We start from the raw sequence: 144,179 nt of genomic DNA, 5'->3' as shown, positions 1-144,179 counted from the left end.
ATTACTAAAATATAACATAACATGCTAGTATACATTAAATATTTACAACATATATAAAATGAGACTATGGACAAGATTAATGAAAGAAATAGTATACAAGTAATTTCAGCGCCCATATCACAACAATAATTATAATATCTTTGGTACCCAATGCAACAAAAATGACTTAAATATCTTGAATCTTCGATAAAATGTATCGGATTATTTTATCAATGATTATAATTGTGTAATATTAACTTGCATTGTGCAATATTAGAAGTCATGAATGAATATGAGGCACATCAACCTGTTCATGTAGTATTAGTTTACATCATGTGTGTAGCAAATCAATTGGATCATTGTGATTAATCTTTCATTTTGTGGACATTTGGTTAATGTGAAACTGCGGTATACTAATAAAAACAGTATTCTTGTCACAAAAAACATTATGTTTAATCATATTTAAAGCATACCTCTATTTTTACTGAAAAAAGATGATAGTGCAGGAGTATGCACAATAATAATTTTTCTAAAAACGTGTATTACCGTTTCTGCTTCTAACCGCAGCACGGATTGTCTATAGTCTGTGCTGCCGCGGCTCATGACTCTGCAGTAAGAGACCGAGCATCCTACTCTCCCCCATGGCTACCGTACGCAGAACGGCCACCAGTGCTGTAGAAATAACAATAAACTAACAGATACTCACCACCTGAAATGCTCCCTACTCCAGGGCTGAGGTCCTGTCATCTGCCGCTACTGTCCTGGAAGCTCTTGCAGCAATCACATGCCATTTATAACAACATCACAGCTGAGGCAAGTGATGAATGGTACGTGACTGCTGCAGGAGCTACCAGGACCAGAGCGATGGAGAATGGGACCTCAGCGCTGGAGCAGGGGGCACTTCAGGGGTACAGTATCTGTTACTTTGATATGTTATGCCATCCCGTGCCCTGTTGCAGATTTTAAAAAGTCTTGGATAACCCCTTTAATAAAGGAGTAGCGGCTTTAAAGCCCTGCCAACTTTTCCATTCATATTTACATGTATGAGAAAAATGGCGCAGACGCTTCATAGATATGGTTTCTAGAACCACAACAGTGTCATATATTTTAACAAAATAATCTTGTTTTTATGGAACATTTCTCAGGTGTGATGTGTTACCAACAACAATTTTGAAAGAACAGCAAAATGCACTCCTATTTGTTATAGCTTTGCCTCAAAACTTATGTTTAAATAGGTGAGTTTTTGATGAGTTTGTGTCTGCCTTTTAACATGCAGTGTTATTGTAGATTCTATTGAAACCTAAATGTTACTACTTCTATTACATCAAATACTGTATATTTATAGTTTTACTGGCAGACAGGAGAGACACACCTTCCCTGCACTGAATATGGCTCTTCATTTGAGGTACAGAATGTTCTCCCCTGGAACTTAACACCTAATCCTTTGCTGTCATTTCCTGACTGAATTCTCTCATTTTGAAATGCTCTGAAATTACTGCTATTAGTAAAATGTCAGACCAGAGGCGTAACTTGAGGCTTCTGGGCCCCAATGCAAAATCTGTAACAGGGTCTCCAAACTACTATGCATCTTTTACAGTACTGGTCTTCTCATATTAGGAAGACAAGGGCCCACGTGCGACCGCAACCTCTGCACCTATCAAAGCTATGTCAGACAAAGGACAGACATTCTCAATGTGCGAATTGCCTTGGTCTACAACATGTTAAAATATTGTTTCTTTCAAAACGTATATCCTGCATCGGTTGCTTGTACTGTCTTACTGTGATCATCAGTCTACAGTTGTGTGGAACCAATATATGACATAATTAGAAACAGACTTATACTCAACGGTAGAACAAATTCTTTAATATCATTGCATAAGCCAGTGGGCTGCCAAGTGAATGTTCCTAAAGTATTAGCAAGATTTAGTCAGTCTGTACGAAAAGTACAAGTGAATGAAAGGTGGAAAAAAGGATAGCTACATAAATATCAATTCAGGAATATGCAAGCAAATATAAACAAAAACTGTGACTATGGATCTGATTGGTAACTTTTCTTTGGTTCTGACACCATAAACAAAATCCAGTATATCTAAAATCGTGTCAATAAAATCCCTTGTAGGTATACTGACATATATATATATATATATATATATATATATATATATATATATATATATATATATATATATATATATATATATATATCAAGTAATACATATAGTTAGTGGATACCAGCTGTGGAGAGTGTCAAGAGGAAATGGGAAAATGAATCCAGAAAAGCCATTACCACTGAATTGCATTTGATTACCTTGGGAGAATATTGTAAAGCCAACCGCATACCTCGTGGTATGCGTTCACACCTGGCTCCTAATTTATTTTCCAACGATGTGGACTTTTGTCAACGATCTATACAGATTGCAAATAAATACTCACAAGATATAATGCTATTAAATATCGAATTCCTGCAAAAGGAATTATGTGAGATTGGAAGTCGGATGCAAATCGTGGACGATACTTTTAAAACCTTGCTATCTGATGAGGATTTGAAGATTTTCAAACAACGAGTGACTGAATCAATGTTGAAATTTAGATCCCATGGTGAGAATGCTAAACGTCAGAAGTGGCATCGTGACATTGAAGATTATGAGTCCGGAAAAATATACAGCTGGCAAAAAGATCCCACCATGAACAAGGGTAAAATGTCCACCAATTACATCAGAAAGAAGAAAAGATTTTCCAACACATCTGATCCTGATAATGTTGAAACCCCCACTGCTTTTTTAGGCATTACTCTGGACAGAGGCATTCGAGACGAGGGGGACGCAAACATAGGAGGCGGTACAAGAACTCAAGCGTACAGAGCGAAGAGGGATCGACAACAACCCCCCAACAAGGAACAGAAGGAGATCAAGAACCCACAGAGACCCTTGTGATAAATATGTCATCACGTGACTTGTCAGATAATGAGGTCTCAGCCTTGAATAAGGGCCTATCATTCAGCCCTACCACCAATATGGACTGGTTCCAATTAGAACTGGATTTATTTGATTTCTTCCGTAAAATAAAGTTTAAAGTACTATTTGCTGATAAGAAGGTGTTAACTCTGAGGGAAGCAGGATTATATAAAAAAAAGTATGTACCAGCCACAATTAAATGAACCTGCTATTGATGCATTTATCAATGTAGTTAAACTGCGGATACGTTCTTTGAGGGAGACTGACTATTGGCGTTTTACAGGCCGCCCCTAATCTAACTAGGGAGGAGATGCTAGCTGCTGATGGCCTTTCCCGCGATGTGTCCCTGACCATTAAGCCTGCCGACAAAGGTGGTGCCTTGGTGGTCATGGACACATCGAGATATTTGGCTGAGTTAGCCAGACAATTGGATGACTCAAATGTATATGAATCATTACCTTCTGATCCAAAGTTTAGAATCAAGAAAGTAATAGATGGGTTTTTGAACAACGCCTACCATGCAGGTATTATTGACAAGGATCAACAGGACTTTATGACAGTGCGGCACCCAGTGGTCCCAGTGTTATACTATCTACCAAAGATCCACAAGTCAATGATTGACCCTCCGGGTAGACCGATAATATCGGGCTGTGGCTCAATTTTTTCCCCTATTGCAATATTTCTGGACAAAATGTTGAGAGTTTTTGCAACTTCAGCTAAATCCTATATTTAGGATACAACAGACTTCCTGACTAAACTGGATGAGATTGAGTTGGACGGTGACTGCATACTCGTATCTTTCGATGTGTGCAGTCTGTACACTTCAATCAATCATACTAGGGGTTTACGTACGGTCTTTAATGCATTACAGGGTTCAGACTATACCCAGGAGTGTATTAGCCTTTTGATGTGTCTGTTGGAAATCATTCTAACTGAAATTTACTTTTTACATGGTGACACTTTTTATGCCCAGAGGAGGGGAACCACCATGGGTTCTAACGTGGCGCCCACATACGCCAATGTGTTTATGGCAGCTTTAGAGGAAGATGTTGTCTATGTGTCTCCCCACTTCATCAAGGTTTTGAGGTGGTGGAGATACATAGACAACGTGTTCGTAACTTGGACTGGCTCCCAGGAGGAGCTTGAATATTTATTTTCATTCCTGAATGAGGTGGATAGTGACATTAAATTCACTATGGTATCGTCAGTGATATCGTTGCAGTTTCTCGATACAAGGGTCTTTAGAAAAGACAACAAGCTGTGTACCGATCTATATAGTAAACCTACAGATCGTAATAACCTGTTGAGATTTGAAAGTTGTCATCCAATGATTGCTTCCCTCCCTTACAGCCATATGTTAAGGTTTAAAAGGATTGTTCAGGATCCTTCTATGTTGGAAATCAGATTGAGAGACATGTCCCAGAAATTTAAAAATCGTGGATACCCACAAAATATTATTGGATAATAAAAGATCAAAAGTTGATGAGATACCTAGACAAGATCCTCTTATGAAAAAAATACAGACTAAATCACACAGATTAGCATTATTATCTACATATTCCCACAAAAGTAATGCAATTGCAAAAATTATTAAAAAAGAATGGCAGATATTGAGGAGTACCTATGACAGGATCCCAGAATTTGTAGCTCCACCCCGTGTGGCTTATCGTAGGACAAAGAATTTTAGAGATCGTTTGGTCCATGCGGATGTAGGATCATCGGTTAAAAACTATCAAACATTTTTAGCACCTCCAAAAACAGGGGGTTTCCCATGTCTGGAGTGCTATAATTGTAAAAATCTTGTAAAAAGTGAGGCATTTGTCCATTCGACAAGAGGTACTGTGCATAAAATTAAATATCATCTAACATGTAAATCAGATTATGTGATATATATTATACAATGTCCCTGCAAATTATTATATTTAGGTGAAACTACCCTGGAATGCAAAAAACGCATCAATAAACATAAATCAACGATTCGCACTTAAAAAATCGATTTACCTCTGCCCAAGCACTTTGTGGAGAAAAACCACGGTGAAAATGACTTTAAGCTATTTATAGTTGACCATGTACCCCGCCATAGACGTGGTGGTGATAGGATTTTAAAACGTTTAGAGCTAGAATGGATCTTTAAATTAGATACCCTATCCCCAAGGAGTTTAAATGTGGATTTTAAGATCTTCCCCAGCTTTTCCAGATAACCCATGACCTGGCTTTGATGTGAGATTTGCTCGGAGTCCTTTAACCCCTTAGTGACCAACAGTACGCCTTTTTACGTTCCTCACTAATGGGCTTTAGGCTAATGCGACGCCTTTTAACGTGATCGCATTAGCCTAAAGTAGCGCCGAAATTAAAGATCGGGGCTCGGTTCTCTCGGGGCAACGACCAGAGACCATAACGAGTGGTCTCTGGTCACGTGATCGCCGTGAATCGCTATTTCACGGCGTTCACGCTAAACCGGCGGATAATCGCCATTTCTCTCTCCTCTCATGGAATAACTCCTTAGAGAGGAGAGAGAACGGGTAAATAGTGCGTCCCCCCCTCCCACGTCCGATTTCCCCCCCCCCTGTCCGATTCCCCTTCATGTCCGATTTCCCCCCCCCCCCAAAATGGCGCCCGAGTGCGCTTTGCATGTCTTACCTGTGTCGTCATCTGGCACAGCAACAATCAGGGACCGTTGTGACTGGTCCCTGATCAGGTGATCTCTGTGATAAAACCTATCACAGAGATCACTGACAGTTATTTTCAAAACACAGCCAGGACATGGGCTGTGTTTCTCTCTCCTCCCATTGTAGTTGTTCTGAGAGGAGAGAGAAATCAGTCTAAGTCCTGTGCTGTGAAGAAAGAAAAAGTGAAAAAAAAATCATAGTTCTTATACACACATATATATATATATAATATATCAAATCTATATTAGCGTCAGCGCTAGATTAGCGTCAGCGCTAGTTTAGCGTTAGTGCTAGTTTACCGTTAGTTCTAGTTTAGCATTAGTGCTAGTTTAGCGTTAGTTTAGCGTTACTTTAGGGTTAGAGCTAGTTTAGCGTTCGTGTTTAGGGCCGTTTAGAATTCATTTTACGTCTGTTATATAAAAAAAAAATATATAAAAAAAAAAAAATATATAAAAAAAAATAATAATAATTTGTGTCGTTTTTAGGATTTTAGGTTTACTTTAGGGTTAGGACTTATAGGGCATATATATATATATATATATATATATATATATATATATATATATATATACATACACATCTATAAATATGTCTCAGCGTATGTACAGCGCGGATCAAGCCTACGCCTTGCTATGTTCCGACACTTCTGAAAGCGAAACAGACACCGCTTCAGAATTTGTTCCAGACAGTGACAGTGGCGATTCTAATTCCACCGCTGAACCCCATAGTCCTATGGTGGTGGATACGTCAGTCGCTGTAGGGTGTCAGGTGTCAAGTGCAGGGCCGAGTGTTGCAGTCCCTCCCGTGATGTGGGATCCTGCACTATCATTTTCCCCCCAAGTACCCCAATTTGAAGCGACCCCAGGAATTAGTGTCGACGTCCAAAATTTTACCCCCTATAATTTTTTTAATTTATTTATATGTGATACGGTCCTAGATTTGATAGTCCAGCAGACTAATCTGTATGCTAGGCAGTTTGTTCTACAAAAGCCTGCGTCTATGTACTCCAGAATGTGGAGCCCCACAAGTGTCCCAGAAATAAAAAATTTTTTAGACATTACCCTCAATATGGGTTTGGTTAAAAAACCCTCTGTCCGGTCCTACTGGACTTGTAATGCTGTCCACCCTACCCCTGTATTTGCAGCAGTGATGTCCAGAAACCGCTATGAGGCCCTAATGCGATTCATGCATTTTACTGATAATTCCCAATTCCCCCCAAGAAGTGACCCAGCCTATGATCGGCTTAATAAATTAAGGCCATTAATCACCCTTCTAAATGATTTATTTTTAAAGTTGTACACCCCTGACAAAAATTTGTCAGTAGATGAATCGCTCATGAGCTTCAAAGGGCGTCTTTCCTTTCGTCAATTCATCCCTTCCAAACGAGCCAGATATGGGGTGAAATTGTACAAAGTTTGTGAGAGTACAACGGGTTACACCTGCGGTTTCAAAATCTATGAAGGCAGGGACTGCCAAATTTATACCCCAGGCTGCCCAGAAACTATTGGCACCTCTGGCAAAATTGTGTGGAACCTAATGGAGCCATTTCTGAACAAGGGGTACCACGTCTATACAGACAATTTTTATACCAGCGTTGCCCTTTATAAAGCCCTCCATGCTGCAAATACAGGGGCCTGTGGGACAGTACGGAAGAACAGAGTGGGACTCCCACAACAGTTGGTGTCCAGGCGTTTGGGAAAGGGAACATCCATGGCCCTTGCAAGTCAGGAATTGCTTGCAGTGAAGTGGGCCGACAAGAAGGATGTCTACATGCTGTCCACCATACACACGGACACCACTGTGGCAATTACGGAGAGGGGGGCTACCACTGCAAAGCAGAAACCTGTCTGTGTAACAGACTACAACAAATTTATGGGGGGTGTAGACCTTTCCGACCAGGTGCTTCAGCCTTACCTGGTGAAGCGCAAAAATAAGGCCTGGTACAAAAAGGTAGCAATCTACCTCATCCAGGTTGCTACCTATAACAGTTTTGTTATTTTCAAAAAAGCCCAAGGAACGCTCACTTTCCTTCAATTTCAGGAGAAGGTCATTGAGCATCTCCTTTTTGAGTCCACTATACCGGCACAATCCTGCGAATCTGAGGATGTGCGCAGGCTTTCAGAGCGCCACTTTTTACACCCTATTCCCTCCACTGAGACCCAAAAATATCCCCAAAAAAGATGTCGGGTATGTAGCAGGCATGGCAGGAGGAGGGATACCCGCTTTTATTGCCCCATGTGTCCATCAAAACCAGCCCTTTGTAACTACCCCTGTTTCGAAACCTTTCACACGGTTGCAAATTACTAGAATTTAACACAAAAAAAAATAAATGGGTTGGGGGCCTTTTTAGGGAGTCAATTTCTTTATATTTTCTTTTTAGTTCGTGGGTTTTCCAAGTAGGGATTATTTCTTGTTGGAGAGGTTGTAGAGCACATTTTTTTCAGACCGTGAAACTAATTTTACCCCTTATGATTTTTTTTATTTATTTGTGGGTGATCAAGTGCTGGAATTAATTGTCCAGTACAAAATCCCACATCCACAATTTTTTTATTTTGACTGTTCTTATGACTATGTCCTGCCACATACAGCTGTTACATTCCTAATTCTGTACCGTGATACGGGCATGATATTTTTTTTTATTTGGAGGATCTCTAATAATTGAGCTGTTCCTTATCAATACACCATGGGCTTTGTTACGGTTCTTCTGGAAATACTGACATCATTTTGGGGATTAGTGATCCTTTACTGTTCCTATAGATGGTTTTGGACACTGTCCTTTTATATATTCTGTAGGTGATTGGTTGTTTTGTGCACATAGCGGTTCCTACCTTGCCGGGCAGGGGTCTGTTATGGTGTACCGCGTCACTTGGCACATTCGTCCCTCATAAGGATTGATGGAGCTAAAGAGACGTTGTACAACCAGTCACTGAAAAAAAAAATCCTTGTCATGACAGCCCTGCAGGTGTTCTTCTATCTAGTGAACAGACTCGAGTTTGCAACATAGTTGGATACATTTTCCTCCATTTGTTTGAAGATATTGCCCGTCACTCCAGTACAGTTTATTTTTTCCTCTCTGACTGATTTTATATTAGGACAGAATTCTGTCCACAATGACATCATAATGGCACCAACTGCTTCTTCAGCAAGACATAGTCATAAGTACAGGCAAATACGTCTATAGCAACATGTATCCATTATGAATACACGGCTTCACTTCTATTCTGTGCCGCACAAATTTATTAATGTGGCATATTTCTAACAAAATAACCTTCTACCACGTCTCCTCTATTTCATGTGGAAACGTAATAAAAGCTTGAAGAAAACATTATATACCCATAGTGTCTGAAATGATACCCATTATTTCCTCCTTTAAAAATTTTTTGCTCCGCATGCCCACTACACCACTAGATGAATACCTTTAGGGGTTTAGTTTTTAAAATGGGGTCATTTCTGTTTTTTTTTTTTTTGTTCAGGCAGCTCAATGCCTCTAAATGCATGATATGGGGCCTAGAATTTATTCAATTGTGCCCTGAAAGCCAAAGGGTGCTCCCTCTCTTTTTGGCCCAGCCACACGTCTAATAAGCAGATTGGGGCAACAATGAGAGTATTTTTGAAAACAGGAGAAACGGGGTGATAGATTTTGGCGTGTGTTTCTTCATTCTTATAGTCGCTTTACACAGAAATCGGTCTTCAAAGTGATACTTTTATGAAAAAAGTGATTTTTTTATTTTTTTTCACCTGCTATGCATTAAATTTAGCAAAAAACTGTGGCGTCAAAATACTCACTACGCCCCTAGATAAATACCTTAAGGGGTCTAGTTTTCTAAATGGGGTCGTTTATGGGGATTTTCTATCGTTCTGGTAGTTCAAAACCTCTCCAAATGTACAGTGGGGCCTAAAACATTTTCAAGCAAAATAGGAGTCCTGAAAGCCTCCGGGTGCTCCCTTTCTTTCGGGCCCTGCTGTGTGTCCAGGAAACACATTAGGGTCACAATGGGGGCATTTTTGAAAACAGGAGAAACAGGGTGATAGATTTTGGCGTGTGTTTCTTCATTCTTATAGTCGCTTTACACAGAAATCGGTCTTCAAAGTGATACTTTTATTAAAAAAGTGAATTTTTATTTTTTTTCACCTGCTATGCATTAAATTTAGCAAAAAACTGTGGGGTCAAAATACTCACTACACCCCTAGATAAATACCTTAAGGGGTCTAGTTTTCTAAATGGGGTCGTTTATGGGGAGTTTCTATCGTTCTGGTAGTTCAAAACCTCTCCAAATATACAGTGGGGCCTAAAACATTTTCAAGCAAAATATGAGTCCTGAAAGCCTCCGGGTGCTCCCTCCCTTTTGGGGCCTGTCGTGTGTCCAGGCAAAGCATTAGGGTCACAATGGGGGCATTTTTGAAAACAGGAGAAACAGGGTGATAGATTTTTGGGTGTGTTTCTTCATTCTCATGGTCGCTTTACAAAGAAATCGGTCTTCAAAGTGATACTTTTATGAAAAAAGTTAAATTATATTTTTTTATGCCTGCTTTGCATGAATTCTTACAAAAAAACTGTGGGGTCAAAATACTTACAACACCCCTTAATAAATACCTTAAGGGGTCTAGTTTTCAAAATGGGGTCACTTGTGGGGGTTTCCACCATTCTGACACCTATGAGCCTATGAAAACCTGGCTTGGTGCAGGAAAACAAAATGTACTACAAAATTTATAAAATTATTACTTAAAGGGGTTGTCCCAAGTTGACTCAAATTTTTTTTTTTATACATTCTAAGCAGGAAATGAATTTTAAAACATTTGGTGTTAAAAAAAATGTAAAATTCATTTCCTAAGTGCCTTTTTTTTATACTTGATAACTCAGCAAGTGCTGGTTATCTTTTCTAAAAAGGGGCGTGAGCGGCTTGATGTCAATCAAGCCGCTCCGCTCTGCAGTGTGCGCGCTCCCGATGTTGCTAGATACTGTAGTTCTAGCAACATCGGGAGAATGTTCGTCTCAAGCGGGCATGGTAAGCCCGATTGAGACGAACTTACCGTGAATGTCATCAACCCTACACTACACTACACTACACTACACTACATTCACCCCGTTTCGGCAAGCCACTTTTCCCTCCCCCACCCTGTCACTACATGTAATATTTGTACCCGCCGCACCGGTGCTGCATCAGCACCCGGCGAACAACTAAAAATATATAAAATAAAATAATAATCACCAAAGACGTTCTAACGGCGCTCTGAACGGTCCCGTCACTTGCCATCTTCCTTCTTCTTGGCGCCGCTCGCATTCATAGTAACAATGCGTTGTGGCGCAGATGACGTAATCATATCAGGCCCACGTGATTACTTCATCTGCGCCCACCGCTCTGTTATTGTGAATGGGAGAAGAAAAGTGACGGGACCGTTCAGCTCTTCGTGGGAACGTCTTAGGTGAGTTTATTTTTGTATGTATGTTGTTATGTATGTTGGTATGTATGTATGTATGTATGTATGTATGTGTTTTCTTGTATGTATGTTGTCATGTTTGTATGTGTATATGTGCATGTATGTGCATGTATGTTTGCATGTATGTATGTTTTCATGTATGTATGTTTGCAAGTATGTATGTGTGCATGTATGTATGTTTGCATGTATGTATGTTTGCATATATGTATGTTTGCTTGTATGTATGTTTGCTTGTATGTATGTTTGCTTGTATGTATGTTTGCTTGTATGTATGTTTGCACATTTGTATGTGTATATGTGCATGTATGTGTATATGTGCATGTATGTTTGCTTGTATGTATGTTTGCTTGTATGTATGTATGCTTGCTTGCTTGTATGTATGTATGTTTGCATGTATGTATGTTTGCTTGTATGTTTTCATGTATGTATGTTTTCATGTATGTATGTTTTCATGTATGTATGTTTGCATGTATGTATGTTTTATTGTATGTATGTTTTCTTGTATGTATGTTGTCATGTTTGTATGTGTGTATGTTTTCATGTATGTGTTTTCATGTATGTATGTTGTCATGTTTGTATGTGTATATGTGAATGTATGTTTGCATGTATGTATGTTTTCATGTATGTATGTTTGCATGTATGTATGTATGTATGTATGTTGTCATGTTTGTATGTGTGTATGTTTTCATGTATGTGTTTTCATGTAGGTATGTTTGCATGTATGTATGTTTGTATGTATGTTTTCATGTATGTATGTTGTCATGTTTGTATGTGTATACGTGCATGTATGTTTGCATGTATGTATGTATGTTTGTTTGTATATATGTCTGTATGGCCATGTATGATACTGTCTGCTGGCGACCTGTATCTAAGCCAACTTTGCCGCAGGCTTCTATACATGGTATAACAGTCAGTATCACACATGAAAGTGAAAGTAAGCCTACGACATGTTTTATTTCATTTTTTTTTTTATATTTTTGATTTTTTACAGGTTTGGTGTTTGGACTACGTCGGTTTCGAGGACTACTTAGATGACGCTTTTTTTTTCATCAATAAAATGGTTAATGAGGGTTGTGTTGGGGGTGCTTTATTTCAATAAAATATTTTATCTATATCTTTGTCTTTTCTTTTCAAGTTTTATTACTATCACTTTAGTAATGGCCGCTGTCTGAGTGACAAGGTCCATTACTAAGGGGAGGCTTAGTGTTAGCCGGTACAGAGGCTAACACTAAACACCATTATTACCCTGGTACCCACCACCACCAGGGGTGCCGGGAAGAGCTGGGTACGATCCAGTACCCGACCATCTGTTGTGATGGTAGGGCTCTGGGGCGGCCGCAGGCTGGTATTATGAGGCTGGGAAGGGCCAAAAACAGTGGACCTTCCCACCCTTGTAATGCTAGGCTGCTGCTGCTGTGTTGTATCTGGCTGGTTATAAAAATGGGGGGGACCCCACGTCATTTTTTTAAATTATTTATTTATTATTTTTATTAAAAAGACATGGGGTTCCACCCAATTTATCATAACCAGCCACAAACAACACAGTGTTATTAGCCTGGGAATGTACTAAACCAGTGGCCCCTCCCACCCGTGTAATGCCAGGCTGCTGCGGCCTTGTATATGGCTGGTTATTAAAAATGTGGGGGACCCAACGTCTATTGTTAAATTTTACAAAAAAACTACGTGGGTTTCCCCCCCATTTTTATAACCAGCCCGATACAACACAGTAGCAGCAGCCTAGCATTACAAGGGTGGGAAGGTCCACTGATTTTGGCCCTTCCCAGCCTCATAATACCAGCCTACGGCCGCCCCAGTACCCGACCATCACAACAGATGGTCGGGTACTGGATCGTACCAAGCTCTTCCCAGCACCCCTGGTGGTGGTGGGTACCGGGGTAATAATGGGTGGTTAGTGCTAGCCTCTGCACCGGCTAACACTAAGTACCGCCTTAATAATGGACGCTGTCAATCAGCCAACTACCATTATCTAGGCACTAATAAAGTTTGAAAAAAAAACACAAAGACAATTTTTTTTTATTGAAATAAGAAATCCCCAACAAAACCCTCGTTAACCATTTTATTAAAATTTTCAAAAAACGTAGATCTACGCAGTAGTCCAACGAATCGAAAGACGTAGTCCAATCGGTACATCAAAATCTGCAACAACATTTAAAAAAAGTTAGCAATGTGAACAATACCGATACTTATACTCACCTACACACACACACAAACAACCACACACAAACATATACACAAACACATATAAACACACACCCATATATTACACAAACACACACATAAACACACATATACACACACACATATACACACACACATATACACACAAATATATACACAAACACATGTACACAAACACACCCATATATACACAAACATATACACAAACATATATACACAAACACACACACACACATATATACACAAACACACACATATACACAAACACACACGTATACAAAAACACACACAAACATATACACACAAACCTATACACATATGCACAAACACACCCATATATACACAAACACACACACACACATATACACACACACATATGCATACATATACACATATGCACAAACACACCCATATATACACAAACACACACATATATACACACACACACACACATATACATATACAAAAACACACAAACATATACACACAAACATATGCACAAACACACCCACATACACAAACACACACACACATAAACACACACACAAACATATACACAAACACACATATACACACAAACATATACACAAACACATGTACACAAAAAACCCACATATACACAAACATATACATATATACACAAACACACCCATATATACACACACACACACACACACACACATATACACACCCATATATACACAAACACACACACATAAACACACCAAAAAAGCACACACACATATACACACAAACATATACACATATACACACAAACATATGTACACACACACCCATATATACACAAACACATACACAAACCCACACATATACAAAAACACACACACACACACACACAAACATATACACACAAACATATACACAAACACACCCATATATACACATACACAAATATACACAAACACAAAAATATACACAAACATATACACACAAATACACCCATATATACACTCACACATAAACACACACACATATACACAAACACACCCATATATACACAAACACAGACACACACACACACACACACACACACACTTACCTTTAGCGGAGCGCAGACTTCTCGCGACGGGTGCCTTCCACTTCATCTCCTTGCATCTCCTGCGCATGCGCCGAGATGCGCGTTCATGAGTAAATGACATCCTCTGCTCCGGACGCAGAGGATGTCATTACTCATGCGCGGCCACCGCTAAAGGTAAATAGCGGTGGCCGGGAACCTAGGCAACGAGCAGGATACAAAGAGGGACCGACCGCAACTTCAATCAACGATATCAAGAAAACGACATCGCTGGACGAAGGACAGGTAATTAGAATTCTTCTTATTTTTACATGGGGGAGCTTTATAGCTCCATTTATCAACTTGGGACAACCCCTTTAACTTGTAAGTCCTCTAAATTGCTCAAAAATTATTTTTTTTTTCAAAAGTGCTGCCAAAATAGAGTAAAGAGATGGAAATATATATTTAATAAAAAAATTGTACAGTATGTGTGTACATATGTGACATATTGCAGTTAAAAATAGGGAAAAATTATAATTTTTACAAAATGTCTTCAATTTTTCTATTTTTTAAGTTATTTCCGCAAATCGTATCAGTCTACTTTTACCACTAAAATAAAGTACAACATGTGACGAAAAAACAATGTCAGAATTACTTGGATATTCAAAACTTTCACAGAGTTATTCTCTGATAAAGTCACACATACCAGATTTGACAAATTTGGCTTGGTCATTAAGGTCCAAACAAGCTTGGTCACTAAGGGGTTAATGGTTTCTATGTCTCTCCCTCTGTTGGAAAACAATAACAGTTTGACAACTAAGTAAGAAATATATATATTTGTCCATATCATGACTATTGAGAATATAACTACCTGATATGTTATTCATATATTGCTCCTAAGAATATCTTCTTATTTATTTTCTCTTTTAAATTATATTTTGTTAAATCGCCTCATCTATATATATTAGATATTGCGTATACATTATAGGGTGTGAATTAATTATACTAAGCTACTTTTGGAATGAGAATAATCCATGATACTTACGAGATATGATGAAACAGCAGTGCCCTCTTCCAAAATGGCGACTCACATCATGAGTATGGACAGCGCATGCTCGAGTTGATGTTCAACGTCATAACGCATATCAACGTTACACCGGATGTGATGTAACCTATGGGCATGCGCAGTGGACAGTGTGGAACGCTAACAACCGATCCAGCGAGGTTAGATTGTTTTTCAAAATTGTTTAATACACCTGTGGTGATGTTATTCACATGTTGTCACAGATATTTGCCAATCTCACTGATTGGCCTTTTTAACGTTATATGATGTTTCCACTAACTATATGTATTACTTGATATATTTATATTTATATATGTCAGTATACCTACAAGGGATTTTATTGACACAATTTTATATATACCAACTTTATTATTCTTTTATTATTTCACGAAATGTTTGTAATGAGATTTTGATTGTGATCTGCATATATATGTTCTTTTTGTACTTCACTGTTATGCTTGAGAAAGGCTCACACTGAGCTGAAACGTCGCACACAAGTGGAATAAACGGATCATTTTTTTCACAAATTTGGTAGTGCTGCCTCACTTTCCTTTTACTTAAGGGGCTTGCACCCAACCTATAGCTTTCTGTCCAGTGCTGCTGATCTATACTTGATAAACAAAATCCAGATGTTGTTTATGTTACTTGTATTCTGAGAATATAATGATCAGGGGGCTGTTGCAAGGCCTATCGATACTTAGAATACAAAAGACTATAGAACAGCCGTGAACTAACATCCTCAGGTTACCAGAATTTATTGTGCTACTGCTCTCTAGTAAATGAATCACTGCCACTTCTAAATGTAGTAATTTGGGTAATAGGTGTATTAATATAAATTTATTGCAGTATATCGTCTTTCTGAGGCAGGGCTTAATAGGAACACAAAGATGGCAGACCTGTTTCATTAGCGCCAGTCTTTCTAACAATTTAAATTCTGCGGTCGCTATTGACCACGGCATGTAATGGGTTAGATGAGCGCGATCACCCTCGAGAGTGATCCCGCTCGTTACTTTGAAGTGTCGACTGTAACGTACAGCCGACACCCGCATTTTATGAAGCAGTCTCATACTTCCCCTACCCGGCTATGACCTAGGTATACGTCATATGTCGAGAAGGGGTTAAAGAATTGCTCATAGTGCAATACTTTAAGTTATAGTTAACATGGCTCCAGTGGTTAAGGTTCACTCTAAAGCCATATTAAAGAGGTTGTCCGTTATTAAAAAAAAACATGGTTGCTTTCTTCCAAAAACAGTGCCACACCTGCCTATGGTTTGTGTCTAGTATTGCAGTTCAGCTCACATGTGGGCAGAGGCGTTGCTAGGGTCTTGAAAGATCAGGTGCACAAGCCCCGAGACATATAATTACTCCTCCCCCCCCCCAAAAAAAAATACATTTTTACATACATATCGGAGATAGCATATCTATAAGAATAAGGCTCTATAGCTACACTGCTGGATAGAATTGGGTGTATTGTCTCAGTATCATACATGATAGGCTTAGATACATGGCCCCAGCAGACAGTATCACACATGATAGGCTTAGATACATGGCCCTAGCAGACAGTATCACACATGATACTCATTACGGCTCATTTAGATAAGCGTAATTGCAGTTGAAACTACGCACAGCACACGGCCCCATTGATTTCAATGGGGCTATTCACACATGCGTGAGTTTTCATACAGCGAGTGTCCGCAGCGTGAAACTCACAGCATGTCCTATATTAGTGCGTTCTCACGCACCTAGTCGCCCATTAAAGTCAATGGGTGCATGAAAATCGCGGACAGCACACGGACGACATCCATGTGCTGTCCGTGTTTCACACATCAATTACAATGAAAAAAAAGTGCTTGCACGTAAATCTGTTACGCTCGTGTGAATTTAGCCTTAGATACAGGGACCAGCAGTAAGTATCCTTGTATTAAACCTAAGAGGAAAATTTGGCATTTCTGGGGCCCCAAGCACAGTTATGTCTTGGGGCTCTAATCAGTGGTGTAACTACCGCGGAAGCAGCCGCAGTGGCTGCTACGGTGCCCGCGGCTTTAGGGGGCTTGTGCCACCAGCCGACACGCCCCCCATATGCCTGGTAGCACCGCTAGCAGCCATAATGGCTGCTACAGCTGTAGCGCCGCTACTACAGAGCCCACGCCACCAAGCCTCTAACATGTATGGGCCAGATGACACAGGCCCTCTCATGCCCGTAAGCGTCAAGAGCACGAGAGGGTAGTAATTGTACCTGCGTCTTGCAGTAATTGTACCTGCGTCTATAGCGTACATTAGTGCTCGACCATTCAGCACCTTACAATGACGTTCATTGACGGGGCGAAATTACTCGCCCCGCCAATCAGCACCTTTCAATGATGCTAGCGGCGTGATGACGTCATCGCACTGCTTCTGGGCTTGAAAGGCGCTGATTGACAGGGCAAGTCATTATACCCTGCCAATCAGCGCCTTAGAACGACCTGTTGTTCAGCTCCAGCAAACCTGCTCAGAAGAGAGCACATCTGCATTGCCATCGGACGGCACGGGAACGGGATCATGTGAGTATGTAAAGTTTTTTGTTTTTTTCTAATAAAACTGTGTGTGGCATTATCTACAGAGGGCTCTATCTACAGGGGGGTCGTCTATATGTGGGGATGTGGGCCACTGTATGCAGGGGCGTCTATATGTGGGGATGTGGGGCACAGTCTACAGGGGGCGGCTATATGTGGGGATGTGGGGCACTATCTACAGGGGGGTCTATATGTGGGGATGTGGGGCACTATATACAGGGGGTTCTATATGTGGGGATGTGGGCCATTATATACAGGGGGTCTATATGTGGAGCACTATCTACAGGTGGGGTCTATATGTGGGGATTTTGGCCACTATATACAGGGGGGTCTATATGTGGGAATCTGGGCCACTATATACAGGGGGGTCTATATGTGGGCCACTATATACATGGGGGTCTATATGTGGGGATGTGGGCCACTATCTACATGGGGGTCTATGTGGGATGTGGGCCACTAAATACAGGGGGGGTCTATATGTGGGGATGTGGGCCACTATCTACAGGGTGGTCTTTATGTGGGCATGTGGGGCACTATATACAGGGGTCTGTTTGTGGGGATGTGGGGCACTATATACAGGGGGGTCTATATGTGTGGATGTGGGCCACTATATACAGGGGGGTCCATATGTGGAGCACTATTTACAGGGGGGTCTATATGTGGAGATGTGGGCCACTATATACAGGGGGGTCTATATGTGGGAATGGGGGCCACTATATACAGGGGGAGTCTATATGTGGGCCACTATATACATGGGGGTCTATATGTGGGGATGTGGGCCACTATCTGCAGGGGGGTCTATGTGGGGATGTGGGCCACTATGTACAGAGGAGGTCTATATGTGGGGATGTGGGCCACTATCTACAGGGGGGTCTGTATGTGGGTATATGGGGCACTATATACAGGGGGGTCTATTTGTGGGGATGTGGGGCACTATATACAGGGGGGTCTATATGTGGGGATGTGGGCCACTATATACAGGGGGGCCTATATGTAGGACACTATCTACAGGGGGGTCTATATGTGGGGATGTGGGCCACTATATACAGGGGGGTCTATATGTGTGGATGTGGGCCACTATATACAGGGGGGGGTCTATATGTGGGCCACTATATACATGGGGTCTATATGTGGCGATGTGAGCCACTATCTACAGGGGGTCTATGTGGGGATGTGGGCCACTATATACAGGGGGTTTATATGTGGGGATGTGGGCCACTATCTACAGGGGGTCCAAATGTGAGGATATGGGGCACTATCTACAGGGGGTCTACATGTGAGGCACTATATACAGGGGGAGCTATATGTGAGACACTATATACAGGGGTGGGCTATATGTAGAGCACTATCTATAGGGGAGCTATTTTTAGGGCACTTTCTATAGGGGTGGGCTTTATGTGAGACACTATATACAGGGGTGGGTTACCTGTGGGGCATTAGCTACAGAGGGCTAAATTTACGGCACTGTCTACTGGGGTGGGCTATATGTGGGACACTATATACAGGGGGAGCTATATGTGAGACACTATCTACAGAGGTGGGCTATACGTGAAGCACTATCTATAGGGGAAGCTATATATAGGGCTCACGGTGGCTCAATTGTTAGCACTATTGCCTTGTAGCTCTGGAGACAATATGTGGGCACTAACTACAGAGTGCTGTATGTGGGACACTATCTACAGAGGCTTCTTTGTAGGGCACTAACTACTGTCATAATGCGGGGTGTGGACCCACTGGGCTGTACGAATTAGCGGGACGGCAGCTGACCAAACAGGTAAAGTACAGAGTCTATAGTCCAGAAAGGGTACCTGTGGCAACTCGGACAGCAGCAAGGCAGGCTAAGCTGGGACCAGGCGGCAGGTAGATGTCAGGCGTGCAGTAGCGAAACAGGCATGGAATGCAGCACAACACGGCAACAGCTCAGCAAGGTAATAGATCTGGATAGCACGGGAAACAGTATACAGGAACAGGGAACACATGGAAACTGGAAGACAAGAAGAGCATTAGAACGACAAACTTAGGGTAACGAACAACGCTCAGGCAAAGAACTAGAGGGCAGAGCCCCTTTTATAGTCCAATAACATTCAGTGCTTGATTGCAGACTTCCTGCAATTATGCACGCACTGGCCCTTTAAGGCCGTGCACGCGCGGGCGCATGCGCCCTCCGGGAGATAGTCTTGATACCAGGAAGTGAGTGCCGGCACCTCACTGGAGGATGACGCAGCAGAGAACACACAGGTCCATGGCCACGGCCGTTGAGGGGTAAGTCAGAACGACGGACCGTGTCCATAGACGTTACATCTACAGAGGCTCTATGGGGGTCACTATCTACAGGGGGCTATGGGGGCACTATCTACAGGGGGCACGGTGTGTGTGTGTGTGTGTGTGTGTGTGTGTGTGTGTGGGACACAGTGTATGGTACTATCTATTAGGGTATGTTCACACGCACTGTTTTCAGACGTAATTCGGGCGTTTTACGCCTCGAATTACGCCTGAAAAAACGGCCCCATTACGCCTACAAACATCTCCCATTGCTTTCAATGGGTTTACGATGTTCTGTTCCCACGAGGTGTTATTTTACGCTTCGCTGAAGTGCATGTCACTTCTTGGGACGGTTTTGGAGCCGTTTTTCATTGAAAAACAGCTACGATAACGTCTGTAAAATACGCTGTGAAAAACGTGAGTAGTTACAAAAACGTCTAAAAATCATGAGCTGTTTTCAGGCAAAAACAGCTACGTAATTTCAGACGTATTTTACTACTACGTGTGAACATACCCACATAATCAGGGAAACAGTATATGGCGCTATTGTAGTTAGAGGTGCAGTGTATGGCGCTTTATTATATTTAGAGGTGTTTAGAATTTTAAATTTGTTTATAGGTGCAGAAATGTTTTAAAAGTGAGAAGCTGAAGACATCTGAGCGGAAAACTACAGAAATGGGTCATGGCAGGGAGAAATCCATCATAGATGCCTGGACCAGAGGGAGAAGAAAAGAACCAGAATCTGAGACGTCACCGGTGAGTCACTTAATGTAAATGATTATTCTGCCTCTAATCAGCACTGTAGTCACTGTATGATCTGCAGCGAGATGTTAGTTGGTATGATTTTTTTTTTGTAAAACAGCATCTCCCAGCATATCCTTACCATTGTTCGGGCCATACTGGGTTCTGTAGTTTTACGCCATACAAACCTATACGGCAGGGGTTGCACTAAATTGAGCTGCATTTGTTCTGGTGTATATATGTACTGAGCTTTGTTCTGGTGTTGTATATATGTACTGATCTTGGTTCTGGTGTTGTATTTATATACTGAGCTTGGTTCAGGTGTTGTATATATGTACTGATCTTGGTTCTGATGCTATATTTAAGTACTGAGCTTTGTTCTGGTGCTGTATATACGTAGGAGATTGGTTTTGGTGCTGTATATATACTGAGCTTGGGTCTGGTTATGTATTTATGTACTGAGCTTGGTTGTGGTGCTGTATATATGTACTGAGCTTGGTTCTGGGAATGTATATATGTACTGAGCTTGGTTCTGGTATTGTATATATGTACTGAACTTGGTTCTAGCGCTGTATTTATGTACTGAGGTAGGTTCTGGTGTTGTATTTATGTACAGAGCTTGGTTCTGGAGCTGTAATTATATAGGATTTATTTATAATAACAAAATTGCAGGGCAGATGGAATTGTTCTCAATTCATTGTATATTTCATGGGAACCTGTCTGGTAGTTTTAACTCCTTGAACCGCCACCATGCGGTAATACATGAACTGACAATATTTCCAAACATTCCCTTGTATGTTTTTTTCAGATGCAGCAAAATCTTTAAAATCCACTTTTAAAACGGCACACACTATATGCTAATCACTCATTAAAGGGTCATGGGGCGGTGCCGGTATCCTGAAGAGTCACATAGTCCTGCATCCAAACCCACCTTTACATGTTGGATTGACATCCCCTGGCTCATACAACTTTCTGGGATGCGCCATTGCCTTGTGGCCTTATACACAAGCGGGGGCTGTGTGGCACTATTCACAAGGGGGGGGCTGTGTGGCACTATACACAGGGGGGAGCTGTGTGGCACTATACACAAGGGGGAGCTGTGTGACACTATACACAAGGGGGAGCTGTGTGGCACTATACACAAGGGGGAGCTGTGTGGCACTATACACATGGTGAACTGTATGGCACTATTTACAAGGGGGAGGGCTGTGGCTCTAACTACAGGGTGCTGAGTGTGGCGCAATCTACAGGGGTCTGTGCGTGGCACTTTTTACTAAGGGGGGCTGTGTAGCATTATATACAAGGGAGGGGGGCTGTGTTGCACTATATACAGTGGGAGCTGTATAGCGCTATATACAGGGGGGGTCTTAATGGCAGTATCTACAGGGGGGCTGTATGGCACTATATCTACAAGGGGGACATGGGGGCACTATCTACAAATGGGGTATGACACTGTCTACAGGCGGGGCTATATAGCACTGGCTACACGGGGGCTGTAGGGCACATTCTACAGGTGGCACTATCTATATGGGAGGCTGCTTTTGGCACCAGGGGGGGGGGCTGATCAAGAGTTTGCTGTGGGGCCTAGTCTTTCCTAGTTACTAGTTACGTCCCTGGCTCTAATCAAAGACACCTGTAGAGAGTTCCCCACACAATGCCCCCTGTATATACTGTCACAAGCCCCCTGTATGGTTACACACACAGTCCCCATGCCATATATCCCCCTTGTAGGCAGCGATGCATAATATGTTGGTGCTATATAAGCAACTGAAATAAATATAAGCAACTGAAATAAATAATGATAGACTTAGATAGATGGCCCAGCAGACAGTATCATACATGATAGACTTAGATACAGGGCCCCAGCAGTAAGTTTTCCTTGTACTAACATATGTAACAGGTTAAGGGGGTTAATCTGCCAAGGCAGATATATTCCTAGACGCCTATTAAGAGGTTAACATAGTGTCTTCCCTGCATAAAGGTGCAGGGTGATTAAATAAGAGAAAAGCACTGCTGGGAGAGTGTGTGAGAGAGCAAGAGTGTGAAGACTGGTCTGCTGTTGAACAGAACTGATATATACAGAGGGGTGAGAGCTAAGCCCTGCAAAGGGCTAGACTGTGTGCTTTATACTTCAACTTTTGTTACTTGAAACGTTTCTTTCTGTTTCAACCTTTGTGTATGCTGATGCAACAAGCTACCTTTGTGTTTATTGGAGTTTCCTACCTGAAAGAGAAATAATGCTTCTTAGTCCTGTTTAACCAAAATACTGCGCCGACAGTGTCTCTTTGCCTGACAACATTCCCTAAACAGCTACTATATATATATATATATATATATATATATATACACACATATATATATATATATGAGACTGCATCATATCCTATAGCTATGGTTAGATGCATTGGCTCAGCAGACAGTATCAGAATAAGAATTGCTTGTTACAATTTTTTTGGGTGTGTTTGTGTTTTTTTACAGGTTCGGTTGTTGGACTACCTCAGGTTCGAGGAGGAATACTTCGATTACATCTTTTTTTATTCTCAATAAAAGGGTTAATGAGGCTTGTTTTGTTTTTTTATTTCAATAAAATATTTTTTCTATGTCCTTGTATTTTTTTAAACTTTATTACTACCGCCTTAGTAATGGTCGCTGGCTGATTGACAACGTCCATTACTAAGGCAGGGCTTAATGTTAACCGCTGAAAAGGCAAACACTATCCCCCCATTATTACCCCGGTACCCACCGCCACCAGGGGTACTGGGAAGAGCTGAGTACGATCCAGTACATGACCATCTGTAGTGATTACCGGGTACTGGGGCGACTGCAGGCTGGTATTATTAGTCTGGGAAAGGCCAAAAACACCCTGGTAATGCTAGCCTGCTGCTGCTATGTTTTAACTGGCTAGTTATGAAAAATGGGGGGCACACATTTATCCATTTTTTTTTTTTTAAATGACGTGGGGTCCCTACCATTTTTTATATCTAGCCAGATGCAACATAGCAGCAGCAGGCTAGCATTACCAGGCTAGGAAGGCCGACTGTTTTTGGGCATTTCCAGCATAATACAAGCCTGCACCTGCCCTAGTGCCTGACCATCAACGCAGATGGTCAGGTACTGGATCGTACCCAGCTCTTCCCAGTACCCCTGGTGGAGGTGGGTATCGGGGTAAAATTGGGGGTTAGTGTTAGCCTCTGCACAGGCTAACACTAAGCATCGCCTTAGTAATGGACACTGTCAATCCGCCAGCGGCCATTACTAAGGTGGTAGTAATGAGGTTTAAAAGAAAATACAAAGAAATAGAAGAAATATTTTATTGAAATAAAAAAAAACACACAATCCTCATCAACCATTTTATTGAAAATAAAAAAGCTGTCATCGAAGTAGTCCTCGAATACAACGTAGTCAAACATTCGAAACTGTAAAAAAACACAAACACAAAAAAAAACATTAGACATTACACAGGTGGTAGGCTTAGATACAGGGCCCATGTGTTATACTGTCTGTTAAACCATGTATCTAAGCCTGTCAGGGATCATTACCATGTATATTGTTTGCAAAAATATTATCCTTACATATATATGTATATTACACATATATCAGTATATTACACAAAGAGATTGGATCTATGGAACACAAAGGAGCCTGCATGATGGACACGCCTATGGAGACACCGCCCCTGGAATGAAAGAGGAGTGTACAGAAGATCTCACAGCTGAGGAGCCAATGGGGCTTAAGCACGTCCCACATCTCTAGGGAGGGAACATGTGATTCTTTCTTTGTTCAATAAAAAAGTTCAGTTCACTTCCTACTTGTCTGAGGGAGAGGATGTATACCAACTTGTCTGTCTGGTGTACTTTTTTCCATGCATGCTCTCAGTTTTCAATTTACAGAGGTGGTTATTCGGTGTGAAATAACAGGGAAAAGGAAGTTTTACCCTGACAAGCCTACCACAAGGCAGGCTTAGATACAGGACCCCAGCAGACAGTAATCTTATACTGTATAAGATTACTCTCTGTTGGGGCCCTGTATCTAAGCCTTCTATGTGGTAGGCTTAGATACAGGGCCCATCAGACAGAATCACACATGGGCCATGTATCTAAGCATACCATTTGGTAGGCTTAGATACAGGGCCCAGCAGACAGGATCACAGCAGATACAGGGCCCATGTGTGATACTGTCTGTTAGACCATGTATCTAAGCCTACCTCAAGGCAGGCTTAGATACAGGACCCCAGCAGACAGTAATCTTATACTGTATAAGATTACTCTCTGATGGGGCCCTGTATATAAGCCTTCTATGTGGCCATGTATCACCATGTGTGATCCTGTCTACAGGGCCCTGTAACTAAGCCTACCCCATGTTAGGCTTAGATACAGGGCCCAAGCAGACAGTAATCTTTTACAGTATAAGATTACTGTCTGCTGGGGCCCTGTACCTAAGCTTACAATGTGGTAGGCTTAGATACAGGGCCCATCAGACAGTATCATACATGGTCATATATCTAAGCCCAACATGTGGTATGCTTAGATGTAGGGTCTTCGTATGATACTGTCTGTCATACCTTGTATCTAAGCCTACCACAAGGCAGGATTAGATACAGGACCCCAGCAGACAGTAATCTTCGTCTCCGGGTGCAGCGGATGTCCCGACACCATCCAGCGTCATGACGTCATGCGCGGCACACAGCGTCATGACATCATGAAGTGAGAAGACGTCAGAACTTCCGCTGCCTTCAGGACAGAGGGTAAGTATAGTAGTATTACTATAGTATCAGGGGCCCATGTATTTTATGACATAGGCCCCAGTTACTATAGTAAATTTTTACAATGCGGTGCGGGGGGCCGTGCCAAAGATCTGTGACTTGGGCCCTGGAGGCCCGGTGCTAGCGACGACCCTGCATGTGGGGTGTTATTTTTGGAAGAAAGTGGGTATTTAAAAAAACAAAAAACTTGGACAACCCCTTTAAGAATAAGTATTGAGCTTCTTGTAGGAGTAAATAGTGCTAGATGCAAGAATTTTTATGTAGATATCATTTGGCAACTCTATTTATAGAACTATACTGAGTTAGTGATGAGTATGTGAGATAAATAAATATAGATTTGACAAGAAGAAAAATATCAGAAAATATTGTGAATTCGACAGACTTGAACGGTAATTCATATTATTAGATTATTTTGCGCCCCTACTCATTGTGGAAATTTGCAGAGGAAAAGCAGCAAAAAGATGGAGCAATCATGAGAATGCCATTGAGAAATCTGCCTTGACTGCACTTATTAATAATAATATAGACTATATTAAAGGATCTTTACAGGATTTTACATCAAAGGCCTATCTTTCGGTGCAGAAGAAAATGGCTGCTGTTCCTGATACAGCGACGTCCATAACAGGAACAACAGCCCTTTTGTTCTGCACCGAAAGTTTAGGCCTTTGATGTAATAACCTGTAAAAACCCTGTTAGAAAGTCTATATTATTACATAGGGTCCAAAAGTGTGTGGCTGTGTCTGGTAGTGCAACCGATCCAGATCTAGTTAATAAGGTCATCAATGTGAAATCTCTTTTTTCATGCAAATAATAAAATAATGATGTTTGATATGTATTCTTGGTTCTATGGTATGACTATGAACTACTATACTGAACACATCATTGTTACCTTTCTGGCTAGGAAATGCTTGATGCTTTACCCAAAGTAAGGGCAATATTTCAAAAATAAATTCAAAAATGCAAAAACATTTGCTATCAAAAACTGTGTTTGAAATCAAGACAAATCTAAACGTGATTGCATTCTTTAATTCTTTTAAACAAAACACAAAACTGGCCAAGAACAATTATACAAAATTATATATCAAATGTACAGATTCAATACCATTTTATTAATAGCTTACTTAACGGAGGTGCTTGAGACCTAAAGACTGAAGTTACTTTACCCCTATTTCTGCAAAGACAACAGTTTCTAAATGTGCTTTGGCCTTGCTCAGCCTTGTCATACGGACTTCAGATCACCATCCACATCAATTTTCAATGTCAGTGCTAACATAATTGCACAAGGGTTTTCAAGTGTTTTCTAATCATCCATTAGCCTTCTAACACAGTTAGCAAACACAATGTACCATTAGAACACTGGAGTGATGGTTGCTGGAAATGGGCCTCTATACACCTATGTAGATATTGCATTAAAAACCAGACGTTTGCAGCTAGAATAGTCATTTAGCACATTAACAATGTATAGAGTGTATTTCTGATTAATTTAATGTTATCTTCATTGAAAAAAACTGTGCTTCTCTTGCAAAAATAAGGAAATTTCTAAGTGACCCTAAACTTTTGAACGGTAGTGTATATGTTTATTTAACCCCTTAAACACCAGGCCAATTTGAGTTTTTTCATTTTTGTTTTTTCCTCCCCACCTTCCAAAAGCCATAACTTATTTATTTCTTCATCTACAGAGCCGTATGAGGGCTTGTTTTTGTGTGACAAGTTGTAGTTTTTCATGGCCCTATTTTTTCATGGCCTTATACTACAGGTGGATACGATTACGGCAATACCAAATTTGTATGTTTTGTTTTATGTTTTACCACGTTTAGAAAAATAAAACTATTTGCTAAAATAATAAATTAAATAAAAAATGTTTTGTGTCGCCATATTCTGAGAGCCATAACTTTTTATTTTTCCATCAATTTTGTTCTGTGAGGGCTTAAATTTTGCAGGGCGAGCTGTAGTTTTCAACTACACCATTTTGGGATACGTGCGACTTTTCGATCGCTTTTTATAAAATTTTGTTTTAGGGCTAAGGTGACCAAAAAAACAGCAATTTGCATGTTATATATATATATATATATATATATATATATATATATATATATTTATTTATTTTTTTACGGCATTCACCGAGCAGGTTAAACAATGCTATATTGTGATACTTTGGACTTTTGAGGACGTGGCGATACCAGTTATGTTAACTTTTATTTTTTTTTTAACATTGCTTTAGGGAAAGTTATTTTTTTTTTAACTTTTATTTATTTAATTTTTTTGGTACATGGAAAAAAAACTTTATTTAACCGTTTTTCACTTATCCCCCTAAGGGAATTGAAACAGCAATCGTTGGATCACTTGCACTATATACTGCAGTATAAACATATTGCAGTATATCATCTTTCTGACAGGCTTCTATTAAGCCCTGCCAGAGTCATGGCTTAATAGGAGCACAAAGATGTCAGACACATTAGGCCTCCAGGCTGCCATAGCAACCATCGGCACCCTGCAATCGCATTGCGGGGAGGGGGCGATGATCTATTAGAGGGAGTCACCCCACCACTTTCTAACAATTTAAATGCTGCAGTCGCTATTGACTGCGGCAATTAATGGGTTAAACGATATTTAATAGGTTAAAAAAATATTTGTGGGGTAGAAAATGAAAAAAAAGCGATTCCTCTAAAGTTTTTTGCTCTTCGTTTTTACGGAATTCACAGTGTAATTAAAATGACATGTTAACTTTATTCTGCGGGTCAATACGATTACGGCGATAATAAATTTATATACTTTTTTCTATATTTTACTACTTTTACAAGGAAAAAACTAACTGCGAAAACTAAAATAAATTTTGTGTCGCCAAATTATGTGAGCCATAACTATTATTTTTCCATCTATTAAGTGGTATGGGGGCATTTTTTTTTGTGAGATATGCTGTCGTTTTTGATGGTACCATTCTGGGGTACATGCGAGGTACAGATCACTTTTTATTTTTTGTGGGAGATGAGGTGAACAAAAAAACAGCGATTCTGGAGTTTTTTTTAATTTATTTTTTAACGGCGTACATCGTGTGGGTTAAATAATGATATATTGTAATAGTTCAGACTTACCCGATCGCGTAATGGGGGCGATAGTGCGTTGGAGGGGGGTGCCTCCCTGATTCTAACAATTTAAATGCCACGGTGGCGATTGACCGCGGCATTTAAGGTGTTAGACGGGCGGAATCAAAGTGACCTTTGATTCCGCCCATTGCAGTGAGGTGTCCGCTGTATTACACAGCCGTCACCCGCTGAGTATGGAGAGCGCTCAGCCCGTGAGCCCGCTCCATACTTCCCCTTAACGGCTGTCACGTACTAGTATGTGACATGTTGTTAAGGGGTTAATGTCCATAAATGCCATTGGAGCGCCCTTTTTTTTTGCAGCAATTACGTGTGTAGTCAGGCAGTAAATTTGACTGTTTTGCATGGGCCCATTCCAAGGGCCCTTGATTATATTTACTGTTTAGATTACAAGATCTATTTAATTCATTGATATGTAATCCATCAAGATGGTGATGTCTATGTAGCAGTATCCATGACATGAAGCAGTGGGCGGAGCTAAATCAGAGAGATACAGCTGGCACTCTGTATGAGGGATTGCGGTACTAAGAAGGTACCAGCCAGAGGCCAATGTAGGAATACAAGAAACGAAGCCGGCCTGCTTGCACAGAACCGACAAAAGAAACATTCTGAGTGATTACAAAAATTATTTATAAAGATAGTTCCCCCGAGGTGTGAAATAAGTGAAGAGTCACCACAGGGTTGAACATCACGATATCGGAGTAAAATACTGTGGTGTATCATAGCGGGACTGAGATAGTAAACAAATCATAGCTCTGGAAGACTTAGGGTATGTGCACACGATAACTGGCTTTTACGTCTGAAATTACAGACTGTTTTCAGGAGAAAACAGCTCCGTAGTTTCAGACGTAAATGCTCATCCTCGCATTTTGTGAGGCGTCATTGACGCCCGTAATCTTGAGCTGTTCTTCATTGAATTCAATGAAAAACGGCTCAAATTACGTTTCAAAGAAGTGTCCTGCACTTCTTTGACGAGGCAGTCATTTTACGCGTCGTCGTTTGACAGCTGTCAAACGACGACGCGTAAATGACAGGTCGTCGGCACTGTACGTCGGCAAACCCATTCAAATGAATGGGCAGATGTTTGCCGACGTATTGGAGCCGTATTTTCAGACGTAAAACGAGGCATAATACGCCTCGATTAGGTCTGAAAATAGGTTGTCCTAACCCAGCCTAATTATAAAGATATAAACTTCTGTGCTAATTCTAGAGGAATACCCCATGTTTATTGTTATAATACCGCTGTTTCAAGTGATTTGCAATAAGTAAGGCTGGGTTCACACGACCTATTTTCAGACGTAAACGAGGCGTATTATGCCTCGTTTTACGTCTGAAAATAGGGCTGCAATACGTCGGCAAACATCTGCCCATTCATTTGAATGGGTTTGCCGACGTACTGTGCAGACAACCAGTAATTTACGCGTCATCGTTTGACAGCTGTCAAACGAGGCGTAAATGGACTGCCTCGGCAAAGAAGTGCAGGGCACTTCTTTGCCACGTAATTTGAGCTGTTCTTCATTGAACTCAATGAAGAGCAGCTCAAGATTTACGAGCGTCTCAGACGCCTCGTAAATTACGAGGAGCATTTACGTGTGAAACGAGGCAGCTGTAAACAGTCTGTCTTTTCACACGTAAATGCCTCTCATCGTGTGAACATACCCTAAAAGTAAGAATACAAGTTCTATCCGTCTCTGTCTCCATTATTATGCATATTACAGATACCCAGCCTGATGTGCTGAAAGTGGCAGCAATACTAAAAACAATGCTATTATCAGTGGCGGATTAAAGAGCCACTGTCACCAGTTTATAACTGCCCTATCCTCTACCTAATCTAATAGGTGCTTTAATGTAGATAAGTAATGTGTTGTTTTGTTTTGTTTTTTAACTTTTCTTTTTGACAAAGTTATGAGCATTTTAAGTGTTATGCAAATTTGTTCTTAATGCCCAAGTGGGCGTTTTTTTTACTTTTCACCAATGGGGCGTAGTAAAGAGAAGTGTATGACGCTGGCCAATCAGCGTCATACATTTCTCTTCATTCATGTTCAGCTGTACTCACAGCACAGCGTGACCTCGCAAGATCAGGCTGTGCTGTCAATTACTCCCACAATAACTTTACCGGAGTGTCGGGAGAATGAAAATACATTCCAGCTTGGGCATTAAGAACAAATTTGCATAACACTCAAAATGCTCATAACTTTGTCAAAAATAACGTGTTTTTTAAAAAAAAAAACACATTATTTATCTCCATTAAGGCACTAAGTGAATGCGGCTGTCGCTAGCCCCAGGGGCCAGTGGGGTCATGCGCACCCTAATGATGATCCGCCACTGGCTATTATAATGAGACCTTGGTTTATCACTCCGGCAGATTGTTACGCACCTATGCAGGGGCGTAACTAGGAAAGACTGGGCCCCATAGCAAACTTTTGACTGGGGCCCCCCTCCCCTGGGTGTCACACACCCCCCCCCCTTGTAGATAGTGCCTTTTTTACAAACCCCCCCTTTTGATAACGCCATACAGCCCCCCTGTAGATAACGCCATACAGCCACCTTTGTAGATATCTACAGAGGGGGCTGTATGGCGCCTTCTACAGAGGGGGCTGTATGGCGTTATCTACGGGGGGCTGTATGGCGTTATCTACGGGGGGGACTGGATGGCGTTCCCTACAGGGCGGGACTGTATGGCGTTCCCTACAGGGGGGGACTGTATGGCATTCCCTAAAGGGGGGACTGTATTGCGTTCCCTACAGGGGGGGCTGTATGGCGTTCCCTACAGAGGGGGCTGTATGGCGTTCCCTACAGAGGGGGCTATCTGGGGTTCCCTACGGAGGGGGCTGTCTGGCGTTATCTACAGGGGGGGGCTGTATGGCGTTACCTACAGGGAGTCTGTATGGCGTTCCCTACAGGGGGGGTCTGTAGGGAACACCATACAGCCCCCCCTGTAGGGAACGCCATACAGCCCCCCCTGTAGGGAACGCCATACAGCCCCCCCTGTAGGGAACGCCATACAGCGTCCCCCCCTGTAGGGAATGCCATACAGCGTCCGTCCCCTGTGGGGAACGCCATACAGCGTCCTCCCCTGTAGGGAACGCCATACAGCGTCCCCCCCTGTAGGGAACGCCATACAGCGTCGTCCCCCCTGTAGGGAACGCCATACAGCGTCGTCCCCCCTGTAGGGAACGCCATACAGCCCCCCACCTGTAGGGAACGCCATACAGCGTCCCCCTCCAAAAAAATGCGACCTACAGTGTGTCCTAATAAAAGACATGTATCCCCTATCCACAGGATAGGGGATACATGTGTGATCGCTGGCAGCGATAGGGAGAACGGGGGACTGAAAGTCCCCCTGAAGTTCTCCATGACTAACCTCTGCCGTACTGTTCAGTGGCGTCGCGCTGCAGCAGCCATAGCGGCGGGCCCCGAAGCAGCCGCTACTGCTGCTACTGCTGCTACGGCGGTAGTTACGCCACTGCACCTATGTGTACATCCCAGGAGGTTTGGAGAGCAACAATGAACAGGAATGACAGCAAGAGGTGCGCGGAGGCAGATCTCTGCACGGACGGAGTGTCTGATTGGAAGAATGGCGCGCAGTGATCCTATTTGTACTGAGAGTGACATCACATCTCAAGCCTAGGGTGACAACCGGTGTTGAGCAAACCATCTGAAGGCGTTTTTATGATATTGGGCTACAAACCAGACGACCAGCTACAGGTGTTCCATTGACCACACCCCACCACTCTCAAGGGCTATCATGTTGCACAGCAAGATGGCAATGAAGGGGGGAATGGAGGTCTATCCTTTTTAGTGAGTCCCGTTTTTATCTCGGATGCAATGACAGCCGGAGATTGGTCTGGAGACCATGCGGGCAACGCCATGAAGAGGCCTTCACAAGGGAACGTCACACCAGGCCTACTCCCGGGATTATGGTGTAGGGTGGCATAATGCCCGGTAGCTGGACCCCTGTAGTCTTTATTTCAGGTACAGTAACAGCTTGGTGTTACATTGATTTGGTCGTGGAACCAGTGGTACGGCCATTTCTCCAAAATGTCCCAGATGGCGTTTTTCAACAGGACAACGCCAGGTCGCATGCTCGTAATACTGTGAGCAGTTGCAAAGGGAGCTGCCAGGAGTCAATCTTGATGATTTGTGTGCCCAAATGCATTCAGCATGGTAAAACATTCACAGACAACCATTAATAACCTCACTGGTATCATGCCAAGGTGTGTAAATGCGTGCATTTCTGTGCATTGTGCTCATACTCGATACTGAATAAATCAAGATGTTTGGAATATTTTGTTTCCATTTTTTTATCATTTGCATATCATTAACATGTCTATCGATCCTGTGTTTTCCACAATTACAAAACTTTTCCTTCTTGGTGTTGAAATTTCAATATTGAGGAGTGTATATAGTCATCTGGAAAGGAGAATGCATATTTGGCTCTTACAATCTAACAGGTTGGTCATCACTAATCTAATATTCCTATAATCTGGAATCCAGTTGATTACAAATCTCAATAGTTTGGTCTATATCAAGTGATGGAACTGGCAACTGAAGAGCTCTTAGTTTTGGAAAGGAGAAAAAACTCCATGGATAGATTAAAGCACACCTCTGGTTATAAATAACTTTCCATAAATCAATAGTGCAAGCAAAGATAAGAAACTTTGTAATATATCTCATTAGGGAAAAGTGCCTCTTTCTACACTTACCAAGCTCCTTCCCGTTTTCTTAACTATTTACTCACTCACAACTCACTCATAGAATCCAAAGAGCAGTGAGGCAGAGAGGATAGGTTGCTAAGCTAAACTGAGAGATCAGGTCATAGCTGCCAATACAAGTCTATGGAGAGGCTAGTGTAGAGCAGGAGAAGAAGGAAGCAGCTGTAGAGTCAGAGAAAGAAACAAACACTGCTACCAGTCGAAGTCTATGGACAGGGCAATAAACAGGAACAAGCGTTCATATAAACGCTCGTTTGCCCGATCATCGGTCCATGTAAAAGGGTCTTTAGGCCTCCTTCACATAGATTTATATCTGCCATTTTAAACTGCATATTTACTTGCAAAATCATGCGACTATAAAGGGTGTATTAATTAATGACCGCACAATTTTGCAGGTAAAGGGCCATTTTACCCGCAACAACACATGGCCATTAACAGGCTATTTGACAGCTGTGCTGAGCATGGTGCTGGTGCGGTTGCTGGCCGCATCGAGGCTCGGTCAGTGCCGCTCCGTGTGGCCTTACCCTTAGAGTGGCGTTTTTGGTGGCATTTTTTATTTGGTGGCATTTTGTACATGTTTTTTTTCTGAAATATTTGAAGTCTTAGGGTATGTGCACATGATAACGACCATTACGTCTGAAATTACGGAGTGGTTTTCAGGAGAAAACAGCTCCATAATTTCAGACGTAATTGCATGTACTCGCGTTTTGGGAGGCGTCAATTACGGCCGTAATTTGGAGCTGTTCTTCATTGGAATCAATGAAAAACGGCTCAAATTACGTCTCAAGAAGTGTCCTGCACTTCTTTTGACGAGCCGTCTTTTTTACGCGTCGTCGTTTGACAGCGACGCTAAATGACAGCTCGTCAGCACAGTACATCGGCAAACCCATTCAAATGAATGGGCAGATGTTTGCCGTCGTATTGGAGCCGTATTTTCAGACTTAAATCGAGGCTTAAAACGCCTCGTTTATGTCTGAAAATAGGTCGTGTGAACCCAGCCTTATAGAGTAGCCTATGGAAAAACGTCACACCCAGAGCATGACAAAATGGCACTGACCACAAAAAGGCAAAAAAAACACAAACAAAAACATTGTGTATATAGTGCATTTTATATTTTACTACAGACTTTAATGTAATATCTGGCTGCTAAAAAAAGCACCACAAAAACTTAAATAAAATGCCATAAAAAATGCAGCAAAATGCTGTGTTTGTGTGAAACAAGACCAAGGAAAATATTGCCGTAATTTTACTGTGACTCATAGACGACCAAGTGTCATTTGGGACCCCTAGCCTAGATGCTTTAAATCGGGGGTGGGGCTATAGATCATTTGTGTATCATAGAATTTGTACACGCCATGTTTCAAGATAAAAGAGGTTATGAGTGCAAAGGGGAACTGATCATTGAAGAGTATGGGCCCAAAATTTTGTAAAGACAGCCCTGTCCCAAACACTCAATTTGTTAGAACACGTTTAATATCCGTATAATCTGAAGAAATACATTAATTGAAGGGATTTACGGGTTTCTTTTTTTGATAAATCTTGTATGTGCCTAAAATACATACCATAGACTTACGTTACTAATTCTTTGCTCCTTGATGCTCCTTTATTTACATTCTGGGGTCATGTCTATCATCCATAACAATGTCACATCACGCTGTGGTAATGCGACCGACAATGTTATGGACGATACACTAAGACTCCAAGTTATAAAAAAAGAAGCATCAGAGAAACCATCAGTGGTGGAATAGCCAAGATCAGTAAGGGCATTTTCACATCAGCGTTGATTTCCGTTCATGGGTTCCATTGCAGCATTTCGTTTGAGGAGCCCATTAACGGAAAGGCAAACGGAAACCATAGCTTTCGCATGCATTACCATTGATTTCAATGGTAATGCTTCCATTGCAAATGGTTTCCGTTTGTCTCTTTTCCATAAGGTTTCAGTTTTTTTTGCGGAAACAATAGTGTAGTATTTGGTAGTGCTGTATCATTCTCTATTTCGTTTGTTATATTGAAGGGACATTGGACTGCGACCCAAGATGCGTGCACCCACCCAATTTGTTTGTCCAGTGCTGCTGCTCTTTGTTTATATGCTGTGCAGTTTTGAAGATGAAAGTATATTAGTAAGTGTCTTCATTTTACAATTGCTATACAAGTAGGTAGATTTTCTGGCATCAGACAACCCCTTTAAGCACTTTATTTCATCATTCTATCACCGTATCAGAGATGGAACATGCATGTGCGATCCCAACATGAAAACATCACTCTTTTAACAATGATTGGATTTAAAGACCAGTTAGCTCTGCCACCTTTATACTGCAGGCGGCGGTAAACAGGTTAAGGATGGGCCACTACTCGTGCCAGTGCTGTGTATTTGTCCCCAGTCTAAAATTTGCCAGCCAGACCCTGAGCCCAGTGCTGGATTCTAAGCTACACTGCTTCTGACTGCTGTATAATATCCTCCATTCTGCTTCTAGTAAGTGTTCTATTTCATCCCAGTGCTGGATTTTCAGCTACATATAATGGATCTTGTCTGTTTGCTGTGTATAGGAGACTGTTAATGAGTTTTCTGCTTCTGCTTCCTCTTCCCCCTCTCCTCTCCATAGACTTCTATAGGAAGCTGTAACCTGATTCTTCAGTGAAGCTTAGAATCTTTCTCTTTTCTGCTCTAGGGATTCCATGAATAAATTCAAAGAGAGTGAACATTTAAGAAAACAGGAGGTGGGACAGAGGAAAAGAGCCTTATAAGTGGAGAAGGAAGAATTTTTCTCTAATAAGATATTGATTTGTACTATTGATTTATGGAAAGGTATTTTTTGTAATTTGAGGTATGCTTTAAGTGAGTTATCCGTCATTTTTCCAAAGATCAGAGCTCTTTCATTGTCATCTGAGTGAGACAGTGTCCTGGAACATTTTGTTTTCTTTCTTGGCATTGTGTTAAAAGAATACCAAGGGCAAAACATATGCACTGTGTTATACCTAGTGCAGGGCTCGAGGGGTGGTACATAAATACCAAATAGAGAATTACTCTGTAATGCAATCAATCTTTGAGGCCATTAGCCATAACACAGCGCATCGGCTCTATTTGGAGTGTTCCTCAAATACAGTTCACAGATATTGTATTCATTTTGAGACCTATTTGTTGCTCCAAGTGCAAAATCATGATGCTTTTATTGTAAAAAGATTACCATTTATCATGACAATGCCCCAAAGGCCAGTAGAATGACCAGGTTTAAGTATAATAGATCTGGTGGACTGTATTTTAACAAAATTAGAGAGATGACAAATCTGTCCCTGTCATTAGTGCATGTTTAGGATAAACTTAGGCCAACACAACATTGATCATTTAGATTACATTTAAACTGAGCAAAACCATAAAGAATGTTTAATCTAGTTTTAATTGTGTTTTTAGATAGAAATTGCAGAGGACATACAGCTATGTGTGTACTGCACTTCTGTGTTTTACTTGTGTACTGAATGGAAGGCCCCTACCATCAACCTCAGTGTCCCGTAGACTAGGCAGAGCTGGTACTTTCCAACGTATGCTGGAGGGGCACAGCAGCTGCTAGATTCTGGGTGGCTGCCACGTTCATCTGAATCAAGACTAGTCTGGGCTCTATATAAAAACTGTCTATAGAGACTGATCACTACTCCAGCCAAGTGGGTGAGTTTATTGCTTACAAAAGAGCTGTACTGGCTGAATAACTGTCAACATTCCATGTCATAAACTTTGTCGTTTGCTGCAATGTTTGTTAGGTGGGATTGATAGCAATGACATTGCAGGAAAAGCTTAAAGGGGTTCTACACTCCCAAGAAATTGATGGCCTATCCTCAGGATAGGCCATTAATAACTGATCAGTCGGGGTCCGATCCCCCCCCCTCCTGTCAGCTGTTTTGATGGGGCCGCAGTGCTTGTACCTTTACTGCTCGCGCTGTGAATCGCTGACATACTTGTAGCAGCGGTTCACAGAACTACAGCCTTCTCCCATACAAGTGAAATTATATGTTTATATGGAATTTTCATAGATTTTTCACATTTCCCCATAACCCTGGATAGATAATATACCGAAGCGGTAGTTTACGCAAAAAAAGAGGAATTGAACCAGAAATCAAGACTTTGTATCATAGTCTAAAATAATAGAGAAACGATTTTTAGAATGTAATTATCACATAGACACGGTGGAGAATAATTAGCAAAAGGTTAAAAATGATATAGGTCAGGGTCCTGTTCATCCTCATGGAGCCATAGCCACACACTATCCCCCCTTCTATGATTGTATATTTGCACTTTGTTTTGCATATCACATATACCTGTAATGCATTTATAATTAAATTCGTCTCTTGATTGTAGGTTTTTTTTCTCTCCTTTTGGATTATTGTGGGTTCATATTTTTTCAGATATAGGGACTGTGTTGTATAACCATCTTTTTCAGTGAGTAATTGTCCCGTGGCTTGACCAAGGGCTAGAACATGGGTTCGGCACATATTTGTGCACTTTTAATGTTTTTAGATTTTGTCTGTTTTTATGTATTTTGTAATATTGTAATAAAGGGGTTTAATCCATATTAAGAGGTGCAGTTTGAAATACGTGTTTCTTTGCCTTGTACTATTCATTAAAAAAAATTCATACACGTTGACTGGCAGTCTTCAAATACTCATTTCAGCTGTCCTCTCTATTGCAGGATGCACCGCCAAATTACGTCTTTTTTGACCTAGCAATTTTTGTGACCTAAAAATGTAAACCATGGATAAACAATATACTGAAGGGCTAGTATAAGCATATAAAGAGGAAATGCACTAGTCATTAAAACATTGTATCACAGTCTAAAATAATAGAGGAACACTTTTTAGAATGTAATTATCACATAGACACGGTGGAGAATACTTTGCAAGAGGTTAAAAATGATATAGGTCAGAGCAAAAATAAAATAAAATCACTACAATAGGTGAAGAGATTCATGTGACTGAATTTAATACTATTAAAATACCATTTCTCTATATGTTTAGTTCTGATTCACATTTAATTAGACATATTCTAAAGAGAAACTGACACATTTTATAACCGGATTCAGTAATTGCCTGATATTTACCTGAAAATCCACAATTAATTTATCATAAACATAAAATATTTAGGATACATTAACTGAGCTACATCAAATCCGAAAATAATTTTCTTACCCCCAATTCAGACTTCTTCCCATGCCTACAGTGTAAGGCCTTACTCACACGAACATGTCCATTTTGTGCGCGCAAAAAACGATGCGTTTTGCGCGTGCAAAAGTTCAGTGTGGCATCTGTATATGGTGCGCTGCTGCGTGATTTTCGCGCAGCTGGCATCATTATGACACTCTGTTTTTATGTTACGAAATAGTAAAAAAAGGAGGGGCTTTTATGTTTCCCTTCACTTCTTTAACAACTGTAGCGCGAATCACGCGCGTCACCCGGAGGTGCTCCTGTGTGCTGCGCGCGATTTGCACGCACCCATTGACTTCAATGGGTGTGTGCTGCGCGAAACACGGGCAAACATAGGACATGTCGTGAGTGTTACGCAGCGGACATACGCTGCATGAAAATCACGACCTGTCAGAACGGTCCCATGGACTTACATAAGTCCATGCGACGCGCGTGATTTCCACGCTCGTAGCACGGACGTAATACACGTTCGTGTGAATAAGGCCTTAGGCATGTAAAGAAGTAGGACATAAAAAGAATAAAGATGTGCACAAAACAGTCACTGACCAATGGGGAAAATAAGCTTAAAAAATAAAGGATTTAATTTAAGGGCCTGTTCACATCACCGTTCGCTTTCCGTTCCGGGGTTCCGTCTGAGGTTTCCGTCGGGTGAACTCCGCAACGGAAAGTGAACACAGCTTCCGTTTCAGTCACCATTGATATCAATGGTGACGGAAACATCGCTAATGGTTTCTGTTCGTCACCATTCCGGCAGGTTTCCGATTTTCCGACGGAATCAATAGCGCAGTCGACTCTGCTATTGATTCCGTCGAAAAACCGGAAACCTGTCGGAATGGTGACGAACAGAAACCATTAGCGATGTTTCCGTCACCATTGATATCAATGGTGACTGAAACGGAAGCTGTGCTTTCACTTTCCGTTGCAGAGTTCACCCGACGGAAACCTCAGATGGAACCGCGGAACGGAAATGAATGGTGATGTGAACAGGCCCTTAGGCTACATTCACATGACAGTGAAAAAAAAATCATCAACTGTCAGTTTTTCATGACCATTTTGCATCAGTGTGTCTCTAAATTTTTATCAATTTCCAGTCCGTTTGTCCATTTTTAATGGCCGTTTGTCATCCGTTTGCCATCCATTTTTCATGGCCGTTAAGAAAAAGGATGGATTTCATTTGTCAGGTTTTTTTTGTCCCAACCCCCTGAAAACAGCACAGTATAGTATCGGCGCCAGGCTCAGGAGGGCAAGGAACGAGGTCAGGTAAATTTGATAAAGAAGATCTTTATTTCAAACGACGTCGTAACTTGTAAATTAGTTAGTGTAACTTATAAATCGTTTTTATTAAAAATTTGTTTTACTTTTGGAGATACAGCTGTTCTGTATTCTCTATACAGAGCAGTTGTATCATTTGCTTTACACTGAATCCGTCAGTCCCGCGGACCTGACGGGTCCAGTGTCAGCGGGTCCTGTAAACGATCATATCTAAGTTCATAACTCAACTGCTACCACTATGGTGAATAACTCAAGGTAAGGTTACAACACAAACTTTGCTCATGCCAGTCCGATATTGCCCTGAAACCCAAGAAACTTAAGACATGGCAACCAAATCTCTGCTAATTCTTTAATTTACAAAGTCACCGTTGAGGTTACAAAGTCAAGCAGTATGTTTTGCGCAACTTTACAATTCGTTTTCTTTTTTTTATTATTTTTACTTTTTGAGATACAGCTGCTCTGTATTCTGTATACAGAGCAGATATATTGTGCGCTAAGACCTGAATCCGTTGGTTCCGTCTCTGACACGCAGGATCCACCTGTTATCCATCACATCTAAGGTCATAATTTAGATATAATAGATTACTGACTAATTCAGGATTCATCGTAAGATACAGCTGCTCTGTATACAGTATACAAAGCAGCTGTATCTCCGAAAGTAAAAAAATAAAAACTAATTATAAAGTTGCACAAAACACACTGGTTGACCATTTTATTAAAAAAAAAATAGCTTTCAAAGGTGTACTTTAAGAACAGTCAGATATAAATTTACGGTGGGCAGTTATGGTCCTTAGACTTGCGTCAATGTATATATATAGTACAGGTTTAAGCAGGCTGCCCAATCAATCGAATGACCCTGGAGAAAAGACAATAGCAGGTTTCACTGCTTTTTTCTTCTCTGTTCTCACATTACAATAAGTGCTGTATATGGAATAGCGGCAACGCCGCTGCCTTATTTGGTTTCGGTGGTCATGTGACTGATCAAGGGATGCCACTAGAAAAAGATTGCTACTAGGTCTAACTAGACCCAGCACAGCCCTAACAGTGACAATTGCCACTGTGTAGCCCCAGTTATTGAGAACTTTGTTATTATAAAAAAATTTAACTTTTATTGGTCTGCATTAAAAAACAACAGCTGTCTTACTCAGATTGATTTGCCTTGCTAGACTTGCCTAAAAAAGACCCTTCCATTATGCTAGATTTCTGTAGTGGCCATTTCAGAAACGAATAGTCATGAAGCACATTTGTATGTTTGCTAAAATAACCCCTAAAGAAATCTAGCATAATGGAAACGCGTAGTTTTTTAGAGCTAGGCTGATATCAATCTGAGTGACAGCAAGGGGAGCGTTAGTGTGAACCTCGCCAGACATAAGAAGCAAGCTTCACTAAAGGGACGTAGCAGGTCTGTGTTTCACTTGTCCCCTAACTGAGGGCTGTTTGTTCCGCTTACAATTAAGCAATGGCCACTACCTGCCAAATTTTAGACTAAGCCATTAATCTCCCCAAAAGGGAGAGTTGATAAATTATTTGTGTAGCAATAGCAGGGCCAGCCATAGGATAGATGGTGCCCCGTGCAAAATTATCTTTTGGCGCCCCACCCCATCATAAAAAAATGCGCCATAAAAAAGAATAATACCACCCACCGTATAATGCGCCTTTAGTGCACCCCATACAGTATAATAATATGTAATAATATATTATATTATAACCCCTTCAAGGACACAGTCTTTTGTCCTCTAATTGTGCCCACACATTATTATGCCCCCTAAGTGCCACACACAGTATATTGCCCTCTGTAGTGCACCTACACAGTATAATGTCCGCTGTAGACATTGCCATAATCCCCCACCTCCTCCCTGTAGACAGTGCCATAATCCCCCATCTCTCCCATGTAGACAGTGCCATACAGCCCCTAGCTCCCACATGTAGGCAGTGCCATACAGCTTCTTACCTCCCTCTTGTAGACAGTGCCCCAAACAAAAAAATTGTACTCACCTAGGCCCCGTTCTTATGACGAACTGAGCTGCTCCACAACGCCGCCAACGGAATCTGTTAGCCTAGTACAGAGTTTCTCAAACTTTTCAGATTTGAGGCACACCTGGAAAAAAAAAATCAGCCCCCACTCACAGTAAAATGACTACCAGCCCGCCACTCACAGTAAAAATGACCTTCAGCCCCCCACTTACAGTATACACCGCGTTCCAAATTATTATGCAAATGTTATTTTTCACTGATTTTCCTAAATAGTCGATGCAAATGACAGTCAGTATAATCTTCAAGCCATCAACCGTTGGAGTATAATGCAAATTTTATTGAACAAATCTCCTAATGAACCCGTCTGTGCTCTGAATCAGCCACAAATCTTTTCACAGTACGATGATCGCACCTACGTTTTCTTGAAATATCCAATGTTTTCATACCTTGTCCAAGGTATTGCACTATTTCACGCTTTTCAGCAGCAGAGAGATCCTTTTTCTTTCCCATATTGCTTGAAACCTGTGGCCTGCTTAATAATGTGGAACGTCCTTCTTAAGTAGTTTTCCTTTGATTGGGCACACCTGGCAAACTAATTATCACAGGTGTCTGAGATTGATTACAATGATCCAAAAAGCCCTAAGACACAATACCATCCATGAGTTTAATTGAAAAACTAATAATTAAATGTTTATGACACTTAAATCCAATGTGCATAATAATTTGGAACACGGTGTAATGACCATCAACCTCTCACGCACAGTAAAATGAACTTTAGCACCCCCTCACAGTAAAATGACCATCAGCCCCCCACTCACAGTAAAATGACCTTCAGCCCCACCACTCATAGTAAAATAACCATCATCCCACTACTCACAGTAAAATGACCATCAGCCCTCCACTCACAGATGCCACACAGCCCTCCTTAGATAGTGCCACACAGCCCCCTTGTAGGTAGTGCCACACAGCCCCCTTGTAGGTAGTGCCACACAGCCCCCTTGTAGGTGGTGCCACACAGACCCCGTGTAGGTGGTGTCACACAACCCCATGTAGGTAGTGTCACATAGCCCCTTTGTAGGTAGTGCCATACAGCCCCCTTGTAGGTAGTGCCACACAGCACCCTTGTAGATAGTGCCACACAGCCCCCTTTTAGGTAGTGCCAGAAACCCCATTTCTGGAGTTGCTCCTGATGTCACTATTCATATATGCCATATAGCCACATGAGGATTCCGCACCTTCAGGGAGCTACAGTGGCACTAGTAGGTAGCAGAGCAGGGAGATACCTACCTGCTCTGCTACAGTGTTCAATAGTTTTTGCGTCCTAAGGACGCAGATACTATTGAATGTGGCGTCGCTAACTCTGTAGCAGCCACAGCGGCTGCTAGCGGTGCTGTCGACCATGGGGGGGCCGTCCCGACGGGTGGCGTGGGCACCCTTATGCCTGGTGTCTCCACTAGCAGCCGATATGGCTGCTACAGCGGTAGCGACGTCACTGAGAGAAGAAGCACAGAAAGGCAGCTGCTGAGTCGCCGGGCCCGGGTGCTTCTGAAACACAAGCAGGGGGAGGGAGCCAGCGCAGCATCCCCTCCCACCTGCTTGACTGATGCGCCCTGTGCAATGACACAGGTCACACACCGCTAAGGCTAGCCCTGAGCACTGGTTTATTTTTAATACAGTAATAAACCAATAAAGTTTTTATTTTTTAATAACAAAGTTCCTTCTCAGGGTATGTTCACACGCACTAATTTCGGACGTAATTCGGGCGTTTTTGCCCCGAATTACGTCCGAAAATAGCGCCCCAATAGCGTTGACAAACATCTGCCCATTGAAAGCAATTGGCAGACGTTTGTCTGTTCACACGAGGCATATATTTACGCGCCGCTGTCAAATGACGGCGCGTAAATAGACGCCCGCGTCAAAGAAGTGACCTGTCACTTCTTTGGCCGTAATTGGAGCCGTTATTCATTGACTCCAATGAATAGCAGCGCCAATTACGTCCGTAATGGACGCGGCGTTCAAGCGCCTGCACATGCCGTTACGGCTGAAATTACAGGGATGTTTTCAGGCGGAAACATTCCCGTAAATTCAGCCGTTACGGACGCCCTCGTGTGAACATACCCTCATTGTTCAGTGAATACAGTGCCGATTTAGTGTTTTGGGTACCGAACATTCCACAAGAGAAATTCAGTGATTATTGTAGCCCCATTTACAGTGGGAAATTATAATGTAAAAGAAATCTAATAAAATAGTAATTTCCCTCAATAGTGTTCAGAAATTTAATAAATAAATAAATAAATGTACTTAAAATAACTTCCTAACAAACCCCCCACCAATCACTGCTATATCACTAGCTTCAAACCTATTACCCGAAATTGGACAAGTAACAGTCTACATCCAAATTTACTATAGACAATGAGAACATACTAATAAATAGTATATTTTAGGGTAACACTATGTTATTATAATGTTATATAAAATGTACAAAAGCATTTATTTTTTTTTACTATTTTTTTTAAATATAAGCCTGAAAATTAGATAAAAGCGAAAACTATGCATATAAAAATTAAAATAGCAGAAACCTACAATGTTGACATAAAAAAAAAAAAGCTGCAAAAATCACGTTGATAGCTAAACAAATAAAAAAGGAATAGCCGTAAAACTAATGTGTACTAGAAACAGTCTGGTCCGGTCCTGAAGGCTCAAAATACCCTGAACCTGAACCATCTTTAGGCTGGATTCAAACGCAACATTTTTATGCAGTTTTTAGCGCGCACAGATGTTACATTCGAGTCTATAGTAAAATATAAAATGCACTACTCACAACTGCGCTTTGGTTTGTGGCGTTTTTGAGGCAATTTTGTGGTAAGTGGAATTTGTTTACAAACGTCTGGGTATGTGTTTTTTTTCAGGCGTTGCTTCCATAGTCTTCTCTATAGGACTTCAAAAACAGCAGAAAAAAAGCATGTACAAAATGACACCAAATGAAAAATGTCACTAAAAGCGCCTTAAAAACGCATGTTACATTTTAATAATGCTAGCGGTTTTAAAAGGGTTTTTTGATGCATTTAAAATTGCCAAAAAAATTCTATGTGTGAAGGAGGCATATTCACACGGCTTATTTTGAGGTGTATTTCGGAGCGTAAAACACTTTTATTTTGCTCCAAAATACACTTGAAATACGCCTGCAAACACCTTCCAATTGAATTCAATGGGAAATACAATGTGTAGTTCATATGAGGCTTATTCTTACACTCCTGAATAAAAAAAACGCATCGTAAAAATACACCTCGTAAAAAATAAGTGATGAAGTGTTTTACCAGCTGATTTTTCCCATTAAAAATTGGCTTGAAAAAATCTTGCAAAAATAAAAAACGCCTGGATTCAGAGGCTGTTTTCTCTTGAAAACAGCCTCGTATTTTTCTACCTCAAACATACATATACTGTGTGAACATAGCCTTATTGTACTGCTGCTTAGATAAGGCATAATAGCAACACTACACACAGATAAGACTCTGTATGCATTTCCTATTACACTACTTGGTTTCTTGGAGTGGGGGCAGTTTTCCTATCATTTCTTGGAATATGTTGGGGTGGGATCACACAGAGTTTTTTGTGGCATTTTGAAACACATGTAAAAACATCTGCAGTTTGACACATGTTTTTTGTACAAGCTGTGTGTATGTACACATTCTCAGAATTTATTATGGGCACCAAGCAAACGTCAGCCCCCTTAAGAAAAATCACAGAAAAAAGCCATGAAAAACATTGCTTAAAGAGGCTCTGTCAACAGATTATAAGTGCCCTATCTCCTACATAATCTGATCGGCGCTGTAATGTAGATAACAGCAGTGGTTTTTATTTTGAAAAACTATCATTTTTGAGCAAGTTATGAGCTAGTTTAGATTTATGCTAATTAATTTCTCAATGACCAACTGGTCGTGTTTTTACTTTTTACCAACTGGGTGTTGTACAGAGGAGTGTATGAGGCTGACCAATCAGTGACTTATCAGTGTCCTGCACTTCTTATTGTTCCACACTGTGCGGTGGATCATGCTGGGCTGGAACAATGAGAAGTGTAGGACACTGATGGGTCACTGATTGGTCAGCCTCATACACTCCTCTGTACAATACCCAGTTGGTAAAAAGTAAAAACATGCCCAGTTGTCCATTGAGAAACTCATTAGCATAAATATAAACGAGCTCATAACTTGCTAAAAAATGATTGTTTTTCAAAATAAAAACCACTGCTGTTATTTACATTACAGCGCAAATCAGCGCCAATCAGATTATGTAGGAGATAGAGCATTTATAATCTGGTGACAGAGCCTCTTTAAGATGTGTGCAAATGATAAATTTTGAGGATATCTTGTTCAGAAAGGCACTTTTTAAAAAACACTTTAAACTGCAGGTATGTTTTTACATGCACTTTAAAACACAGCAAAAAAAACTTTTGTGAACCCGGTCTAACAGTCCTTAATAGGGAGGTCGATCGCCAACTGCCCCTAATCGATCACGGGCTGAGCACCTTCCATTTACTGAGCACTGATCCACAGTCCATCGCGTCCCCTACACGCTTCTCTCCACCCCTCCATGTTAGGGCATCAGCATCATGGTGCACAGAGCTTGAAGTGTGCCGTTTCCATGACAACTCTTCAGCTTTGCCCCTTGTCGGTTCGGGAGTTGCACCCATGCCCCAGCCACTGCTCTGTCCAGGCCAGGACTGACAATCTGGCAGAATGGGGAAATGTCAGGGCTCGACTACTGAAACATTGTGATTCATCCCGTTGATTCAACCTTGACCAAGACCCAGTTTACTCTAAGCACTGCCTTGCGCAGCTCAACTGTTCTTGTGCCCTTGACTGTGTTTGACACCACCCAAACAGCATTACCCAGTATCAGCCTGGCTGATATTATGCAGCTGTTACACTATTCTATGAGCATTATATGTATTCTAGATATAATACAGTCTGACCAGACTGGTTTTATACTAGTGAAATTTATTGGTGTAGCTAAACGTTCGAAAAAACTTCTGACATGTCATAGTGACATGTCAGAAGTTTGTATTGGTGGGGGTCCGAGCACTGAGACCCCCACCAATCGCTAGAACGAAGCAGCTGAATGTTATGGGGACCGTGACCTGGCAAAGCTGGGAAAGTCCATACCTCCATGGTGAAGGATGAGGGATGAAGGATGAGGAATGGGGAGATTCCTTAGACTCCGCACCCCAATCTAGCCAGTGCCAAAGGGACTGTGGTTTAGAGGGTCTACTTTTACCATGTGTACTATGTACTGTATCTCTTTTAGGGTATGTGCACACGACCAATTTTCAGGCGTAATGGAGGCGTTTTATGCCTCGAATTACGCCTGAAAAGACGGCTCCAATACGTCGGCAAACATGTCATTTTACGCGTCGCTGTCAAAAGACGGCGCGTAAAATTATGGCCGCGTCAAAGAAGTGCAGGACACTTCTTGGGACATAATTGGAGCCGTTTTTCATTGACTCCAATGAAAACCAGCTCCAATTACGTAAATAAAAGACGCCGCGAAAAACGCGTGCACTTGTAAAAACGTCTGAAATTCTGAAGCTGTTTTCTCCTGTAAACAGCTCCGTAATTTCAGACGTATTTTGCGTTGCCGTGTGAACATACCCTTACTGTTTCTTGTTCATTCAATATGTACAAAAAAGACTCAGAGGGTATTTTGGAGTTTACAAATGCTGATAAATGTTTATCGATTCTTAAAAAAATTATCTAGCTACAAAAGGAAGTCTAGCTGTAAGTGTCAGCAGTACTCCCTAGAGAGATGGTAACCCTTTTTTAACCACTTCTGCAATCTTGTTCTTTTTATGCAGGTTATAACAATGAGCAATGTGCATAAATGAAAGGAGACAAAACAGCTGTGTTCTGCTTGAATCCTGAGCATCACATGAAAGATCACATGATCAATAACGTTACATTACAGTTACAATATGATCATACCTCCCAACTTTCAAGTATCGCAGAGGGACATTTAAAAAAAATAAAAATAAAATTTAAGCCACCCCTGATACCCCGCCCAATACCACACACACCCAATTTTGCCCACACAGTATAATGCCCACCAAGAAGCCCCCATACAGTATAATGCCCATAGTGCCCCCCACAAAGTATAATACCCCATTGTGCCCCCACACAGTATCATTCCCCAATACAGTATAAGTGCCTACACAGATGTTCCCATGCAGTATAATACTCATACTGATGCCCCAATACAGTAAAATGCCTACAGAAATTCCCCCATACAGTGTAATACCCCATAGCTTTCCCCATACAGCATATTGCCCCCATAGGTGCCCCCATAGAGTATAAATCCCCCATAGCTGCCCAATACAGTATAATGCCCCTTGGCTGTTCCCATATAGTACAATGCCCCCACAGCTGTCCCATGCAGTATAATTCTCATATAGCTGCCCCATACAGTATAACACACCCATAAATTATAATGTCTCCTTTCCTGCCACCATACAATATAATGCCCCTTAGCTTCCGATATACAGAATAATTCCCCATACATGCCCCCTTACAGTATAATGCCGCTTTAGCTGCCCCTATACAGTATAATGTCCCATTAGCTGCCCCTAGTGCCAGTGCCCACATATAAAGTGTCAGTGCCCACATAGTGCCATAGTTCCCATATAGATAACATCACAGTGTCCCCTGTAGATAATTCCCTTATAGGGCCACAGTGCGTATGTAAATAGCACCCCCTGACCTCGAGATAGAGCTGTAGATAGCGCCATTAGGGCTCCTTCTATATGGACAGTGACGTCTGAGGCTCCCTCTAGGGGCGCAATCCCCAGCCAGAGAATCGACCACGTTGTAGCAGAGGATTTCACTCAAGGAGGAGCCACTCACGTCACTGTTCATATATTGAAAGTAACATCAGGGGCTCACTCTCGGAGCGGAGTCCCCAGCCAGAGCATCGGCAACGCTCTGGCCGGGGATTCCACTCCTGGAGAAGGCCCTTATGTCATTGTCCATCTGTGGATAGTGACGTCAGGGGCTCCCTCTAGGAGCGGAATCACCAGCCAGAGCGTCGGCAACACTCTGTCCGGGAATTCCGTTCCAGGAGTAGGCCCTGACGTCACTGTCCATATATGGACAGTGATGTTAGGAGCTTTGAGATGCCGGACTTCCAGGCCAGAGGGTCGGCAACGCTCTGGCCGGGGATTACGCCCCTGGAGGAGCCATTGATGTTGCTGTCCATATATGGAAAGTGACGTCAAGGGCTTTCCCAAGACAGGAGTCCCCAGCCAGAGAACTTTCATTGCGCTGTCCAGGGACTCCATAGAGCCCAACATCACTGTCCATATATGACAGATGCTACTAAAATAAAAGTAATAAATTGGTGGATCTTACTAAATGTCATCCTAGGGCACAATGAAACTGGACAAGAAGAGGTGAGTCACTCCTACCTGTGGAAGGATGCAGATGGTACAGATCCACGCTGTAGGCTCAGGGATTCAAAAAGATGTCAACTGTCCCTGTTCTCACCCTCACCATTAAAGAGAAAACAGGCTAGATATTCAGTCCTGCTCCTGACCCTATCAAAAATTGTGTAGGAAAACTATTCCTGCACTAGACAGACCCTACACATAACCCTATTTCCCCACGCGTTTCTTCCCAAGTTAAAAACTGGGTGTCCTCAGGGGACATACAGGATATCACAATACCAAAAAATGTGGATATGTGCACTGACTTTTGTTCAATGTAACCCACAATAAAGTGCAGCGCCGTTCCACAGGTAGTCTGAAAAATTCAAAAATGTTAGTCTAGTAGCTGGGATTCAATCTAACCATCTGTCGTTGCCACAGGGGTCACAGCTCAAAACGATGATGAAACGCCAAAAGCCAAAAAACGCTCTCACAGTGATGAGTAGCATAATAGATATACTTAGTTTGTATATGGCACCCACTGGCATGCTTCCACAGTCAGGTTAAAAAGAGTACTTAAAACACCGCCCTCTTTCCCCAGCAACGTCAGACGCACTGTGACGCTTGAGCGCATGGTCGTCATCATTGCACCATACGTCGGGAGGCGTAGTCAAAGAGACGTGCACCAACACAGCAGTGCTTTTTACAAGAAGGGGACGAGTCACTAGGGCGACCATGTCACCCAAATAGCAACGATTTTTAAATAGGCTGATTACCATGAAACAATTATTATAATAGAGGTAAAGGTAGAATAGTTTCTCAACAGTTCACAGATAGGCCGGTCAGGGGCAAATAAGCGGTACTATAACCTCCTATCTATTATACATGCCCTTTCACACCAGTTTATATCTTTTTTCATATGTTGTAATACAATTTGATAGAAGAGATGAGAAATGTATTGCTCACATGTTTTTGTATTTACTTAGCTATCAGCATATGTTTTGACTGAGCACAGTAGCATGGCAACAGTCAATCAATTTAGTGGTCGAAGCAAAGCACGGGGAAAGAAGTCATATGGGTTAGTATGAACAAACTGAAAATCATTTAATTTAATTTACAAAATAATAGTCCCAGAAAAAGGGGGGGGGGGGGTAAATTCTTTCAAAAAGGCGTAATACCCTAGAAGACCACCGTATGGCTAAAAAATGGGGACAGTAACATATCAAAAGAAGCATCCAAAATGCATCTGTTCGTTCAATCCATAAAGGGCAACTGTGCCCAAGGGTCATTTATGGCCAAACTGTATAAAAAAAATCAGTGACATAAATGCTTGAGGCCTCATCCACATTTTGTGTTAGTAGTATTTACACACTGCATGCATAATGGTGTTCTGCTGTAAATGGGCTGCTGCTCTGCAAGTTTACTTTGAATTTTGATACAGATTTTGCATGCAGTTTTTGTTAGCCAGAGCTATGTAGGAATGGATTAGATCCCAAATATATAAATATAGAGCTTTCTATTATACTTTTCCTTCTTTTAGGAACCACCTGCTTTCAGCTAAAAAGGGGGAAAAACTGCACAGTGTGAACTATGCTTAAGTCCCTGCAGCCCAGCAATACTTGAATACCCAATGCAAGTACTAAGCCATACTAATAACTAGAGTGGGCAGATGTTACATTATTAAGAATGAGATTTTATGAAATCCCATTCACATAGAGCAGTTAAAAAGGGCATGATGCCTCATTTTAAAACCACAGTATGCACATGACTCTTGTTTTTGGTTAATTTTGCGCTGCTTCAGCATTGAAAACTACGTGTTACTGCTTTGTGGTTTTCCATAGACCCAGTTCTAGGGAAATGTTCCTAAGGCCAGGATTACACACACACAGGTTCGATGCAGTTTTTGGTGCAGTTTTAGAAACAGTTTTTTCAGCCAAAGTCAAAAGTGGATCCAAAAGGAAGGAATGGTATAAAGAAAAGCCTCAATTCTTTTGAGTCCAGTACTGTGTTTTGCTCCAAAAGCTGAGTGAAAAACGACACCAAAAACTGCATCAAAACTGTGTGTGATTCTGGTCTAAAATTGTGTCTTAGGATCACAGCAAAATCCTAGAAAAACAATGCAGCTTTAAGCGGCTTAGTTTCCACAAGGTGTGAATTTACCCATTATTGGATCCATCAGCAACAGCTACTTTGCTTGTTGATGATTGTCAGGTTTCAAGTGATTTCTCCATGCACAGAGCTGTGTATACAGAACATGTACGGTGGCACGTGGAGTCTCCACCGCTCTACATTACAGTTTGACAGTTTGCTCCTTATGACACTGCATTACAAAAAAAAATTGTATGTGCCCATAGACTTCTATGGGTGTTGCATGAGCCTTTAAAAACTAGACAGCGCAAAAAAGATAAAGACTATGTATTACAAAAATGGTAAATTTTACATTTCCTTTTTAGGTAGAAAATGTTAATGTGTGGTGGAGCGTCACTTTATCCTCTGTAAGGGTATGTTCACGCACTTTCTAAAAAAACGTCTGAAAATACAGAGCTGTTTTCAAGGGAAAACAGCTCCTGATTTTCAGCCGTTTTTTAAGCAAACTCGCGTTTTTCGTGCCGTTTTTACGGCCGTTTTTGGAGCTGTTTTTCTATAGAGTCAATGAAAACCGGCTCCAAAAACATCTCAAGAAGTGACATGCACTTCTTTTTATGGGTCGTCTTTTTACGTGCCATTTTTGCAAAACGCCTGCTTTAGGCTGGGTTCACACGTGGCGGAATTTCACTTAAATTCCGCTGCGGACACTCCGCAGCGTTAATCCGCAGCGGAGCCGTTTGTCCATTGACTTTCACTTTAATTTAGCAGTGTTCGTTTAGACGATGCGTAAAATTCCGCTGCGGAGCATAGGCTGCGGAGCGGAATTTGGTGTCCGCAGCATGCTCTGTCTGTTGCGGAGCAGTGGCGGACTCATGGCGGAATTTCTCCATTGACTTCAATGGAGATTCTAATTTCCGCAATGAAGTCCGCAGCTGTCATGCACATGTTATGTGTGCTGCGGATGCGTCTTGCTTTTTTAACTTGACATTTCTTCATTCTGGCTGGACCTATGTATTTCTAGGTCTACAGCCAGACTGAGGAAGTCAATGGGGCTCCCGTAATGACGGGAGCGTTGCTAGGAGACGTCTGTAAATAGTCACTGTCCAGGGTGCTGAAAGAGTTAAGCGATCGGCAGTAACTGTTTCTGCACCCGGGACAGTGACTACCGATCACAATATAGAGCAACCTGTCAAAAAAATAGAAGTTCATACTTACCGAGAACTCCCTGCTTCTGTTTCCAGTCCGGCCTCCCAGGATGACGTTTCAGTCTAAGTGATGGCTGCAGCCAATCACAGGCCAAGCACAGGCTGCAGCGGTCACATGGACTGGCGCGTCATCCAGGGAGGTCGGGCTGGATGCCGAAAGAGGGACGCGTCACCAAGACAACGGCCGGTAAGTATGAAATTCGTTTACTTTCACTAGGGAAAGTGCTGTCCCTTCTCTCTATCCTGCACTGATAGGGAGAAGGGAAGCACTTTTCCCGCAGTCCGCAGCAGCTAGTCCGCATCAATTTTCTGCACATTTTGTGCAGATCCGCAGCAGAATCTGCAACGCAGATTCTGTGCGGCATTGATGCGGACAGTTGCGGAGGAAATCCGCCACGTGTGGTCATGCCCTTAAAAAACGTCCCGTGGGAACAGAACACCGTTTTTCTCATTTAAATCAATGGGCAGATGTTTGGAGGCGTTCTGCTTCCAATTTTTTGGCAGTTTTTCGGCCGTTCACGTCCCAAAAAACGGCCAAAAATAGGCCGTGTGAACTAACCCTAATACATGAGAAATAAGACTTAACTAAATCCAGTGATTTTTAGTTCTTTTTTGGCTGCTGTGCTGCATCAGTACTGGCTAATTTATTTATGTAAACTGCCTGGACAACATCTCTCTGACAGATACAGGAACAGCAGCACGAGCCAGAGAAAAAAAAATAGCTACTGGTTGCCACAAGCAAAATTAAACAGGAGCTGTCAGTGCATTACATGAATAACCGGGTGTTTTCTTTGTAGCGTTGTTTTTTTTTAAATTATTTATTTGAGAACTATAATGCCAAGAATAAAACCTGAGTCAGGTTTAGGAGACAATTAGAAATATTAGATCTATAAGGATCCCAAAGTTTTCTACCTGGTTTATGTTAAAGTATACTTGGACACCGCTCTAGTTTGATCTTGTAATTATTTATTGTGACAGAAGTCCCCAACCTTTTGGAGCTTGTGAGCCACATTTAACTCTGAGTGATGGTCAGGAACCACATTTCACTCAGAAATGGAGGAAAGAGATATTAAACTTGGGAAAAAAGAAAACATAAAATCTAACACAAGCCACAAGGCTGGGGGTCGCGAGCCACATGTGGCTCCCGAACAACTAGTTGGGGACTACTGTATTAGAGAATCGTTCATTGTCTTATTTTTTTATGCTCTGTGTTTGCTGTGGTGCCTATTTCTTGAATGCAGAAAAGGAAAATGTCAGAGTCTAGTCTTCAGAATCTTCAGTGGAACGCATGGATGACAACACCAGTACTTTCACACCAAGGATTTAATCGGGGGAGACGGAAGCGGGAAACCAGCGATAGAGTCAGAAAGGCGAATTTTTTTTTTCATATTTTTTTTTAATCTTTTGTATTATCTTTCTTCTAAAATGTTTACGTTTTCCTAGGAGCAATGTACAAATAATCCTTTATTATGTATGGATGCATATGTCAACAAATAAAACCTTTTGATATCTTGTGTAGGTGTATTTTATTATTTTGTATACATTTTGTGAAAATCCAACATGTCAAGACTATGCCATTTGATACTTATAGTGTGAAAAAATGTCATACTGTGCCTCATGCAGTGAGATTCAGCTACAAGTAAAAAAAAGAATATGACAGATGCCACATTGAGGAAGTTGTGGGTACATAAGCTATAATGTGCATTTTATTTGGTTGTGGTTGCATATGCCAATGTATCTCTTTTTAGTGTTTGATGCTGATGATGGTGCCTCAACTATCTAAACTATCAGTATAATAAAAAAAGAAAAACAAGATTTGGTGTACTAAGGTCGATGAGGCATGCTAGAGAAGAAGTAAAATGTCAGAAAACCTTTATGACACCCAACAAAAAGTCCATGAGTGTAATATACATTTATTGCTCTTACAAACTGAATAACTAACCACTTAACTTTTTTCACTTATTATATGACGCAGTCTCATTTTTGCTGAATTTCCTTCATGTACAAAGATGCACTTATTCAGATGTTTTTTTGGCCCGAGCAGATGAATTCATTAAGCTGAAGTATCATAATGAAGAAACAAGGGGATTCTGTATATAAATGTCACCCAGCTGCAGAGAATTCTGGATGTGCAGATGTACAGAGCCCAAACTGTCACACCCAAGATGTTCTCATTCCCTTGCTGTGAGATGTTAGGTATGTTACCTGTAATTCAGCTAGAGCTAACTTCATTCAGATCTGGAGGACAAGCCATTGATTGAGAGCGCCTTCCAAGGTCTAATGGATGTTTTTTCCTAAACAAACAACTTTGTAGTTCTCCTGGGTCCGGCTATTTCCTACCACACTGATCAGTCATTACCCACCTCAGGAGCAGAGGAATGTGCAGATTCCACTTACACAGAGACTTCACTCATCTACAAAAGTCATACTACAGTCTGAAGTATGTGGCTTCAACACAAGAAGCTTCTGTGTGCAGCTGTGACAGAAAAAAATAGGTGGCCACTTTGAGTGTCAAGAAGAATTCTGTATCTGACTCAAAAATAAATTTTTCATCTTCTCATGTAATTGTGTATGCATGAACCATAAGTAACATCAGTGTCCTATAAAGTACATACAAAACCTGTTGAATGTTTTCATGTTGTTCATTACAGATCACCACATGGAAAGTCATTTTTCTGACCTTTTTATAAGAATGACAGAAATTGATAGATCAATGATAGAGAGTAACAAGACTTTACAGTAGTTGATGCTGCCTTATGCTTTCCATAGACATGAGATATAGACGTAACATAGCTATCTCTCCTGTCCATCTTGACTTCTCCCTAGACTTTTTTTTGCTGATTGCTCCTGCTCATTACTGATAGCATTTTTCTCTACTCTTTACTGTTATATACTAGGAGCGACTTAACTTACTTTAGAAAGCCCTCATTCAAGAGGCTCGAACATGAAACAGAAGCATGTACCAATTTTTGAGCCTAAGCACTGCCCCTTATTGGCTAATTGTCTAGGACTAGTGATGTAAAATGTAAACCACAACACTGAATTAATCCATCAAGTAGTGCTTGCTAGAAGCACACTGTTCAAAACAGCTCCACAAGAGTGGAGCAATTCAAGATGCTGTATGCATGAAGACATGTAGGGCAAATAGTAGGGCCAGCACAGTAAAAACATCAGCACAGGATTGCCCTTTGTGCATATCGCAAATAATTACCTATAATGTTGTGCCAGACATCTATCAGTGTCCATAAAATAGACTTATCTCATCCATGTTCCTGCACTACTCTCTAGGGTTAAGCGAATCCACTCTACACTATTAAATTTGATAGGCATTTCCCAAAAGTTTTGGATTTTCACAAGTCCAAAACTTTAGAGATTCTTCCCCCATGAATCGCTCAAAATGGTACAGTGAAGTAAATAAGTATTTGATCTCTTGCTGATTTTGTAAGTTTGCCCACTGTCAAAGACATGAATAGTCTAGAATTTTTAGGCTAGGTTAATTTTATCAGTGAGAGATAAATTATATTTAAAAAAAAACAGAAAATCACATTGTCAAAATTATATATATTTATTTGCATTGTGCACAGAGAAATAAGTACTTGATCCCTTTGGCAAACAAGACTTAATACTTGGTGGCAAAACCCTTGTTGGCAAGCACAGCAGTCAGACGTTTTTTGTAGTTGATGATGAGGTTTGCACACATGTTAGATGGAATTTTGGCCCACTCCTCTTTGCAGATCATCTGTAAATCATTCGCTTGGCAACTCGGATCTTCAGCTCCACCCATAAGTTTTCGATGGGATTAAGGTCTGGAGACTGGCTAGGCCACTCCATGACCTTAATGTGCTTCTTTTTGAGCCACTCCTTTGTTGCCTTGGCTGTATGTTTCGGGTCATTGTCGTGCTGGAAGACCCAGCCACGAGCCATTTTTAATGTCCTGGTGGAGGGAAGGAGGTTGTCACTCAGGATTTGACGGTACATGGCTCCATCCATTCTCCCATTGATGCGGTGAAGTAGTCCTGTGCCCTTAGCAGAGAAACACCCCCAAAACATAATGTTTCCACCTCCATGCTTGACAATGGGGACGGTGTTCTTTGGGACATAGGCAGCATTTCTCTTCCTCCAAACACGCGAGTTGAGTTAGTGCCAAAGAGCTCAATTTTAGTCTCATCTGACCAGAGTACCTTCTCCCAATCACTCTCAGAATCATCCAGATGTTCATTTGCAAACTTCAGACGGGCCTGTACATGTGCCTTCTTGAGCACGGGGACCTTGTGGGCACTGCAGGATTTTAATCCATTATGGCGTAATGTGTTACCAATGGTTTTCTTGGTGACTGTGGTCCCAGCTGCCTTGAGATCATTAACAAGTTCCCCCCGTGTAGTTTTCGGCTGAGCTCTCACCTTCCTCAGGATCAAGGATACCCCACGAGGTGAGATTTTGCATGGAGCCCCAGATCGATGTCGATTGACAGTCATTTTGTATGTCTTCCATTTTCTTACTATTGCACCAACAGTTGTCTCCTTCTCACCCAGCGTCTTACTTATGGTTTTGTAGCCCATTCCAGCCTTGTGCAGGTCTATGATCTTGTCCCTGACATCCTTAGAAAGCTCTTTGGTCTTGCCCATGTTGTAGAGGTTAGAGTCAGACTCATTAACTGAGTCTGTGGACAGGAGTTTTTTATACAGGTGACCATTTAAGACAGCTGTCTTTAATGCAGGCACCAAGTTGATTTGGAGCGTGTAACTGGTCTGGAGGAGGCTGAACTCTTAATGGTTGGTAGGGGATCAAATACTTATTTCTCTGAGCACAATGCAAATAAATATATATATAATTTTGACTATGTGATTTTTTTATTTTTTTATATATATATATATATATAATCTATCTCTCACTGGTAAAATTAACCTAGCCTAAAAATACTAGACTGTTCATGACTTTGACAGTGGGCAAACTTACAAAATCAGCAAGGGATCAAATACTTATTTCCTTCACTGTAGCTGTCATTTTACAGATCAGAATTCCTGAAGACAGAGATGAATTATCCCATGACCTCGGGCAGCAGCCTTTCCCATATTGTCTTGTAGGTAGCCCTCTATCTAGCACAGCAAATAATGAGGGGTATTGGGTGTAGGGTGTGAGCCACTGAAAACTCAGTGGATAATAGTCAAATGAATCATAGCCACTATAAACAGCACAACCAGGAATTGCTGCCTCAGATAGATAGTGGGATTAGAGTCAGTGAGTGTGTTTCATAGTGAGGAGAAGAGAATAGCTAGTTCAATTTAAAATAATTTGATAAAGAGATAGCTTTTAGATAGATATAGAAATCAGTCAGTGTGGTAGGTAGAAGTAGAGTCAGCCATTGCTGTGAGTGAATGCTGCTGCAGCTATACAATTCATTCTTACATTAATTTGTGAATCATCAAACTTTAACACATCATTCTCAAATTGTCTTCAATAATATTAATCCTGGTGCTGATAGCATGCCACTGCCTGCTAATAAAGATGTCACAGACATGCCGTCACTCATTGTTTTGCATATACTGTATCTAATAGTGCCACCAAAAATGGGTGTATTATTCTGTGACAAGCAGTTATACAGCACCGTTATACATCAGTTAGTGTCCAAGTTACAATTTTTATTTCATTTAAATAGAGTAAAAAGACATTGCTTTTTCACTTTTGATTAGGCACACTGTCACTGGCACATGTAGTCGTGGTGGTGGAAGTGATGGATAATATATATATATATATATATATATATATATATATATATATATATATATATATATATATATATATATATATATATATATATATATATATATGTGTATATATATATATATATAAAAATGTATTTCTTTACTATTCATTTTTTTTCCAATAAACCAAACCTGTTTTTACTCCCCAAAAGGGGATAATTTTTGGACCACTTTTTAAAAGGCTATTGTTTCTTCTGATACCTATATATATATATATATATATATATATATATATATATATATATAAACAGTGGCACGCATCTGCCTTCAAAAACTAATAATTTTTTATTTTAAAAAGCATAAAAAATCCAACAGTGCAGTTTGTTTTTACACAGGCTGTTTTTTTTATCTCCAGCTGCCATGCGTTTACTAATAGCCATATATGTTGCTGTAACTTTGATATTAATAATGCTGTCTTGGCGTTAAGAAGCTTGAAAGGGTTTGGATACAGTCCTATAAGACCTCAGGATGTTATACACGACTATTTTCCTATACCAATCTCGGCTGTCAGAGATCCACACTGGAGAAAACAGAAAGAAGCAAAAAGGACCATAAGATTATGTTCCCACGTTCAGGATTGTGTCAGGATTTAGGTGAATTTACCCTGCACAGATTAATACCTCTCTATTATATAACTGCAGCCCATATATAATCGTACACTTGTGCAGTGCGACAGAAATAAAACACAAACTTTACATTAAATGAAAATAAGCATAGACTTACAATATAGAAAACAGCAAGTTCAAATATGCAAATGCACATAAACGATATTAAAGAGGCTCTGTCACCAGATTTTGCAACCCCTATCTGCTATTGCAGCAGATAGGCGCTGCAATGTAGATTACAGTAACGTTTTTATTTTTAAAAAACGAGCATTTTTGGCCAAGTTATGACCATTTTTGTAGTTATGCAAATGAGGCTTGCAAAAGTCCAAGTGGGTGTGTTTAAAAGTAAAAGTCCAAGTGGGCGTGTATTATGTGCGTACATCGGGGCGTTTTTAATACATTTACTAGCTGGGCGCTCTGAAGAGAAGTAACATCCTCTTCTCTTCAGAACGCCCAGCTTCTGACAGTGCAGATCTGTGACGTCACTCACAGGTCCTGCATCGTGACGGCCACATCGGCACCAGAGGCTACAGTTGATTCTGCAGCAGCATCAGCGTTTGCAGGTAAGTCGATCTTACCTGCAAATGCTGATGCTGCTGCAGAATCAACTGTAGCCTCTGGTGCCGATGTGGCCGTCACGATGCAGGACCTGTGAGTGACGTCACAGATCTGCACTGTCAGAAGCTGGGCGTTCTGAAGAGAAGAGGATGTTACTTCTCTTCAGAGCGCCCAGCTAGTAAATGTATTAAAAACGCCCCGATGTACGCACATAATACACGCCCACTTGGACTTTTACTTTTAAACACACCCACTTGGACTTTTGCAAGCCTCATTTGCATAACTACAAAAATGGTCATAACTTGGCCAAAAATGCTCGTTTTTTAAAAATAAAAACGTTACTGTAATCTACATTGCAGCGCCTATCTGCTGCTATAGCAGATAGGGGTTGCAAAATCTGGTGACAGAGCCTCTTTAATGAAGACTTGCACTTTATAGTCTATTGAATGTAGATATTTGCCCTGAGTCTTGGAGCACATAAATACATTAACATTTTCACTGGAATATACAGCAAAATCGAAAAATTACTCAAAATTGTCAAAGTGATGTCTAGTTATAATTATCTAACTTTTTTTTCTGCATTTTTTTTTTTTTTAGCTAACTCAGCACAGGGAACTTTAACAGTGAAAACTTACACAGCCATAATTTGAATATAGAAATAATTTACTGCATATAGTATCAACACTCTTGAATAGTAGAAGCTCCCTAATAACAGTATATATTCTAAAAGAGTGGTTGTCCAGGATTTAAATATTGATGGCCTCTCCTCAGGAAAGGCTATTAAGCAGACGTAATGGGGGCGGGACTTCTGGGAACCCACACCGATCATCAGAATGAAAGAGACATGGGGCTTCAGCGAGCCCCTCTTCCGCATCATTGTTTACACAGGCACAGCACCGCACATACAGGTCTGATCTAGAGCTGTCACTCAGAGCAGAGGTGAAAGGCTAGGGAGCGTTCAGTGCAGAGAGCCCAGAGCACTGTACCTGAAGGAGACGCCTCCGTGACACTTGCGGCACCTTGAAATTAAAATGTGGATTTCTCGATTATGCAACTGGCATGACCATCACCCTAGGGATGGTTACACTGCTCTGACTACCCTCTATATAGCACTGTCAACCGGTTCGAGGGGTAAAAATTCCGGACTGATTCCCTTTAAATATCTCTATTTACTGCAATATGTTTGAAAGTCCACAAGTTTTCCACTTCCATTTTAACTAGTATCAACTTAATCAAGACGGATACTAGATTTCATGATTTAAAGTATTGAGAATATATTGTATTACCATAAAAACAAATAGCAGGGTAAATTGAAAGGGATGAATGAAACTGAAGGCTAAATATGAATGGGTTGATAGTACAATAGACATTGAATGTTTGAGCAAATGTTTTGAACAATCAAGTTAGCCATACATTTTCTGTGGGGTCTTTAAATGGGAAGTTTTTTCTTTTTTTCTTATGGGCCTGACTCTTGTATTGAGTCTGAGAGATTGTTGCTGTTGTTGTTAAACTGCAGGTACTAGAATCTATGCGGGAGACACAGAGATTACAAAGAACGAGAAAAATGATGCCGAGAATCGCTTTTTCTTATATTCACACTGTAAAAACAATTTTTTTCTACCTCCAAACTATGAAAAAAAAATAATACAATTTCTCCCGCATAAAAAAAAGTCTTCATACGGCCACGTCAAAGAAAAAATAAAAAAGTTATGGCTGCTGAAATGCAGAGAGGTAAAAACTGAAAAATGTAGCTGGTCATTAAGACCTTTTCAGGCCCGGTCATTAAGGGGTTAAAGGGGTTTTCCCATAATCCAATTTGCCCTTAATAAAATACCCTTAATAAAATGCCATATAAAAATCCAAGCCACTTTCTAATAGCTTTCAGTTTAAAAAAAAACTGTGCCGCATCTGAGTTACAGATTTACTTCTGTCTTATGTCCCTATTCCAGGGAGTGACCTGTCAGTCAAACTTTGGTCCTGATGCCAATGTCCCTAACTTGGCGAAGTCTGCGCAGTTCAGTTCTCTGCTTTACTTGTCTGAGAAGCGCTCTCCCGTAATTTGCGCATGCTCCGACAGCAGTTCTGTTACCTTTTCCCGAGATGCTTTCTTTCTTTAACTGTGCTTGTTCGGGCGCGTCCATAGACTTCTTTTGGATTTATTACACTTCAATGGAGCCTATAGAAAGTAATAGTAAGAGCCTGCACTACAAGGAAAGTAAAAGCAAGAGTTCCAGCCAAATAGCGATTGAAAAAGCCTTCCAGATACCTACAAAGAAGACATGGGAAGCATTTATTTGACATCATACTGGCACTGACCACTCAACAACTAGGAGACACTCACCACCGGTACTGTCTTTCCCTTCACAGGAACGGAGAACAGACCTGCATTACAGGTTCAAGGAATTCAGTGGTGAGTGCCTGCATGGGAACACTTCCTTGCAGACCAGCAAAGCACAGATCGTGCCGTCTGACTCCCGTGTGCACATTCTGCTTTGCCTGTAATTTTATTAATCATGGGTGGTCAGTGAGGATATACCTCTACATTAGTAGAGAAGCTGCAGGAAGAGATGAGCGGCAGTGGCGGATTATCATATGGGCGTTTCGGGCGGCCGCCCGGGGCCCGAGGCTTCCAGGGGGCCCATGGCAGCCCGAAACGCACATTATCTCGTAAATCTATTCAGCGCGCTAGCGCTGCTAACGGCCGAAGATGGGGAGGAGCAGGGAATTCGCCGGGATCCAGGGGTAGGACACGCCTCCCTGACAGTGCGGGCCGCCGCCATTGAGTAACAGAACAGCGACGGACGGCTGTTCTGTTACTCCAAAGCAGCAAGAGAAGAGCCGGCGGGCGGTCACCGGCGCTGAGGTCAGTACAGGATTATCCTCCTGCCCAACTGGTTCCCGACCGCTGGCTGTATTTTTACGGCCAGCGGTCAGGGACGGGTGCTTAAAACCCGAGCCATAGACTTTCTACGGCTCGGGTTTTAACTTGCTGCCCGCGCGATCGGGCAGCTGAATGTCGGGTCTCCGGCTGTCAGTGACTGCCGGGGACCCTGAGGAGAAGACAGAAGCAGCTTTCGCTGCTTCTTTCTTCTCCGATGTCTTCTTACACAGCGTTCAATGAACGCTGTGTACAGGAATAGAGACAGCAGCAGCGGCGCTGTCTCTATTCCTCCCGGTGATCATGTGACAGGTCACATGATCGCCGGGTGCCGTTAGTGGCAGACTGTTGCTGGGTCTTACTAGACCCAGCACAGCCCTATTAGTGACAATCGTCACTGTGAGAGGGCTGATTTCCCCTGTAACTGGGGCTGCTGTGCAGCTCCAGTTACAGTGGAAAAACATGGTGTAAAACAAAGAGAAAGTAGATATAAGGTTCCCCAAAGGTCTTTTTTGACCTTTGAGGATCAGAACATAGTAATAAAAAATAGTAAAGTGCAAAAAAAAAAAATAATAATAAATACACATAAAATACCCACCCCAAAAAAAACTTTCCCACCCCGCCAATCATTGTTGTAACGCTAGCGCTGACCCAATTACCCTAATATAGACATGTAATATATTAAAATTTACGGTAGACAATGACGATCACAGATAAAAGGTCTATTTTAGGGTAAAACAATGTTATTACCAAAAAAAAATAGCTGAAACGTAAAAAAGCTTCTTTTTTTACTATTATTTTCAAACTTTATGAATAAAAATTCTAAAATGGCAAAAAATGTGTGCATAAAAACGATAAAAAAACGAAACCTGCATTGTCTACGGAAAAAACGTCGCAAAAATAACGTCGGTTTTATTTTTTTTTAATAAAAATGTGTGTTTGGTGCAACTTTGTAATTACGTTTTATTAAAAAATATTTTCACTTTTTGAGATACAGCTGCTTTGTATCCTGTATCCGTCAGGTCAGCAGGACTGACGGGATCAGTGAAACGGGCCCTGCGCTAAATTATAATCTTAGATGTGATAGATTTGAGGTGGATCCTGCGTGTCACTGATCCCGTCAGTCCTGCTGACCTGACGGATACAGGATACAAAGCAGCCGTATCTCAAAAAGTAAAAATATTTTTTAATAAAATCAATCAATCACACTGATACACAGACATACTATATATATATATATAATTATAATATAAAGTTTTTAAATGTGTACATAACCTTGTGGCACTATATACAAGGGGGAGCGCTGTGTGGCACTATATACAAGGGGGAGCTCTGTGTGGCACTATATACAAGGGGGAGCGCTGTGTGACACTATATACAAGGGGGAGCGCTGTGAGGCACTATATACAAGGGGGAGCGCTGTGAGGCACTATATACAAGGGTGAGCGCTGTGAGGCACTATATACAAGGGGGAGCGCTGTGAGGCACTATATACAAGGGGGAGCGCTGTGAGGCACTATATACAAGGGGGAGCGCTGTGAGGCACTATATACAAGGGGGAGCGCTGTGAGGCACTATATACAAGGGGGAGCGCTGTGAGGCACTATATACAAGGGGGAGCGCTGTGAGGCACTATATACAAGGGGGAGCGCTGTGAGGCAAGGGGGGGCTGTGTAGTGCTATCCACCGTGGTATGTGTGTGGCGCTCTTTATAGGGGGGGCTTTTTGGTGCTATTTACAAGAGGGGGAGGGCTGTGTGGCGCTCTCTACAGGGGGGCTGTATGGCACTATCTATAGGGGGCTGTGTGTAACGCTCTCTACGAGGGGGATGTGTGATATATAGAGGGGGCTGTGTATGGCGATATCTATGGGGGTGTGTAATATCTACAGGGGCTGTGTGTGGCACTATGTACAGGGGGCTGTGTGTATGGTGTTTTACAGTGTGTGGTATTATATTCAGGCGCGCAGTGTTTGGTGCTATTATATTTAGGGGTACACTATGTGGCACCATGATAACTTTATTTTCGTTTATAGGTGTGGAAATGTTGGAAAAGTGAGGAGACGTCTAAGTGGCAAATTCTGCAGAAATGAGTCATGGCCGGGACAAGTCGTCATGAGCGCTGGACCGGATGGAGAAGAAAAGAGGAAAAAAACTACTAGAATCTGAGACGTCGTCACCTGTGAGTCACTAGATTTATAGAGAATCTGTCACCTCTCCTGACATGTTTATTATAGGAAATCCTTGTATTTCACAAAAAGTCTTTCTGCGGTCCAGGACTGATAGACAATTCCCCTTGTCAGAAGGTTGTGTCCCTGCACAGTGTGATCCTGTCAGTATGTAGGGACACCGCGCTGTGACAAGGGGAATCGTAACACTGATAATGCTTTCCCAAAAAGGTAGTGTTAAAAATAGTTACGGTGAGGAAGGGGGGCCCAAGTTTGGGTAACAGCCCAGGGCCCATGGTCTACTTAATCCGCCACTGATGAGCGGGACTATATATTGTTAGAGGGTGAGTTACTTAAACAGTCAAGTGGATAAATAAACTTTATTACCATATTTTGGCATAGGATATCTTCTTTTGGAGTCCTTTGTAGCTTGTACTGTGGGGGAGGAGCCTGGGAACGCGCCCAGACAGTAGGAACGCAGGGGCACTGTGTGGATTAGATGACAGACATAGCACTGGGAAATTGTGGTAAAGGTGACAACACATTAGGGCAAAAGGAGTTCCCATCCACATTATTAGTACTGAACCAGGAAGAAGTATTGATGACCTATGGGGACTATGAAAGTATTGAAGAGTATGTTTTTATACCCATTTAAGCTTACATGTATTATAAATGTGGTCTTAGGTGTACATTAATTACTTTAAGTTGCAGGAAAATCTCCTTTAAGTCCAGAGAAATTCAGACGCACAGTCTCATAAGAATATGAAGGGTTTGGAACAATCTCGTAGGCTTGTTGTGGCTAACTACATTTCAGGCACTGGGAGGTAGCAGTATGTAAGTAGGTGCTTCTGCAAAAGTGAACTTGGACTGAGACTAGGACCCCTTACAAAAGAAGTGCACTTTAGACTGACTTGTGTGTCCCTGGTTTTATATGTTTATAAATGTTACGTTGTGTTGTTAATATGTTGGCGCTATACCTTTAATCTTCAAAAGCCCATTCTCCATCTCCCACAGCAAACGCACACCACCTCCATTTGCCACAAACCACTTTTTAATCCAAGACTAGACACACCACATTAATTTTTATGGTCCCAGCCACATCTCCCATCGCTATCACTCAGTATGTCTACCCTCCCTTTGCCTTTACTCCATAATTGTAACCATTTATGACATAGACCAAAATACATTGCCTTGCCCCAGGTTCATTCTCCAGGGTAACTACTACATACACCATGCCCCCACAAAAATATTTACCTAATAGCCTCTTACTTCATACCGAGTAATTCACTTACGCTACTAACAACATCATTTTACCTATTTTCATATTTCATCACCGAGATGTACGCCACTTCCACCACCACACTGACATAGTGCAGGCCATGCTATTCGAGGGTCTCTCCAGATTCTCTGACACCATTGCCAAGCAGTACTTACCTCTGGAACTGTACATCATACCGCTCTCGATCACCAGATTTGTATTCCAACACTATGATTTCCATCATCTTCCACTTTACCTATATACTGGGGATCTCAAAAAATGTATTAAAAAAAAAAAATGCTCTGAGCAAGCATTTGCTTGGCAATATTCTTCCAAGATATCGCCATCTGTATTCACACACGTCAACTTTACGTCCTCTGGTCTGGTCATCAGAAAGTTAAGAAGACACAATGTATCTTCCTCCCCCCACAGTTCGAACCACACAAGCAAAAACATCAGACACATCAGAAACACTGTGGAACTGAACTCCCTTAATTAATCAGCAGCCACTAATTACTGAAACACGACACCTGATCATTAATCTTTAACTATGTAATTGATGTCAGCACTCTGGCCTATTTAAGAGGGACACCAAACCCCATATCTTATACCACTCCTGATGAAGCAGGGATCACCACTGAAACGTTGAGCTCCAGGTTCTAGTTATTGTTTAATTTATTTATTTTACCAGTATTTTGACTAAAACTTTTTATAATGTTTATCCTGCTAATTTTAAATAAAAAATTAAAAAGTTACTTTTTGACCCAACACTGAGGCCAGGTCAGTTACTCTTTCACGGACATACAAAGCCCGACTAATCTAAATGATCACTTTACGAGCACGACCTGTGATACAACAGGACTACTTGAGGACTATTTACAGACCACAGACGGACAGGACGATCCCAGGTCCAAGAACTGAGGATCACATTTCTATACTGTACCTTTACAGCCTATATATTATACAATGGCAGAGACTCCCTTTGCATAATAATTTTTAGATGTACTGTGGAAATATCACATTTTCCTTGCACTGCCAGCCTGTGATATAGGGAAAGCCTGTCTTCAAAAAAGAATCACACTACTCCACCCAGTGAGAGAGCGCAGAAATACGTTGGCACACCTTAACCAAACTATGATATTAAAATATAAAGCTATTTATTCCACATGGTGAAGACTAATAACATCTACAGCTCGCTCTGCAAAAACAAGCCCTCACACTTTATCAAAAAAAAAAAAAAAAAGTCATGGGTCTCAGAATCTGACGACCGCACAGTAAACGCCGTAAAAGCAAAACCCAATAAACTATGGAGGAGTTGCTGTTTTTTCCCCATTCCTCCCGCACAAAATTAAATGTAATGGTTGACTTTGGCCAACAAATTGGTGGGATCTACCTCCCCAGTAACTATCATAACTGTTGGCAGATCCCCCCGATTTAGGCATGATTTGTTGGCAATCTAAGGTTGCATGCACACGTCCGTCGGCCGTTGTACAGCTGCTAATGATGGTTCCGTGAAACACGGAACGCACACGAGTGGCTTCCGTGTGCTGTCCGTTGTCACTGACCACATCAATGAAAATGCCGAGACTGTTCCGTCAAAAATGGGCAGGAGTAGGACCTGTCCTATTTTTGACGGAACGGACGCACGATTCCGTTAAAACAATGGAAGTATGCATCGCCCCATTGAAATGAATGTGTCAGGGTGCTATCTATTAAAACAACAGATAGCACCCTGATGAAAAAAACTGAAGTGGGCATGAGGCCTAATATGTATGGATGCAGCCTGACTGTCCCTCGATTTCTGCTATTTTAGCAAAATAAGAATTGGGGTTGTGATATTTTAACATCACCATTATATACAGTGAAGGAAATAAGTATTTGATCCCTTGCTGATTTTGTAAGTTTGCCCACTGTCAAAGACATGAACAGTCTAGAATTTTTAGGCTAGGTTAATTTTACTAGTGAGAGATAGATTATATTAAAAAAAAAAGAAAATCACATTGTCAAAATTATATATATTTATTTGCATTGTGCACAGAGAAATAAGTATTTGATCCCTTTGGCAAACAAGACTTAATACTTGGTGGCAAAACCCTTGTTGGCAAGCACAGCAGTCAGACTTTTTTTGTAGTTGATGATGAGGTTTGCACACATGTTAGATGGAATTTTGGCCCACTCCTCTTTGCAGATTATCTGTAAATCATTAAGATTTCGAGGCTGTTGCTTGGCAACTCGGATCTTCAGCTCCATCCATAAGTTTTCGATGGGATTAAGGTATGGAGACTGGCTAGGCCACTCCATGACCTTAATGTGCTTCTTTTTGAGCCACTCCTTTGTTGCCTTGGCTGTATGTTTCGGGTCATTGTCGTACTGGAAGACCCAGCCACGAGCCATTTTTAATGTCCTGGTGGAGGGAAGGAGGTTGTCACTCAGGATTTGACGGTACATGGCTCCATCCATTCTCCCATTGATGCGGTGAAGTAGTCCTGTGCCCTTAGCAGAGAAACACCCCCAAAACATAATGTTTCCACCTCCATGCTTGACAGTGGGGACGGTGTTCTTTGGGTCATAGGCAGCATTTCTCTTCCTCCAAACACGGCGAGTTGAGTTAATGCCAAAGAGCTCAATTTTAGTCTCATCTGACCACAGCACCTTCTCCAAATCACTCTCAGAATCACCCAGATGTTCATTTGAAAACTTCAGACGGGCCTGTACATGTGCCTTCTTGAGCAGGGGGACCTTGCGGGCACTGCAGGATTTTAATCCATTACGGCGTAATGTGTTACCAATGGTTTTCTTGGTGACTGTGGTCCCAGCTGCCTTGAGATCATTAACAAGTTCCCCCCGTGTAGTTTTCGGCTGAGCTCTCACCTTCCTCAGAATCAAGGATACCCCACGAGGTGAGATTTTGCATGGAGCCCCAGATCGATGTCGATTGACAGTCATTTTGTATGTCTTCCATTTTCTTACTATTGCACCAACAGTTGTCTCCTTCTCACCCAGCGTCTTACTTATGGTTTTGTAGCCCATTCCAGCCTTGTGCAGGTCTATGATCTTGTCCCAGACATCCTTAGAAAGCTCTTTGGTATTGCCCATGTTGTAGAGGTTAGAGTCAGACTGATTAATTGAGTCTGTGGACAGGAGTCTTTTATACAGGTGACCATTTAAGACAGCTGTCTTTAATGCAGGCACCAAGTTGATTTGGAGCGTGTAACTGGTCTGGAGGAGGCTGAACTCTTAATGGTTGGTAGTGGATCAAATACTTATTTCTCTGTGCACAATGCAAATAAATATATATAATTTTGACAATGTGATTTTCAGTTTTTTTTTAAATATAATCTATCTCTCACTGGTAAAATTAACCTAGCTTAAAAATTCTAGACTGTTCATGACTTTGACAGTGGGCAAACTTACAAAATCAGCAAGGGATCAAATACTTATTTCCTTCACTGTATATATATGTATGTATATATATATATATATCATCAGAACCAAGCTCAGTACATATATACAGCACCAGAACAATCCAAGTACATAAATAAAACACCAGAACAAAGTTCATTACATATATACAGCACCAGAACTAAGCCAAGTACATAAATACAACACCAGAACAAAGCTCAGTACATAAATACGGCACCAGAGCCAAGTTCAGTACATATATACAGTACCAAAACCAAGCTCAGCATATAAATACAGCACCAGAACAAAGCTCAGTACATATATACAGTACCAAAACCAAGCTCAGCATATAAATACAGCACCAGAACTAAGCTCAATATATATACAGCACCACAACAAAGCTCAGCACATAAATACAGCACCAGAATAAGCTCATGCATATATACATTACCAGAACAAAGCTCAGTACATATATAGAACACTAGAACAAGCCCATACATATATACAGCATCAGAACCAAGCTCAGTACAAAAATACAGTATCAAAACCAAGCTCAGTACTGTATTTATGTACTGAGTTTTGTTCTGGTGCTGCATATATGTACTGAGCTCAGTTCTGGTGAGTATATATGTACTGAGCTTGGTTCTTGTGCTGTATTTATGTACTGAGCTTTGTTCTGGTGCCGTATATATGTACTGAGCTTGGTTCTGGTGAGTATATATGTAGTGAGCTTGGTTCGGGTGTTGTATATATGTACTGAGGTTGGCTCTGGTGCTGTATATATGTACTGCGCTTTGTTCTGGTGAGTATATATGTAGTGAGCTTGGTTCTGGTGTTCTATATATGTACTGAGCTTTGTTCTGGTGCTGTATTTATGTACTGTGCTTTGTTCTGGTGCTGTATATATGTAATGAGCTTTGTTCTGGTGCTGCATATATGTAGTCAGCTTGGTTCTGGTGTTGTATATATGTACTGAGTTTGGTTATGGTGTATATATGTACTAAGCTTTGTTCTGGTGTATATATGTACTGAGGTTTGTTCTGGTGCTGTATATATGTACTGAGCTTTGTTCTGGTGCTGTATTTATGTAATGAACTTTGTTCTGGAGCTGTATATATGTTCTGAGCTTAGTTCTGGTGTTGTATATATGTTATGAGCTTCTCTTTGGTGGTGTTTATATGTACTGAGCTTGGTTCTTGTGCTGTATTTATGTACTGAGCTTTGTTCTGGTGCCGTATATATGTACTGAGCTTGGTTCTGGTGAGTATATATGTAGTGAGCTTGGTTCGGGTGTTGTATATATGTACTGAGGTTGGCTCTGGTGCTGTATATATGTACTGCGCTTTGTTCTGGTGAGTATATATGTAGTGAGCTTGGTTCTGGTGTTCTATATATGTACTGAGCTTTGTTCTGGTGCTGTATTTATGTACTGTGCTTTGTTCTGGTGCTGTATATATGTAATGAGCTTTGTTCTGGTGCTGCATATATGTAGTCAGCTTGGTTCTGGTGTTGTATATATGTACTGAGTTTGGTTATGGTGTATATATGTACTAAGCTTTGTTCTGGTGTATATATGTACTGAGGTTTGTTCTGGTGCTGTATATATGTACTGAGCTTTGTTCTGGTGCTGTATTTATGTAATGAACTTTGTTCTGGAGCTGTATATATGTTCTGAGCTTAGTTCTGGTGTTGTATATATGTTATGAGCTTCTCTTTGGTGGTGTTTATATGTATTGAGCTTGGTTGCCATGATGTATTTAACTCCAGAACCAAGTTCAGTACATATATACAGCATCAGAACTAAGCTCAGTACATAAATACAAATGCAGCTCAGTACAGAGATCATTTGCAAATTCAGTTTAACTCCTGTCATATAAGTTTGTACGGCATAAAACTACAGCTCCCAGTATAGCCAGAATGATGGTAAGGATATGCTGGGAGTTGTTGTTTGACAAAAAAAGAACGATAGTAATGATCAGTCACAAGGAGAATAAACATTTACATTTAGTGACTCACCTGTGACGACTTCTCAGATTGGAGTCGTTCTTTTTCTTTTTCTCTTTTCTTTGGTCCTCTATGATGACTTCTCCCGGCCACGACCCATTTCTGCAGTTTGACGCTCAGATGTCTTCAGCTTCTCACTTTTCCAACATTTCTGCACCTATAAACAAAGATAAAATTGTCATGGTGCCGCACACTATGCTCCTAAATATAATAGTATCATACACTGTGCCCCTTAATATAATAGTATCATACACTGTGCCCCCAAACATAATAGTGCTACACACTTGTGCTGAATATAATAGTACTATACACTGTGCCCCTGAATATAATAGTGCTACACACTGTGCTGAATCTAATAGTACTATACACTGTGCCCCTGAATATAATAGTATCATACACTGTACTCCTGAAAATAATAGTATTATACACCGTACTCCTGAATATAATAGTACTATATACTGTACTCCTGAATATAATAGTACTATACACCGTACTCCTGAATATGATAGTACAATACACTGTGCTCCTGAATATAATAGTACTATACACTGTACTGCTGAATATAATAGTACTATACACTGTACTCCTGAATATAATAGTACTATACACTGTACTCCGGAATATAATAGTACCATACACTGTACTCCTGAATATAATAGTACTATACACTGTGCCCCTGAATATAATAGTATCATACACTCTGCCCCCAAACATAATAGTGCTATACACTGTGCTGAATATAATAGTACTATACAATGTAGTCCTGAATATGATAGTACTATACACTGTGCTCCTGAATATAATAGTACTATACACTGTGCTCCTGAATATAATAGTACTATACACTGTACTCCTGAATATAATGGTACTATACACTGTGTCCATGAATATAATAGTACTATACACTGTGCCCCTGAATATAATAGTACTATACACTGTATTCCTGAATATAATAGTACTATACACTGTGCTCCTGAATTTAATAGTACTATACACTGTGCTGAATATAATAGTACTATACACTGTGCTCCTGAATATAATAGTACTATACACTGTACTCCTGAAAATAATAGTATTATACACCGTACTCCTGAATATAATAGTACTATATACTGTAATCCTGAATATAATAGTACTATACACCGTACTCCTGAATATAATAGTACAATACACTGTGCTCCTGAATATAATAGTACTATACACTGTACTGCGGAATATAATAGTACTATACACTGTACTCCTGAATATAATAGTACTATACACTGTACTCCTGAATATAATAGTACTATACACTGTGCCCCTGAATATAATAGTATCATACACTCTGCCCCCAAACATAATAGTGCTATACACTGTGCTGAATATAATAGTACTATACAATGTAGTCCTGAATATGATAGTACTATACACTGTGCTCCTGAATATAATAGTACTATACACTGTGCTCCTGAATATAATAGTACTATACACTGTACTCCTGAATATAATGGTACTATACACTATGTCCATTAATATAATAGTACTATACACTGTGCTCCTGAATATAATAGTGCTACACACTGTGCCCCTGAATATAATAGTACTATACACTGTATCCCTGAATGTAATAGTACTATACACTGTGTCCATGAATATAAAAGTACTATACACTGTACTCCTGAATATAATAGTACTATACACTGCGTTCCTGAATATAATAGTACTATACACTGTACCTCTGAATATAATAGTACTATACACTGTACCCCTGAAGATAATAGTACTATACACTGTGTCCATGAATAAAATTGTGTCAAATACTGTAAAGTAATGCACCACACACAGGACCTTTTACTCCTGCCGATATTCGGCCAATGCAGCGTCCGCCGATCAATGATAGGCGCTCGTTTGCTCCTGTCCCACGGAGCAATGGATGGGAACGAGCAGTCGTTACTCTGATCGCTCCTCCCCATACATTACCATCATGTCGTCAGCGCGTCCCCCTGTTTACACACCAAGATGTGCTGCCGACAATGATAATAGTTTACATTTTTAAGACTATACGACCACCAGATGATCGAGCATTTGCTCGTTCATCTGCTGATTGCTGCCCTCTTTACACAGGGCAATTATCGTCAGCGAGCGTTCTAAGAACGCTGATCTGCCAGATAATTGCCCAGTGTAAAACCCCTCTCTATAGAGCCCGCTGTAGATAGTACTCCCTATAGTGTCCTCTGTAGATAGTAGCGTTCCCTAGTGGGAAAAAAAACAAAAAAAAAACTGTTGAAGTTTATGAAAAAAAAAAAAGATTACAGTAAAAATAAAATAAAACCAATAAAAAAAACAAAAAACAGATACACAAATATGGTATCGTTGCATTCATAACGGCTCGAACAATAAAGTTAACCCATTACTTAAAGGGAACCTGTCACCAGCATTTCACATATTAAACCAGAAATACCTGGTGGTAGTGGGTGAAAAATAATTTCTTTATAACCTATAATTGTCTTCTTAGTCGGCTCTGTAGCTTTAGTATTCAGCTTTTTTGTATTCCCACAACATATGCAAATGAGCATAAAACAGTCAGGTCTTCATTTGAAAAGAGTCAAATCTTCGTTTGAAAAGAGTCAGATCTTCATTCCTCAAGTATTTCCAAGTTTACCTCGCCTCCTTACTTTTGATTGGCAGCTCCTCGCCTTCCCCCAGCACACAAAATCCTGTGCTTGTGCATTGATGTCCTCTTCTGGTGCGTGCGCACAACTGGACACCGGATTATTACGATAAAAGGCGCAAAATGTTTGCAGACCGTTAATTACAGTCGGAGGAGGAATTTAGGAGAGGGGATAACGGCAATGAACTTTTGATAGCAGCGGCCAATGAGGGATAAGTAAAGTTCAATAGGTGAAATACTGGTGACAGGTTCCCTTTAAACCGATGGGTGAATCAGAATTCCCTTTTTTCTCCCATTCTTCACATAAAAAAATAACATAAAAGTTAATCAATAAGTCCCGTGTACCCCAAAATACTACCAATGAAAACTACACCTTGCCTCGCAAAGAACAAGCCCACATATGGCTATGTCAACAAAAAAACTAAAAGTTACGGCTCTTGGAATGCGGCGATGCAAAAACAAGTAATTTTAAAAAAAAATGGTTATTATTGTGTAAACGTAGGAAAACATATAAAACCTATACATGTTTGGTATCCTCGTAATTGTCCTAACCCATAGAATAAAGGTAACATGTTTACACCGCCAAGTGAAGAACGTAAATTTATAACGCGGAAAACAATGCAGGAATAGCTGTTTATTTTCACTTCTCTTCTAAAATAAAGTTAATAAAAGCTAATCAATGAATTATATGCATCCAAAAATAGTGCAAATGAAAAATACAACTCGTCGCACAAAAAACAAGCCCTTACACGGCTATGTTGATGGAATAAAAAAATAGTTATGACTCATTGTATGCGACGGATGGAAAAACAAAATAGAATCCTTGATCATTAACACGCAAAAAGGCCTGGTCATTAACTCCTTCCCGCGATTGGGCGTGACTGTAGGTCCGGAATCAAAGTGATTTCCCGCATTCGGGGGTACAGTTACGTCCAAGCTTCAAATTTTCACCAGGTCATAGACAGTTGCCGAGCAGGACTCGCGGCACAGGACCAATCAGAGTGGTCCCGTGCCGGCACGAGCTGTGATTGGCCAGTCAGTACTGACAGGCAAATAACAGCGCAAGAGCAGTGTTTTGCCGGCATCTCCGTCTCTGACAAGCTCATTCCTGTCAGAGAGCTTGTCAGAGTCGGAAGCCAGTGAGAATACTGTGAAGGTTGTTAAAAAAAGACCACAAAAACCCAGCGATCTGCCCCTTTCCTGCCCCTTTTGTGCCCACTAACCAGTGATCACCCCCTTTGGTGCCCTCTGGTTAATAAATAAATATATATATATATTTATCCATCCCCAGACTAAACGAACATATGATATTAGGTTCTACTTAAATTGTAACTCAGACCATGTCATATATGTACTAGAATGTCCATGCCACCTCCTCTATGTTGGAGAAACTTCGCTCGAATTCAAAACACGGTTGAATCAACACCGCTACACGATCCGCAAAAAACGTATGGACCTTCCTGTGTCCAACCATTATATAGAAGCTGGACACACGGAAAAAGATATACGAGTATATTTGATAGATCATGTACCAATGTTACGTAGAGGTGGAGACCGTATTAAATCTCTCAAATATAGAGAGCTTCAATGGATTGAGAGATTGCAAACATTGAGACCTAGGGGTCTCAATGTTGACTTCATAACGCACGGTGTAGTCTAGGGGTCTGCTTACACTCCGTGGGGATGTATTGTTCATAGGTCTTCCTGTATATGAACCAGTGTAAAATCTATCAAATTTGTAACATTATCTATTTCATTTCTTCCAGATCTCTGATAAACAGAAAATATCAAGTATCACCTGTGTCTTACCTTGGATCCACAATTTCAGGGTATCGGACCATCTTTATCACATTGTTATGATTTGCTTCTTATGGTATCTTATTCAATTGCATTAAATAATACTTTATATATGAATATATCTACCCCAAAAAAATGTTGAGATAAAAACATGGAAAAATACATTTCTGAAAATTGTTTTTAAAAGAGTTTTTGAAAACATTTTTTTAAGGATATTGTGCACACAATGCGTTTGTACAGCGTTTTTCATGCGTTTTTAAGAATTTTTATGTTTTTTTGCTATTTTCCGTGGGGTAACATTATCATAATCATCATAATCCTTTCTGGATATGTATGATGACTGTCTTCTCTTTTATTTTGCAGTTTTTTATCTATAAATGGCTACCTTAAGTTTCTTTATCAACTGCTCTCATTTATATGCACATCTTTAGCGCAACATATTCTTGACTCTTAAAGTTACTAGTCTATATATGATTGGTGACTGGGTGTATTCCCTGTCATCTCCATTAAATTGCATTTTTTGGTATCTTCTAAGTTCCCTTTACGCTGTACATGGACACAACCGACTGTGTGCACGGTTCCTAGAATAAAGTTTTCATTTTGACAATAAGATTATACAAACATGGCCGCTGCTGGCCTTGTATGCTGTACTAAGATGGCTGCCTGCCTCATAGTGGCACTGCGCATGCGCGAAAGTGCGCTGTAGCAAGAGACTACTCTGTCTTAGATAGTCGCCACCCCACTTTTCAGGCGCCGGAACTACAACCCGAACACATGGATCCGAGGTAAACACAAGGCTCATGTTTTTAATTTGTTATATTATGTGCACCTGCACTTTTTTTTTAAAGTTGTTCACCAATTAGCATTTTTCTGCTGTAAACTGGATGGCCCTGATTGATCTGAGGACCATCATATATACACAATGGCACTTCTTTGTATTTTATAACTTTTACTGATGCAACATGATTGTATTTTTGTATTTATTTATGTTTTATGCTAAATCACTTGCCTAATGAGACCAGTTGTGTGGTCTCCATATATAGCACATGCTTTTACACTGTTTGTATGCTTGAGAAAGGCTCAATGTTAAGAGCCGAAACGTCGCACAGGGGCTAATAAAAAGCCGTTTTTTCTATCACAAATTGGAGTGCTGTCTCTTATTGGACGAATATATATATATATATATATATATATATATATATATATATATATATATATATATATATATATATATATTATATCATTTCAGTACCACACAGTGTCCTTCTGCCGTGCTGTGATCTGTGCATATCTATCACCCTGTCGCAGTACCCGGTCGCTATCACCCTGCTGTGTCCCTAGATTGCCCACTGCCCGAGTTCCCTGCCTGTTAGGTAGCAATGCCACGTCTCATTTAGTTTTTCCCCTGGTAGGTAGGATACCCTTACTAATTGAATAGAATTAATTGTCCAGCAGACCAACATTTATGCGGAACAATTTATCGCCCAGAATCCCGACTCATTTTATGGAAGAGGCCAAAATTGGACCCCCACAAACCCAGTGGAATTGCAGAAGTTTTGGGGCTTATTTTTAAGTTTTGGTCTCATAAAAAAAGCCCAGTATTAGAGACTATTGGTCCACTGATATTTTATATAATACCCCCCTTTACCGCACAGTAATGACAAGGATGCGATTCGAAGCCATTCTGAAGTTCCTGCATTACAATGACAATAGTCACTGCCCACCCACACAGGACCCACATTTTGATAGGCTATATAAAATAAAACCATTAATTGCCCACTACTCCCAAATTTTTTCCCAAGTTTATACCCCCAACAAAATATTTCGGTGGATGAATCACTAGTGAGCTTCAAGGGTAGACTGCACTTCAGGGAGTATCTACCCAATAAAAGAGCCCGGTACGGCATAAAACTCTACAAGCTATGTGAAAGTACCACCGGTTACACCTACTCTTTTAGGGTCTATGAGGGAAAAGACTCCCATATAGATCCCCCAGAATGCCCCCCCTTCCTAGGAATTAGTGGAAAGATTGTATGGGATCTTATCCATCCTTTACTTGGCAAAGGATATCATCTTTATCTGGACAACTTTTACAATAGTATCCCATTGTTAAAAGTTCTCTCGTCCAGATCCACCTTGGCGCGCGGAACAATCCGCAAAAATCAGAAGGGCCTCCCCAAAACTTTGCTGGGTCAGATACTAAAATTAGGAGAGAGCAGAGCTTTCTGCAGCGACGATCTGCTCCTCCTGAAGTATAAGGATAAAAGGGACGTCCTTATACTGACCAGCATTCACGACAGCAGAGGCAGCCTTGTCCCCGTACGTGGATCCACCACCCAAGTTCCCAAACCATATTGTGTACAGAAGTACAAGAAATATATGGGTGGCGTTGACCTGTCTGACCAGGTTATAAAACCATACAGCGCCATGCGCAAGACATGGGTATGGTATAAATAGCTGTCTGTGCATCTTACACAGATGGCATTATACAACGCCTTTAACCTCTACAGATACGCTGGCAGTGGGGATACGTTCCTGCAATTTCAGGAAAAGGTCATCAAGTCCCTGATATTTGGTGACAAGGAAGGGGAGGGCCAGTGGCGTAACTACCGCCGTAACAGCCGTAGCGGCTGCTACAGGGCCCGTGGCATGAGGGGGCCCGTGTCGCCCGCCGGCACGGGCCCCCACCATGGCCGGAGGTTCCGCTAGCAGCCGCTATGGCTGCTACAGCGCGACGCCACTGAACACTACGGCAGAGCAGGGAGGTATCTCCCCGCTCTGCCATTAAACAAAAGACATGTATCCCCTCTCCACAGGATAGGGGATACATGTGTGATCGCTGGCATTGATAGGGAGAACGGGGGACCGAAAGTCCCCTGAAGTTCTCCATCACAAACCTCGGACTTCCGGGGTCTGTGTCGGCAGCTCCGTAGAAATGAATGGAGCGCCGGTCGCGCTTGTGCGCATGCGTGACCAGCGCTCCTTTCATTTTTATTGAGCTGCGCAGACGCCGGAAGTCAGAGGTTAGTCATGGAGAACTTCAGGGGACTTTCGGTCCCCCGTTCTCCTTATCGCTGCCAGCGATCACACATGTATCCTCTATCCTGTGGATAGGGGATGCATGGCGTAACCTACAGGGGGGGGGCTGTATGGCGTTCCCTACAGGGGGGGCTGTATGGCGTTCCCTACAGTCCCCCCTGTAGATAACGCCATACAGCCCCCCCTGTAGATAACGCCATACAGTCCCCCCCTGTAGGGAATGCCATACAGCCCCCCCTGTAGATAACGCCATACAGCCCCCCCTGTAGGGAACGCCATACAGCCCCCACCTGTAGGGAACGCCATACAGCCCCCTGTAGGGAATGCCATACAGCCCCCCCTGTAGATAACACGATACAGTCCCCCCTGTAGATAACGCCATACAGCCCCCCCCTGTAGGGAACGCCATACAGCCCCCCCTGTAGATAATGCCATACAGCCCCCCCTGTAGATAACACGATACAGTCCCCCCTGTAGATAACGCCATACAGCCCCCCCTGTAGGGAACGCCATACAGCCCCCCTGTAGATAACGCCATACAGCCCCCCTGTAGATAACGCCATACAGCCCCCCCTGTAGATAACGCCATACAGCCCCCTTTGTAGATATCTACAGAGGGGGCTGTATGGCGTTATCTACAGGGGGCCTGTATGGCGTTACCTACAGGGGGGGCTGTATGGCATTACCTACGGGGGGCTGTATGGCGTTCCCTACAGGGAGGCTGTATGTGTTCCCTACAGGGGGGCTGTATGGCGTTCCCTACAGGCGGGGCTGTATGGCCTTCCCTACAGGGGGGGCTGTATGGCGTTCCCTACAGGGGGGGCTGTATGGCGTTCCTTACAGGGGGGGCTGTATGGCGTTCACTACAGGGGGGCTGTATGCCGTTAGCGCCATACAGCCCCCTCTGTAGATAACGCCATACAGTCCCCCCTGTAGATAACGCCATACAGCCCCCCTCTAGATAACGTCATACAGCCCCCACTGTAGAGAACGCCATACAGACATCCTGTAGATAACGCCATACAGCCCCCCTGTAGGGAACGCCATACAGCCCCCCTGTAGGGAATGCCATACAGCTCCCCATGTAGATAACGCCATACAGCCCCCCCCTGTAGATAACGCCATACAGCCCCCTTTGTAGATATCTACAGAGGGGGCTGTATGGCGTTATCTACAGGGGGGCTGTATGGCGTTATCTACAGGGGGGCTGTATGGAGTTATCTACAGGGGGCTGCATGGCGTTATCTACAGGGGGGTCTGTATGGCATTATCTACAGGGGGTCTGTATGGCGTTCTTTGCAGTGGGGGCTGTATGCCGTTATCTACAGGGGGCTGTATGGCGTTATCTACAGGGGGGACTGTATGACGCTATCTACAGTGGGGACTGTATGACGCTATCTACAGGGGGGACTGTATGACGCTATCTACAGGGGGCTGTATGACGTTATCTACAGGGGGGGTCGTATGGCGTTATCTACAGGAGGGTCTGTATGGCGTTATCTACAGGGGGCTGTATGGCGTTATCTACAGGGGGGGGGGCTGTAAAAAAGGCACTATCTACAAGAGGGGGCTGTGTGACACCCAGGTGAGGGGGGCCCCAGTCAAAAGTTTGCTATGGGGCCCAGTCTTTCCTAGTTACGCCCCTGGGGAGGGCAGTTCATCCGATTCTTCCGTCAGCAGGATAATTCCCGGTCAGCATTTCCCCACAGAAATCCCCCCCACTGAAAAAAAACAGAAGCCCCCCAAAAAATGCAGTGTGTGCGCTAAGCGAGGCATTCGTAAGGACACCACATACCATTGTGAGACGTGTCCCACAAATCCCGGCCTGTGCATGAAACAATGTTTCAAAATATATCATACCTCCTTAGATTTTTAATTCATTTATTTTTCATTCACCTTTTCTGTCTCCCATATTGGCCATGACCAATTATTCATTTTTTTACTGACCAGCCCCATTTAAAATTTGATCATTTAAAATTTGTAAAAAACCACCTAAAACAAAACTAAAAATTCTCACTATACCCGAGGGAGTGTCTGTCTCATCCAGGTTGCAAATCTGAGTGAGAGGAATAAATCCAGATGAGATTGGTTGTCTCAGCAAATCTTTTTTTGCTGAGGCCTTTGATTTATTTTTTTGGGCTGGATTTTATGTAATGGTGGGTAGGTTGGTAGTGGGACCTGCCATTCCCTCTCCCTATATTGCGGGTTTTCCAGGTTGTCCTCCTTATTTACTAAAATTAAAGTATTTCTTATTATACCCCTAGATGAATACCTAGAGGGTTGTCACTTCACAATTAAAAAATTCTCACCATACCCCTAGATGAATACCTAGAGGGTTGTCACTTCAAAAATTAAAAATTCTCACTATACCCCTAGATGAATACATTGAAAGGTGTTACATTACAATCTAAATCTTCTCACTATACCACTAGATGAATTCTTTGAGGGATTTCGTTTCCTAAATGGGGTCACTTTTCTGGGTTTCTAATGTTTTGACACCGCAGAGCTTCTGTTTTCATGACACAGGGCAGTAAATGCCATCGTAGTAGGCCTCAGATGTTGCATGGTGCTCTTTACCTTCTGGGCCCCGCCACGTGCTCGAACAGCAATTTATCTCCACAAATGGGGTATTGCCGTATTCAAGAGAAATTGCGTAACAAAATGTGGGTGCTTTTTCTCCTTTAACCCCTTGTGAAAATTATGAATTTGGGGCTAAAGCAACATTTTCTTTGAAAAATCTAAATTTTATTATTTTACTCCTCAGTTCATGAAACATCTGTGGGGTCAAACTGCTCACTATACCACTTTAAAAATTCCTTGAGGGGTGTCGTTTCCCAAATGGAGTCACTTTTGGGGGGTTTCCACTGCACTGGTACCTTTACAAATGCGACATGGTGCAGAGAAATCAATCCAGCACTCCAAAAGCTAAATGGCCTTCCTTTCCGAGTCCTGCCGCTTGCCCAAACAGCAGACCACATGTTTGGTATTTCCGTACTCTGGAGAAGTTGCTTTACAAATGTTGGGGTGCTTTTCCTCATTTATTTGTTGAAAAAAATAAAAATTTTGAGGTAAAGCTACATCTTATTGGAAAATAATGTAATTTTTCATTTTCACTGCCCAATTCTAATGAAATCTATGAAACCAGTCACCTGACTTGTCACCTGACCTCACATCAGTGACATGAGGTCAGATGACTCAGGTCAGGGGAAAGGTCCACTCCCGTGCTGCAGCCTCCCAGCATCTGAAGTTACACATGCCGAGAAGCAGAGAGGAAGCTCCGCCCACAGCCCATCCTGACCTGTCAGCAAGGAGACATGGTGAGTGTCTGTGTGTGTAGTGTGAATACAGTGTGTGTCTCTGTATTTGTATGTGTATATGTTACAGTGTGCGTGTGTGTGTGTGTGTGTGTGTGTGTGTGTGTCCCTCTGTCTGTCTGTGTCTCTGCATGTGTTTGTCTCTTATATCTACTACATTATCTGTACTCAGAGAGTTATCAGTGTGCTATCTGTAGTGTTACATAGGACCGCAGGTAACATCTACTACATTATCTGTACTGCGTAGCAGAGCTGAGATTGTAATTTAGCACAATGTGTTATCTGTGGTGTTACATAGGACTGCAGGGGACACAACTACATTATCAGTACTCAGAGAGTTATCAATATGTGTTATCTGTGGTGTTACATAGGACTGCAGGCAACATCTACTAAATTATCTGTACTCAGAGAGTTATCACTGCGTTATCTGTGGTGTTACATAGGACTGCAGGGGACACAACTACATTATCAGTACTCAGAGAGTTATCACTATGTGTTATCTGTGGTGTTACATAGGACTGCAGGCAACAGCTACTACATTATCTGTAATCAGAGAGTTATCACTATGTGTTATCTGTGGTGTTACATAGGACTGCAGGTAACATCTACTACATTATCTGTACTCAGAGAGTTATCACTGTTATCTGTGGTGTTACATAGGACTGCAGGTAACAGTACTACATTATCTGTGCTGTGTACATATGTGCCTGTGTGCGTATATATGGGTCTGTTTGTGAATGTGTCTTTGTGCTTGTATATTTGTGCCTTTTATGTATTTGTATATGTCCCTGTCTGTGTATTTATCTGCCGGTGTGTGTGCGTATATGTGTCTGTACGTCTATATATTTACCTGTATGTATGTATGTATTCCAGAATGTGTGTATGTATATTTGCCTGTATGTCTAAATATCTGTCTTTATGTATGTACAGTGTATATATGCTCCAGCGTGTCCATATATGTGGTTAACTTTTGGTTTGTGTAGGGGGCGGCAATAGAGAGTCCCGCACAGGGCGCCATCCAAGCTAAGGCCGGCCCTGGCCTAGTCAGAAGGAACTCCGCCGCTGCCTGCACCGCATGACCTCCTCGGCTTCTCCGGTAAGTCACACCAGGCAGAGCGGAGAGTGGTAGGCTACCGCTCACCGGTCTGTTCACAGTGTGGCGCTAAGTACAAGGGGTGGGAGTGTGACGCTATTTACAAAGGGGCAGCGGGCTGTGTGTGGCACTATCTACAAGGGGGGGGAGTGTGCCGCTATCTACTAGGGGGGAAGCAGGCTGTGTGTGGCACTATCTACAGGGGGCTGTATGTGGCCTCTTTCATTTATTTTCTGTTAATTTATTTTTATGTTAATTACATTATAGAACTATATCGCTTGTAAAATGTAGAAATGCTTTTATACTCGCGTTACATTAAAAAAATTGTGAAAAAAAATTACACCTCATTGATCGGTAGGGAAAGAAAACATGGCGAGGGGGAAGGAGATGTCGGGAAATAAGTTGGGGGGGGGGGCGCCAATCTGAATCTTTGCCCCGGGTGCAGGAGAACCTAGCTACGCCTCTGCCTTAGGAGCTTTACAAATGCGACATGGTGCAGAGAAATGAATCCAGCAAAATCAGCGCTCCAAAAGCTAAATGGCGTGCCTTCCCTTCCGAGTCCTGCTGCTTGCCCAAACAGCAGTTTATGACCACATATTTGGTATTTACGTATTCTGGAGAAGTTGCTTTACAAAAGTTGGGGTGCTTTTCCTTATTTATTTGTTGAAAAAATTAAAAATTTTGAGGTAAAGCTACATCTTCTTGGAAAATAATGTAATTTTTCATTTTCACTGCCCAATTCTAATGAAATCTATGAAACACCTGTGGGGTAAAAATGCTCACTACACCCCTAGATGAATTCCTCAAGCTGTGTCGTTTCCAAAATGGGGTCTTTTTTGGGGTGTTTCTTTTATTTTTGCACCAAAAGACCTCTTCTAACCTGACATGGTGCCTGAAATATAATTTAAGAAAAGGAAGGCCCAAAAATCCTCTAGGTACTCCTTTGCTTCTGGGGCTTTTGTTTCAGTCCAATAGCGCACTAGGGCCACATGTGGGATATTTTTCTAAAAACTTCAGAACCAGGGCAATAAATATTCAGTTGTGTTTCTCTGGTAAAAACCTTCAGTATTACAGGAAAAATGGATTCAAATAGAATTTCTGCAAAAAAAAATGAAATTTGCAAATTTCCCTTCCACTTTGCTTTAATTCCTGTGAAACGCATAAAGAGTTAAGAAACTTTCTAAATGCTGTTTTGAATACTATAAGGGGTGCAGTTTTTAAAATGGGTTGATTTGTGGGTGTTCCTAATATATAAGGCCCTCAAACCCACTTCAGAACTGAACTGGTCCCTAAAAAAATAGGCTTTTGAAATTTTCTTGAAAATGTGAAAAATTGCTGCTAAACTTATAAGCCTTGTGACGTCCTAGAAAAATAAAAGGATGTTCAAAAAACGATGAAAGAATTTTTTCACTAACTTAAAGTACAATATGTCACGAGAAAACAATCTCAGAATCGCTTGGATAGGTTAAAGCATTCCCAAGTTATTACCACATATAGTAACACACGTCAGATTTAAAAAATGAGGCTGTCATATGGTCCAAAAGAGGCTGCGTCCTTAAAGAGGCTCTGTCACCAGATTTTGCAACCCCTATCTGCTATTGCAGCAGATCGGCGCTGCAATGTAGATTACAGTAACGTTTTTATTTTTAAAAAACGAGCATTTTTGGCCAAGTTATGACCATTTTCGTATTTATGCAAATGAGGCTTGCAAAAGTACAACTGGGCGTGTTGAAAAGTAAAAGTCCAAGTGGGCGTGTATTATGTGCGTACATCGGGGCGTGTTTACTACTTTTACTAGCTGGGCTTTCTGACGAGAAGTTTCATCCACTTCTCTTCAGAACGCCCAGCTTCTGGCAGTGCAGATCTGTGACGTCACTCACAGGTCCTGCATCGTGTCGGCACGAGAGGCTACAGTTGATTCTGCAGCAGCATCAGCATTTGCAGGTAAGTAGCTACATCGACTTACCTGCAAACGCCAATGCTGCTGCAGAATCATCTGTAGCCTCTGGTGCCGATGTGTCCTCGCTCGTCTGACACGATGCAGGACCTGTGAGTGACGACACAGCGTGATCTCTGGAGAACACGGCTGTATCTGCACTGCCAGAAGCTGGGCGTTCTGAAGAGAAGTGGATGATACTTCTCGTCAGAACGCCCAGCTAGTAAAAGTAGTAAACACGCCCCGATGTACGCACATAATACACGCCCAGTTGTACTTTTACTTTTCAACACGCCCAGTTGTACTTTTGCAAGCCTCATTTGCATAAATACGAAAATGGTCATAACTTGGCCAAAAATGCTCGTTTTTTAAAAATAAAAACGTTACTGTAATCTACATTGCAGCGCCTATCTGCTGCAATAGCAGATAGGGGTTGCAAAATCTGGTGACGGAGCCTCTTTAAGGGGTTAAGGGGGTAAAATCACAAAATACAAAGTACAAAGCAAAAAAATAGACATTGTACAATTTTTTCCCAAAATCTTTAGCAAACAATGGAACACAAGGAGATAAGCCCAGGAGAGGGCCATGAAACAATAGGCAGAAGTGCTGTTTTTATGCAGCGAACAAGTCAAATGTAAATATAAAGTGAGTTGTAGATAAATAATGTAGGGTAAGCAACATGCACTGTGCTGGCTAATTTATAAAAATATAAACAGTGCAATTAGACTAATCATATCTTTACAATCTCATACGCTTTGACTCATATGTGTAAAGAGCGTGAGCACAGGAAGGAAGTTGGGTTGAGTCTTCACATTAAATTCATATATGTCTCTAGAACAATGACCCAGCAGAAACTGCCAGAAGCAACAAGCATGGCACCAGAGCAAATCAAAGGAGTACCAAGAACCAAAGGCCTAAAGGTCCAAGCTGTGGCTTATATTTTGGCCATATATCATTTGGTGAGTCATTAATTTATGTTCAAGCCTTTACTATATATTTTCTAAATGTCAAACAATGCAGCGTTGTTACATTAGCAGCAAATCACCTGGAAACTTTAATAATTTTCAACTTCACATGTTTCATTCCTTCATTTTTTCCCCATGTTTTATCTCCTATATATTATGTTTGAAATATGTTCAACATAGTTCTCATTTTTATACCTCACAATTTTTTTCAGCGTTTTTTATTCGTATATGGACTCTCATTGCTGATGCAGCCTATCTAAGTAAAATTGCTACAGAAAGACACTGACATCATATACTATTACTCTAATATCCGAAGAGTAGTGACTGATTTTATATTACTTGCTGGTGTCAAATTTTATTTTATATTTTAAAGTAGAATTGATAATTCGCTGAAGAAAGAGAATGAATAATTTGCTTAAGAATAAATGTATGTATGTGTGTGAGTGTGTGTGTGTGTGTGTGTGTGTGTGTGTGTGTGTGTGTGTGTGTGTGTGTGTGTGTATGTATACCTTGTAAACTGTGATCATGAATTATTTAGTATTACACTCCATATTTTATGCAAAGTCAATGCTTAAATATTCAGAAATATAGTAAAGTCAAATAATAATTTAGTAATATTATATAGTATTTAGTCAATTTCCGAGTGACCCCCACCCCCCAGTTCCGTCCAGCTGTTCCCAGATACTCCCAGCAGCAAGACATGGGAATTTGAAAAGTTTTAAAGTGTACCTCCAACAAGATATACATTTTTATACGAGGCAGAAAAGATTATTATAAGATGATTATGTAACTTTTACTAATATGCTTACTATATATATTACTAACAGTTGGAGCTCTCCTGTCTGCATTACTGACTAAAAACCTGGTGGCTGTGCGCACATATTTATTGTTATAGGGAGAGTGCTGAGAAGTCACCAGATACCTCTAGCTATGTGATCCCCCAGATAAAAAAAAAAAGGGATCTAGCATGCAAAAAACAAAAATACTGGGAACAGTGGGGATGCCCTCATACACTTTAGATTGTTGTCAGATTCTGTTTGGCGACATTTATCTAATGTCTATGTTCAGCGTAAGTTAGCTTCACATTATATGACAGTATTTGGGAAGAAGGCATCCTTCAACATTTTTTACCCTGGTGCCTCTATAAACCTTGATCTGGCTCTAATAGTTTATACAGTAATATCTAGTACATTGTCTTATTCATACCTCCCAACTTTTGAATTTGGAAAAGAGGGGAATTTTTAAGTCACACCCCTAACCACGACGAATATCCCGCATCAACACATCAAATCACGGCCAGATCCTTCTTCAAATAACAAGATCATATTCTCACTGCGCATCTCTAGACTTACAAAAAAAAAAACTATGGATATTACAGATATTATGGATCTGGTTATATCGTCTTTATGTTGCTTTTCCTAACTTGGGTATAACATTTGCTCATCACGGCAGCAGCTGCAGGACAAATCAAAAGGCTGAGAACAATGAAAGTCAAGAGGGAGACCCTGTGGTTGATGACTTTTCAATTGACAGGTAGCAGAGTTACATGATGGGGATTTTTTTTCCAGTTGTGTAACTCTGCTATAGGGTCAATGGAAAAATCTACCAGAGCCCCCTTGTACATCGCTCCACACACAGTCCCCTGTAGATAGCGCCACACACAGCCCCCTGTAGATAGCGCCACACACAGCCCCCTGTAGATAGCACTACACACAGCCCCCTGTAGATATTGCCACACACAGCCCCCTGTAGATAGCGCCACACACAGCCCCCTGTAGATAGCACCACACACAGCTCCCTGTAGATAGCACCACACACAGCCCCCTTGTAAATAACGCCACACACAGCCCCCATGTAGATAGCGCCACACACAGCCCCCTGTAGATCGCTCCACACACAGCCCCCCTGTAGATAGCTCCACAACCAGCCCTCCTGTACATAGTGCCACACACAGCTCCCCCTGTAAATCGCTCCACACACAGCCGCCTGTAGGTAGTTCCACACATAGCCCCCCTGTAGATAGCGCCACATGCAGCCCCCCTGTACATAGTGTGACGCACAGACCCCCTGTAGATAGCTCCACACACAGACCCCCTGTAGATAGCTCCACACACAGCCCCCCTGTAGATAGCGCCACACACAGCCTCCCTGTAGATAGCCCCACACGCAGACCCCCTGTAGATAGCGCCACACACATCCCCCTGTAAATAGCTCCACACACAGACCCCCTGTAGATAGCTCCACACACAGCCCCCTGTAGATAGCGCCACACACAGCCCCCTGTAGATAGTGCCACACACAGCCCCCTCTTGTACATAGCGACACACACAGCTCCTCTGTAGATAGAGACACACACAGCTCCTCTGTAGATAGCACCACACACAGCCCCCTCTTGTACATAGCGCCACACACAGCCCCCTTTTGTACATAGCGCCACACAACCCCCCTCCCTCCTTGTACATAGTGGCACACTATTCCCCTCCCCCTTGTACATAGCGGCACACAACCTCCCTCCCCTTGTACATAGTGCCACGAAACCCCACTTCCCCCAAGTACATCGTGCCACCAAACCCCCCTCCCCTTGTACATCATGCCACCAAACCCTCCTCCCCCCTTGTACATCGTGCCACCAAACCCCCCTCCCCTTGTACCTAGTGCCACCAAACCCTCCCCCCCTTGTACATAGTGCCACACTACTCCCTTATACTTTGTGCCACAATGCCGCCAGAGCAGAGAGCGGTAGATGTAGCCTACTGCTGCCACTCTCCGCTCTGCTTTGACGTCACTCACCGTCAGAAGAAGGCAGGAGTCTTGACTCGGCGTTCTCACTGGTGTTGATGACGGCCCAGGAGTGGACCCGTCCAGTCACCTGACCTGTCACCTGACCAGTGAGGTCAGATGACAGGTCAGGTGACTGGACTGGTCCACTCCCGGGCTTGCATCGATCCCAGTCAGAACACCGCTGCAAGACTCCTGCCTTCTTCTGATGCTGATCGCTGCTGCAGTTGTTTGGCATGCAGGGCGCCTGTCAGCAGCGATCAGCTGATATGATACAGTTGCAGCTCCCAGCGGGACATTTTGCAGACCGTCCGGGATGGCGGGACATCGGTGAGAAACCGGGACTGTCCCGCCGGATCCAGGACGGTTGGGAGCTATGGTCTAATTAAGTCGACATTATCAAGACGGTAGTTATAAGCCATTTTTTCTGCATGAATACATTCCTAATATCATCAGATTCAGCCGCCGTTATTGCAATAAGAAAATATCTGATGAAAAGCACAGGATATAAGGACACCAGGGAAATGAGTGTAGATCGCTGCTCTGCATATGAGTATTTTATTCATACAAAGTAGAAAGAAAACTACTGAGATATCATCTTTCTACGAACAGAAGTACTGAGGACATTTTTATTGCAGATGACCAGTTTATGTCAGATACACCTAAAATGTGTCACATCTACAATAAACTTTTTTAACCCCTTAAGGACGCAGCCTAGTTTTGGCCTTAAGGCTCAGAGCCCATTTTTCAAATCTGACATATTTCACTTTATGTGGTAATAACGTCGGAATGCTTAAACCTACCCAAGCGATTCTGAGATTGTTTTCTCGTGACACATTGGGCTTCATGTTCGTGGTAAAATTTGGTCGGTATATTCAGTGTTTATTGGTGAAAAATTGCAAAATGTAGAGAAAATTTTGAAAAAATTGCCTTTTTCTGAATTTAAATGCATCTGCTTGTAAAACAGACGGTTATACCACCCAAAATAGTTACTAGTTCACATTTCCCATATGTCTACTTTAGATTGGCATCGTTTTTTGAACATTTTTTTATTTTTCTTGGACGTTACAAGGCTTAGAACATAAACAGCAATTTCTCATATTTTTAAGAAAATTTCAAAAGCCTTTTTTTTAAGGTACCTCTTGAGTTCTGAAGTGGCTTTGTGGGGCCTATGTATTAGAAACCCTGATAAAACACCCCATTTTAAAAACTAGACCCCTCAAAGTATTCAAAACAGCAGTTAGAAAGTTTTTTAACCCTTCAGGCATTTCACAGGAATTAAAGCAAAGTGGAGGTGAAATTTGCAAATTTCATTTTTCTTGCTGAATTTCAATTTTATTCATTTTTTTTTTCTGTAACACAGAAGGTTTTACCAGAGAAACACTACTAAATATGTATTCTCCAGATTCTGCAGTTTTTAGAAATGTCCCACATGTGGCCCTACTGCGCTCGTGGACTAAAACACAAGCCCTAGAAGCAAAGAAGCACCTAGTGCATTTTGAGGCCCCTTTTTTATTAGAATATATTTTAGGCAGCATGCCAGGTTTGAAGAGGTGTTGAGGTGTCAAAACAGTAGGAATCCCCCAATAGTGACCCCATTTTGGAAACTACACCCCTCAAGGAATTCATTTAGGGTTGTTGTTACCATTTTGACCGCACAGTTTTTTCACAGCACGTATTTGAATTGGGCTCTGAAATGAAAAAAATGTCATTTTTTCCAATAAAATGTCATTTGTGATCAAAATTTCTTATTTTCACAAGGAACAAAATACCCCATTTTGTTGCCCAATTTGTCCTTAGTGTGGCAATACCCCATTTGTGGTGATAAACTGCCGTTTGGGCCCATGGGAGGGCTCAGAAGGAAAGGAGCGCTATATGTTTGTTGGAGTCCAGATTTTGTTGGATTGGTTTTCGGGTGCCATGTCGCATTTGCAGAGCCTCAGAGGTATCAAAGCAATGGAAACCCACCAAAAGTGACCCCATTTTGGAAACTACACCCCTCAAGGAATTCATTTATGGTTGTTGTTAGCATTTTGACCACACAGTTTTTTCACAGCATCTATTTCAATTGGGCTGTGACATTAAAAAAATGACATTTTTTCCAATAAGATGTAATTTTTTACCAAAATTTCTTATTTTCACAGGGAACAAAATACTCAATTTTGTTGCCCAATTTCTCCTGAGTGCATCAATACCCCATTTGTGGCAATAAACTGCCGTTTGGGCCCATGGGAGGCCTCAGAAGGGAAGGAGCGCTGTGTGTTCTTTGGAGTACAGATTTTGCTGGTTTGGTTTTCGGGTGCCATGTCGCATTTGCAGAGCCCCAGAGGTATCAAAGCAATGGAAACCCACCAGAAGTGACCCCATTTTGGAAACTACACCCCTCAAGGAATTCATTTATGGGTAATGTGACCATTTAGACTCCATAGTTTCTTCACAGAACTAATTTGAATTGGGCTGGGAATTAAAAAAATATATATTTTTTCCAATAATATGTCATTTTAGCTCAAAAATTCTTATTTTCACAAGAAATAAAATACTCCATTCTGTTGCCCAATTTGTCCTGAGTGCGGCAATACCCCATTTGTGGTGATAAACTGCCGTTTGGGCACATGGGAGGGCTCAGAAGGAAAGGAGCGCTGTGTGTTCTTTGGAGTCCAGATTTTGCTGGATTGGTTTTCGGGTGCCATGTCGCATTTGCAGAGCCCCAGAGGTATCAAAGCAATAGAAACCAACCACAAATGACCCCATTTTGGAAACTACACCCCTCAAGGACTTCATTTATGGGTGTTGTGACCATTTTGACCCCATAGTTTTTTCACAGAACTTATTTGAATTGGGCTGGGAATGAAAACAAAATTATTTTTTTCAAATAATATGTAGTTTTGGCTGAAAATTTCTTATTTTCACAAGAAACAAAATACCCCATTCTGTTGCGCAATTTGTTCTGAGGGCCGCAATACCCCATTTGTTGTGATAAACTGCCATTTGGGCCCATGGGAGGGCTCAGAAGGAAAGGACCACCATTTGGCCTACTGGGGATTTTCTAGTGCGAAGTCATGTATGCAGAAGCCCCTGAGGTACCAGAACAGTTGAAACCCCCAAGAAGTGACCCCGTTTTAAAAACTACACCCTTAAGGCATTCATCTACATGTGTAGTGAGCATTTTGACCGGAGACCTACACCCCATAAACTGTAATGTGGGTTCTCCCGGGTATGGCAATACCCTACATGTGGCTGTTATCAGCTGCCTGGACACACAGCAGGGATCAGAGGGGAAAGACGAGGGGGGATAAGCTGTGTGGAGTGCATCAGGGTAAGTAAAATTGGGGTAAATTATAAACCAAGGGATGTATGATAAATTTTAAAACACTTTCATACAGAGCTCTGGTTATTCGGGACACGTGTCACATTGATATATTGTGTCATCCCTTATCCCCCTCTTATAGCAGACTTTGCACCTCTTTTGACTTTTTCCCTTCTTGCCAGTTTGGGGAACTTCTCCTGGAAAGTGTTGCCCTGGTACGATGCGTGTGGGCTCGCTTCCAGAAGTACTGGGTGCCCCCCCCTTCTTGGTCCCTAAAGATTAGGTTCTTGATAATCACCTCTTGAAATTCCAGGAAAGTTCCCGTCTGGCCTGCACATCGACGTAGCATGTACGCATTGTACAATGCCATCTGTATGATGTGCCCGGCCAGCTTCTTATACCACACCGCATGGCGCTGTAGGGCTTCAGGGCTTCAGGGCTTGATCTTACAAGTCCATCCCTCCCATGTACCTATTGTAGTCCAGGATGCAGTCTGGTTTGGGGGTGGCCTTTCCTTCATATATGCTAAACCTGTAGGTATACCCTGATGCACTCTCACAGCTTATACATCTTCACGCCATACCTTGCCCTCTTACCCGGCAGGTACTCGCGGAATTGAACCCTCCCTTTAAAATGTACCAGGGACTCATCAATAGAAATACACTTCTCAGGGGTGTATGCTTGGGAAAACCGGGCACTGGAACGGTCTAATAGGGGTCTCCGTTTATACAAACGGTCAAAACTGGGGTCATCTCGGGGTGGGCACGGCTCATTATCAGTATAATGTAAGAAGCGAAGTATTGCCTCATTTATTTATTTTTTTAGGTTCCAGTTCAGTTCTGAAGTTGCTTTGAGGGGCCCATATATTAGAAACCCCTATCAAACACCCCATTTTAGAAACTAGACCCCTCAAAGTATCCACAACAGCATTTAGAAAGTTTATGAACCCTTTAGGTGTTTCACAGGAATTTAGAGCAAAGTAGAGGTGAAATTTACATTTTTTTTTTGGTAAGAAAATCCTCTTTATACCATTTTTTTTATAACACAAAAGGATTTATCAGAGAAACGCAACTTAATACTTATTGCCCAGATTCTGCAGTTTTGAGAAATATCCCACATGTGGCCCTCGTGCGGTAATGGGCTGAAGCATCGGCCTCCGAAGCAAAGGAGCACCTAGTGGATTTTGAAGCATCTTTTTTATTAGGCACCATGTCCGGTTTGAAGAGGTCTTGTGGTGCCAAAACATTGGGAACCCCCCAAAAGTGACCCCAATTTGGAAACTAGACCCCTTGAGGAATCCATTGTAGTTTTCTTGGGGTGCATGCGGCTTTTTGATCAGTTTTTATTCTATTTTTAGGTGGCGTGGTGACTAAAAAACAGCAATTGTACGATTGTTTTTTTTTTCGTTTTTTTTTACAGCGTTCACCGTGCGCTATAAATGACATATTCACTTTATTCTGCGGGGCGATACGATTACGGCGATACCAGATGTTTATAGTTTTTTATGTCTTATGGCGTTTGCACAATAAAATAAGTTTTGTAAACAATCATTCACTTTTTGTGTTACCTTATTCTAAGAGCCATAACGTTTTTATTTTTCAATCAATAAAGCCGTGCGAGGACTTATTTTTTGCGTAACGAACTGTAGTTTCGATCAGTACCATTTTTAGGTACATGCGACTTTTTGATCTCTTTTTATTCCATTTTTTGGGAGGTGAAGTGACCAAAGAATTGTGATTGTGGTTCGGTTTATTATTTATTTTTTTTACGGCGTTCACCGTGCGGGATAAATAATGAAATAATTTTGTAGTTCAGGCCGTTACGGACGCGGCGATACCAATTATGTATAGTTTATTTGTTTGTTTATATATTTTTATTAATAATAAAGGACTGATAAGGGAAAAAGGGGGATTTTTACTTTTAATACTTTTAAATCTTTTATTTTCTTATTTTTACACAACTTTTTTTAACTTTTTTTTTACTTTATTACTTTGTCCCACTAGGGGACATGAGGGCAGGAGGCCCTGATCGCTATTCTAATACACTGCACTACATGCGTAGTGCAGTGTATTAGAACTGTCAGCTACTCACTGACAGCAAGCATAGTGGGTCCTGACGTTGTCAGGACCCACTAGGCTTCCGTCTATGGCATCGCCGGACGCCATTGTTTGGTGTCCGGTTGCCATAGTCACCATCGCCGGCCGCTATCGCGTAGCAGGCCGGCGATGGCAGCTTAACCCCTAAAAAGCCGCGATCTCTATAGAACGCGGCTTTTAAGGGGTTAATCAGCGGGGACACAGCGATCGGTCCCCGCTGTAGGAGCTGTGACAGCTGCTGAACAAGACAGCAGCGTCACAGCTCCTGTATGTGTCGGGAGGACGGCCGAAACGGCCGTTACTCCCGTGACGTACTATTACGTCATGGAGCGCGAACGATACAGCTGCCATGACGTAATAGTACGTCATGGAGCGGGAAGGGGTTAACCCTGATAAACAAATAATGCAAAAGGTAGTAATACAAAAGACGGAGAGGAGTATGATCCTATATACTGTATACATAGAGTATGAATGACCTTTTAAATTCATTTGAGGTTATAGCAACATATAAGGGGAAAAATAATACTTACTGGATTACTTGTTGTGAAACAAATGTATAGAGAATTATATAATTAAAGATATTGGGCTTACAAGGTATTATTGAACATGAAACTTTGTATATTAGGTATATAGTAGTTTTGTTGGGTTTTCAATAACTTGCCCGTCTGGAAAGAAGAAGTCAGAATTCCGATGATGCAGCACTGGTCCCAATAAGGGCATGCCCCCACATAGTTACATAGTTACATAGTATGTACGGTTGAAAAAAGACACATGTCCATCAAGTTCAACCAAGGGATGGGAAATGGGAAGTGGGATGGGAAAGGGGAAGTAAAAAATTTCTACACATAGCAGTTAATATTTTTTTGTTCTAGGAAATTATCTAAGCCTTTTTTAAAGCCATCTACTGTCCCTGCTGTGACCAGCTCCTGCGGTAGACTATTCCATAGATTCACAGTTCTCACAGTAAAGAATGCTTGTCGCCTCTGCAGGTTGAACCTTTTTTTCTCCAGACGGAGAGAGTGCCCCCTTGTTTTTTTAGGGGGTTTTACATGGAACAGGATTTCACCATATTTTTTGTATGCGCCATTCATATATTTATATAAGTTAATCATGTCCCCCCTTAGTCGTCTTTTTTCAAGCTAAATAGGTTTAGTTCTTTTAATCTTTCCTCATAACTTAGATTCTCCATGCCCCTTATTAGCTTCGTTGCTCTTCTTTGTATTTTTTCCAACTCCAGGGCATCCTTTCTATGAACTGGAGCCCAGAACTGGACTGCATATTCTAGATGAGGCCTCACTAATGCTTTGTAAAGTGGTAATATTACATCCCTGTCCCGCGAGTCCATGCCTCTTTTGATACACGACAATATTTTGCTGGCCTTTGAAGCAGCTGATTAACACTGCATGCTGAAATTTAGTTTATGATTTACAAGTACACCCAGATCCTTCTCAACAATTGACTCCCCCAGTGTAGCTCCCCCTAGGACATATGATGCATGCAAGTTGTTGGTACCCAGGTGCATAACTTTACATTTATCTACATTAAACTTCATTTGCCAAGTGGACGCCCAAACACTTAGTTTGTTTAAATCTGCCTGCAATTCACAAACATCTTCCATAGTCTGAACTATATTGCATAGCTTGGTGTCATCTGCAAAAATAGAAATAGTGCTATTAATCCCATCCTCTATATCATTAATAAATAAGTTGAATAATAGTGGTCCCAGCACTGAACCCTGGGGTACACCACTTATAACTGGGGACCATTCAGAGTAGGAATCATTGACCACAACTCTCTGGATTCGGTCCTTGAGCCAATTCCCAATCCAATTACAAACTATACTTTCTAAACCTATAGTCCTTAATTTACCCATTAGATGTCTATGAGGGACAGTGTCAAATGCCTTTGCAAAGTCCAAAAACACTATATCCACAGCGGCCCCTCTGTCTAGGCTTCTGCTTACCTCTTCATAAAAACAAATCAGGTTGGTTTGACAGCTTCTGTCCTTTGTAAAACCATGCTGGCTGTCACTTATAATACTATTTATTGTCACATAATTCTGTATATAGTCCCTCAATAGCCCCTCAAACATTTTCCCCACAATTGATGTTAAGCTTACTGGTCTATAATTACCCGGCGAAGACTTAGAGCCCTTTTTGAAAATAGGCACCACATTTGCCCTGCGCCAGTCCCTTGGCACTATACCACTCATGAGAGACTCTCTAAATATTATGAAGAGGGGGACAGAAATAACTGAACTAAGCTCTTTAAGAACTCTAGGGTGTAACCCATCTGGTCCCGGGGCCTTGTGTACATTTATTTTATTTAATTTAGCTTGGACCATATCTACATTCATCCAATTCAGTATATCAACTGATATATTAACAGCACCGGCAGCGGCTACATCAGCTGCTCCTTCTTCTGTTGTATATACAGAGCGGAAGAACCCATTTAGTAACTCTGCCTTCTCTTGATCCCCTGTGACCAACTCCCCATTACCACTATCTAAGGGTCCTACATGTTCAGACCTGGGCTTTTTTGCATTTATATGCTTGAAGAATTTTTTAGGATTTGTTTTACTATCCTTGGCCACCTGCCTTTCATTTTGTATTTTTGCTGATTTTATTACATTTTTACAGATTTTATTAAGCTCTTTATATTTTACAAAGGCTGCAGATGTACCCTCAGATTTGTATTTTTTAAATGCCCTTTTTTTGTCATGTATTGCCCCTTTCACAGAAGGTGTAAGCCATGTGGGGTTTAATTTGAGTCGTTTATACTTGTTACCTGTAGGAATACATTTTGCACTATAATTACCCAAAGTAGATTTGAAAATCTCCCATTTATCATTTGTCCCATTATTTGACATTAGTACTTCCCAGTCTATATCCTGAATTGCCGCCCTCATCCTGGGGAAATTGGCTTTCTTAAAATTAAATGTTTTTGCCCTCCCAGCCTGCGTTTGTTTTTTACAGTATAGGTAAAATTTAACTATATTGTGATCACTGTTACCGAGGTTTTCACGAACATTGACATTCCCAACAAGCTCTGCGGATTTCCTCCGCAACTGTCCGCATCAATGCCGCACAGAATCTGCGTTGCAGATTCTGCGGCGGATCTGCCCAAAATGTGCAGTAAATTGATGCGGACTAGCTGCTGCGGACTGCGGGAAAAGTGCTTCCCTTCTCTGTATCAGTGCAGGATAGAGAGAAGGGCCAGCACTTTCCCTAGTGAAAGTAAACGAATTTCATACTTACCGGCCGTTGTCTTGCTGACGCGTACCTCTTTCGGCATCCAGCCCGACCTCCCTGGATGACGCGGCAGTCCATGTGACCGCTGCAGCCTGTGATTGGCTGCAGCCGTCACTTAGACTGAAACGTCATCCTGGGAATCCGGACTGGAGACAGAAGCAGGGAGTTCTCGGTAAGTATGAACTTCTATTTTTTTGACAAGTTGCTGTATATTGGGATCAGTAGTCACTGTCCAGGGGGCAGAAACAGTTACTGCCGATCGCTTAACTCTTTCAGCACCCTGGACAGTGACTATTTACTGACGTCTCCTAGCAACGCTCCCGTAATTACGGGAGCCCCATTGACTTCCTCAGTCTGGCTGTAGACCTAGAAATACATAGGTCCAGCCAGAATGAAGAAATGTCATGGCAAAAAAGCAAGACGCATCCGCAGCACACATAACATGTGCATGACAGCTGCGGACTTCATTGCGGAATTTAGAATCTCCATTGAAGTGAATGGAGAAATTCCGCCATGAGTCCGCAACCAGTCCGCCACTGGTCCGCAACAGACAGAGCATGCTGCGGACACCAAATTCCGCTCCGCAGCCTATGCTCCGCAGCGGAATTTTCCTCATCGTCTAAATGAACACTTCTAAATAGAAGTGGAAGTCAATGGAGAAACGGCTCCGCTGCGGATTAACGCTGCGGAGTGTCCGCAGCGGAATTCAAGTGAAATTCCGCCACGTGTGAACCCAGCCTAAAAGACTGTTGCATGGAATAATGTATTATTAGCAAAACATGCAAATGCAATTCAATAAAAGGGGTTATGCCAACTGGACAACCCTTTCTCTAAAGGAAGTCTACCCGGTGATCAGTTACTCATCGTAGGCCCAGGGAAAGTGGCGGGAGACCTATTCAAATGACTATACAATAACTATTGGTAAAAGGTGAAGGATACCTCAAAAAAAAAAAAATTTCCCCATATATATTGCCCCTTCTCTGTTGCCTGGCATCCCCAAACGCCAATAGACCACCTCAGCACTGTTTCCATGTGAGGAAGTTATGTTCTATTTTGTTATGTTTTGATATTTCACATGAGGACAGCATAGATCCGTTTATGCATTTTCCACCATCTAGTTAGAATGTACTGACATAAAGGATGATTAAATTCAATCAAATTTCCATAACAACTAATTTGCTTTTCCTACCCATTACGACAACGTATGAAAGCTTTGCTCCTGATTTGTTCATTTACTACATTTTCATTTGCAATTACCAGGGTAAAATTAGATAATTGCTATTAAAATGCTTTTAACACTAACAATAAATGTATTCAAGGTAGTGTTTGAAAAGTAGAAAATAGAATAGAAAAAAAACTAATGTATATTCTCTGGAATATATAATGGGAAATAAAAATAAATAGAATTTTTATCTAATTTGTAAAAGGGACCAGAAGTTAATTCTGTTACTTAAGTTCCTATAATATAGGTAGGAATAAAAAGAGAGAGAGAGAGAGAGATAGGATAGGATAGATTTACAAATTCATATGAAAAATGCGATTTAATAAAAAAAAAATTAAGAATACTGTAAATCTATTATTTTTTTATCTGGGTACCATATTAATATATGTGTAAGGTCATAACATTTATTCTTTTATATATGTATATATATATATATATATATATATATATATATACACACTACCGTTCAAAAGTTTAGGGTCACGTAGAAATTTCCTTATTTTTGAAAGAAAAGCACAGTTTTTTTCAATAAAGATAACATTAAATTCATCAGAAATACACTCTATACATTGTTAATGTGCTAAATGACTATTCTAGCTGAAAACATCTGTTTTTTAATGCAATATCTACATAGGTGTATAGAGGCCCATTTCCAGCAACCATCACTCCAGTGTTCTAATGGTACATTGTGTTTGCTAACTGTGTTAGAAGGCTAATGGATGATTAGAAAACACTTGAAAACCCTTGTGCAATTATGTTAGCACCGCTGTAAACAGTTTTGCTGTTTAGAGGAGCTATGAAACTGACCTTCCTTTGAGCTAGTTGAGAATCTGGAGCATTACATTTGTGGGTTCGATTAAACTCTCAAAATGGCTAGAAAAAGAGCGCTTTCATGTGAAACTCGACAGTCTTTTCTTGTTCTTAGAAATTAAGGCTATTCCATGCGAGAAATTGCCAAGAAATTGAAGATTTCCTACAACGGTGTGTACTACTCCCTTCAGAGGACAGCACACACAGGCTCTAACCAGAGTAGAAAGAGAAGTGGGAGGCCCCGCTGCACAACTGAGCAACAAGACAAGTACATTAGAATCTCTAGTTTGAGAAATAGACGCCTCACAGGTCCTCAACTAGCAGCTTCATTAAATAGTACCCGCAAAACGCCAGTGTCAACGTCTAAAGTGAAGATGCTGGCCTTCAGGGCAGAGTGGCAAAGAAAAAGCCATATCTGAGACTGGCTAATAAAAGGAAAGGATTAATATGGCCAAAAGCACACAGACATTGGACAGAGGAAGATTGAAAAAAAGTGTTATGGACAGACGAATCGAAGTTTGAGGTGTTTGGATCCCACAGAAGAACATTTGTGAGACGCAGAACAACTGAAAAGATGCTGGAAGAGTGCCTGACGCCATCTGTCAAGCATGGTGGAGGTAATGTGATGGTCTGGGGTTGCTTTGGTGCTGGTAAAGTGGGAGATTTGTACAAGGTAAAAAGGATTTTGAAAAATGAAAGGCTATCACTCCATTTTGCAACGCCATGCCATACCCTGTGGACAGCGCTTGATTGGAGCCAATTTCATCCTACAACAGGATAATGACCCAAAGCACACCTCCAAATTATGTAAGAACTATTTAGGGAAGAAGCAGGCAGCTGGTATTCTATCTGTAATGGAGTGGTCAGCGCAGTCACCAGATCTCAACCCCATAGAGCTGTTGTGGGAGCAGCTTGACCGTATGGTACGCAAGAAGTGCCCATCAAGCCAATCCAACTTCTGGGAGGGCCTTCTGGAAGCATGGGGTGAAATTTCTCCCGATTACCTCAGCAAATTAACAGCAAGAATGCCAAAGGTCTGCAATGCTGTAATTGCTGCAAATGGAGCATTCTTTGACGAAAGCAAAGTTTGAAGGAGAAAATTATTATTTCAAATAAAAATCATTATTTCTAACCTTGTCAATGTCTTGACTATATTTTCTAGTCATTTTGCAACTCATTTGATAAATATAAGTGTGAGTTTTCATGGAAAACACAAAATTGTCTGGGTGACCCCAAACTTTTGAACGGTAGTGTATATATATATATACACTACATAGTTCTCCTTTTACCTTAATCAAAGAAACCTTGATTTGCAGCATGGCAATTGGTATTCTAGCTCTCTGCTTTTTAAGATATTCAGGGGACATTTTGACTCTTTTTTTTTTACTATTTTAGCTTTTCCTAAAGCTGTCTTTGCTGTATTTTTCCTTGACTTTAGTCGACCTTATTACACAGGAGTTCAATGGTAATCTGTTCTGGCAACCAATTCTTCAAATACTTTGTTTCCATTTGTTTTCACAGCACAGCTTAGGGTAGGTCCACATCCCGTTCTGTGGGTCCATTTGACAGTCCCACTTACCATATGCACCTGATGTATGCAACTATATGCCTATGCAGTTACATATGTCTGCCATTGGCTCCAATAAAAAAAACAGCATATACCATGTGGTAAACATTTTGTTTGGTAATACAGTTGTTGAGGCAATTGTATTCCTATTTATACGGGTCAAACACATGCCAAAAGGACACTGTTCGGAAATTACATTTTATGGCATATACGCAGGACATGCACTAGAGACGGTGTGAATGGAGCTTTAGACATATGCTTCATATTGCTGACCTGGTCCATGTTTAAAATGATCAAGTACTGACCATAGGGACATAAGCATGCTGACATTGTAAAACTCCATAAATGCTGAAAAAAGGTATCAAACACTCTTCCAGCATCCTTTTGTTTTTACCATATCTCACATTTGTTCTCCTCTTTGTTACAAACACCTCAAACTGGTGTCTATTTCTATTTCTGCAGACTCTAGTGTACTTATCCAATTTGCCCTCTTTTTTCTAGACAGTAGCGGGAACCCTTTATATAAAATGTTATGCTTTATCGGCAAAAACATGGAATGACCATGTAGCCAAAGTTTGTAATTTTTTTTCCTGAGATATTGATATTTTTCTGTTCAATTGTTTAATTGCGTTAGCAAATGTTGGTTGTCTCTTTTGAAGTAGCGTCCATCCAGCCTGGGTTCTAGCTCGACTCAGACCTTTATAATGTTTAAACATGGATGCTTTATTGCATTATAATTATACCATGCCCTGGATGACGTATACATATTGGGCTTTAGTATGCATGACAGAATTAGTTCTATTAAATTACCTATGTTAGAGAAAAACGGAAACAACCAAATAAAATTATATTTTTACTATTCTCAGCTACATAATGCTTACAAAATGGAAAGGTATCACTTTATATAACAATTTTTTCCATAAATTAGTAAAATTGTAAAAAATAAATGAGAGTACACATCTGTAGTATCACCGCGACCTTAATGACCCATACAATAAAGTTAACATGTAATTTAAACCGCAAGGTGAACGCCGTAAAAAAGCAAACAACAATGGGGAAATTGCTATTTTTTTCCATTGTCCCCAAAAAAGTCATAATAAATGTTAATCAATAAGTTAATCATGTACCCCAAAAAAGTACCAATTAAAGCTAGGTTTCGTCCCGCAAAAAACAAGCCCACATATCAGTACATTGGCTGAAAAATAAAAAACTTATGGCTCTTGGAAAGCGACGATGCAATAACAAATCATTTTAGTTCAAAAGATTTTTTATTGTGCAAAAGTTGTAAAACATAAAAAGCCTCTACATATGTGGTATCGCCGTAATCAAACCGATCCATAGAATAAAGGTAATGTGTGTTATTTACGCCACAGGGTGAACGGCGTGAATTTAAAACGCATAGAATAATGGTGGAACTTCAGTTTTTTTCTCTTTCCCTGAAAAAAATGAATAAAAGTTAATTAAAAAATTATATGTACCCCAAAAAAGTACAACTAATCCCTAAAAAAACGAGTCCTCGTACAGCTATGTCGAAGAAAAAATAAAAAAATGTTATAGCTCTTTGAATGCGACTATAGAAAAAAAATAATAATTGCTTGCTCATTAGGGCCTAAAATAGGCTGGTCACTAAGGGGTTAAATATACAGTATACTGCCTAAATACTGTGTTTAAAACTCATAAAGTATATAGTTAAAAAAGACTGTATTTATAGTCACTGAGTTGAATTCAATATATTAAGATGAGACATTTTTTGCACTGCAATGCTGAAATGAAAAAAACGGTGTAAAGCAGAACAAATGCAGTTCCCGTGAAATACAGTAGCAGCAAAAGCTGTAAATACTGATATTGCTGCGAAAGTCATAAAAATAGGCATAGCTGTCCATGTAATAAATAGACATACTGCAGCAGCTGCTGTCTGTGGTTACATTAGTGATGGCAGGTGCCATCTTGCAGATGAGTATCTTGGCTCACATATTACGTATTTATTTCCCTGTGGAGTCCAACTTTAACTGAGAATTGAAACTTTTATCTTACCACTAAAACGGAAGATGAAAATATTTCCAGTTAGTGGTGAGCTGTGTGCAAGAATGCATAACATAGACAGAAGTTAGCGAGAGTCTTTGGTACAGAGCAAAATGAAAGGCCGTCATCAGTCGTGAAAGGCAAAACCTTAAGACTGAAATCTGAGAGTGTTTTGCTATAGTAGTAAATGTCGTCAAATTTATGCAGAGATGGAAGATAAGGAGGGCTACAGAGAAGTTCTTAAAGTGGTTGCCTCATGGAGACAACCCCTTTATCTAAGAGGAATCTAGCAGGTCCAGCGTCTAGGAATACATCTCAAGAATGAATGGCCAACCGTCAAATGCATTGATGGGCTGAGTCTACAGCTCTCTGTTCTGGATCATAGATGTGGGGGGTCCTGAGCGCTATTACGGCATATGGACAGAGGTTGCCGTCCTGAGACATCCCCTTTAATTAACATAAATTTTCCAATTGTTTTAAGGAAGGCCTTGGTTTAGTCTCTTCTCTTCTTTTACTTATGATAAACTATTCATGGACATCAAAACTGCTACTATATGTGACACATTTTGTGAGGTTTTATTGTATTATCTGAAATTTGCATTACAAATATAGTGGTGTCTGCATTAGTATGAAAATAATAGGTATTCAAAAACAAAAAACAATTCAATCATGTGATTCACTGACATCACTGTAGGCAGATCTAGGAGTCCAGCATCCATGTCCCTGAACCAGTAACATACGTAGAGGACAGCGAGTCTAATAACAAAGCCTCTTTTTAGTGCAGCCTCCAACCACATTTCAAATTACTTCCAATAGGAGATCGTCGTGCCCCCATTCCTTGAGTAAAGGGTGCAGTCACACGCGGCAGATATTGTCGCAGAAATGAAAATCCGTTGCATTTATCTGAATGGAACTTGCAGAAATCCATGCACCTGCTGCGGAAACAACCCCATTCAGCCTAATGGAACTGATTTTCAGAAAACGTATATTATCGAAAATATTATGGAACTGATTTTATAGAAAACTTCTATAACTAAATTTTCCGCCTGTGAATCCACCCTTAAAATTTCCACTTTCGTGTTAGATGACGATGCAGCTCCTGTGGAGAGGGGATCCCTGTGCAGGTTCTCACCAACCATTAAAATATGGACAAAACCAACCTGGAATGGAGCCCCTATCTCCAGGGCACCATATCAGTTGCATGGGATGCCCCTGTGGTATGTACACTCTTTACCGAAAGATAGTCGTGGCAACCAGAATGAAAATACACATTTTTAACTAAGCCACTTGGCTTACTAGTTAATCCGACAAGGATTTGGATGATTTTGGAAATATTTCAGGATTGATGATTAATTATAAGTTAGAAATAATGCATTGTACCACATCTAAAAGCTTACGATGGCCCACAATTTGAACTTACATTCCTTATTATGAATAAAATGAACTAAAGCTGTAGAGGAATTATAGAGGACTATGATGATCTTATAAAATGGAATGATAAAAGAATATTGAATAAGAATATAAGAAAAATCATAGAGTAAAAGATAATGGGATTTACTAAACTTAGACAAAGCAGTCAGAAATGCACCAAATTTATCAAAGTGGTGCATGCTGTATGATAAATTTGGTGCACCTAGATAAACATGCTATAAACTTTTCTTTTCCCTATACCACCTTTTAGTTGGTTTAGTTATCGCCAGTTTTTTGCAGCAAAATTTTGGCACATTTTTGGCGCACGGTGTCACATCTAAAGCCACATCCCGTTTCCACTAGACCATGCACCTTTCTTGTTAAGCCACGGACTGTTGAATATAGTGCTGACATCATCAGCGCTGGTCCATCTGAGAACAGTAGAGGGTATGGGGGCAGCCATCTTGGATACCGGACAACAGAACCAGAAGCAAGCAGGAGAAGGCCACCAGATACATTATCTATAATTTTGTAGTTTATAGTTAATTTTTGTTTTTGACTGGAGGGTCACTTTAATGGGACTATATAATAAAAAATAATTAAATACTTTAAACAATTATAATAATCTTTAAAATAATAAATTTTTATTTAAATAAAAGTCAATAAACAGTAAACACATATACATATTTGGAATTTCTGTACTCATAATAACCCATACAATAAAGTTATCTATTAAGGGTAACAGTGAAGGCCAGATGCAAAAAATGAAAACATTTTCTTGGTCCTTAAAGCCAAAATTGGGGTTAATAGAAACTTCACTTTTGCTAGAAATGCCTTTTATGAAGAAAAAAATTACATGGTTAAGTTAAATGGTTAAATTATAAGGGAAATGGTGTTAGGAAATGGAAACCAAAACCTTTTATTTTACTTTTTCTTTGAAGATCCGAGAAGAGGATTACTGTATGCAGTTGTTAAAGGGGTATTCCAATCCTTTAGTGTTATAGTATAACGCAAGGATACATGCCATAATATTATAATCTGTGGGGGTCCCAGAATGCAGGGACCAATTTAATGAAGTTGTGTTGCAGTTCACTGCACATTCTTCATTCTAAGGATCGTTTGTGGGTCCTGGCAGTTGGAACCCCACTGATCAGGAAATTATAGCATATCCTAGCGATATGCCATCATGCCTAATGGTTGGAAAACCCATTTAAGGAAAGAAGCTCATGTTTTTTATATTACTGGCTTCATTCTGAGAACTAGAAATGGTGCACGACAGAAAAAGAAGTTTATATTACAGTAATTTTTTTTTCCATTCATTGCTAAGTTGTTATTTCTATAATAAAAAAGTTAAAACCTGATATCTATAGTCCCTATAACTTGCCATTTGTATAGAACAAATAAGAATGCTAACAAGTTCTCTATGGCCCGGTTTCATTTATTCTGGTCTTAGTTAATCTGTCTCCCCATCTCCGATTATGTTTTATTACAGCATAGCCTCAATCAATGCTATAAAGATGTGTATAATATCCGATATTCCATAATTCCCTCTGAAATATGTATCCGGTACTGAGTCTGCATTTTTATGTTACAGGGAGTCAGCATTATCCTGTTTATTGAATATTCCGTTGAGATGAACAAAAGGAAGAACTGCTGCTGTATCGAACAGAGTCATTTTAACTACATTGGTGAGTTCATGGGAATTATTTAATACACAACAGTGATATAGCTGCTGTTTTTCTGAGTGGAGTAGATGGCATAATAAATGCATTCCTGTTTTTATTTACAGGAAGAAATAACATTGTATGCTGCATTATTATGTCCTCCCTTTAGATTATTTTAAACCTTAATGAGCAAGCTATTTTTTACGTTTTTCCATTCCAAGAGCTATAACTTTTTTATTTTTAGCTGCATAAGGTCTTGTTTTTTGCGTGACAAGTTGTATTTTTTAATAGCACCATTTTGAGGTACATGTTATTTATTGATTAACTTTTATTAACTTTTTTTTGGGGGGAATAGAAAGAAACCTGAAATTTTGCCACTCTTTTTCGCGTCCTAAATATACGCCGTTTACCGTGTGGTATTAACAACACAATAACTTTATTCAGCAGGCTTTTACGATTGCAACGATACCAAATTTGTATAGTTTTTGTATGTTTTACTACTTTTACACAGTGAAAACACTTTTTTTTCAAAATTATTTGTTTTTGTGTCTCCATATTTGAAGAGCCATAACTTTTTTATTGTTCTGCCGGTGCAGTTGTATGAGGGTTTTTGTTTTGCGGGAAGACTTGTAGTTTTTATTTGTACCAGTTTGGAGTAGGTGCGACTTTTTGATCACTTTTTATCACATTTTATTTAAGTCAGGATTCACAGAAAACAGCAATTTTTCCATAGTTTTTTATTACATTTTTTACGGTGTTCACCGTGCGGGTTAAATAATGTAATAGATTTATAGTCGGGGTTGTTACTGACGCGGCGATACCAAATATGCGTAACTTTTTTACTTTATTTTGTTTTTTTAATAGTAAAGCATTTTGTAAGGGAGTCGACTGCCTTAACGGTAGGTTTCCGGTTTTCCGGCGGAATCAATAGCACAGTCGATGCCGCTATTGATTCCGTCGTTAAAACGGAAACCTGCCGGAATGGTGACGAACGGAAATCATTAGCGATGTTTCCGTCACCATTGATATCAATGGTGACTGAAACGGAAGCTGTGGTTTCACTTTCCGCTGCTGGGTTCACCCGACGGAAACCTCAGACGGAACCCCGGAACGGAAAGCGAACGGTTATGTGAACAGGCCCTTAAAGTGTTTTCCAGAGAGTGAAAATTGATGGCCTGTCCAGAGGATAGGCCATCAATATCTGATCATTAGGAGTCCGACTCCCACCACCCCCGCAGAGCATTTGTTTTGAAGGGGCTGCAGCACTCGTGCGCATGCTGCTTCCTCTTCATCGCTCATGCTGCTAAATACTGTAAAATTCAGCATTGGAGAAGGCAGTAATACTGTGAAACGCCGTTACAAGTGTGTCGGTGTATGACAGTATTGAGCAGTAAAGGGAATGAAGGGAAAGAAGTGCTCGCACGAGTATCGTGGCTTCTTCAAAACTGTTGATTGGTGGGGTTTTAAGAGAGTTGAACCACCCCCAATCAGGATCGGTTGCCAGGTGTTAGGGGGTCAGCATTCTGTGAGAGGGTGCTGTTAGCCGCACTCACCTGTGCAGGCACAGAAACTACCTTGGGCGAAAGGTGATAAAATCCTGTGGTGCAGAAGGGAAGGGTTGACAGGCAGGCAAGTCTTCCTACCTAAGACTTTTCAGTTGCAAGGGCTGTCCTGCTGGCTTGGCTGGCATTGCTGTACTGGGCTGTTAATGGCAGGCACTTAGGACTACTTCTTGCTGCAACCCGCCATAAAGAAAGCTCCGCTTCCTCACATAGATGCAGATGCACGTTACATCACTGTAAGTAGGAAGAGAGAAGAAGAAGGGGTGGGAGGATCCAGGAGGAAACGAGGGCACTGGCACTTATTGTTCTTTTCGGCCTATATAATTTTACTTAAGTGAAAGTATGGGTCCAGTAAAATGATGGGCATTTTTATTTGACCTAGATGAAGTTTTATGGACCTTGTTGTGTCCCGTTTAGCAAGAGGGTCCGCATTTTGTTTTATTTGCAGTCAGGCCCTATAAGGCAGTACTGTTAGCGCAGAGATAGATAGATAGATAGATAGATAGATAGATAGATAGATAGATAGATAGATAGATAGATAGATAGATAGATAGATAGATAGATAGATAGATAGATAGATAGATATGAGATATATCTTATAGCCCCCGTAAGAAGCTATGTGCAAAACACATGTTGGGGTTGATCCCCCCCAATTGTTCTGGTCTGTATGCCTCCTTAATTGTACCTTTCTGCTGTTTGGTTTTTTATATTACTTTCCTTTGGATGGTTTCTATCCATATTCATCGTATTACTTATATACCAGTTTCTGCATGCAGTATTTACACTTTATTATAGAGGCTGTGGGACCCGACCATTGTGGGGATCCTTTTTCTCTGGGTAATTTTTAATGATTTTGTCTTTCAATTAAATATTGTCTATTTTTCGCTAATAATGGTTCATGTGTGATTTCTTATATAGTTGTTCATATTCGTATATCACACAGTTCATTTGAGTTGCTATATGCATCTATTAGCCCAACTATCTTAGTTAGGTGTTATGAGATAGATAGATGATAGATAGATAGATAGATAGATAGATAGATAGATAGATAGATAGATAGATAGATAGATAGATAGATAGATAGATAGATAGATAGATAGATAGATAGATAGATAGATGATAGATAGATAGATAGATAGATAGATAGATAGATAGATAGATAGATAGATAGATAGATAGATAGATAGATAGATAGATAGATAGATATGAGATAGATAGACAGATAGATATGAGATAGATAGATAGATAGATAGATAGATAGATAGATAGATAGATAGATAGATAGATAGATAGATAGATAGATAGATAGATAGATAGATAGATAGATAGATGATAGATTTATGTGCATTTTATTGAGTCAATTTATATTCTGTTCATTAAATTAATCATGATTATATAAGATCAATGTTTCATGAAAATTCACCATTCCTCATGAACATTATGAATGGATTAAACCATAAAATAATCACTTTACTGTGCATGGATTGCAATTTAAAGCAATTTCTTTAAATATAATTGAAAAACAATAATGGAATGAATGTGGCTAAATAAATACAATGAAAACTAATTTTTGATGAGGTAAAGTAAATCTTACTTAACATTACCGACATACAATCAACTTCATATTAGCCAAATCAATGACAAACATCTTTATTGTCTAAAATCAATGAAAAACTAGTTATATGTGGAAAATACTTTCCACTCCAGGCACAATCTCTCTTGCCAGATTATCATTATCTTAATAACTGTTTACAGCAATAATTATGTAACATGCTCAGACAGTTGGTGCTACAATTACCACAGCCTTATTAAAGAGAAACAATATAAAAGCATATAATAAATAGTGCATATCCAAGCCAAACAGCAAGGAAACACAGCCTTTTACCCAAATCCATGGATTTAGTTATTGAGTTATCATAATTATTTTCAAAGAAATGCCCCATACTGTGTCAAACAATAGAACCCAATAAAAAAATATGCAGTGCAGTTCAATCTATGCAATGCTGACCATTAAAGGGGTTTTCCACGACTGGACAACTGATGAGCTATCCACAGGATGGGTATATGATTGGTGGGAGTCTGACACCAGGACCCTGCACCGATCCGCTGCTACGGCTGCCTCCGGGCACCGGACATCCATTCCAGAAGCAGATGGCTGCAATCACGGAATAGTGGCAGAGCTGCAGTTCTGCAGAATGGCTGCTATGCAGTGATCAGAGCCATCTGCTTCCGACTCCAACTACTGCATACCGTTCAAAACATCCTATGCCGGGAGGCACCCGGAGCAGCTGATCAGTGCGGGGTCCGGTGTCGAACCCCCACCGATCATATACTGATGACCTATCCGGTCGTGGTCAAACCCTTTAATTTAACTCAACAAATCAATTACCAGCTATAGAATACACACAGTACATCAAATACCATGATAAAAAACATAAAAATAATTTGAAAAAAAGTCTGCCATTTGCAAGACTCATCATGTCATCTCTGACCTCATAAATCCCATACACCATAATATAGAACAACTTAGAATTCACCAATATAGTACATATATTTCTGCAATTCACAGTGGTTCTAGCTATCGTAGTCAGGAGGAATCCAATTGGAGTATATTTGTGCACCTATAGAATTAATGAATTCAATTAGTTAAAGGAGTTTTCCCACTATTAGAAGTCATAGATATGCCATCACTTTCTAATCGGTGGGGATCTAACTGCTGTAACCACCACGGATCCTCATGATGATCTAGTGAAACACTACAGCTCCTTCATAGTTTTTCCCTACATTTTTCGACTGCGCTATTGATTCCGTCAAAAAAAACAGAAACCTGCAGGAACAATGACAAACGGAAACCATTAGCAATGTTTCCGTCACCATTTAGAGCAATGGTGATGCGAACGGAAGCTGTGGTTTCCATTTGGCTTTCCGTTACGGCTTTCCACGATGGAAACCTCAGACGGAACCCCTGAACGGAAAGCGATCGCTGATGTGAACCGGCCCTAAGTTGTACAAAACAAGTTGGACAAGTCTGCTCTGTATTCCTCAACAGGGAATGCATCTCTTTAAAGAATATGGTGCTCTTTATCCCCCCTGTAATAGACTGAAGCACCCGCTCATATGGTGTGCCAGTATTGGTAAATCTCCCCATTGTATTAAGGTGTCCTTGTCACAATAGTGACTCATTTATCAAAACTGTAACAATGTACATAGTTATTTGGTCACCCCTCAGCCGTCTTCTTTCTAAACTAATTAACCCCAGTTTTGATAATCTTTCTGCTTACTTCAGTACACCCATTTCCAATATAGAAATAAGGGGAAGGGAATGGGATGAGGACGAGTATGTGGTCTAATAATAAATAACCTTTATTAGTATATTAAAATAAACAAATGTGATTAAGATGCCTGTGGTGCAAAGAGGTATGTGTGAAGGACCCCAACTTCACATACCTAGGCCAATAGGATGGTATAACAATTATTGAGGCTGCAATGTGAACTGCTGTCTGTATAGGTCTCTGCCTATAATGGACTGGTACTAGGGATAAATATACCTATATGCTGTCACTTAGTGTTACTAAAGAGTTGCTGTAGCTAACTCTGAAACGGGGCTGGTATAAATGTTGAGCCCTGTATTGACCATAGCAAAGCTCCAGCAGGATGACTGGGATAGCGCTGCTGGAGGATATTGCTAGGTAATTGTATGAAGTAATGTGGTTGTGACTACAAACTCTGGCTGAATCAGCAGAGTGTGAGCACAATTAAGCGGCTAACCAGCTTGTTATGGAGAGCGGGTCAGCCCTGCAGGGAATCCCAGAGGACTGTCCCCGAGCAGGGTGAGTAGCCTCAGAGATATCGCTGAAGATGAACGGAGAGACGGAGCTGGGGTGAAGCGTCCCGTCTGGGAGGAGACAGCCGTGTATTGAGTGAGCCCTGCAGGGAATCCCAGAGAGCTGTCCCCGAATCGGGTGAACAGCCTCAGAGAAATCCCTGGAGCTAACAGGGGGACGGAGCTGGAGTGGAACATCCCGTCAGAGAGGAGGCACCCGTGCGGTGAGTGAGCGTTGAGTCTCGCTGGTTCTCGCCCAGCTGTCTGAGTGAGACACCGCAGGCTGACGTTCAACTCTCGCGAGATGTCGCTAGTGTGCTGGCGAGGCGGCTGTCAGCTCCGTACAGAGGCAGATTCAGCAGTAGGTAAGTATGAGTTGCAGAATACACAAGAGGGCCAGTTAGATGCATCCAGGTAATATTAAAAAAGTGGCCAAGCACCCGACGAGTGTTTTGCCAGCATTCTGGCTTCTTCTAGGTGTGGGAGGCCGCCATTGAACAGCCCTATAAATAGGGTCCTGATTTGATTGACAGCCTGGACGCCCAATCAGAGACTGAACTCTGAAAGTATGTAGAGCTATGCAGTTCCTATTGATACTATGGGAAACTGCATAAAGCTATGCAGTTCCCATTGATACTATGGGAGACTGCATAGAGAATTGCAATAATCAGTTGTAGAGTGCCATGTTAAGTTAAATAATATATTAAATAACAGTATACGTCTTTTGAACCCTGCAATCTTGGTGAATTGCAGATGGAAGAGAGGATGGTGTGTAGAGATTATTTATTCGAGAGCAGTGGGATGAAAACCCACTATACTCACAGGAAATAACCAAACCCCAAATTTTCATCAAGTCAAGAGGGGTTGACTGTTCTCAGGTTAAAGATCCACTCACTCTCTTTCTTGAGGAGTGCTAGGTCTAGATTGCCCCTTCTGATGCCCAGGCGTATTTGGCATAGGGCCCAACCTTTCATAGTGGTCCAGTTTGAGTTGTGTGCATTTTTTAAATGTCTGGCTATTGGGGTTGGGCAAAATGATTTATTTTTGAGCTGACAGTCATTTAGGTTTTTATCATAGTTGACAATGGAGTTGATGTGCTCTCTGATGTGTGCACGGAATTCTCTGTTCGTTTTGCCGACGTACCTGAGGCCACAGGGACATTCGAGGCAATAGACCACACCTGGGGTGGAGCATCTAATATGGTCTGTGATGCGGTGGTTTATGCCATGAGCATCTAGAATTTCTTTCTTCTCCACTAGAACTCGACAGGCCTTACACATTTTGCAGGGGTAAAAGCCAGGATTCAGTGCCGGTTTGGTTCTGTTATTTCGTGAGAAGTGACTTTGAACCAAAATGTTAGAGATGGTTCTACCCTTTCTGTGTCCTAGGGATACTCTCTCCCCCAGGAGATGATTGAGGACTGGATCACTACGTAGGATCTTCCAGTGGCGGTTCAAAATGAGGTTCATTTCGTCCCAATTTTCATGGAAATCCGTAATGAAACGCGGTTGGGGTCGTTCTGTATGAGCTTTGATTTTCAATATAGAATATGAGGCCTGACTAGTGATTTGACTAAGATTACGATCCATAGAGATGACAACATCTTTTTGCTTGCAGATATCTTACACAAATTACAAGTTTATCCTTGGTATAAATGTGTCACATATTACATTAAAAGGAAGCCAATTGCCAGACATTTTAGTATAATCAAGTGCTTGAAACAATTCCTGCAAATTCAATATATAAAGCATAAAACTTCTCATTACTGTCTCCCTTATTCCAAATATTCTACTGTTTTCAAAGTTCTACAGTTACAAGGATTAAATTGGTTTTCTCAGCAGAGACCACCCTTTTCAGAAATGAGCCATAAGGGAATTTGCATACATAATATTCAAAAACATTCTGGTTCATAGAGGGGGGTCTAGAGCAGGGGACCCCACTCTATGATGTCCATATGTGTTAATAGGGCATATGAACTGGGTCTTCTTGAGGATATATAAGCAACCTCTTTAAATATGGTAAAAACAGTAACGAAAACTATTCTGGTATATCCCTTTAAAATTAAGTAGAGGCTTTAATTGGGGAATGAATCACAAAGCATATAAAACTGATTGCTGGAAAGCATGTTTCATCATATTACATTATATCTACAACATAATTCACCCATTATTACCTTACATGTTTAATGTGCCAGTTTGGTTCTGTTATTTCGTGAGAAGTGACTTTGAACCAAAATGTTAGAGATGGTTCTACCCTTTCTGTGTCCTAGGGATACTCTCTCCCCCAGGAGATGATTGAGGACTGGATCACTACGTAGGATCTTCCAGTGGCGGTTCAAAATGAGGTTCATTTCGTCCCAATTTTCATGGAAATCCGTAATGAAACGCGGTTGGGGTCGTTCTGTATGAGCTTTGATTTTCAATATAGAATATGAGGCCTGACTAGTGATTTGACTAAGATTACGATCCATAGAGATGACAACATCTTTTTGCTTGCAGATATCTTACACAAATTACAAGTTTATCCTTGGTATAAATGTGTCACATATTACATTAAAAGGAAGCCAATTGCCAGACATTTTAGTATAATCAAGTGCTTGGAACAATTCCTGCAAATTCAATATATAAAGCATAAAACTTCTCATTACTGTCTCCCTTATTCCAAATATTCTACTGTTTTCAAAGTTCTACAGTTACAAGGATTAAATTGGTTTTCTCAGCAGAGACAACCCTTTTCAGAAATGAGCCATAAGGGAATTTGCATACATAATATTCAAAAACATTCTGGTTCATAGAGGGGGGTCTAGAGCAGGGGACCCCACTCTATGATCTCCATATGTGTTAATAGGGCATATGAACTGGGTCTTCTTGAGGATATATAAGCAACCTCTTTAAATATGGTAAAAACAGTAACGAAAACTATTCTGGTATATCCCTTTAAAATTAAGTAGAGGCTTTAATTGGGGAATGAATCACAAAGCATATAAAACTGATTGCTGGAAAGCATATTTCATCATATAACATTATATCTACAACATAATTCACCCATTATTACCTTACATGTTTAATACCAACAATTCTATATAAATGATGGATTTTACCAGAGCTGTAATATGTGGATTAGACGTGAATATGGACCAAATCCAAATATAAAGCAAATTCTATTTAGCCGCATGCACTGACTCATTTCTCATTACATCTTATTTATTATTAAACTTTTCTAAATTTCTTTGGATTTCTAATTAACTTTATCTTACTCACACAGTTGCATTGATGATTATAATGATGACAAATGAATTTGTTAATTTTAGTGGATTATCACTACAAGGAAAAATAAACTTTAATGTGTATTTTAGATGTCTGTTCCTATTTTTCAGCAGATACAGTTTCAAGCTATTTCCTTCTTGTGGTCCTGTTCCTGATTAGCCTCTCAATGCTGACTGGCATCATAAAGGTAGGTGATCAGCCACAAACATTTTTTGCCCTAGTGACTGATGAGGGGATTTCACAAACAATTATTTACAATTTTCCTTAAGGCAACAGGTTTTTCCTTCTGTTACCAAATTCCATTAAAATGTAACTTTTATTTGATTTTTTTTTTATATAATTGTTAGAGCTACCATAGTTTAAAAATTCAACATCCATGTGTAACGCCTCACACTATTATATCTTTATCCTAATTTATCCTAATTATGTCCATGATCTAACTGGTCTATCCACAGCACAAGATTCTTGTTAACCACTGTAACTTATTTTCACCGTAGTTATTCACCAATAACCAAAGTTCACTAGTGAGTATCTAAATGTGGCGAATGATGAACATTGATCTAACCATTAATTAAAGAGATAACCAGCCTCAATACCCCTTGAGAACGCTGTTTTTCAGTAAAACATGTTGGAGTCTCTTAATAAAATATCAAAATGTCAATTCAAATAGAGCTCACTGCTGCCAGGAAAGCGTTCTTTTGGGGACTCCCTCCGTTCCGTTCCACACCTCTCCAATATTTTGACACGGCATCCTTCTCACTGACACACTCTCTCCTCGTGTGTGTAGCTACGGGTGCCTGTAACGGTCAACCTCCGCAGAAGAATGCTTCTCCTCCAAGTGATACAGACTTTTCAAACGCTACCTCAAAGGGATCACGGAAGAAAAGCAAGAATGCGTGGATTCAGATTTTAAAAAAAGAGTATTTCCTTGCTGTTTTATTATACTTACAAAATAGGTATTCATAAAAAAAATATCAAATATCACAAATGACCAAACTGTTTCGCCATTAATGCTTCATCAAAGGTCATCTCTGTGATTTTTTTTTTTTATTAAAAAGACTAAAAACAAAACCTTTATTCATTGGTTAACACATGCAGTGCCAAACATATTCAATACATTACCAAATTAATATACAAAACAATGTAAAATCTATTTACGGATAAAACAAAATAAATCTAGTTCAATTCTCTTGGGAATATTGTATCTAATAAATAAGTGAATTACGTTTCCTTCTCAGACAGTACTTTAATTGTAATCTAACGGCAAATACTCTCTATTGATTCTTCTGGATCTCTCTGCAGCCTTTGACACTGTAGACTACAAACTCCTACTTAACATGCTCCACTCTATTGGCCTCAAGGACGCTGCTCTCTCTTGGTTTTCCTCCTATCTCTCTGACCGCTCGTTCACTGTGTCATTTGCTGGTTCTCCTTCTTCTCCTCTACCCCTTGCTATCGGGGTTCTTCAGGGATCAGTCCTAGGTCCGCTCCTCTTCTCTCTCTACACAGCCCCTATTGGACAAATCATCAGCAGATTTGGCTTCCAGTACCATCTCTACACTGATGACATCCAATTATATGCCTCTTCCCGTGACATCACCCCTGCTCTAATACAAAACACCAGTGATTGTCTGTCCGCTGTCTCTAACATCATGTCCTCTCTCTATCTGAAACGGAATCTTTCTAAAACTCAGCTCCTTGTGTTCCCACCATCTACTAACCTCCCTAAACCTGATGTCTCCATCTCTGTGTGTGGCACTATCATAACTCCTAAGCAGCACGCCCGCTGTCTCTGTGTTATTTTTGACTCAGATCTTTCCTTTACTCCTCACATTTAATCACTTTCATTTTCACCTCAAAAACATCTCCAGAATCCGCCCTTTTCTTACGGAGGAAAACGCCAAAACTCTCATTGTTGCTCTGATTCACTCTCGTCTTGACTACTGTAACTCATTACTAGTTGGTCTTCCCCTCACTAAAGTCTCCCCTCTCCAATCTATCCTCAATGCAGCAGCCAGGCTCATATTTATGACCAACCGCTACACCAATGCCTCTAATCTTTGCCAGTCACTGCACTGATTGCCCATCCCCTTCAGAATAAAATTCAAACTTATTACTCTTACCCACAAAGCTCTCCACAGTGCTGCACCTCCTTACATCTGCCAACGACCTTAGATTAAAATCCTCCATAATCCGAACCTCCCACTCCCGTCTCCAAGATTTTTCTCGTGCTGAACCAGTCCTCTGGAATGTGCTACCCCAGACAATCAGATTAATTCCCAATATCCACAGTTTTAAACGTGCCCTGAAAACACATCTATTTAGACAGGCCTATAACATTCCCTAATCTGACTCCTTTCCATGGCCCTCCTTTTAGATTAGTCATCAGAATAAGATTCCCTCACACTCCTTCCATTCATGTCCGTCATACACGGATACAGGCTGGTGCAACTTTATGTTACCACCGCATGTATATAAAAATGGCCGGACCATTGTACAGAACAAACACTATTACACTTTGTGTCTCCCTTATGTCCTCATAGATTGTAAGCTCTTGCGAGCAGGGTCCTCACTCCTCTGGTTTGAATTGTAAATTAACTTTGTCACTATGTAATGTCTGATATTGTTTCTTTCATGTTCCCTCTAAATTGTAAAGTACTGTGTAATATGTTGGCGCTATATAAATAAATATTATTATTATTATTATTAATAATTGTATCACCACCTCTCCAATGGTTCACTAATTTGCAGATACGACTGTCTTTTTTAGTCCATAGGGATTTTTATCATGTTTCAAATGAAAATGTGCGGACACACTATGTCTGCTTTCCTTTACTTATGCTATTAATATGTTCATTAATGCAAGTTTTTTATTTGTGGCCAGTCCGGCCGACAAAGTGAAGCCCACATTCACATTGTAGCAGGTATACTACATTAGCACTATTGCAATTGACTAATTCTTTTTTTTATATATGTATGTATATATATATATATATATATATATATATATTTATTTTTTTTATTCTTTTTTTTTCTTTATCTGTCATTGGACCAAAAGATGTTCTGTTTTACATGGTTTTAGACATTTGTTTAAAACTTTTGTTTATACTTGTTTTATACGGATAGAACCCTTTTATACCATTAACTCCCCCTTTCCTTTCTTTAGAAAGCTAGTTACAACGCGATCTCTAATAGTTCCGGATTTCCTGTATATCACTTGCAACATTTTAGGAATAATTTTCGTTAAATTGTTAGCACCTTTTAGTATATGCCAGTGTTTCTTCAAATTTCTCTTCACCATAAAACCATCCCTAGAGAATTTTGTTATTATCAGTGGAGCTTTAAATTTCATTCCCAACAAAGCTTATTTTCCATTGATGAACAATCTACAATAAGTAAATTTTCTCAGCAAGCCTTTGTTTTAATAATTTATTCTGCTGAATAAAATCCTCATCAAGAGTACAATTCTTTCTTATTTTCAGCATCTGATTTTTAGGGATGTTTTGACTTACGATTTTCAAAAAATGTGATGCTCTTCACACCAAAACATATTTCAAGCAAACTGACCGAGACAGCTTCATAGATAATTATAGCTGTCATTATTATCCATGGATCAAAAACAACTATAAAAATCTAAAAATATTAATAGCCTTGGAAGTGGCGATACAATTAAAGTACTATCTCAGAAGGAAATATAATTCATTTATTTATATACAATGTTCCCAAAAGGCATGAACATTGAACCAGATTTAAATTGTTTATCTGTAAATAGATTTTACATTGTTTTGTATATTCATTTGATAATGTATTGAATATGTATGGCACTGCAAGTGTTAACCGGTGAATAGAGGCAGAGTTTGTTAATCTTTTTAATAATATAAAAATAACGGACAGATGACCTTTGATGAAGCCGTAATGGCAAAACTGGTCGGTCATCTGTGATATTTGACATACTTTTTAAGAATACCTATACTGTAAGTACAATAAAACATCAGAGGGAATACTCCTTTTTTAATCTGAATCCACACAGTCTTGCTTTTCTTCCATGACTCCTTTAAAGTTGCGTTTGAAAAGGTTGGAGGTTAAATTACCTGGATGTGTTGCGGCTACTGAGGAGGTTTAACTGTTACAGGTATACGTAGATACACCCTAGAGAGCTGGTGTCAGTGAGGAGGACGCTGTGTAAGAGTATTGGAAGAGTGTGGGAAAGTCCCCAAAAGGATGCTGTGCTGGGAGCGGTGAGCTCTATAAGAATTGACATTTTAATATTTTATTACAAGATTGTGCAGTACCTTATCTTGTTATTATCATCATCACTAAGGCCACATGCACACAAACATGCTTTTTCGGGCCGCAATTCCCCCGAAAATCCATGGGTGAATTGCTGCCCCATTCATTTCAATGGGCCCATGCACACGACCGTGGTTTCCACGGTCCGTGCATGGCCTAGGAGCCTGGTCCAGGCTCATAGAAAATGATGCACGCAGCCATGTGCACTACCCGCGATTTGCGGGTGGCTCGCGGGTGGCTCGCGGGTGACACTCCGCGGACGGCCGACCCTAAAATCACGGCCATGCACATGGCTACGGTCTTGTGCATGAGGCCTAACAGTATTACTGTGTAGGGATACATCCTGTTGACAAGGAATGAATAAAACACACAGTTGTCAATTAGGCCTGGGCTACACTGAGACTTTCTGTGGCAGTACTGATAGTTTTCAGCTATGCAGTGACAGCTGCAGTCCACAAGACAGCTGTAGCACTATAGTTAAAATCAGTTATTTGCATCACAAAAAGTCTCCATGTATGCCAGGCCTTATTCATACATTTCTAGGAGAAATAACAGAGGAACCTCACAACACTGAGTTCTAAATGAGGATGCTCCAAATTTGTTATTTCATGTGTAATACAAGAATTTACCATAACAGACATGACAGGAGAGGTGACATCTTCTTTATAAATCCAGTGACTCATAGGTGACATCTTCTCAAATTGTAGAAGTTCTCCTCCGTTTTCTACTCTATCCGGCCCAGACCGCTATGGTGACTACTCCTGATGATGCAGAGTTTGCTGCTGATACGTCTTTGGCTCCTTGCTTCTGAAGCTATCCCCATCCTCTGTAGCAATACAAATAAATTCAGACTGCTGACCAAACCCCTAAATTAATTCAAACCCCAGACCAGGCCCCTTTATAAGTTTTATAAAATCAATAAAAGTGCAAAATACAGTAAAAGTGTCATCTTTTGTACTCTACACAGTAATAGTGATGTTATCACCTTTGTTTTTCTACACAGCAATAATGACCCCTTTTGCACCCACAGAGTAATAATGTTTAACGTAGTGTCCCCAACAAAGTTATTATGCCCCCTTTGAGCCCTCTAGACAGTAATAATGCCTTCTTGACAGTAATACTGCCCCCTCTCTGCCCCAACATAGTAATATGACCCCCTTACTGCTACAATACAGTAATAATGCCCGCTAGAAAGTAATAATGGCCCTAGAAGGTAATAATGCCCCCTGTTTACTCCTAAAATGTAATAATGTCACCTGTGTGCCACTAAATTGTATAATGCCCCCAATAAGCATATTAACCTTTGTGCCCCCTGAACAGTAATAGTGCCTCTTTGTTCACCAGAAAAAAAATTATACTCGCCCAACCCGGCGATTCCACGATGAGCCGAGCCATGGCTAAGGCCTCTTCTGAACTGTTACAGCTTTATGCAGTGACCAGTGTCATAATCTCGCCAACTGTGCCAGAATACTGATGTCCTTTGTGCTGTTGTGGCGACTTGTAGGCTTGCAAAACAGAGAATATTATAGTAGGAAGCCTATGGCCTGAAGACGTGGATACAGTTGATACAGTTGAAGGTTGCGTTTGCCTGGCTATCTGGGCCTGTGTGGACAACTATTCAGCCTGGCCCGCTGGGAATCTACCCGGTTGGGCAATTTACCAGTCCATGCCTGGTGACATGCCTTGTTTCAGCGATATATAAGTACGCTAACTATAATATAGAAGTTAGTCTAACGTATAGACAAAGCACAGGGGCATAAAAGGCTACTGCTACAGCAAGACCAAAATTATATTCCTGTATATCAAATACAAAGGCATGGTTTCGGACTACAGTCTAACACCATGTATGAGAACGCTGAAAAATCATTTTATGTCTGGACTGTATGTGTAATTGTGTAACTATTAACACAATCATTATTCTACTTGTTTTTCCTTTATATTGTTTTTAGTTTCTTATTTTTCTATATTTCAGAATCGAGGAACTCTGGTTTTGCCGTTTTTGGCTTTACAGACTATGGATTTCATCCTGAGTTTTCTGATGTTTTTTATTCCTTGTAGTGAGATACCCTCAAGACAAGCAGTGTTTATACAAGACAACATAGTAAGTTAACTTTATTTATACCTACTGTGTGACTGTTAAGACTGGAATCATGCATGTAGTTTTCGTGGCAGTTTTTTATGTTTTTTTTTTTTGCCTAAGCCAGGAGTGGATCCAAAAACAAGGAACAGTTTAAAGAAAAGCCTTATAGTTCTCTTCCCTTTTGTATCCACTACTGTTTTTGGCTCAAAAAACTGCATCAAAAATTTACACGAAAACTGCATGTGTAATTCCAGCCTAAATAGGTTTTATGAATTCAAAAAGTCGTTTTTCTTTCTTCAAAAAATAATGCCACCCTTGTCAATGGGCTCTACCTGGTATTGACATTAGTTTATTTGTTCCAGACAATATCAAAGCTGGATAGTCAGTCATCAGAATGGAGATTTTTTCAGATGTGCCTTAGATTGATGATTACCTGTAGCTGTTATGTTGAATTTCCAACCTACTTAAACCGAAAGCCTGCAAACTACATCGTACGTAATGACCAACTATATTATTTGTATCATTATAAGCTCCAGTTTTATATTTTCTATGCTGTGCATCATTTCATATGTAGGCAAAATACAATGTTCGTTTATGTGAGTACCTTTGGTGTTTACGTTCAGCTAATCATATGGCCAGAAGTATACTGTATAACTGTATGCCTATACATTAGAATACATCTGTCATTGAGTGCAATGAAAACAAAAGCATACCATGTGTGTTCTTATATAGTATTGAAAACAACAGTTTCTGCAACATATCTGTGGCATATGAACATACCCTTGCAATTCAAATACTATAATGTTTTAGTAAAATACTGTATGACACCCTAAATATTAAAATATTCTTCAAATACAGTATAATATATGTCAATTAGTAAAATAAACTTTGTAATATAGCACTATAGTCCTTCATATTACCTCAATTAATGGCAACCACAAGTTTTCTATAAAACAGATTCTACCCATGTTGTTCTTCAAAGTAGATCTATCTATCATCTATCTATCTATCTATCTATCTATCTATCTATCTATCTATCTATCTATCTATCTATCTATCCATCTATATAGGGGCGTAGCTAGGGGGGGGCAGGCGGGGCATATGCCCCGTTCACAACTTAGAGATGGGTGCCAGCGCCACCTTCTCCTTCACTATAATTGTACCTGTGTCTATAGGACACAGGTACAATTAGAAGCAATGAATGACCAGGCACGTTCCGTGCCCAGCTATTCAGCGCTTTTGCATCGAGGAAGCGACTGGTACCTTTTGTACCAGTGAAGCTTCCATCGATGAAAGGCGCTGAGTGACAGGGAAAGTCATCCTGCCCAGCCAATCAGCGCCTTTCATAGACGCTGCGTTCAACCCCCATGGCTGCCAGATGGCGTAGGAGCGGGATTAAGGTGAGTTTAAATTGTTTTGTTTTTTTTAATTGTAATAAAAGTGTGTGGCATTATCTACAAGGGGGACTTTATCTACGGGGGGAGACTTTATCTATGGAGGGGGGATTTTGTCTACATGGGGGGGCCTTTATCTACGGGGGGGGACTTTGTCTACACGGGGGGGGGGGACTTTGTCTACATGAAGGGGGGCATTATCTACAAGGGGGACTTTATCTACGGGGGGACTTTATCTACGGGGAGGACTTTGTCTACACGGGGGGCCTTTATCTACGGGGGGGTGGACTTTATCTACAGGGGGACTTTGTCTACATGGTGGGGGCTTTATCTACAAGGGGGACTTTATCTACGGGGGCTTTATCTAAACGCGGGGGGCTTTATCTACGGAGGGGTGTTTATCTACGGGGGGGCTATCTATGGAGCACCATATACAGGGGTGGGCTATAGCTACAGGGGGGCTATATAGTATATAGCCCCCCTGTAGATATAGCCCCCTGTAGATATAGTCCCCCTGTAGATATAGTCCCCCTGTAGATATAGCCCCCCTGTAGATATAGCCCACCCCTGGATATAGCCCACCCCTGGATATAGCCCACCCCTGGATATAGCCCACCTGTAGATATAGCCCACCCCTGTAGATATAGCCCACCCCTGTAGATATAGCCCACCCCTGTAGATATAGCCCATCCCTGTAAATATAACCCACCCCTGTAGATATAGCTCACCCCTGTATATAGCCCACCCCTGTATATAGCCCACCCCTGTAGATATAGTCCCCCTGTAGATATAGTCCCCTTGTAGATATAGTCCCCCTGTAGATATAGCCCCCCTGTAGATATAGCCCACCCCTGTAGATATAGTCCCCCCTGTAGATATAGTCCCCCCTGTAGATATAACCCACCCCTGTATATAGTCCCCCTGTAGATATAGCCCACCCCTGTATATAGTATCCCACAAATGGCTCCCCCTATAGTGCTCCACAGAAAGCCCACCCCTGTATATAGCCCCCCTGTACATTTAGTCCACCCCTGTATATAGTGCTCCACAGATAGCGACTATCTAGTGGAGCACTATATACAGGGGTGGACTATATGTACAGGGGGGCTATATACAGGGGTGGGCTATCTGTGAAACACTATATACAGGGGTGGACTATATGTGGAGCACTATATACAGGGGTGGGCTATATCTACAGGGGGCTACATACAGGGTTGGGCTATCTGTGGAGCACTATATACAGGGGTAGGCTATATCTACAGGGGGGCTATATACAGGGGTGGGCGACCTGTGGAGCACTATATATAGGGGTGAGCTATAACTACAGGAGGGCTACATAGTATATAGCCCCCCTGTAGATATAGCCCCCCTGTAGATATAGTCCCCCTGTAGATATAGTCCCCCTGTAGATATAGCCCCCCTGTAGATATAGCCCACCCCTGGATATAGCCCACCCCTGGATATAGCCCACCCCTGGATATAGCCCACCTGTAGATATAGCCCACCCTTGTAGATATAGCCCACCCCTGTAGATATAGCCCACCCCTGTTCATATAGTCCCCCTGTAGATATAGTCCCCCTGTAGATATAGTCCCCCTGAAGATATAGTCCCCCTGTAGATATAGCCCACCCCTGTAGATATAGCCCACCCCTGTAGATATAGCCCATCTCTGTAAATATAGCCCACCCCTGTATATAGCCCACCCCTGTAGATATAGTCCCCCTGTAGATATAGTCCCCTTGTAGATATAGTACCCCTGTAGATATAGCCCCCCTGTAGATATAGCCCACCCCTGTAGATATAGTCCCCCCTGTAGATATAGTCCCCCCTGTAGATATAGTCCCCCCTGTAGATATAACCCACCCCTGTATATAGTCCTCCTGTAGATATAGCCCACCCCTGTATATAGTATCCCACAAATGGCTCCCCCTATAGAGCTCCACAGAAAACCCACCCCTGTATATAGCCCCCCTGTACATATAGTCCACCCCTGTATATAGTGCTCCACAGATAGCGACAATCTAGTGGAGCACTATATACAGGGGTAGGCTATATCTACAGGGGGGCTATATACAGGGGTGGGCTATATCAACAGGAGGGCTATATACAGGGGTGGGCGACCTGTAGAGCATTATATACAGGGGTGGGCTATATCTACAGTCGGCTAGGGTTGGGCTATACGTGGAGCACTATATACAGGGCTGGGCTATATCTACAGGGGGCTATATACAGGGGTGGGCTATCTGTAGAGCACTATAGGGGGAGTTATTTGTGGGATCCTATATACAGGGGTAGGCTCTATGGGGGCACTATCTACAGGGGGCTCTATGGCAGACACTATCTACAGGGGGCACAGTGTGTGTGTGTGTGTGTGTGTGTGTGTGTGTGTGTGTGTGTGTGTGTGTGTGTGTGTGTGGTACTATTATAATTAGAGGTGCTGTGTATGGCACTATTATATTTAGGGGCGTAGTGCGTGGTATAATGAGAACTTTATCTTTATTTATAGGTGCAGAAATGTTGGAAAATTGAGAAGCTGAAGACATCTGAGCGGCAAACTGCAGAAATGGGCTGTGACCGGGAGAAGTCATCATAGAGGTCTGGATCGGATGGAGAAAAAGAACTAGAATCTGAGACGTCACCGGTGAGTCACTTAATGTAAATGTTTATTCTGCCTCTAATCAGTACTGTAGTAACTGTATGTTCTGCAGTGAGATGATTATGATAGGATTTATTTCTTGTGAAACAGCAACTCCCAGCATATCCTTATCATTGTTCGGGCCATGCTGAGAGCTGTAGTTTTACGCCGTACACACCTATACAGCAGGGGTTGCACTAAATTGAGCTGTATTTGTGCTGGTGCTGTATATACAGTGAAGGAAATAAGTATTTGATCCCTTGCTGATTTTGTACGTTTGCCCACTGTCAAAGTCATGAACAGTCTAGAATTTTTAGGCTAGGTTCATTTTACCAGTAAGAGATAGATTATATATAAAAAAAAATACAGAAAATCACATAGTCAAAATTCTATATATTTATTTGCATTGTGCACAGAGAAATAAGTATTTGATCCCCTACCAACCATTAAGAGTTCAGCCTCCTCCAGACCAGTTACACGCTCCAAATCAACTTGGTGCCTGCATTAAAGACAGCTGTCTTAAATGGTCACCTGTATAAAAGACTCCTGTTCACAGACTCAATTAATCAGTCTGACTCTAACCTCTACAACATGGGCAAGACCAAAGAGCTTTCTAAGGATGTCAGGGACAAGATCATAGACCTGCACAAGGCTGGAATGGGCTACAAAACCATAAGTAAGACGCTGGGTGAGAAGGAGACAACTGTTGGTGCAATAGTAAGAAAATGGAAGACATACAAAATGACTGTCAATCGACATCGATCTGGGGCTCCATGCAAAATCTCACCTCGTGGGGTATCCTTGATACTGAGGAAGGTGAGAGCTCAGCCGAAAACTACACGGGGGGAACTTGTTAATGATCTCAAGGCAGCTGGGACCACAATCACCAAGAAAACCATTGGTAACACATTACGCCGTAATGGATTAAAATCCTGCAGTGCCCGCAAGGTCCCCCTGCTCAAGAAGGCACATGTACAGGCCCGTCTGAAGTTTGCAAATGAACATCTGGATGATTCTGAGAGTGATTGGGAGAAGGTGCTGTGGTCAGATGAGACTAAAATTGAGCTCTTTGGCATTAACTCAACTCGCCGTGTTTGGAGGAAGAGAAATGCTGCCTATGACCCAAAGAACACCGTCCCCACTGTCAAGCATGGAGGTGGAAACATTATGTTTTGGGGGTGTTTCTCTGCTAAGGGCACAGGACTACTTCACCGCATCAATGGGAGAATGGATGAAGCCATGTACCGTCAAATCCTGAGTGACAACCTCCATCCCTCCACCAGGGCATTAAAAATGGCTCGTGGCTGGGTCTTCCAGCACGACAATGACCCAAAACATACAGCCAAGGCAACAAAGGAGTGGCTCAAAAAGAAGCACATTAAGGTCATGGAGTGGCCTAGCCAGTCTCCAGACCTTAATCCCATCGAAAACTTATGGAGGGAGCTGAAGATCCGAGTTGCCAAGCGACAGCCTGTAAATCTTAATGATTTAGAGATGATCTGCAAAGAGGAGTGGGCCAAAATTCCATCTAACATGTGTGCAAAACTCATCATTCAACTACAAAAAACGTCTGACTGCTGTGCTTGCCAACAAGGGTTTTGCCACCAAGTATTAAGTCTTGTTTGCCAAGGGATCAAATACTTATTTCTCTGTGCACAATGCAAATAAATATATATAATTTTGACTATGTGATTTTCTGTTTTTTTTAAAATATAATCTATCTCTCACTGGTAAAATTAACCTAGCCTAAAAATTCTAGACTGTTCATGTCTTTGACAGTGGGCAAACTTACAAAATCAGCAAGGGATCAAATACTTATTTCCTTCACTGTATGTACTGAGCTTGGTTTTGGGGCTGTATTTATGTACTGAGCTTGGTTCTGGTGTTGTGTATAGAACTACAGTATATTGCTTGTAAAATGTACAAATGTTTTTATGCTCACGTTACATAAAAAGAAATGTGGAAAAGAAATGACACGTCGATTGGTAGAGAAAACAAACACGGTGAGGGGGAAGGAGATGTCGGGAAAGAGGTTGGGGGGGGGGGGGGCGCCAAACTGAATCTTTGCCCCGAGTGCTGGAGAACCTAGCTACGCCTCTGTATCTATCTATCTATCTATCTATCTATCTATCTATCTATCATAGAGTCTGACCCTGAATCAATCTAGTGGCCACAATAAAGGTTTTATTAAAATATATGAAAATACATTTTAAGATAAATTTGAAGGTTCACCTACAGCTCCATTGAAAACAACAAATAACGCATTTTGCTGTTCACGAGTTGTGCCAGATTAGACCCTGCAAGATTTATAAATTCAGCTCTGCTGCATCTTTAAGTTTATTATAGTCGAAATGCTCGGGTTCATGTGGTTTAGAAATGCTAAGCAAAAAGCAATAAAAAGGTAAAGATGATCTAGATTTGAACTCCATATTGCTACCAGAATAAATCAATATTCTGCTTCTTTAGAAGATGTGGTGAAAGTATGCACTTTATTATCTATCTTAAATCTGTGGGATTATAAAAAGCATTAGCAATTCTGTTTATGGGGTGAAATACTAATAAACTCTGCTCTTTATCTTAGACTTACTTTTCGGCGAGCATGTCTTCTGAGAAATACATCAAGAAAATGATCATCTTCTTAGTGCTCCATACTGCTGTGATCTTATATAAGGTAACATTTTCATTTCTCAATATACAGTTCTAAACATTACAGTGAGCTGTTTAATTAAACTGAGTAAGCGAGAGAAAGACGATTCAGCAATTCCGTGCAATGCAATTAGCAAGAGGAATATATACCATGTCCGCTCCATAAACTCCCTTACTTAGCGCCAGCAGAGCACAAGGAACTGGTAGAAATAAACAGGGCATAATGTCCAGCAATATCTTATTAAGAGGCCAAGAGTTCTCTGAAGACACTAAATCTCAGACTATTAATTCCACTTATCTGTAAATTCTTGCAACAACAAATCTGGAGGACTACAAATTAGATAAGCTAAAAATTCCACGGGTAACCAATGCTATATGATAATACTAATAATAAAGGGTAGTGAGATGTCTCAGTGGTTAACACTATTGCCTTGCAGCACTGGAGTCCTGGGTTAAAATCTGACTAAGGACAACATCTGCCTGGAGTTTGTATGTTCTTCCATATTTGCCTGGATTTCCTCTAGGTTCTCCAGTTTCTTCCGACACTTCAAAAACATACTAATATGGTTATAGGCTTCCTATGAAATTGGAGCTAGTGTGAATATGCTAAACCTGCCATAAACTCCTATAGGCCCATTAGATGAGTGTCCTGTTGGCATCCGGGCGGGTATACATGTTTGTTTACTGTATGGGAAAGCATTGCCTGCTGCACTTTCCTATATATAGGGCCACTGTAACTTGGGGGAATATTGATGATGTATACAGTGTCATGTTGGGCTTTGTGTTTGTCACATCCGTCAGGAGTATTTCCTAGCATATGCGCAAGGCATAAATGTGATGTGAGCTGAGCATAAATGTGATGTCTTACTACTTGTTTAAACAAGATACCATTACATTTACTTAAAATATATTTAGAAATGAAATTCCATGTTGGAATATTGGGATATCATTACATTTGCTTAAAAATATATTTAGAAATTAAATTCCATGTTGGAATATTGAAGAATTATAATTATAATATAATAATAAAATTATAACTGTTAGAAATTACAGATTTTTTTTTCATTATTCACATGTGACTAGAAAGCCTCATTTTCAAAGTATGTACTACAGTGTCATGTCTAAAGTTTGAAAATGGCCAAAATGAAAAGTTTTTGTAGTTTGAAAAAACAAAGGCTATAACATGCATTAGACTGTCAAGAAGCAACGGTGTCCATTACTTTCTTCAGAGAAGAGGGCAAACTGAATTAAAAGATGCCCAACTGATAATGTCAGGCTGTACCTAAATAACATTGTTATAGGCCACTTTTACTTGGCAATATTTTGATCAGTATTTTGCTTCAGTATTTGTAAGTTAATACTAGGAGTGGAACCTACTAAAAGTATAATGGAAAGATTTGTACCTTTTCTGTGTTATGGACCTACTCATGTTTTTGGCTTAAAAATACTAACCACAAGACTGGCATATAAAAGTGTCCATACAGCACTCAAATAATACTGCCAAAGCATACAGTCGACAGCTGGATACTGTTGGTATCCTGTGGTAAATTTCCATGTGTACAGTTGGGAGAGGTAAGGTTAAAGGCTATTTAATATTGGCCAATTATTGGGCAAACGAGTGTTCATATGAATGCTCATTCACAATCATTGCCCTGTGTAAATACCAAATTTTATCGTTGTCGGCAGCACATCTCCCTGTGTAAACAGGGAGATGTGCTGCCGACATGATGGAAATGCATGGGGAAGAGCAATTGTAGTATTGATCTCTGGTCCCCATACATAGCTCCTTGTGAAAGAAGCAATCGAGTGCCGATCAACGGCGCTCATTTTTACGGCCAATATTGGCCGGTGTAGAAGGATCCTAAGTTCCGTGATGCACTGTGAAATTTGGCGGCTAAATTCCATGGTTTCTATTGGGAATGTATGATTCCTTGATTTTTATAGTGTTCAGTGGGGAGGTGGAAGATTACATTTTTCTGTAGGACACATGGATCTTTAGCCAATTATGTTATCTAGCCTTGCAGGTACTTTAAGTATTTACAACTTGTTAAACATGAAATACAACACTAGGATCTGTACATGTTGTATAGATGGTGTCCATAGTGTTCTTCAATGCCATATGCTTATTATGCCCAGTATATAAAAGAAAAAAAATACAAAATCTGACATAATCAAGTTGCTGTCTGGCATAAAGTGTAATAACTAGGTGCTTGGCGGTTGTTAAACTGTCATAGTCGCTTAGCTGTTAAGTTGCGGCCACTACTGGGGAATTTTAGTATTACATTGTGGACCACTCACGTGAATAAATGTCCATATACAGTGGAGGAAATAAGTATTTCATCCCTTGCTGATTTTGTAAGTTTGCCCACTGTCAAAGTCATGAACAGTCTAGAATTTTTAGGCTAGGTTAATTTTACCAATGAGAGATAGATTATATATATTAAAAAAAAAAAGAAAATCACATTGTCAAAATTATATGTATTTATTTGCATTGTGCACAGAGAAATAAGTATTTGACCCCCTACCAACCATTAAGAGTTCAGCCTCCTCCAGACCAGTTACACGCTCCAAATCAACTTGGTGCCTGCATTAAAGACAGCTGTCTTAAATGGTCACCTGTATAAAAGACTCCTGTCCACAGACTCAATTAATCAGTCTGACTCTAACCTCTACAACATGGGCAAGACCAAAAGAGCTTTCTAAGGATGTCAGGGACAAGATCATAGACCTGCACAAGGCTGGAATGGGCTACAAAACCATAAGTAAGATGCTGGGTGAGAAGGAGACAACTGTTGGTGCAATAGTAAGAAAATGGAAAACATATAAAATGACTGTCAATCGACATCGATCTGGGGCTCCATGCAAAATTTCACCTCGTGGGGTATCCTTGATCCTGAGGAAGGTGAGAGCTCAGCTGAAAACTACACGGGGGGAACTTGTTAATGATCTCAAGGCAGCTGGGACCACAGTCACCAAGAAAACCATTGGTAACACATTACGCCGTAATGGATTAAAATCCTGCAGTGCCCGCAAGGTCCCCCTGCTCAAGAAGGCACATGTACAGGCCCGTCTGAAGTTTGCAAATGAACATCTGGATGATTCTGAGAGTGATTGGGAGAAGGTGCTGTGGTCAGATGAGACTAAAATTGAGCTCTTTGGCATTAACTCAACTCGCCGTGTTTGGAGGAAGAGAAATGCTGCCTATGACCCAAAGAACACCGTCCCCACTGTCAAGCATGGAGGTGGAAACATTATGTTTTGGGGGTGTTTCTCTGCTAAGGGCACAGGACTACTTCACCGCATCAATGGGAGAATGGATGGAGCCATGTACCGTCAAATCCTGAGTGACAACCTCCTTCCCTCCACCAGGACATTAAAAATGGCTCGTGGCTGGGTCTTCCAGCATGACAATTACCCGAAACATACAGCCAAGGCAACAAAGGAGTGGCTCAAAAAGAAGCACATTAAGGTCATGGAGTGGCCTAGCCAGTCTCCAGACCTTAATCCCATCGAAAACTTATGGAGGGAGCTGAAGATCCGAGTTGCCAAGCGACAGCCTCGAAATCTTAATGATTTACAGATGATCTGCAAAGAGGAGTGGGCCAAAATTCCATCTAACATGTGTGCAAACCTCATCATCAACTACTAAAAATGTCTGACTGCTGTGCTTGCCAACAAGGGTTTTGCCACCAAGTATTAAGTCTTGTTTGCCAAAGGGATCAAATACTTATTTCTCTGTGCACAATGCAAATAAATATATATAATTTTGACAATGTGATTTTTTTTTTTTTTTTTTTATATAATCTATCTCTCACTGGTAAAATTAACCTAGCCTAAAAATTCTAGACTGTTCATGTCTTTGACAGTGGGCAAACGTACAAAATCAGCAAGGGATCAAATACTTATTTCCTTCACTGTAATGCATGTATGGGCCATGTCCACCAGAGCAGAAGTTGCTGATACTTAGACCCCCTCTATGACGTCCATATACCTTTATAAGGCATATGGAAAAGAAGTTGTCTTTGTGAAACAACCTCTTTAAAATAAAGTTGCTGCATAATGACTTCCCTCTCTACTAGAATTCAATGTCACAAGTTTAGTTTTAAATAACATTCAGAAAGGGGTCTAAACTGTTTGTTGGATTATAGATAAAGAGCTTGTCCATTCAATAGACCTGTGATTGACAGTGAAATAAATGCTGATGCTGCTATTTCTAATGACTGACAACAAAAATGACAAAATATTTGCTTAACCACATAAGATAATTCAGTGTGTTCTGCACATAGAGTTTTCTGTTCTGAAAATTATTTATTGGGTCAAATAAACGACCTACTTTTAATTGGATGAGAAACTTGTTTACAGGCAAAGTAACACAAATCTTCCATTTTTGTTGCTGTGTCAGTCAACAGTGAATCCAGTAGTGTCTTTGTTACCATTCATAAATGGGATTAGGGTTCATATCCTGTGTATACTTTGTTTTTATGATATTACGGAGTATAACAGTACACAGCCTCTAAAGAAAATATTCATGGTTTAGGGTTTTTTCGATTTGATTAATTCTTATTATTAATAATAATAATAATAATAATTCCGTTTGTATGGTGGTTTTAGCCTTATTCAGTTGTCTCAATATCTCCAGTGTAATTTACCATGAAAAATCTGATTATTTATGATATGAGTCAATATGTCTGCATCTATGTTCTCATATAGGATATACATAAAATAAAATGTTTGTAAAAATAAAATAATCTATAACATGCATTAATATATTAATGAATAATTCAATGTTTTATCTAAAGGCACTTATGATATGGAGTGTCTGGAAAGTCTTCGAGGGTTCAAATTATTCAGCAAAGAATGAAGGAAAAAACAAGCATCTGAAAGAAATCTCAAAGGTAATGTCCACTAAACCTATCCCCAGGAACTTTAAAACTGTTAATAAATAAATGCAATCATAAAGTTAAAAGTACAGTACTGATACAACAAGTAGAGCTTAACAAAAAATGGTTGCACCAAGGATGGCTTTAGATAATGTCAATGTTTATATCTTTTCATATGTTCATAAAAATAATTCATCTTGATAGGGTCTGATAGGGTATAGTAGGGTCTTTGGCAGCTCCACAGGGGCTGGAGATGTCCCTCAACCCACTCGTCGCCATAGAAGCATACGTACCACCGTTTAAATGTCAGCACCGCACTTTGCATTTACGACGTTAACATTGACATTACATCATCTTCAGGTATTTGACTGTTGATGGCACATGCATAAGAAACTTAATCTGCAGGTGCCACCCACAAACAAATAAATGCATATATGTGTGGCATGTGTGTATATACACTGTTCAGCCATAACATTAAACCATTAAAACCACCTGCCTAAGATTGTGTAGGTCCCCCTTGTGCCACCAAAAGAGCCACCCGTCGATACATGGGCTCCACAAGTCGTCTAAAGGTGAGCTGTGATATCTGGCATCAAGACGTCAGCAGCAGATTCTTTAAGTCCTGTAAGTTTTGAGGTAGGGCCTCAATAGATCGGACTTTCTTTTTTGCACCACATCCCACAGATGCCCGATTGCCCTGAGATCTAAGGAGTTTGGAGGCCAAGTCAACAAGGCCAAATTAAAAACATTCTATGTTATTATGGGTACAGCTCCTAAGGAGTCCTATGTGTTTCTATTATTGACAACCCCTGTATCACCTGATAATGCAGTCATGTGTTACTTACTTCTATCTGCCCCTCTCCTAATGTCTGTAAGATAGCAAGAAGAAGAGGACAAGTTGAAGAGAATAACATACGGCCGTGTAATCTGAGAGCACGCATATTTTTTGTAGTCGGTTTCTATGGAGACACATAGGTCTGCATAGGACCTGTTTACATAAAATTGTGGTAAAGTTAATTGGATCAATTTGTAAAGTTGCTTCATTTTTTTTCATTTAGATACACTGGAGAAACAAAAATGCTTTGCAAAAGTGCATTTAACATTAGTACAGGGTCTTGGCTAGATGACCCCCCTTTTCTCCTCAAGTTCCTTCACACGGTTCATGTAAATAATCCAGGCAGTTAAGAAGGCAATACACATTATGTAACTTGTTAACAAAATGATCAAAAAGAAAGTTGATAATTATTATTATCATTATTATTATGTCTATGTGGCTCCTCATTTTGAGGACTTTTTGTATATAAACTATCCAGCAAGCAAGGCCTAAGAAAAATCTATAATGTAGAGTAAAACGGAAAAGGTCATGAACATCTAGAAAAAAATATTCTTTATCATGATATATTTCTTTACAGTATATTTTATTTACAAGATACTTATATTATTTGTTCTTATCCTTGTATATAAACTATTTGTTGTGTTTTACAGACAGCACTGCCATCCTACAAGGAGGCTGCTAAAATGAAATTCAAAGATTTACCCCCTCCATACTCCACTGTTTAAAGCACAGATCTACAAAAAAAAGTACTGCTTCTTCGTTAAAAGCTTCCTTTCATCCTATACTTGATACATAGAGAAAGGACTAGTGCAATTCCTCACCCACTGAAAGCAAAAAAGAGAGCAAGAACATTTGAAAACTTTCTTTAACCACTTAAGGGCCGAGACAATTTTTGCCTAAAGGACCACTCCTCTTATTCCGTCAGGCACAACTTTTTATTATTAATGTCTATTAAGCTGTTTAAGGCCTGGTTTTTGCATTACCAGTTGTAGATAATTTTTTTTTACAAATAATTTTAGGGTACATAAAAGTTAACTTAAAATTTATTTTAATAAATGTACTATGGATATAATGAATGAAAAAAGCAATTCCACCATAGTTCTTTTAATTTTTTTCCCCTGTTTACCTTAGCTAATTTAAAAGATAACTTTACTCTACAGGTCATTTTGAGTATGGGAATACCCAATATGTATATGTCTCTTACTGTTTATTAATTTTTATTCAATAAAAAATAATTATTTTATAAAACAATCTTGTTTATTTTATTTATTTCCTTTGGGTAATTATTTTTTTAAATAGTAAACTTTATTTGTTTTGATTTTTTTTAAATCCCATTAGGGGACTTTTTGAACATTATTTTAAAACTGTATTGTAATGTCATATGTCCCTATGACATTGTATTACAGCCCATTCATATAAAATGCACAGAAATAGACCTAAGGTGTTACATAAAATACTGAAATAAACGCACTGAAGTTTATGGAGAAATGGAAAATGGATTAGATCTCAAGAAAAAGTGATAACATGAAAGGAATATTATCAACTTATCAACAAGTGATGGTAATCAACATGCAATCAAAAAAACTTAGGCTTCGTTCACATCTGTGCTAGGGCTCCGTTCCGACGTTCCGTCTGAGCTTTCCGTCAGAACGGAGCCCTGACTGTCGTTTTGACAGAAATGAATAGCATAGTCGACTACGATATTGATTCAGTCAAAATGAGGGAACCCTTGCACAATGGGAAACAAACAGAAACCATTGGCACCGGATACGTCACCATTGAAATGGTGATGGAAACGGAAACCTATGGTTTCCGTTTGTGTCTGTCAGGGCTCCGTTCGAACTAAAAGCTCCGATGGAACATCGGAACGGAGCCCTAGCGCAGATGTGAACGAAGCCTTAATTACACTTTTAGTTTCATGTGAAATTATGTAGGGAGTATTTCACATAACCCTGTGATGGTCATATTTAACTGGCAAAGATGCAAAGCTCATTATAAATGAGAGCCCTAAGCTACTTACTGAAGTTTTCAGTCTCCTGATGTAAACAAGCATTTTGCTGTTCAATGGCAGCATGCAGAGATCTTGAAAATAATAAGAAATTGAACAACAACAAAAAGTCGCTTGGAAGTTGCACAACTTTTCATTATACATTGATTAAGCATAATTTACATAAAAACAGAAAACACCTTTAATTTTAAGCAATTAGAGTGTCTGACTATATCACAATTTTTTGATTATTGACATGAACTCAACCAGCTTTACATCTGATAATATTAACACATTTTTTAAATAAAAAAAAATAATGCTTGAAAGTAGGAATTTTTGAAACAATAGTTTTTTTAAGTTACAGATCTGCACCAAAAACTGCATCAAGATTGCAATACCTTAAAAAGTTTCTCTTATTTTCATTCTGACAGTTATCTTGGGTGCCAGGCTATAATTAAACTAACATAGGAAATGTATTCTCATATGATTGGGACACATGGGCAAATAACTCTTTAGAATGAATTCTAAATAAGTTAAAGGCAAAGTATAATCAGAACGTGACATATTACATAAATCAGCTTTTAATTTTTTGTAATTTTTGTTAATATTCACATAAAAAAAATATAGGTATATTTTAGTATTATGCACACTGGCCACTATAACAGTCACAATAGTCTGATGCTTCCTGATTTCTATAGTCCACTTAACTTGTCAGCTTTTCTGTATAGACAGATATGGGATGAGCAGAGTAAAGGCCCTTTTACACCGGCCGATAAGTGGCTGGTGCAGCCGAGCGCCGATCAACGAGACATGGTTGATCGGCACTCGTTTGCTCCTGTCACATGGAGCTATGAATGATGATGAGCGGTCGTTACTCCGATCGCTCGTCCCCATCTATTATTATCATGTCGGCAGCGCGTCTCCCTGTTTACACAGGCAGATGTGTTGCCGACAACGATAATATTTAACTTAACTTAAGTATTCAATATAACAACAAAAACAGAAAAAGAAGAAAGAGACATTTGCAGTATATAATCCATTTAAAAAAAACAGTTCCATACATTGTCAACAAGTTAGTGTAAAACTTAATGAATTACAGTACAAATGCAACAGAAATAACAAACAAACAAGTGTCAGCTTCTTCGACTATAGCGTAGTAAATTTAACGAAGACCACCGTCTTACCTCCTTCCAAAACTTGTAAGGTCTGAACCAGAGGTTTTGCCCTCCCACATGTCCATCCCACAGTTGAGTTATTCAAAAGTACAAGACATAAAATCAGAAGATAGCAAGATGAACCTTAAGCCGAACTTGCCCCCTAAAACTACCAGCGCCCATGTCACGAGGGAAGGGGGGTGGAAGGAGTCCCGGAAAACCTATATTCAGACTATAAGGCCCATTGCATGTGAAAACTATTAAATGTATTTAGACGTATAGCTACCATCTTCTTCATAACATAGTCAAATTGTACTAGACTAATTAATTCCGCTGTTGTAACGGATCTGAGAACTTCCAAGACCTAGCTATCAATAATCTGGCAGCCAAGATTACATGGCCAACAACCCACCGAAACTCTATAGGAATATCAACAAGGCCAATAAAACATAGTGCCAGAGCTGGAGATGGGGAGACCCTTAACTGTACAATAGAAGAGATAACTGGACTTCCGGTTCCGGCGCTGGCGATGCAGGACGCGTTTGACTGAGCTCCCGCACCCGACTAGCCTGCTCATCTGCAAAAGTCACTTCGGTGGCGAAAAACAGCTCAGTGACACCGGCCCTTCGCACAGGAACGTACCCAGGGGTATATGGAACGATATCTCCTCCGGAGCGCACACAAGCCAGCCATGGAGGATCGAGCCGCGGGTGTGGACAGGGGAGGTAAGATGGCGGCGTTTCCCGCCACTACTCCCCCGCTGTATTCACAGGATGAGGAACTGCTGCAGCCCCAGCCCATGTCCCCGATTTCAAGCCAGGCAGAGCCCGTAGCCTCTTTGCAACCAGCACCTGTGGATTATATAGCACTAGCCCATGAAGTGGCTAAGCGGATAGCTCCTGACCTGCAAAAAGCGCTGGAAAAAACGGTGCAAGCGTCTCTTACCCTCATGCATGCGGATCTGGCAAAGGAACGTCCAGGACTAATGAATTCGAGCAACGGGTAACGCTGCTAGAGTATGAAAATGAGCGCCTGCAATCCAAACTTAAAGCGGTGTTGTCTAATACCACGCAGTTGGGAGACAAAGTAGAGGATCTGGAAAATCGCTCCAGGAGGAGCAACCTGCGAATTGTGGGCCTGAAAGAAGCGGTGGTCCCTTCTGAGTTGCAGCGTCTATGTGAGAGATCATTGCCAGCAGCATTGGGCCTCCAGCGTCCATGTCGGGTGGAAAGGGCGCACAGGGTGGGGCCAGACCCTAGAAATCTTCCAGCAGCAGACAACAGCAGCAGTTCGTATCGCCCCAGACAAGTCATCTTTAAACTGTTGGATTACAATGACAAGGTGGCACTGATGAAGGCATATCGCAGCAGATCTCGGCCCTTGGAGATAATGGGCATGAAAGTGCTACTTTTCGAGGACTATTCTACGGAGGTCGCGAAACGCAGGCGTTCCTGCAGCAAGATTTGTACCGAGCTGTTCCAAGCGAAAGTACGTTTTAATCTGCAATATCCAGCCATCTTGCGGGTGTTTCAAGCGAACGGCCGGACCACGACATTCAATACAGCAAAAGAGGCGGAGGACAAGCGGGCAGAGCTATGTGGAAGCCGGTCCCCGCATGAGGAGCAACGCAATCCAGAACACAGCCCACGTCGCAAGCCAAGAGAAGTCGGAAGGAGTCGCTTGGATATGGAGAGAACCTGGGCAGAAGCTTTAATACCCACGCCCGGAAGAGAACGAGGAGGAAGATCGAGGAACAGAGGGGATTCTCCGAAGCCGCGGAGAAGGCCACGGGACCGCACCAGGTCCACGTCTCCTGATTGAAGAGCAAAGTTTTTTTAGGACCTTTATGTCTTAGAGAGAGGGTTCTGAGGACGCTGTAGACCACTTGCAGGTTCCGATCCGATCTTGAGCAGATACGTTGCCAGTTATTGCAGATAATGCTTGATGATTGCATATATTTGTCTATTACTACAGCATTTTAGTCTGTTGTCAAATGTCCTCAGATCAAAATGTATGCATTCTGATATAATGCTGTATTCACATTGCAGGGGGTTGGAATCAGAGTTAGGGCCTGTTCTAAGTTCTAAGCACGCTCACTGGTGGGATACTCTGAGAGTTCCACAAGGCCGGTTCTCTCCTGAGGGGGTTTATTTGGGTAGCTATTTGGGGCAACGTTGAAGTGAAGCAGTGTTCAGGTTGATATGGCGCGTGGTAATCTGAGCGGCAGCTGAAGGGCGTGACCCTTTGATAGAAGACCGAGTATCGGCTGCAAGAAATGGTTGGTCGGCGAAGGGCTGGTGCAGCTTGATCACGATAAGTGATTTGTAATCTCGGCTACACAGGTCTGGGAGGGAGGGGGAGGGAGGGACGTGTTAGTGCACAACAGAAAAAAGTGAAGTTTCCTATGCCAATGTGTACTAGGGGGGTGACCGCCCTTGGCACAGGCGTTTTTTATATTCCTTTTCAACAAGGTCTGTTGATTTTGAGTTGGAGTTTAGCTTTGTTTGATAGGCCGTGTTCTGGCCATGTTTTCTATGTTTATACATGGCGATTAGGGAAAGATTGATCCGACTCCCCGAACCGATCACGGCTTTTTGACACCTTAGCTCATCTTAGACATAGTCCAATAACATGAAAATAGTCTCATGGAATGTTAAGGGGCTCAGATCCCCACAGAAACGGACCAAACTCTTGCGACATATGAAGAGATTGCATCCAGATGTAGCTCTGTTACAGGAAACTCACCTTACTGAGTTAGAATTTAAATATCTACAAAAATTCTGGGTGGGCCACGTTTTTGGCTCGCCGGCAAGAGATGGCAAGGCGGGAGTTATAATATTGATACATAAAAATTTTGCTTTCACATTGGTGTCCCAGGAACGTGATGATGAGGGTCGTTGGGTCCATCTAGTGGTGGAACATGCAGGGGAAACTATTAGTATCCATAATGTCTATGGGCCAAATGCGGCCAGCACAGGTTTTTTTGACCAATTGGAAGCCCAACTCCAGCAGGATCACACTAAATTATTGATATTAGGGGGAGACTTTAATACTGTAAGGTCTTCTAGGGAAGATAGAAGTGTAGGGGCTGCTTCGCAGAAACAGAGGGATAGGATCTTGACGGACTTTTTAAGACACACTGCCCTTGCAGATGCCTGGAGGAGTTTACATCCTGATGCTAGGGAGTATACTTACTTTTCGCACGTGCATCAATCGTGGTCACGTATTGATTACTTACTGGTGAACGAAGCTTGTTCCCGCAGATTGCGCGACGCGACGATAGAAGATCTTGTCATCTCTGACCACTCCCCGATTACCATTACTCTGGCTGACACAGTAGCTAAGGGAAGGGATTTTATATGGAAGTTTCCCTCATTTCTGGCGACGGACGAAGACTTTTTACAAAAACTAAGGGGATGGTGGACGGAATTTGAAGGGGATAATGCGTCACACCGTACGGACCCGTCGTTGTATTGGCGTACAGCAAAAGCGGTAATTCGCGGGAAAATTATACAATTTATGGCCAATCTGAAACGTAAGACCACTGAGGGGTACAAGACGGCAAGCGAGCGATTAAGGTGTGCATATACGGCATTTTTACAACATCCGTCGGTGTCTCTGGGGGAGGCATGGAGTGCAGCCAAGCGACAATTTGATCAATGGCTAGATAAAAGAGAAAGCATCTATCGGTCTCAATTTAATGCTGACCTTATGCGCTTTGGCAACAAAGCGGGCAAATTATTAGCACGCCTGGCGAAGGGGAGGTATTCACGTCACACATTGTATCCCTTAGGGACACCGACGGAATCCCTACAGCAGATCCGAAAAAAATTAACACTATTCTGCGTACGTATTATCAAGCCCTTTATTCGGACATGCACATTGACCCCCAAAAAGGTAGGGAATTCTTGGAGAAGGTAAAGTTACCTGGGCTCACGCAGGAGCAGAATGATCTGCTGAGCGCAGAAATCACGGTGGAGGAACTCACGAGCACAATCAGGACCCTACATAACGGAAAGGCCCCGGGGCCGGATGGGTTCACGGGAGAATTTTATAAGTCACTAAGAGAGGAAGTCAGCCCCACTTTAGTGGAGTATTATAATATTTTACTAAATACCGGTACTTTCCCAGCGGAGGCCAAAATAGCGCATATAAAGGTGCTGCCCAAGAAGGGGAAAGATCCTTTTGACCCGGGGTCATATCGCCCGATCTCATTGATAGATCAAGACCAGAAGCTACTTACAAAAATCTTAGCTAACCGCTTGGCCATATATTTGCCAGCATTGGTGGGGAAATCTCAAGTGGGGTTTGTAAAGGGTAGGGCGACAGTGACTAATCTGCGTAAGGTGTTGACGGTCCTAGAAACAGTAAGGCACGATCCTCAGCCAGGGGCCCGACCGGCACTCTTGGCGCTAGACGCAGAGTAAGCTTTTGATAACATACAATGGGAATGGCTGGGGATGGTGCTGGATAAGATGACGGTCCAGGGAGCCTTTCGGATCTTTTTGAAAGGGGTCTATAACAATCCCCAAGCGCGTGTCTACTCCTCAGGGTTTTTATCGGCTCCCTTCCAATTGCATAAAGGAACCCGGCAGGGATGCCCACTGTCGCCACTTTTATTTAATCTAGCACTGGAACCTATGGCTAGGTTTCTGGAAGAGTCCGCAGTTTTTAAAGGTATCCAGGTGGTGTCTCGGGCAGTTAAGTTAGCCTTGTTTGCTGACGATGTTATACTGTTTATGTCAAATCCCCAAGAACACTTAATGTCGGTCTTTCATTTTTTGCAGGACTTTGGGCAATGCTCGGGATACAAAATCAATATGGCTAAAAGTGAACTGCTGGAGTTGAGCAAACCATTACCCGGGGCATTTTGGCAGTCCTTGGGATGCGGAATATCCCCGGTGAAACAATGCATAACTTATCTAGGCATTAAGATAGGGAAGGGGCCTGAAACCCTATATGGTCTGAATTATCCACCGCTGTTTAAAAAAATACAGGCGGAACTCGCCAGATGGTGCCAGTTACCTCTATCCCTGCTGGGGAGGTGCCACCTAATCAAGACGGTTAGTTTCCCCAGACTGTTATATCCCTTTCAAAAGCTCCCGCTCTTGCTGAAGCATGGGGATGTCTCCAAACTGAACTCCGCATTCACAAAATTTGTATGGGCAGGAAAGAGGCCTCGTATTGCACTTACTAAACTCATGATGGGCAAGCAGGAGGGGGGACTGAAGTTTCCCAATATTAGGGGATACAATGTGGTATGTCTCTTTCGCCATGCAGTGGATTGGCTTCATGAAACGAGCCATTATTCCAACTTAGAGCTGGAAGGGGAGTATGCCTCACCCTGGAACTTAAAAGCGTTATTGCATTGTAGAGTGGCCTCCCTTCCGTGCTGTCTCAAAACCTCCATTGTCCTGAGAGATACAGTCCTGGCCTGGAAAGCGGTTCGTAAATGTTTTGGCTTGCCTCACCTGCTCTCCAAACACATGCCGCTGTGGGGACACCCGGAATTCCTGTCGGGAGTAGACAGTAGGAATAGATTTGCCTCTTGGGGGGAAGCAGGTATTAGTAACGCAGGGGATCTTATGCATAAAGAGGAAAGGAGATGGTTAACAGGGTCGGAAATCAGAGCTAAACTCAATCCATTAGAGGGCAATGTTAATGTTAATGCTGATTTTATACAAGTTTTCCAGGTGCGGTCGTTCTGTACCTCTAGGCTCAGAGATTTGAATAAGGAAGCTACCACTCATACTCTGGATGAGGTCATAGGCCCAACGGTTCTTCGGGCGACTATCTCGAGGTTGTATAGTGCACTCGGGGATTATTTTGTCCGCCCGCACCCACGGGCTATGTTCAAAATATGGGAACAATGGACGCAAGATCCGGCGATAGGAGAGACCATATTGGAGGGTTGGGAGATGTTACGGAAGGTGATAGTGAACGAGAGCTGGAGGGAAACCTATTTTAAACTAATACATTCGGCCATATATGGCTTTAATATTTTACCTTCGCAGTCCTTCCCCAATCGCATTACGAGCTGTCCCAAATGCAACACACCCCTGACAAATTTGTGGCACGGAGTATGGAGCTGTGCTCAGACTGAACGATACTGGGAGATGGTGCGCAGATATATTGTGGATCATTGGAAGGCAAAACTTCCGATGACGCCTCAAGCGCTGCTGTTCCATCAGGCGCGACCACCAGAGGAAGAGGGGGCTCGAGGAACGAGATCTCCGCTCCCCTTGGTGCACACAATTTTGCTGGTGGCCTTGAGGTGCCTTCTGTGTAAATGGCTGGAAGCGGATACACCGGGTCTCGACATGATCGTGACTCGCTTGAAACTATTACTAGCTCTCGAACGGGTGGAGGTAGAAAGAAGGAAGGAAACGGGAACCAAGAAGTTATTTGCTAAATGGCATATATTTATAGAAACGCAATGCACAGCGACTGAGGTGGTGGAAATTGTTATGCCCGTTCGACACACAGCATGTTATCATGCGCAATTTCTGGCAGGCACATTAGGAGGCTTACAAATGGAACCTAGATAATAGAAGGGGAATGGATGGGACGGAGATATTATCTGATGGCCTGGGTCGTGTTCGGGGATAGGGGAAGTCAGGTTGTTAGCGTTTTTAGTCGCTGGACAGATGCAAAGAGATATGCCATGAGTATATGTTATGTTATGTTATTTTATTTTATTTTGTTTTAGTTATATTCGCAAGTATGCGAGATTCAAATTGTGATGCAATTTTTCTGTGAAATGTCTGTAAAAAAAGTGAAAAAATGTTAATAAAAATGATGTTTTAAAAAAAAAGAAGAGATAACTGTAAAAGTTACTTTCCAAAAGTTGGATACTAGAGGGCAAGTCCACCATACATGCATGTAACTACCTATCATACCACAACCCCTCCAACATGATGGAGAGTAAGTGACATTAAATTTAGCAATTTGCATAGGGGTTGTATACCACCTAATTAATATTTTTTGCGCTATTTCTCTATGGATAGCTCCCCTTGAGATTCTGAGGACCCAATGTTTAGCAGAGTACCATTCACTTAGTGAGATTTCCAATTTTAAGTCTATTTTCAAATGCAACAGATACCCAGGCTTAACTAACGACTGAGATTGGGAAACCTCAGAATAAAACAGAGAGATCCCTTTAGGTTTTGGCGATGCTAGAACAGATATCTTATATGCACTAATAGGGAATACTGGGGTATCCAGAGAACTTGACTGTAAGATATGGCGGATTTGGAAGTATTTAAACAGATCATGTTTGGGAATGTGGTATCTATGTACCAAATTATGAAAAAGTATTAATGCATCTCCACCATACAGTGATCCTATATTACATATCCCAGCCTTTACCCAGATCTTCAAGTTGATTTCTGGCACAAAGAAAGATAGATAGCAGAGGGGCAGTAGCTTCAAGGATATACACTCCAACACAGGCGTAAGTGAAGTAAGATATCTCCAGGAGG

The 144,179-nt window shown here is 41.1% G+C and overlaps 1 protein-coding gene across 1 annotated transcript; it reads left to right on the top strand.

Moving 5' to 3' along the window:
* Positions 1-76,327: 76,327 nt before the first annotated feature.
* Positions 76,328-134,638, top strand: LAPTM5 (lysosomal protein transmembrane 5). Its single transcript, XM_075850552.1, has 8 exons — positions 76,328-76,456; positions 106,076-106,169; positions 114,907-114,983; positions 121,059-121,187; positions 121,529-121,657; positions 127,778-127,867; positions 132,642-132,737; positions 134,208-134,638. Exons 2-8 carry the CDS (start codon positions 106,115-106,117, stop codon positions 134,280-134,282), a joined length of 651 nt encoding a protein of 216 aa, XP_075706667.1. The 5' UTR covers positions 76,328-76,456; positions 106,076-106,114; the 3' UTR covers positions 134,283-134,638.
* Positions 134,639-144,179: the final 9,541 nt, after the last annotated feature.

This window comes from Rhinoderma darwinii, chromosome 2 (genome assembly GCF_050947455.1).
Source record: "Rhinoderma darwinii isolate aRhiDar2 chromosome 2, aRhiDar2.hap1, whole genome shotgun sequence".
In the NCBI taxonomy this organism is placed as follows: Eukaryota; Metazoa; Chordata; class Amphibia; order Anura; family Rhinodermatidae; genus Rhinoderma; species Rhinoderma darwinii.
The sequence above is the reverse complement of the archived record's forward strand: the minus strand, read 5'-3'. Positions and strand labels throughout refer to the sequence as shown.

Excerpts from the sequence above, each read along its gene's own strand:
- LAPTM5 (XM_075850552.1), top strand. The coding sequence starts at position 106,115 with ATGAACAAAAGGAAGAACTGCTGCTGTATCGAACAGAGTCATTTTAAC. Across the intron at positions 106,170-114,906 it reads GAGTCATTTTAACTACATTG|CAGATACAGTTTCAAGCTAT; the intron begins GTGAGTTCATGG and ends CCTATTTTTCAG. Across the intron at positions 114,984-121,058 it reads TGCTGACTGGCATCATAAAG|AATCGAGGAACTCTGGTTTT; the intron begins GTAGGTGATCAG and ends TCTATATTTCAG.